The 113,512-nt window shown below is 51.4% G+C and overlaps 4 protein-coding genes across 11 annotated transcripts; 1 reads left to right on the top strand and 3 right to left on the bottom strand.

Annotated features, from left to right (window-relative positions):
- Positions 1–6,504: 6,504 nt before the first annotated feature.
- On the bottom strand, positions 6,505–11,395 carry UPK3B (uroplakin 3B). Of its 2 annotated transcripts, XM_033109792.1 has the most exons (6): positions 11,075–11,395; positions 10,776–10,925; positions 10,247–10,481; positions 8,915–8,994; positions 8,044–8,173; positions 6,505–7,585 (listed from the first exon to the last, which is right to left on the bottom strand). In XM_033109792.1, the coding sequence occupies exons 1-6, from the start codon at positions 11,178–11,180 to the stop codon at positions 7,426–7,428; spliced, it is 861 nt and encodes a 286-aa protein (XP_032965683.1). In that variant the 5' UTR covers positions 11,181–11,395; the 3' UTR covers positions 6,505–7,425. The 2 variants fall into 2 exon arrangements, with proteins under 2 accessions (XP_032965683.1, XP_032965684.1); XM_033109793.1 differs by lacking the exon at positions 10,776–10,925.
- A 2,122-nt stretch (positions 11,396–13,517) lies between these two features.
- On the bottom strand, positions 13,518–49,937 carry DTX2 (deltex E3 ubiquitin ligase 2). 5 transcript variants are annotated; one of them, XM_033110539.1, is made up of 11 exons: positions 49,792–49,937; positions 48,458–48,544; positions 37,587–37,941; positions 34,890–35,526; positions 28,751–28,851; positions 21,720–21,860; positions 19,008–19,081; positions 17,477–17,635; positions 16,656–16,817; positions 15,422–15,511; positions 13,518–14,157 (listed from the first exon to the last, which is right to left on the bottom strand). In XM_033110539.1, exons 3-11 carry the CDS (start codon positions 37,852–37,854, stop codon positions 13,930–13,932), a joined length of 1,860 nt encoding a protein of 619 aa, XP_032966430.1. In that variant the 5' UTR covers positions 37,855–37,941; positions 48,458–48,544; positions 49,792–49,937; the 3' UTR covers positions 13,518–13,929. The 5 variants fall into 5 exon arrangements, with proteins under 5 accessions (XP_032966430.1, XP_032966428.1, XP_032966429.1 ...); XM_033110537.1 differs by having other exon boundaries at positions 48,458–48,622; XM_033110538.1 differs by lacking the exon at positions 49,792–49,937 and adding an exon at positions 49,597–49,672 and having other exon boundaries at positions 48,458–48,622.
- An 8,948-nt stretch (positions 49,938–58,885) lies between these two features.
- ZP3 (zona pellucida glycoprotein 3) lies at positions 58,886–67,448 on the bottom strand. The gene is made up of 8 exons (XM_033110927.1): positions 67,143–67,448; positions 64,690–64,808; positions 62,839–62,942; positions 62,585–62,762; positions 62,372–62,489; positions 59,585–59,676; positions 59,330–59,457; positions 58,886–59,106 (listed from the first exon to the last, which is right to left on the bottom strand). Exons 1-8 carry the CDS (start codon positions 67,446–67,448, stop codon positions 58,886–58,888), a joined length of 1,266 nt encoding a protein of 421 aa, XP_032966818.1.
- Positions 67,449–93,709: 26,261 nt separating this feature from the next.
- Positions 93,710–105,287, top strand: SSC4D (scavenger receptor cysteine rich family member with 4 domains). Of its 3 annotated transcripts, XM_033110698.1 has the most exons (11): positions 93,710–93,966; positions 95,965–96,164; positions 97,645–97,680; positions 97,926–98,231; positions 98,964–99,041; positions 99,826–100,140; positions 101,425–101,502; positions 102,067–102,141; positions 102,260–102,571; positions 103,544–103,612; positions 104,269–105,287. In XM_033110698.1, exons 2-11 carry the CDS (start codon positions 95,999–96,001, stop codon positions 104,583–104,585), a joined length of 1,752 nt encoding a protein of 583 aa, XP_032966589.1. In that variant the 5' UTR covers positions 93,710–93,966; positions 95,965–95,998; the 3' UTR covers positions 104,586–105,287. The 3 variants fall into 3 exon arrangements, with proteins under 3 accessions (XP_032966589.1, XP_032966591.1, XP_032966590.1); XM_033110700.1 differs by lacking the exon at positions 102,260–102,571; XM_033110699.1 differs by lacking the exon at positions 101,425–101,502.
- The last annotated feature ends 8,225 nt before the right edge of the window (positions 105,288–113,512 follow it).

A 113,512-nucleotide genomic window follows, 5' to 3' on the forward strand; every position in this document is an offset into this window, starting at 1 on the left:
ACTTTAAACCCTGTTAAATGGATAAAGACTCTGGGTGGAGGGTTTGCTGGGGCTATTGCTATTCTGTTTATTGATCTGTTTATTTTGCTTAGTCCTTAGATGTGGACAAATAGCCCTCCGACGGGCCGTAAATGAAGAAACTACACGGTCTATGTTTCTCATGCTTCAAAAACAAAAAACGGGGAGATGTAGTCACACAGCAGCCTAACCGACTGTCCCCCCGTGTCTTTCCTTGAGGAAAGAAAAGTCTGTGAGACTGTGCCTTTTTAGGACTTTGCTTACCTCTATGTTTTACACCTGACGTCTCTCTGTCTGGTCCCCTAAAGATGGTTTGCAGCCAGTGACGAGTAAGATTCCCCACGGGGGGAACAACTCAAGCCAGGTGGAACCTAGTGGGGACCCCCAATGAGCTGCCTTAGAAGATCCAAAAAGGAGCCTTGCCTCCCTTCCCCCTGCCTGGGAAAAGCCATTGCTGACTCTGGCTTTCCTCTCTCACCTGATTGTGAGAAGTCATAAGGACAATAAAGATCAGTTCTCCCCACTTATCTCAACGGAACTGTTACAATATGAGAGACTTGACCCTGAGAGGTACATACTGTAATTAAGACATCGTAGGACCTGGTGCTTTGGCTGTTGACAGACAGAGGGTGATTGGAATAGACATTTTTCTGCTATGATGTATGAGTCTCACAGACCGTGTAAGAAACAATGTTACTTTCTTGTATTTGTACACTTACCAATAAAAACCTCCAGTCGGCCTTATTCTGGGCTCCAGTCCTCTGAGACTGAGAGACCCCTGGCCTTCGGAGAGATTTAACTGCATTAAGTCTCTGTTTGTTTCTTTCTTAAAAACTTAATCCAAAGCCACCCCTTCTTGCACCTTCACTGCCTGTGTTGCACTGGACGTGACACATGGTACTGTCACTGGTCCCATTAGGCTGCCATAGCAAAACGCCACAGACCGGGTGACTTAAACAACAGAAATTTATTTTTCACAGTTATGGAGGCTGGAAGTCCAAGATCAAGATATCAGGAGGGTTGGTTTCTCCTGAGGCTTCTGTGTTTGGCTTGCAGACAGCCACCCTCTTGCCACCTCCTCGCATGGCCCTTCCTCTGTGCGTGCACCCCTGCTGTCTCTATGTCCTAATCTCTTTTTTTTCAAACTTTTTTATTGGGGAATATTGGGGAACAGTGTGTTTCTCCAGGGTCCATCAGCTCCAAGTCGTCCTTCAATCTAGTTGTAGAGGGCGCAGCTCAGCTCCAAGTCGAGTCGCCGTTTTCAATCTTTAGTTGCAGGGGGCGCAGCCCACCATCCCATGTGGGAATCGAACCGGCAACCTTGTTGTTGAGAGCTGGCCCTCTAACCAACTGAGCCATCCGGCCGCCCCCCGTCCTAATCTCTTTTTATAAGAGATCGGGTCATTGGATCAGGGCCCACCCTGAAGGTCTCCATTTACTTAACTACCTCTGTAAAGGCCCTGTCTCCAAATAGAGTCACATGCTGAGGCACTGGGGGTTAAGGCTTCAACATATGAACTTTGAGGAACACAATTAGGTTTGTAACAGTGTGTATGCCTCCCCGGTGAGTGACAGGGACTGGAACTGAGCCTCTGCGTGGCCTGTGGGGTCTCTGGGCTTGGTCTCCAGGGCTTTCCTGCCCTGTAGTGGGTGCCGGCAACTGCCCCTCCCCCCCTCCACTCCCCCACCTCGGGGGAGGGGTTTGGGGTGGGTGGGCTGCAGAGTGGGCAGTGATATATGTCTGCCCCTCTACTCCTGTTTCATGCTGGTCCCTCCGCAGAAGGTGGAGCCAGCCCCACCTCCACCACAGGCTTGGCAGGGACAGGAGGGGCTCAAGGAGCCCAAAGAGGCAGTGGGTTGGGCGTCAGGGGCCCGCTGCCCAGCTGCAGCTGCATGGCCAAGTGGGATACACTCTCTCCGTGACCCAGCTGTTTCCTATGGATAGTGGCGAGGGGGCCGAGCTCTGCAGGGGTCCTTGTGTCCCCATCCTGGGGAGGGGGTGTGGGGCTCTGAGGTGGCAGCAACAAATGGTCAAAGTGACAGCTTTGTTTTCCTCTGAAATAACAACAAATATCTCAAAGGAAAACATAACTCATTCGTTGCACCTCTACATGTCAGACCCTCTAATCCCCTCCTCTCGTGGCCACTCACTGTAGCCGTGGGTGCCGACAGTTGCTGCCCCCACGGTGCGGACAGGAGCCCCGAGGCTCACAGGTGGGGCACGACATGCCCGAGAGCTCACCCTCCAGAAGCCCTCGATCTTCCCCCCACGCTGGCCCTGGTGCCCTCTGAGAAGGCAGACAGTCACAAACCCCAGAAGGCTCTGAAGAACTCCCAACGTTTAGTGGAATTCTTTCATTATCGTGCAATCTGCCCACGTGAGCATAAAACCAGCATAAGCCATGCTCCTCGGGGTGGGAGACGGCGGCCATTCTGAGTGCCCAGCTCCTGCCACTCCCTCCTTATGTCTGGGACGTTGCCTTCTGCCGCACATACCCCCAGAACCTGCACTAGCCATATGATATCTTTGTGAGAATCACAAAAAACGTGTCTTTTCTCCAACAGACTCAGCCCCTCACCCACACCCAGCACCCTAGTGTGTGGCCCACCTCCCACTGCAGCAGCCAGATGGGTAACTTTCCAGCCTCCCGTGTGGCCAGGGTGCCCACTGGTCATGCACCCACACCATCCTGAGATGACCGGGCCAGGAGCTCCCATGGTGGGGCCAGGGAATGACACTTTGTTCTGTGCTGGGATTCCTGGTGTGGTCCCCAGGCGCTTCCTGATCTCCTGCAGAACCTTCCTTTCCCACCTAGCTCTCCAAGGTTGGTTCTTGCTGTTTGTGGCTGAGAACACATGGAGGGGTGCGTTCTGGGCCCCTGAGAAGACCAAGCCTCTCTGATGGTCGTCCTGTGTGTCCTGGGGGAACACCCCAATTTTCCCAGAGACTGTACATTAGATTGCCGCTCTACCCAGTTAAAAAGGAGAAAGAAATGATTCAGCCAAGCGAGAGGAGCCGTGAATGACAGCTCACAACAGGTAACGCCAGCGCTCCTGTTTCCTTTTCCCCCAAAACTGTGCGCAGTGTAACAAGCCACTGGACCACACATGCGTATTGTATGATTCCATTTCTAGGAAATGTCCAGAGTAGGTGAGGGGTTACCAGGGACTAAAGGGGGTGGAGAAGAATGGGGAGTGATTGCTTAAAGGGCACAGGGTTTCTTTTGGGATGACTAAAAAGTTCTAAAGTTGACAATGGTACACGTCTGCGAATACCAAAAATCATTAAACAGGTATATTATATGGTATTTGAATTATAACTCCATGAAGCTGATATTTTTTAAAATGTGAAGATGTATTTACCTTTACTAAAGCATTCAGTCAGCAACTATTTATTAAGCACCTAGTGGGAGCCGGGCACTGTGCTTGCTCTGGGGACACCCTGCTGAGCAGACCAGGTATGGTCTGTGCCCTCCTGGAGTTCACAGTGTAGTGGGGGAGATGCAAAAGCTCACCATTTTAAATGTCTAATTACAAAGCAGAAAATGTGCTGAGAAGGAGAAGAACACGGCTCTAGGAGAGCCGAGGGGTATGGAAGGGCTCTCCTGAAGAAGTGCCTTGTTGCTGAGGAATGATCTAGAAGAAGGGGAGTGAAGTGGAGGGGTGTCCTCCCTCGAGGGAACAAGTACAAAGCCTTGTGGCCTGTGTGGCTGGAATAGAGGGGCTGAGCAATGGAGCGTGGGGCCTCACGACTGAAATAAGGAATCCAGTTTCTGTTCTTGCGGCAGGAAGTCTTTGAGAGTTGTGCCCACTTGTGTGACACCATCAGGTTTATAATCCGGTCCCTCTGGGTGCTGGGAGGAGGTTGGGGGCAGGGAGCAGGAAGGCTGGCGTGGGAAGACCAGCAAGGGGGCAGCTGCTGACCTCCCCGGAAGAGACCAGGGTGGCTGGCCTGGGTTGTGCAGAGATGATGGAGAGAAACGGATGGTTCGGAGATCCAGAGGAATAAAATGAACCCAGAAGATGAGAAAGAGGAGGGGTGGTGCCCTGCTGCCTGAGTTCCACCTGCTGTCATTCTGATTCCTTTGATTTCAGCTCTGATGAGTCATCTGTGAGTCATCACCCCCACAATCATTGCTATTTTTTCCCTTTTAACAATGAACTTGTTTATAACCACTGAGCCATTATGTTACAGCCAATGAATTTGGAGGCATTTCCCAAAATACAGTCCTGGGGAAATTTTTAAATGCCATTTAATAAAAGCTTCTCCACAACATGGCTGTCACTATGCAGTCTGCTCAGGGCTGTCACGAGCAGGGCTGGGGCCCGTCGACGGCCTTCTCGAGTGTGACTGTGGGGCAGAATGCCCTGGCAGAGCCGCCCGGGGCTCAGAGCAGCAGTACCTGTGCTGGGTGATCACTGGTCCCACCCTCCCACTCCCTGTGGATTCTTGCCAGGACAGCCCCGAGGCAGAACACCCACCTTCGTTTGGGCTCACAGGGTGGCCTCCTGTTGACCAGGGTAGGCTTCCATCTTTGCAAAATATTAACAATTTGTTGACGTTCTTGTGAACTCACCCAGCTGCTAAGATGACGCCCCCAGCACCCCATTTTCTGGGGATCTGCTCTGAAGCAAGTCGGGGTGATATAACCCCTCTCAGAACATAAAGAGCCTCCATTTTTGCATTCACGCCCATCCCCATGTCAGAAACCCAGGCATCTTCTGCCTCATCTCCCACATCTAAGAAGTCCCCAGTTCTTGCAGCCACCTCCTGAGTGTTTCTGGAATCCACCTCTTCCTCTCCAAACCCTTGGGGGCCCTGGTTCAGGGCTCATTGCATCTGCCTGGAAGATCAGGCCAGCCTCCCCTTCACTGGCCTCCCAGCCTCGAATGCCTGCTGCCACCGCCTGGGCACCATCCATTCTACTGCTGGGCAAGATGGTCTCCAGGAGTCTCGCACTCGTTTCCTCCTTCCTTTCCCCTCTACTTGACAAACTTCCATTTGCCTCTCAAGACTCAGCTTGGAAATCAGCCCTAGGAAGCCCCTTTGACCCTCAGATGGGGTCCGTTGCCTCCCCTGGGCTCTCTAGCCCCTTCACAGACTTCACCCACTGTGTTGCAATGTCTGTTTAGAGTCTGTCTCCATGGTCAAGCTCCAGGCAGGTGGCCAGATGAGATGAAAACAGCTCCTCAGAGGGCAGGTGGGGGAAGCTATTAAAAAACGAGGGGCAGCCCCGGGCATGCACAAGACGTCACTGGGGCTATGCCTGGATCAGCACAGATTTGGGCACTGAGAACAAGCCACAAAAGGGCGCTGGGACATGCAAGAGCCTGGAGTAATTCCTGGCTAAACCTCCTGTCCTGGGAGGAGGCCAGCAAAAGCCAGTGGACCCCTCTTCATTCCCGCCGTCCCTTCCTGGGCAGGCCCCAAGCTGGGCCTCCTGGGCCTGGAAGGTCTCTCCGTCTGCTGTTGGAGCCAGGCCTGAAGAGGGCAGTGTCAAAAGGGCACTGCTGGAGATAGCCAGTGAGGGTGAGGTGGGGGGCGCTTTTAACTCCTGCCTCCAATTCCAAGAGGCCAAGAGGGACCTGGGATCCAGAGTAGCAGAATTTCAAAGGGGGCTGCGCAAGGGGCTGGCTCCCAGGGCCAGATGTCACCCAGGACCCCAGGGCTTGAGCTCTGCTTCTGTCTGCACCTGGAGGGGGTCTTGTGGCTGGTGGGGGTGCAGGGCAGGCAGGATGTGGGAAAGACCACTAGGAACCAGGGAACCAGGGGTGCATGGGTTTTGAAAGCAAAGACTCCTCTGAAGTGTTTGCCTGGGAGGAAGCATTGAATTTACATAAGCTGCATTAGTAGCGGGCTTCCTGGCCTTGCAACATATTATGGGTTTCCCTGGGGCTGGTCAGGAGATGGGGGCTCCCTCAAAGTACAATTAGGGCGAGCAATCAAGGGGACAGGCTCAGGGCAGCCCTGGGGCTGGTGCTGGACAGAGCAAGGCCAGGCTGTGTCCCATGGGTAAATGCTCCTCTTTTAAAACCAGCACCATCACCACTCAGATGGAAAAGCCAGGCCGCATTTATTCACCTCAAAAGAGGGGGCACCTCCCTCCCTCTCCACCGCCGGGTGCCCCCCACGGGTTGGGGATGAGGGGACGCTGCGTTCTGGGAGCTGCTGCCAGGCCAGTGGTAGGTAATAGAGTGGGGGGTTAGCAGTGGACAGAGCACACAGGGCAAGTCAATGAGCCTGTTGCTCCATCTAGAAAACGATGGCTGCTGTACGGATTGGAAGGCACGCAGTAGGCCCTCAAGCAGGAGCGTGATTGGCCATCTCTCCGGCTTGGCCGAGGTGGGGTATGGAGCCCTGACCTCCAGAGACCCCGTTGAGTGGTGGCTGCTCTTTACAATAGGTCACGAGACCGGAGCTCGCCGGCCAACAGAGCCCAGCTGGTCTGTGAATAGGAGTGCGCATGCGCGGGGCCGTGAGGCTACAGCGGCGGTGCACGGGCGCCCTCTTGTGACTACAACGGGTACTACCGCCTGTGGGCAGATGGACACTGGCGGAATGAAGCCTATACTCCCCCGCCCCCGGTGCTGGGTCGTCATGGACCCCAGGGAACCCATTGGGGTGGTTGTCTGAGGGACTGTGAGCCTGAGGGCAGGTGACAATCTGAGGGTGTGGCAGCCTCCCAACAGCAACAGGTCACATCTGCACAAGTGATCATCTGATATCTAGAGCAGTTAGTGAGCTCCCCACGATCTGCCTGAGACCCCACGTCTAACACTGTGCGTGGCAGCAGATGCTCAACGAATGTTTGTGGAGTGTAATGAGGGGATAAGTGTGTGAGCCATCTGTGTGTGCAAGGGGGTGGGAGTGGTGGCTGAATCAGTGGCCGGAGGGTCATGATGTTTCTTCACTCTGTCTGACCCTCCAGCCACCCTCAGGAGAGGCCAGTGCCTCTGAAGGCTTTGCTGCAGCCCCAGCCACTGGCAAGTGGGACAGAGGGACAGAGGGAGGCTCAGGCCTCATACATCGCATGATGGGCCCAAGTCAGCTCCCTTCACTGCGCAGAGCAAGGCCCCCTGCAGGCCTCTTCCTGGGGCTTGGAAGCTTTGGTCAGGGTGGTCTCTCCACCCATTACCTCCAGCCTCACTCGCAAGAGGGCAGACGGAAGAGAGGTAGGGATGGAGGTGGGACTGGATGCCCAGCCTGACCACGGTTCTCCCCCAAACTCCCTTGCAGGCAACTGCAGTTGCCTGGAGAGAGCAGGGAATGGGAAAGCCAGTCAGGGCTGCTCGTGGTGGGATTTCAGGCAGAGGGGAGTGCGATGGGGGCGGGGCTAGGAAGGAGCACTCTGCCCTCACTCCCCAACCCCCTGGAGCACTTCCCTAGCCCCAGCCACATGGGCCAGGCTAGGGGCTGAAGCTGGGGAGGGGGTCCAGGCCAGGCTCACAGCCCACGGGCAGGGTGGCGGCCTCACTGGGCGGGATGTGGTGAGTCATGTATCGCTTGCCCATGAAGGAGCCAATCCGCAGCTGCTCTGGGACCTCCTCAGGCCACCACAGGCTGGAGCTAGACAAGAAGAGCAGACTGCCACTTTGTCAGGGCTCCCCCCCACTCCCAGGTCCCTCCTCCTGCAGCCTCTCATGGCCCTTTCCTCCCCTCTAGAACCAGCTGGAGACCTGCCTCCTCCAGGTGGCCATCCTGACTACCGGATGTCAGTTGACTGAGATGACAGAGCTCACCGGAGAGAAAACAAGGCCCAGGAGGACAAGGGCCCAGGCAAAGGACACACTGAGGGACAGAGGCAGAGCGAGGTGGCTCCTTCTATGAACCTGTGGTCAGAGGAGCTGCTGGACCACCTCCCCGACCTCCCAGGGGAGAGATACTCAGAGTAGAAATTCCCTGAACAGCCCTCCCAGGGACACCTCCCAGCTCAAAACCGCGGGGTCAGGGAGGCGGTACAGGTGCTGGGCTCAGGGAGCAGGGAGGGGCTGCAGGTGGGGAAAGGTTTGGGTGTCACCACTCACAAGCGCACAGTGGAGGCTGCCAGGAAGGCCAGGAGCAGGAGGCCGGCCAGAGAAGAGAGGATGGAGGTGATGACGATCATGTCACCACTCCGCCGCCCTGGCCACGTGTCGATGGAGCCTGGGGACTTCCCTGCACGCACAGCAGCTGCTCAGAGGCTGCTCCTGGACCCATGCTCAGACCCAAGACCTGGCTACCTCCTGTCCCCAGACAGCCTCCTGAGCCCCACCCACCGTCCATCTCGGACAGGCATCTGTGCCCTGCCAGGCTGGACCCCCTCTGGCTCCAGCCTCTGCTTTGTACTCACTTTGTTCTAGGCTGTTCCCACCCATGGGTCCACCAATAGCAGGCAGATTGGTGGCTGAACACGTGGCTGCCCTGGTCCCTGAAGCCTGGCATTTAAGGGCTTTGGACACTAAGCCCCTACCCCCACCCCTGGCCTCTGCAGCCCATCTCCCGGGCGTCCCCCAGACCACACACTCTGTCCTTCACACATGCAGTTTCCTCAGCCTGGTGAGTCATGCTGGCTTCTTGGGGCCCTGCTGAGGGAATCCTCCCAGAACCTGTGGCCCTGACTGACCCTCCTTCTTGCCCTTGCCCTTCTCTACCCAGCAGTGCTGGGCCCGGGGCTGGCTCCCTGTAGGAGGGGAAGGCGGTTTCTGCCCAAGTCTGATTGGGCTGGGGCCTGGGCACCCAAGGGTGGGCAAACATGTGGGGATGGCCAGAGCCGGTGCCTTTGGGGTGGGCTGGACTTGAACCACTGCGACCAGGTCCCCAGTCCCATGACAGCAAGGGGGAGGGGCCGGCTGAGCATGACCATTGGGCAGGAGGTGTCAAGCGGACTGGAGCGAGAGCAGACCTCCCCAGCGTTACCTTGGTGGAGCGAGATGGGGGCAGACCACCTGGTCTGGGCCTGGGGTGAGCCCCTGGCATCCATCAGGAGGAACTTCACCCTGGGGAGCAGAGGCAGGATGAGCCTCAGAGCCTCAACTGTCCTGGCAGGGTGCCCACCGGAGCCAGACCCCAGACAGCTGTTCTGGGCCACGCTGTGCGCTTTCCCCAGGTATAGGGGAGGATGAGGAGGGTGGGGCCCATCAGAACCAGCCATGGCCTGGCCCTCCTCTGAGAACCTGAGACCGCTTTGGCCATGATGACCTCCACCATCAGCCCCAATCCACCTGAACCGTTACTCTCCAGGTACCCTATCAGGTTAGGGGCCCCAGTTACTAAGTATAACACCCAGGTGCCTCAGGGCAGCTCAGCGGGGTGCATGAACTGGGGGCCAGGGGCCTCTCGGAGGAGAACTGCTGGCCCAATGGAGGCTCTGAGGCCATGGGAGGCCCCTCACGAGGGGCGAGCACCCCGAGTGAAGGCCTAAGGAAGGAGGGGTGTGTTCAGGCTGCACGCAGAGCCCAGGTTCACAGGGAGGGGGCAGGCTGGCACGGAGGGCACCAAGGCCTGGGGGAGGAGCTCACTTGTGTTTTGGCAGGGGCTACGGAGCTCTGGAAATTTTCTGAGCACTGAGGGACCCAGACAGGCTGGCAGTGAGGGAAGCTGGCTCGGGTGGCTGCTAGGGGTGGAGCCAAGCCAGGGAATGGGCTGGGCGTGGGGGAAGGGGACCTGGCAGGGCTGGGTGAAAGGGCAGAGGGAGGCGGTGGCCATGCCGGTTCTCCCAGCTGGACTTAGTCTCCCTGAGGACACCTGGCCTTGTCCTGTGGCCCCAGAGCCCTGGTCTGGACACCTGCTTTCCCACCCGGTGTCCACCCTGCCCTCCACAAGCCACTTAGTATTCTATGCCTCAGTTCCTTCGCCTATAAAAGTGGGCGGTCATCTTCTCTCCTGCTTCCCCACCTCATACCCACTGACTGGGTCTGCACTCAGCCGTGGGCTTGGTTTCCCACTAGATCTATCCATGGGAGGGAGAGTGGGCCCCTGACTACAGCCCTGCAGACCCACCCCACCCCCACCAGCTCTGTGGTGCCACCTCTTCCTCCTGGGCCCCCCGGAAAGACAGCGTTCTGCTTGACCCCAGATGTAATCAGTGCTGCTCCCCAACCCCAGAGGAAGAAACCAAGGCTTGCAAAGGGGAAGGGCCTGTGTCAGCCAACTGGGGCGTGGGAAAGGCTAGGGCAGGCAACCCTGGTTCCCGAAACCCCTTCTCTCCTAGCATAGCCCCTGTCCCAGCCTCCAAGCGGGGTGACCCACCTGTAAGGTCCGGGGCCTGGGAGGGGGGCATTGCAGTAGGATGGCTGGTGGAGGTCGGCTAGGCAGTTGGGGTCATTGCCCACCCGCAGCACATGGATGCCGCTGCCACCCACAAGGTCCTCACAGGGCAGCTGGTCCGGGGACAGGGGCAGCACCATGTAGTGGCCATCGGTCAGCAGCCGTGGGGAAGCTGGGATCTCAGCCAGTGTCTGTGGGTTCTGGAAGTCCCCGGAGGCTGCAGTGGGGAGAGACAGACAGATGGGGCTGGCAGGCGGGTGAAGCCAGGCCTTCCTTGCCACAGTCTCCAGCTGCGCCCAAGGCCTCCAGCCCTGGTCGGTCCTCCATGCCTCAGTGGCCAGAGGGCCCCTACAGACACAAAGCAGGTTTTGTCACCCTCTCAAAGTACCCTCTCGCTAAAGCCCAACTGTCAATCCACAGCCAGTGTCGAAGGCCACAGGGAGGGTTTCTCGGACCCTGGAGCTCTCAGCCACACCGCTCACCCCCAGCCCACACCTGCACCGTGACACACCGTTGCTGAAGGCCACCACCAGCCAGAGGGTATCAGTAGCATTGGCATGCCCGTCCAGCACACAGCGAGGCTGCTCCAGGGAGAACGTGGTGGCTGTGACCTTCCCTTCCAGGTCCCCGGCTGTTATCTGCGGCGTGTAGGGGATCAGCTCTGTGGCCATGGAGATAGGCGTGAGGGTCCTGAGGCCCACTGCCCCCCGGGTCACCTCTCCCAATGGGAGGGGGTAGGGTCCAATCACTCCAGCTGGTGCCCCAGCCCCTTGGCTCTGGTCAGGTGCATCCAGGTGGACCCCTACTCACCCAAGTTCATGCAGGGCTGGGGCCAGACCAGTGTCATCACAAGGAGCAGCAGCCACAGGTGAGGCTGCCTCTGGGGGAGCCCCATGTCCACTGCCTTCTGCAACATCCACAGCCTGAGGCTGGTCTGGCGGCCTTCTGCAGCACCCCTTCCCCCAACGCCTATGGGAGAGCCGGTTAGTCAGGCTTCCAGGCTGGCCCACGGCTGGAAAGACCTGAAAATGTGAATGCACCCCAACTCCTCCCCCCAGCCCAGCCCACCACAGGGAGGGGCGGGGCAGGGCTGAGGGAGAGGCCACTGGACCCCTAGACTGCTGGCCAGGCCACTTCTGAGATCCATGTCTGAATTTAGGCCCCACCCAGCCTCCCAGTCCTGGGGAGGGTGGCCAATCTGTGGAAACATGGGCTCAGGGCCACATGCCTGAGATTCCTGCACCCCAGGCACTAGGAGACTCCCTCTGGTCTGCCATCCCCACCCAGGAGCAAGTCTGGGGCAGCTCCCACCTGCCCTGCTCCAGCCCCATCACGCACCCCTGGCTCTGCCCACTCCCCCTCCTTCCTCAGTTCCCTGTTCCAAAGGAAGAGCTTCAAGATCCGTGGCGCCCTTGACAGAGGACAAGCCCCTCACTTAATTACACCCTTGGGTTCTCACTATATGTATTTTTTACTGAGATATAATTCACATCTCATAAAATTCATCCTTTTAAAGTGTACAGTCCACTGGTTTTCAGTATATTCACAAGGTTGTGCAATCACCACAACTAATTCCAGAACCTTTTCATCACCAAGAAGAAACACAGTACCCATGAAAACAGTCACTCCCCTCCGTCCTCCCCCTGGAACCACTAATCTACTTTCTCTCTGTGTGGATTTGCCTGTTCTGGACACTTCACATAAATGGAATCACACAGCACGTGGTCTTTCCTGTCTGGTTTTTCCCACTTGGCACGATGTCTTTCATGTTCATCCGTGTTGTAGCGGGTACGGGTGCTTCCTTTTCAAGGCGGAGTACAATTCCATTGTGTGTGTGTACCTCCTGTTTACCCATTCATCAGCTGATGGATATTTGGGGTTTTCTACTTTTTGGCTATTATAACTAACGTTGCTGTGAACATTCATGTACAAACTTTTGTGAGGACACGTTTTCAGTTCTTGGATATGAAGCGGGGGTGGAATTGCTTCGTCATGGGGTAGCTCCTTTTTGAGAACTGCCCAACCGTTCTCCAAAGCAGCTGCCTTGTACATCCCCACCGGCAGCAGATGAGGCTCCAGTCTCTCCACATCCTCATTTGCTAGTTTCCTTTTTTTTTAGTAATAACCATCCTAATGGGTCTGAAGTGGTATCACTTTGCGGTTTTGATCTGCGTTTTCCTGATGACAGTGAGCATTTTTCAAGTGCTTGTCGGCCATCTGTGTATCTTCTTCGGAGAAAAGGCCTTTGCTCTTTTAAAACACAGGGTATTTGCCTTTTTATTGTGGAGTTCCTTATGCAGTCTGGATACTGGACCCTCCTCGGGTAGATGACGTGCAGACATTTTCTCCATGCTGATTCTCACTGTACTTTAACGGTGGGAGCCAAGGCGGCGGCGGCAGCACTCAACTCCCAGGAGCGAGTCTCACCGTGGAACCAAACAGGTTGGGGGGTCTGGCCAGGCCTCCCCCCACCCTCCCCAGGACCAGCTCCTCTAGGAGGCGCAGTGGGCACAGAGCCCAGGGCCCACAATACTTTTAGGGGCCCCGAAAAACATCTTAAATTTCTTTTAAAATTAAAAGTGAAACAAATGAACTTCTAAATGGAAGAAAATGCTCTATTATTTATTCATCTTTATACCAACACACCGTAAAACAGAATTTAATGTTTTTCTGATGGAGAAAGGGGCTTGCAAAGGTGAAAGTGCCCTGTGCCCACTCAAAACGCACTTCTGTGTCCCTGTGGCCCCAGACCGAGAGCACTGCCCGCAGGCAGGCAGGAAGTCTGGGAGTATTTGATCCTCCTTCTAAGAAAGTCCGGAAGAATTAGAACTTTGAGTATGGCGTCAGCCCAGTTCTGGCCTGGGTTCCAGCTCTGGCTCTACCACTAGCCTGGGACCTTGGGCCAGTTACTACGCCCTTGAACCTGAGTTGCCTCCCAGGTAGAATGGAGACAGCAGCAGGGACCCCCTCATGTGAGCAGCGTTCCCCAGAACCTGGGGAAGTAATGGGATGGTGGGCTGAGTGGCTGGCCTGCACACCGAAACGAGGGCTGGACTGAGGGACGGGGAAGCAGCAAGGTTAGTGCCACGGGCTCTCTGGCCCTCACCACAGCCTGTTTCTTCGTTTACGGAATGGGGTTGAATGCGCAGCCTATGAGGTCCCTTCCCACTCGGATACAGCAAGACGTGTGTGCTGGCGCATGCGCGCACACACACCCCACCCACCGCTGACAAACACACCAGGGCCTGCTGACTTTGGCTATCGGGCATTTATTGCAAACAGAACATCTGAGGTATGAGAAGCTGACCCAGACCCATGCCTGTCCCTGGCTGGCGGGGGGGGGCGGTCTCTCCCCACCCCATGCTAGGCCCCCAGCACTGGAGGCCCAAGGCAGCCAGCCAAGGACAAAGGGCCCCCATGCACTGAGGTAGCTGCATCTTAAGCCCCCACAGTGACAACTCCCCAGGCTTGCCCAATTCCCACGGAGACCCAGGCCTGGAGGGGAGGAGGAAGGGGGAAAGGCAGACAAGAGAAGCCCTAGCTTCCATGGAGCACCCCGTGCCCCCAACAAACATTCCAGCCTCTGAGGAAAGGCAGCTCCCCACCTGCCCAGCCTAGGGGCAGCCCGCCAGCAGGGGTGGGCGGCCGGCTGCCAGGCGGGCGGGTCACTGCGGCTGCAGGCAATCCTCAGTCACCCCCTGGGCGGCCAGCTCGGCCAGCACGTTCTGCAAGTAGTTGGGGTCCGGGTAGCCGTGGCCTGTCACATTGCGGTCCATCTCTGTCTTGTGGTGGATCTCATTCCACACCACTGTGTCGGTCTCGCCCGTGGTGCTCGACGTCCCCACTGTGAAGATAAGTCGCCTCTTCCAGGCCACCTTCAGCAGCTCCAGGACCTACCCCAGGAGACAGAGGAGAGAGGGAGGGATGGGGGTGACCGAGTGCTGGTTGTGCCTTCCATTTCTCAGCCTGGGGTAGGGGTGTCCAGGCGACAGGGTGGGGGCACCCACTGCCCCACCCCCAGCCCTGATTTGCCCCCGTGATGAGAACGAGGACAGCAGCACCACCCCCCCCCACCAGCGTCAGCGGGGGCTGCGCAGGCACACACTAGGCCCTTGGTCCATTCACCAGGTCCTGTTAACCACCGGCAGGGCCCCCAGGAGCTGGGGCCCTCCCCTGGGCAGTGCAATCTGCTGTCTCCTAAGTGATGTCGTCCATTGTCCCACGGCGTGAAGCCCCATCTGTGGGGGTCTCTGGCCTCTAGCGCCAGCCCTGACGCCCCTGGAGTTCCCACTGCTCCTCTGCAGTCCAGCAGGCCCTCACACTGAGTACCCCCAGACGCCAGTCGCGGTCCCTCCTCCGGCCGGCCCTCCCCTCAGTGCTGCCTTGTACTCAGCCCCAACTCGGACCCATCCTGATTTTGCCCGACTTCCAAGTCCACCTTGGCTAAGCTCCTTCTCTCCCTTCTCATGGAATCCAGGCGTCCCTGCTCTCTCCCACGGCTGCTGCTCTCCACGCCCGGCCACTGAAGTCCGTCCTCTCACAGAACCTGAGGAAGCTTCCTCAAACCTAGAGTCCAGCTTACTCCCCTGCTGACACCCCGCACCTCACGGCTTAGAAGAAAGCCCCGTGCCTGTGGCTGACCTGGAGGGCGCCCCGACCCACCTCCACTGCCCTCCTCCCCCACTTGGCTCTCCCTCAGGATCTTCACATTGTCCAAGCCTGTTCCCACCTCAAAGCTGCCACACTAGCTGCTGTCTGCCCGGAACTGTCTCCCACGAGCAAGGAAAGTCCCCACTCGGGTCTCAGTGCAGAGGCACAACCTGGCCACCAGGCGCTAGGAGAGATGGCCTGTCCCCCCCACGAGAGCCCTTGGGAAGTCCCGGGCTTCTCTCCCTGTACTTCTGGCACCTTGAAGATGCCCAAACCATAGCAAGGTCCCTGGGAAGGAGTGGCCCACACGTCAGCCAGCCCGGGTTAAGGCCCCCTCCTCCTGTTCCATTAAGGTGAGTAGACGCAGAGGCAAGTGTGGACAGCAGGCCTCCCGCTGCCGGGCTGGGCCAGCCCTCCCGACCCCACCCACCTTGCACTGGCACCAGCAGATGGGCACAGGCCTGCCAGCAGGAGGGCCCCTCCCCAAGCGTGGTGGTGCAGCTTTACCTTGCGGCCCTGGGCATTGTCTGGAAGATAGCACTGGCGGGGAAATCCTCTGGCGGTGAATGGCTTCCCGGGGTTGGGGTGCTCAGGGCCCTGCAAGAGGAACACAGAACAGGAGTGGGGTTCTCTGAGAGGTGCATGGGACACCTCTCAGCCTTGCCCCTTCACCCTCCTGGTCAGTGCTATTCCTGCACTCAAGTGATCGAATAAATTGCTGACTCAAATCCTGCCCCTAAAAGACCCGACGTGAGCATGACCTCCCACCCACGACCACCATCCCTGAATGCGTGCCGTTCCGCCTGGCAGCAGACGCTCCTGCTGACTTTCTCTATTTCCCTGATGAGACTGAAACCCCTCAGAAGCGGGCACAGAGGCTCCTACTTCTTCGGCGGCCCTCCGGGCAACCGAAAGCTCTCTGGACTGGATGGCAAGGTCTGCCAGCCTTCAGGATGCCCTCAGTGCAGCACACAGGCCCTTTTACTCCTCACTCTAAAGTGGCTGGAGCAGGGCCCGGAGACAATGGCAGCAGCCTGGGCAGGAGGGGGCGCAGAGCCCACACAGTGACATGCCACGTACAGCTCCAAGTTCCCCTCCCACCCTTGGCTCCAACCCTCTCTGGAACGTTTTTAAATTTCACTCTGAGCCAAGGAAAAGTAGTAGAGGGAAGAGCACGTGATTAAACAAAACTCATCTGCAGTGGACGGGCTCCTAGTCCCCACTGCCCTGGGCTCTAAGACCAACCATCACCCAAGGAAGGAGGCCTGAGGGGTCAGTGCTTCTGCCGGGGTCTCCCTGGGACCCCGGGACCTTGCGCTAGGGTTCCTGACATCCAGATCCGGGCCTGCCCCTCCTAACCCAGGCCTGACGTGGCCACTGAGCCAGTCTCTCGTCTCACTGCTGGCACCTCCCCACCCCCTGCTCTGCCCCTGGGAGGGTTCCTGCCTGCGGGCTCCCAAAAACACTCAGCACAAGGGTTCCTCCTACTTATACATTTGGTCTTCTGTCCCGTACAAGTCCAGCTAAGATGCCTCTGCCTTCAGGAAGCCCTCCTTAGCTCAGGAAAGGGCTGAGGGCCATCTCTTTGCTTCCACAGCCCTTAGAACTTGCTACAACCCCCAGCGCTAGCACCTCCTGGTTCCTGGGACCCTGAACTCAGAACCCAGGCACCCCCACAGGGACCAGGGGCAGGCTGCTGGGAGAGGGACTGATTCCAGAAAGATCCGAGGAGGCCCCGTACCTGGATGCCGTGAGGAATATTGTAAACTATGAGGATGGTCCCGCAGTCCTCGTGGCCGGGGAGGGCCACCTGGAACCGGAACACCTCCATCTTCCCCCGGGGCTGGGTCCCCGTTTTCTCTCCATAGATGGTTTTGCAGGAAGGACACTGCAAACTTCCGTCCTGAGTAAGGCAGAATGCCACACACTGAGCCGGCAGCCCTGACAGAGCACCTCGGCACAGCCACCCGCTGTCTAGATGCAAGGAGGCCCGCAGGGGGATGGGGACAGGTCAGCTGCTGTCCCACACGGGTTCCGGGCAGATGGCCTAATTCCCAGGCAGCCTGGATTCCAACAGCTTCCTTGGAAAGGTAAGTTTTGCACCAGAAACTCATTATACAATTGTCATTAAAGGGGTTAAGTACCAGGAGACTGGTATCAGGTAGGAAAATTAGATTTATAAGTAAAAGTCCTACAGTCAATTCACATTTAAAATCAAGCAGGAAACCGTGTGACTGATCAACTGTTGGTGCTGGCACCCTGGCTGGCACAGGATGCACTGGGATAGGGCAGAGAGAGGCCAACCAAGCCTGACAGTCTGCCATATGACTCAGTTCTCTGTCCTCCCAATCTCGCTCCATTTTGGCCCAGCTCCACTGAAGGAAGCGCAGCCAGGCATCACCTGCCCCCCTCAGGCCCCAGCCGCTGACCCCATCCTGCTGCAGGGCAGGGGCTGCCTCCAAGCACGCCCCGGGTCCTTTCAGGGCAGCTCCTGTCACTTGCTCAGATGCAGCGTGACTGGACAGGTCACCCCTGGCCCCACCGCGGGCAGCATGTGGGCACCTTGTTCCCATTGCAGTACATGGCCAGCAGGCAGAGCAGGTGGAAGGAATGGCTGCACTTGGTGAGGCAGCCCACGGCCACCGGCCCAATGGTCTTGCTGTCGGTCACGTCACTGTACCCAGACACCATGGACAGTTTCTCCATACAGATGATGCAGTCCTGGGAGGGGAGCAAACACAGGGCACGGTCACCAAGACAGACACGCACCCAGAGAGGCACGTCTTGTAGAAGAAGCTCTGCATCTGATGAAATACGGAATTACAGCCAAAGTCAGTCCAACCGCCATTTGTTCCTGGGAGCAGATGAGTCCCCGGGGTCTGTGCCCTCAGGGGGCTCCCCACAATAGGAGGGAAGGCAGCCAGGGGCCAGTGCCATAACAGAGGCACAGGCCAAGACGGCAGGGGGACAGCCAGACAGAGAGGACAGAACACGACAGGCCCTCCAATCTGTGTTTCCAAGAGAGAAGGGAACTTGTCAGGTGGACCAGTGTGGGACGGGCGTCCCGGGTAGAGGCAACAGAATACTGTGAAGCATGAACCAGCGCCGGGTTTGGGAGGCGCGGGGGCACCTGTGGGGTACATGAGACAAGACAGACAGAGGAGTAGATCCGGAAGCTTCTGATGGCCGTGCTCAGGAGGCCCCACTTTGCCTTACACATCGAGGCCCCACTGAGGGGTTTTAAGCACGGGTACTACAGCGGTGTGTCGGCCACGCAGATGGCAGCTTGGGGGGAGGAGAGCGGGGGCAAAGCAGCCCAATTGTGCCCAATGAACACAGTGCAAACCAAAGACTGACTGAGTGCTGCGAGTGGGTGCAGAGAGGGCTGGAGGGAGACACGAGGATGCTCTTCAGGTCTGTCTCAACCTTTACCACCCAGATGTTTCTCACGTACCTGACTTGCGGGAGAAACAGGCCAGTGAAGAGTCCTCGGTCCTCAACTGGAACGACTGACATTTAACCCACCTCCTCCAGAGTCTCCAGGACTCTCCGTTCAAATAGGAGAAAAGTGACACTTGTAGCCCCCAAAACGTGGCCCAGCACAGAGAGGTTCGGGTCCTACTAAAGCTGTCACGGGGGGCTGGCAGGCCCTGTAAATCACGGAACCCTCACTGACTCTCCCAGCAGCCAGAGGGGCAGCACTGCTGCCTGGACAAGGCCACTTCCCTTCTACACTGGCGTCAGCCCTCGGGGGTGGGGCAGGCTCTCCCCTCCCTCGTCTCCAGGACCTCTGGCCCCCAGGATGGCACAGGGCTACACCGAGGCCTGTGCAAGAGGAGCTTCGCTCAGGAGCACAATTGTGTGTGGCAAAGCTAAAATCAGAAGCCAAGTCTCAGAAGCCGCAGCCACCTCATCTTGCAAAGGCCTGTAGGAGGCCGGGAGACTACACCCCAATGCCCAGAGCATGGCGCTGGCACCCAGAGGCACCTGGGGAAGTGCCCTTCCAGCAAGGACAGGCTGGCATCCTTGTCGTCTGGGGCTGCCTCTTGTTCCTAAACAAAACTAGAAGCAGCACGGCTGTCATGACACCTACCTCATCTGGGGCCGTTTTCAGCTCTGCAGTGTAGTTTCTGATCACCTGCTCTGGCTCTGGCTTCGAAGTTCCTCCTAGAAGAGAGGAGAACATCAGCAGTGCCCCAAGGAGCATGAACTGAGGACGCTGAAACCAGAGAGGAAGGAGGACCAGGGAGAGGTCCAAGCTGCCAGGAGGGTGTTAGAGGGGCTGAGATGGGAAGGTGAGCATGCGAGAGAGGAGAGAGGTGAAGCCAGGGGCAGAACGCTCTGCTTGGCTCAGCCCTACACAGGCCCACCCACCGGAGGCCCTGGAGCCCCGGAGGGGTGCAGGAGGGGCAGAGGCAGCAGCTGGTCACAGCCCTCCGATCCTGTGCATATTCGGTCAGGAAACGACCCAGGCTCTTCGGAGGACAAGCGGAAGAGTCAAATGGCAGCTTCTAGAACAAACTACTCTGGAGCATGTGCTGGCAGGGTTGTTTCACTCCACTCTCATTATGCTGGCAAGAATGTCTTGGTAAGAGAAGTTTTATGAGTTGAGCATGTAGAGGACGCCTCCCCCTGTGAGCCTGTGTGCACGCTGACTGGAGGTGATGGCCACACTGATGCTGTCATGACAAGCTGCAAAGTGTGTTCGAGCCTGTCCCTAGACTATAGGGGCTCAGGACATATCTACTCAGTTACAAAGCCAAGTGACTCTGGGCAGCAGCCAAGATGCAGCAGGAAGCGAGTACCTGGCTGCCCGGCTCCTCTCAAAATCTCCCATTCATCTGTGTCCACGTGCACCAACCCTGTACCAACAGACCCCACCCAAGGCCAAGACACTCCCCCAGCTAGTGAGAGAGAACTGGCACGGCCGGGGGTTTGTCCAGACAGAGGCAGCGGCAGAATCAGAGAAGGGCAGCAAAGCCTGTGCAAGAGCGAAAAGGAGGGGCCCAGGAGACCAGCGCAGCCTGGGAGTGACCCTGAAGGGCTCCTCATCCCACCTCAAGGTCATTGGGGAGCTCCTGATCCCAGCTGGTTTGAACCCAAGGGGCTCCGGTTGGAACGAAGCTCACGGCCCTGTGGCTGCAAAGACGCACAAGCCTGAGGGTTCAAAACCTAGTTCCCTCTAGACCACAGAGAGCCAGGTGACAGTTATGAGGGGAGCAGAGAGGACGGAACCAGGCAACGTTAGGCTGAGTCTGGCTCTTGTGCTGGGACCAAATCACGTCACCTCTGAGTCTCAGTTACCTCGTCTAAAAAGTGAATATATTTACTATAGTGAGCAATACAATAGTGACAAATTTACAATAGTGACAAAGCTGTGATAGCTGTAAAGGCATGAGCTGCTGTTACCTGAAAGGCAGCTACCGGCAAAGGAACACCCCCCACACACACACCCACAAACACCCCCTCACACACCCACACACACACAGGCTCTAGGACCCTGGCTCTGGCCACTGTGGTGAGAAAGCCACCGCGACCGGCGGCACGGGGAAGCCGTCCTGGCAGTGGGGACGCACACGGAGGGAGGAGCCTCGCAGGAAAGCCTGGTGGCTACAGGCCCGGCTGCAGATGACCTCAGGACCCCACCCCTGGGACCAGCCTCTGGCTCACCTCTGGGGAGGCAGGCTTGGCATCCCACTCCCCCACCAGCTGCCTTCACCCAAGCCGCCTTTCTGAACTGAAGGCAGACTTCCACATTGCTCCACGAAGGTGCCAGCCAGGTGACCAGCAACCCCATGCCAGGGCCATCCAAGCCTAGGAAGGCCAGAGGGTCTGTGTTCTTTCCAGGCAAACCCAAGTGCCTCAGGAAGCTGCGGCCTGCCCCAGCCCACAGACCTGTCTCCATCTCCAAGGCAGAGTAAGAGCTGGAACAGGATCAGGAGCGCAGAGCCCACCTCGATTGCTGGGTTGGGGTTGGGGCAGGGACCGGGTAGGTAAAGCCCTGCCTGTCCCGGGCCTTTCTCCTACCCTGTGGGTTGGGGGTTGGACAGGCAGTGAACAGGATCAGAGCAGCCACCCTTACTCTGTGCCAGGTGCTTCACTATGTGCCAGGACTTTCTGTTCCTCACAAGAAACCTGCTAAGTAGGAGGCACCTGCTCATGAACGGAGACACTCACTCGCGTGACATCACAAACCTAGTGAGCGCTGCAGCCATGCCCCCTGTTCAGCACACTGTCCTGAAGGTCACTGGGCTTGCAACGTCTGTGCTTCTCTGGCCCCATGATGGAGCCAGAGCCACAGCTGGCTTTAGGAAAAGTTTACAACTTACTACCTACAGGCCCCTCCACACAAGTCTTGTTAAAACTCACAGAACCTTCTAGAACCACTTCTTCCCCAGCCAGGTGACAGGCAGGGCAGTGGTCATCGGGGGACCCCTCTGAGGTAGATCAGACAGGGCTATGGGCCTTTCCTGAGACACACAATGGCCCAGTGGAAGGGACAGTCGTCCCTCACCCTGAGCCAGGCCTCACCCCACACGTGTGTTTGCAAAGTCAGAATCCTCAAGGCCTATCCCACTCCAACTGTGCCAGGGAGACAGGACCTGCACCCGGGGCTACAGGGGGCCACCTCTGCTGCCAGGGACAGGGAGGAGGACCGTGAAACCCATGGCCCCGCGAGCGGGGTGAAGGAAGAGGAGAAGGGCTGTGGGAATCAGAGAAGAGCAATCAATGCGGGAGAGTCAGAGGCAGCAAGACTTGGAGGCGGCTGAGCAGAGGCCAGAGAGCATTTGTGAGCAGGAACTACCTTTCATGGACATTTTCCTCAATCTCTTAACTGAGCTGTGACTTTTAGAGGCCAGACAGGAGGCGGGAGGGCTGGCGGGCTGGGGTGCGCGGCTAAGACACACAGGGAGTCCGATGGCTGACATCAGAACACTCGTCATGCCTACACGGGGTGTGAGATCAGACATGCAGAGGGGAGAAACGTTAGGAGTCATTCAGCACGTGACGTCCACAAACCCTGGCTGAGCCCAGGTGGTACTGTGAACGGCCATCAGGACCCACCGATCTCCCGGGGGAATCCAGCGGCTCGAGGCTGCCAGGGCCTCCCCAGGCTGGCATGGCTAAGCTCCAGGCCAGGAACAGTGAGAAGCCCGGCTCACTGGAGCCCTGGCCCCAAGTTCCACAGGTGTCTATACAAGCAACCAATCAGCCTGTGCCCAGAGTATGCAGGGGGGCAAAGCTGTTTGCTTCAGGAGAGGGCAGGATGCCACCCCAGGAAGCCTCCTGAGCAGTTCCGGATGGCGTCTCCCCATGCCAGGCACAGGGAAAGAGAGACGGGAGACATGAAAGTGTGCAGCCAAGCTATGGAAACGTGGATGGTCTCTAGAGCCCACAGGCCTCCCCGTGATCCTCTTGCACATGTGCTTCCTTGACTCTGGGTCACCCTACCTCCACTGGGGTGCTGTTTGCTTTCCATGCCCTATCTGGCCTGTCTAGGCGGCTTCAGTGCCACATCGTCGGGGTGGGCGAGCAGGAACGCTCCCCAAGTGAGGTGTCCCCACGGCCCACGTGACTGCTCTTCTAGTACAGCAAAGGAAGGCCACAGCTTCCTTCCTTCTCTGGTGTCCTCGGCAGGGCCGGGGCTTAAACAGCCCCTCTGCCCTGGGTGGAGTACGGTGGGCAGGCCCACAGCGGGTGGGCAGGGCATCAGGCAGCCCTGCTGAGATGGGTCCGGATGCCGGCAGGAGGCAGCCTCATTGCTCAGCCTGGTACTCCACACGAGCTGGCCCTCCTCCCACACTGCACTCTGCAATCCCCGAGGACCCAACACTTCCTGAACACAGCATGTCCTCCTGTTGGGGTCCCTATTCCTGTCACACTCTCAGCCTACCATGCTGTCCATAGTACCACCTCCCCAGCCGCCTGTCCTCAGTCTGGCTCAAAGGCACCCCCTCCCCAGGGAAGGGAGCTCTGGGCTTCTCCTCGGGCACCTCCCTAAGGGTGGCTTTCCAGGTGCTCAGAATCTGGCTCTGGGGCTGGGCACCGTGGGCGGCTTGGGGTGGGCAGTGGAGCTCCTGGCCCTGCTGGGCTCCATTCCCCACCCAGGCCAGGCAGAGCGCGCTGCCCACTACAGACGCCATTCAGAGGGGTAAGGGGGCACCTGGCCTCGGGACCCACCAGACCAGCAGCAGTGGCCTCCACCGGAAGATCAAAGGCTCTCGATGTGGCCAACGTGCCTGGTCAGGGACAGAAGCAGGGGCCAGTAGCAGCCTGGGCAGCGCAGCCCAGTCAGGTGGGGTGCATTCTGGTGGTCGCTTGAAGTGCCATCAGAAGACCAAGGCTGGACCCTGGGTGCCTGCTCGTCAGGTAATGCAAAGCCACCAGGGTCCCAAGGTTTGCTCCTGGGCTTAAATGTGGCTTCCCTTAGGAACTAAACGTCAGGCAGACTGAATGACAAGCAGACACGGGGCAGAAAGATGGGGAGAACCATGGACCTTTGTACTGACCCCAGCCTCTTCCTCCAACATCAGTTAGCTCCCTCCCTTCAACTAGACCTCTCCTCAAGCATTGTCTCAGCAGGCAGCCCCTCCCTGAGCACCCCGGCTAAGAGGGCACGTTCCCCTCCAGCTCGGCCTCCTTTATTCTGCTCAGTGTTCTTACCACCTGAAGACTCGCTCCGTCTGTTTCTGTGACCGTCTCCCCCGCAGTGAGCACCGAGGGCAGGGCCAGGTCACAGAAGAGCTGGGGACAGTCACCCCTGGGAGCATCACCGCCAGCGTCCCGGAGGCCAGCATAAACGACGCTCCTGCCCTTTCCGACACGGACCCATTCCCCTGCATTCAAGTCTCAGACACAGGTCTCCACCTAGAAGCCTACAGAGGGCCAGCCTACCTCTCGTGACACAGTGGGAAAATCACCCCCCAGAAAGTGTCCAGTGGACAGATGGTGGGAGGACACCAAGAGTGGACCATCACATCTTCCGCAACAGCTCAGGACAGCCCCCCAAACTCCTAACATCCCCAAAACACTAATAGCTCAAACAGCCACAGCTTTTCCTCCACGCCTCTGAGAGGGCTCCCACCTGCTGTCAGAGCCCCTGAAGATTGCAGTGCTCATACACAGCAGATGTGCAAACACCCTCCTCTGACACCGAGCGTCAGCCTTGCATCCAGTGACCACGGCTCAGGGTCAAGCTCCTCCTCCTCCGGCTCGGGCCTTGCCAAGCAGGGTTCAAGGCCAGCACCACTCCTCCTCGGCTCTCCGATCTCGGGCACGTTGCAGCAACACAAGATGCACATTCCTCCTCCCTCACAGGGTGGCAACCTGGCCCCAGCATCAGGGTCCCATTCCACCCCAACCCCCCAAAAGAAGGCCAAGCCATGCAGCAGCCAGTGGAGCTGTCACCTGAGGCACTCCTGGCCTGACCTGGAGGTGGCTCCTCTGTGGCCCAGCACAGAGGGGGCCACAGTCCACCCAACAGCACGACCACTTGTTTGTAAACTACCTGCAAAACCCTGTGCCCAAATGCCCACCTCACTACAGCCGTGCCCGAACCCATATTCCCAAATCCATAAACAGCCCAGGCTGAAAGGACATTCTCCAGAACCTGCTTCTCAGGGGCCAGCACAGGAGCTCTTGTTCCCTGGAGCCCTAGACAATGGCCTCACCAGCAGGTACAAGCCAGAGCCTTGCATCCAGGGGAGGCGGCACCTGGTCATGGGCTCCCAGCGGGGACCAAATTCTCGAAACTTGCAGTCTATTTCTCCAATGAGTAAAATGGAGGTTAAAATACCCACCCGCCTCCAGGATTGCTCTGAGAGCCAAGGTGCTGGGGGACAGTGAGGACAGTTCTAGGTACTCTCCCCGTAGCAGCTCTGCTGCAAGCATTTTTGCCACAAACACTTCGCTGCATAATTATAATAATTGGCCATAAGGCAATTCTGCCACAATTGACATGACAAACAAAAGAGGGACATTAAAAATGAAAACAAAATTAAAAAGACTTTATTGTGAAATATAAAAATTTGAATACCTTCATGGCAATACTGTGCAAATACCTGATTTTATTTTGTGGACTGTACTTAAGCACATGTCTTCGTTCTATGGGAAATGGGGGTCAACTCTTTTCTCTCCTCCCAATGTGGTGTGTTTCAAAATAACCAGCTAACTCGTGGGGCAAATCGTCATCTGGAAGAAATGCTATTTTAACCACCACTATTATTTAACTATTTTCTCCACTACTTCGTTAATGGAGAAATGAAACCAAACAGACCAAAAAATAAACAAACAAACAAAAAAACCCCTGTTAATCAGTTATTTTATTCTTTTTATGGCAAAACTACCTTATGGCCAATTAGTTATGCGGCATAAATGTCTGCAGCAAAGATGCTACGGTGAAAATACTGGACACGATTGAGGACAATCTGGGACGCAGCCTGGAGAGGGCCCTTGGCCTCAAGAGAAGAGAGGGAGCGAGAGCTCAATACCCAGATCACTTCGAGAAGTTACTATAACATACATGTTAGAGCCTTAGCGACTACAGAACGGCATGGAGCTGGGCCATGTGCAGGCCGGGCCTGTTCACCTACAACCTTTCTGCAAGACCACTACCGTATTTCCCCGAAAATAAGACCGGGTCTTATATGAATTTTTGCTCCAAAAGACCCATTAGGGCTTCTTTTCAGGGGATGTCTTATTTTTTCATGTACAACAATCTACATTTATTCAAATACAGTCATGTCAGCTTCTTCTGGAATATCGTTATAATTCTCCAAACCCCGAATTCCGGCTTGAATTTCTTGCGACGCCATTTCCTGTAGAACCATTGGCCCCAATCTCTCATGTCCAGCAATAGAGCTCTCCTTAAACGAGCACTTCTTGTCCATGTAGCATGCTCGTAGTGCACTGGCAACACAGCTGTCAGTGATTCTATCCCAGGTATTCTTCACCAAGTCACGACCTCTTGCAGGCTAGGCTTCACAAAGTTTCCACGCTGATTTCTCTCCATTCTATTTGCAATGTAGTCATAGATTTCCATGCGCAAATAGTCCTTGAATGGCTTGTTTATTGCAATATCAAGAGTCTGGAGGTAGGCAGTCATTCCTGCGGGAATCATTATTTGATCTATTCTTCTCTCTGCAAGGAAGTTCTTCATGTCTTTAGCACAGTGAGTGCTGGCTGAATCCCAGACTAGCAGACCTCTTTCGCCACCTCGCAAAACAAGTGGCAGCATTAAATCAACCCACTTCCTTATAACTGCTTGTGTGCACCAGGCTTTTTTGGTTTCAAGAACATAAATGCCTGAAACACGTTCACCCTTATCTTTTTTGCCCTTAGTGATGATTAGAGGTGGGGCTTTCTTTCCATCCAGACGAATTTCTAAAATATAGGTAACACGTGCACTTTCGTAACCAGTGGAGGGAACGTAGATTGACGAGGCACCCCTCTGATCAATTGTCGTTTGAGATCCTTGGCCCATAAACACTGCAGTTTCATCCACAGCAATCATGTTGGAGAATTGGTATGTAGAAAAGTCGATGCCATCAACAAAGGACTTGAATGCAAGTGCATGTTTAATATCTTCAGTGTCTTCCAGCTTGAACAGTGTTGTCTTGTCGATCTTAGAGGCAGTTCATATCGCTGAAGGAAGCCATCCAGCCAGTGTTGTGATGCTTTGAATTCTTCTGGGGATATTTCTAACTGTGGTGCCATTGCAAAGGCAAATGCTTGAATATCAGCCCTGCACACAACCAAAGCCTTTGTTCTGCTGTCAGCAATCCATTCACAGATGATGTCCTCCAGCTCAGGAAATAATGGTTACCGACCTGAGACACACTTGTGCTTCTTAGCATTTCCCTCGTCCACCTGTTGACTGAGGTTACTATACTCTGCTTGCCATGTTCGGATCATTCGGAGATCCACCTTCTTCTCTTTGCAGAAAGCCGTAAGATTCTTGCCCCGGGAGTCCTCCATGATTTCTTTCTTGTACTCAACGGAATAACTCTTTCTTTTTGCACACTCATCTTGTTTGGGGGTCAAAATATTATTCCCTTTAACTCTACCATTAAATCAAGTGTTAACTGAAGACTTACGAGACAGGAGTGGCAAAAAAATTGATGACAGTTACACGACGAAAAATTGCAGGCACCAAAATTCAGAAAACGTTTCTTTATTTCACACGAGTGCATTAAGTACATCCATTACAACACACGACGTATTGAATTATGAAGATTCACATTAGACACAACCACATCTGTTCATTATCAAGTGCGCACGTTATTTGTGCGTTGTATCTGTATTCCGATTGGTCATTTGGCAATGTCTCAAGTTCATCTGTTTATATAGATGTTTACCTCTCATCCAAAGGCGCCCACTTGGGTATTTACAAATACTTAATTATAATTTATATTATCATTTAAGTATTAATATCAATAATATTACTTAATTATATTTAATTTATATTAATATTTTATAATTCAAGACGTCCATGTGTGTTGCAACAGACGTACTAAATGTGTCCATCTGGCTGACGATCGTAACTGGGGCTTATTTTTGGGGTAGGGCTTATATTCTGAGCACCCTGAAAAATCATGCTAGGGCTTATTTTCTGGTTAGGTCTTATTTTCAGGGAAATACGGACACACACACACACACACACACACACACACACACACACACACACACCCTTATCTGACTTACCTATGGCCTCTGATGCCACAAGAAGATCTAAACTGGGCAGGAACTCTCTAGTTACCACATCTTTGTTCACTGCTTTCTCTGCCCTAGCAAAGGGTTGATGGCTGAGCAGCTGAAGCAGGTGCCAGAGGGCCTACAGGGCAGGGTCTCCCCTTCTGGGGCTTTCCCGACCCCCCTCTTCCATCTTCAATCACCTCTCTGACTGGTCTTCCCACTTCCTCTAAGGGCCCTTCTTCCCACGATCTCTGTAAGCTTACACACTCCCATGGGGGGTGAAAGGGTGGGCAGAGGTCACCCCATCGCACCGAGACTGTTCATCTGAGCTGTCCAGCCACACTCCTCCTGCCCCAGGCCAGCTCTGCCTGTCTATACACAGCCATCAACCCCTCATCCCTCCCAGCTGTCCCATCAGACCCAGGAGCAGCACAGCGGTAACTAAGAGGCCAGATGCTAAGGACAGAGCGCTTGGGGCTGCAGCCCAGCTCTCCAAGGCGGGCCAGCTTACCTGAGGCGTGAAGTCAGGCTCCACGGGGTCTCCCTGCCTCTAAGACCGTCCCCTCCAATCCCCTCTGTGTTATCACAGTGGCTCACCTAACACACACTGGTGCTCTGCTTATTTCCATTTTGACCTTTCAATGATGGTTCACTACCCTCAGTTTACCTTTCTGTAACCCTTTACATTTCTCGTAAGTTAAAAAATAACTTCTGGTGTCTCCCTAACATCTGTAAAAAGAATTTAATAACAGTTCCAAGATGCATGGTTAACAAAAGATCTAGCTTGGCACAAAAGCCCCTTATTCAGCATGTCACTCCAGCTGAGACAGTTCTGAAATTTCCCAGAGGGTTTCTTCAGGGACATGCCTAATGCATTTCAGAACAGAGGAGTGACTCTTGAACCACAACTCAAGGTGATGTGAAAATTTAGAAGATGGGGAAAGGTCCACGGACCAGGGCAGGCATGGTCATCAGGCATGACCCCCACTGAGAGACGAGGGGCACCCCAGGCTCAGTCACCAGAGGCACAAGAGGTACTGCCCCTTTGGGTTTCCATGAGAACAGAGAGGGTGACCCCCACCTCACAGTTTCCCACACCCCCAAGTCCTCTTGGACCCCCGAGACCAGGAGCAGCGTGCCTACCTGCAAGCGCTTGCTGGACCCTGCTGGGCTTCGGCATGTGCACGGCCACAGTGGTGGGGACGCTCCCAGGGCTGCTCACGGGACCGCTGGGGAGGGAGGCACTTGGGGAAAAGAGAGAGCAAAGCTTAGTGTTTGGAGCTGACTTAGCAGAAACGGCAGCTGGAGAAACACCGGGTTAGGGATACATTGGTGCTGCTGAGACCCCTTCACGGTTTCACTTTCCACAGCTGCTTCTGTGGAGTGAGGGCTTCTGCTTTTCTCTTTCTTTTTTTTAATTAAAGATCCTGATGAAGAGTATCTGGAAAGAGGAGCAAAGAAATCTGAATTTCACCACTCTCAGATCCAAACTAACCTACAGAATCTGAATACTTAAGATGCTAAGCTCAGAGCCCGGCCCACCGTCACTTTCTCTGCCAAAATCAAGTGACGAAAGCCAGGCAGTGGACAGGAGGGAATGGCAGGCAGGGACTGCTGGGGTATGGGGGGGTCTCATCTTTTTACAAGGTATTAAGAATGAAGCTTTAACTGTCAAAAAATGTTTTCCTGGACAATCCAAAGACTCTGATGACAAAGAATTCTGAGCTCACCAGCTCCATCAAAATGAAAGCTTTATGGTGGCTGTAGAGGGGAACAGGGCAGAAACCACTGTAACAAGTGATCAAGATACATTGCCAGTAATATGACCAATCAGTATCAGAAGCCCTAAGAAATGACGCTCTGAGGATACATCATTTTTGTGGTTCCTGCCAAGACTGCACAACCTCAGTCCAAATCATGAGGAAACATCTCACAAACCCAAGTTAAGGGACATCTTACAAAGTAACTCACGAAAGTGTTAGGTTATGGCAGATGAAGAAAGACCCAGGAACTGTCACAGACAGGAGGAGGAGAATTAACAACTGGATGCAAAGTGGGGTCCCAGAGGATCCTGGGACAGAATGAGAACAGTGATGGAAAATCTGGTGAAAACCAAAGCCTTTTAGTTTAGTTAATTGTACTGCACCAACGGTAATTCTCTGGTTCTGGAAACTGTACCATGGTTATGAAAGACACTAATATGAGAAGTCAAGTGTAGGAGATACGGAAACTCTCTGTACTATTTTTGTAACTTTTCTGTAAATCTAAAATTGTTCTAAATAAAGGAAATTTTTTTTTTAAATGAAGGTCTCGCTTCTCACAGTGACTCCGTTCAACTCACTCATTTGGTTTTAGGCCATGTTTTTCAATGATAATCAACCCAAGTCCTTAAGGTTGGAGGGAGCCCTGCACTGGAGAACACACGTGCAGACGGCCCGAGATGGCTGCCAGCTCGCTCCTCCCCTCGCGATTCCTGAGTCCTCCCGTGTTAAAGGTGATGACACAGGAAGTTACGAAACCCTTCCGCGCAGTCCCTGCACTGAAGCTCCCCAAGGACAGGGCCTGGGCACATCCATCTCTGTTCTGCTGGGCCCAGCCTGGAGCCAGGAACCGGGAAGGTGCTCACAAATTGATGGACGGCTCCAGTCTACTGTGCCACCCGCACAGCTGCCAGCACTGCCAGAAGCCAATGCTTTCAGAAGCTGCCCCAGATCCTTCCTCACCACCAGCCATGGGTCACAGATCCTGCTGGTGGAAACTACAGGGCCTGCTCCAAACCAGAAAACCTCACACTCAGCTGGTGCTGAAAGCCTTCGGGGTCTCACACAGGGTCTGGAGCACAGCAGGTGCTCTGGTATTTATTTGGCTGAGAGAAGAAAGGGCTTGTTTTTGTTTCTGGATTGTCTTCCCCAAACAGAACAGCCTGTGCGGCCATACTACTCAATCAGCAACTTCTTGCCCTGGTGCACCCTCAACCCTAAGGAAACGACGCAACTGAGTTTGCAGTGCTCCGATTCCGCAGTGCCAGAGGGCTGGGCTAAGGTGCTGGCCCACTAAACTCTGTTTAATTTGGAACAAGCTCCATCCCTACCCCACTTTCTGAGCCTCTTCCTCCATTTTGGTTTTTTTTTAAAGGAAGGTAGATAGTCTCTGATGGTCTTTGCAATTCTCAGGTTTTATAATATAAGTAAAGGAATTTGAGAAGATATAGCTCTTCCAGGCATCTTTCAGCTCCCAAGCCAACTTTCCAGGGAACACTGAGCTTGAGCCCTTAGCTAGGAAGCCGGAAGGCAGAAGCTAGGCTCTACAATTGCTCAGAAGTCGTGGGCTATACTTAGTGGGCTCGGCACCACTGGCCCAGACGGGCTCCAGGAAGTGGGGTCTTCCTTCACCAGGGAGAGGCACCTATCTGAGGGAGGCCTAGTTTCACGTCTCACCCCCAAGAATTAGAGCAGAAAAGAGACATGCAGCGAGGCTTCCAGTGGGCAGCTTCCCCTGGAAGTGGGACCAGGAACCAGGAACCATGACTGGTTCTATTTGCATAGGGAACTCCTGATATGACCACTTCCCCTACGACGTATCCCAGCTCCTACCCACGGTTCCCTGCAGTGATCAGAGGGAATGACGCAGAAAAAGATGCATCCCAAGATGTGTGCCCAAGATGGGGATTCTCAGAGGCGGACAGAACCCTGGAGATCACAGGTCCCCTCCACCCTCCTCAGAGCTCAGAGGAGCAGAATGTTCCTGATGTGATCGGGCACCATTTGCTCCGTGAAGTGCCCTTCTGAGAATTTCCTCAGTCACTGTCTCAGGCCTCCCTCCCCGACTCCTCGGTTCCTGGGTCTACCTACTAGGCCCTACTTCGCCTTCCTTCTAACACCATTTCCAGGAGCTTCCGGATGGAGCTGAGAACATGAGACATGAGGACTTCTAGTCTTCTACAGAGACAGGATTTGACAGACTCAGGCGAGGGACAGTGCTAGGAGGCTGGAGACTAAGGAAATGCAAGCTCCCCACAGGCCAGCAAGCCAGCGCCAACTGGGGGGGCCTCCAACAACTTGGTCAGCACAAGGAGCATCAGATGTGGAGTCTGGACACCCCACTTCCAGTGCCTGCTCCTGCTTAAAGCTGCGTGCCCTCGAGCCTGTCGAGTCCCCTGACAAGCTTTAATTTCTCTATCTGTAAGATGAGAGTAATCCCCAAAGGCCCCAGGGCCATTGTGAGGCTACCATTGTTCACAGAAATGTCCATTGTTCCCCAGGCCTCAGAGGAACAAAGGGGGTACAGGAAAGCTGAAGGGCCACCAGGCAACTTCCTTAAGGGCCGCAAGAAACCCTGAAACCCACAGTAGTATCAGAGCAAAAGCAAACTTCAGAAACTGGCCAGCCCAAGTCCAGAGCTGGAAAGGGAACAGCACTGACCCAGAGGCCTGCAGTGAGTTAGGTGGAAGGCCCACGTGGGACCCAGAACTCCAAATCAAACAAGCCTCAAGAGCCTGGCTGACAGCAGGAGGGAGTGGGCCGCCTTTAGAGGGAGAATGGACGGCAGTGAGAACAGAGCAAATGAAAGCGAACTGGGAGAGCCATTCCCTAGGGCCACTTAGTGCAGGGACAAAGCACGGTGAGGCTGAGCCACAGCAGAACTGCAATAGTCTGCTGGTCACAGTCATCGTCCCAAGTCATTAAAATGCTCGACAAGCCGGCACACCCTCTATGAAAGAAGACGAGTGTGCATGACACATTTTGGAAAGTTTTCCACCCAACATCATTAAAACACAAGTTTTTGTGCTTAAAGGGATAAACTTCAGCTACCAGGAAATTTACTTAAATCCAGCAGCTCAGCGACAAAGGATGCACCTTCTCCATGTATTACCGCCTACTCAGAAAGCCTCCCAGGGCACAAGGAAATCAGCCAGCCAAGGTTTCACCTGCATTGAGCAAGAAGTGATTTGAAACCACATGGCTTTCACAAATTTTGGTTTTACTCTCCCATGTGTTCTACACATGGCCGGCTCTCCGGCTTCCCTAGCCCTTGGAGGTGGCCGTCGTGCTGCCTTCTCTCCTCCACACACGGTAACTTGCACCTGACGCTGCGGCATTCATCTGGCCTGGAACTACACCACAGCCCCTAGGGGCGACCAACCTGCCAAGTATTTTTAATCCTCCCAGCCCTGCTGGGTTTAAAAGGTCAGCCATTTACTCAGCCCCCCTCTGGCTCTACAACACCCATTAGAGAAGGGTTAACTGAAGAGGCCCCGCGACAAATTACAGACAGGAAAACCTTGTTTTTCAAAGCTGGGATAGGCTCATGCAAGTGAAGTACACCCCTCCCAGCTCCCCACGAGCTGGAGGAGATAAAGATGAACATCCACTTTAGGAGGCAAGTCCCTTTGAGGCTGTTTCAACTAACAGAGCCGGCTGGCCCGGTTCCCTCCTGGCTTACAATGCGGGGCACGCAGCGGTATGTGTGGCCCAGCAGCAAAGGTAAGCCTGTCTGGCCCAGCTGCTTTCCTTCAGTAACGTGCCTGGCCTGAACAAGTCTCGGCCCTCAGGCTGGGGAGGGGACACCAACGGGAGCCCCACACTTGGGAGAAAGCAACCAAGCCTATTAAGTCACCTGGCTAAATCCCAGAACCCCAGCTCTAGAACCATCTAGAAATTTGCCTCAAAATAATTTTAAGAACTTAAGAACCCCAGAAGGCTCGGCAAAGCCGACCTGGTAGCTCTCGCGCTGCTGATAATCATTCTGGGCTGGCAGACACAGCACTTTTCTCTGAAAGTCTGCCCTCACCGGGCACTGGGCAGGACGGGGCGAGCACACATCCTGCTTGCTTATTTCTATGTCAAAGGCCACAGAGAAGGCGCCCATCCCCAGAAGGATCTCAGATCCACACGCCCCAACTCCAGGGAGGAGATGCCCTGCGCCATCCGGGACCCAGCTCTCCTCTCTGCCACTCTCTCTGCTCTTCCCTCGGGATGCCGTCTGCCTTCCTCTCGCTCCGCCTTTCAGAGAGCTTCGAGAACTCCACGTGTCCCACACGGCCGCTCTGGGGCCTGGGTTTAATCCCAATCTCGTCAGCCAGCCTCAGTGTGTTTACCCGTAAGCTCCTCAGTTTACCTGTAAGTACCTCACCCGTAAGCACCACCCCCCATGTGGCCGTTACGAGGATTAATGCAATCGCTCACATAGCCTGCTCAACGGGGCGGCTAGAACGTGTGCTCAGAGAATGGCACTTGTCACTGTGTCTTATCAAAGCTGGCAGGGTCCTCTGAAACCCAGATTGGAAAAATGCGAGAGGCCCACAAAGCTGCTGAGGTCTTGGCCACACTAGGACATCAGCCCTCATCGTGGTCAAGTGGGCAGGGCCGGGGCTGGGTGAGCAAGGCAGCACCGCGATGCTGACTGGCTGAGTCGGTGCCAATCAGCAAGCTGCTGACCCCTGGGAGACAGGGCAGCCATGGGCCCGCACCTCCAGTCACCACGTGCCCAGGTCACCCTCTTTCAGAAATCAGCCCCCATCCCACTACCACTATGAATGCTCAACACGGTCTCCAAACCCAACACTGAGTAACGATCAATGACAAGGCCCTCACCAGTGGCAGGTCTCCAAGCACCCCGGGAACACCCCCACAGGGCCAACAAGAAGCTTGGCTCACTCTGAAGTGCCACCTGGTCTGAATAGGGCCCATCTCACCTTTCTCCAGGTGCAGAGCTCTGTTGGACGCTGGACTGCATCAGCATCGGAGCCATCCTGTCACCTGTTGCTCCTACCCCCACACTCAACACTTTGCTCTCCCCTCAACCAGCGTTTAAGCATCAAAACTGAGCTCACAGCCTTTCCTTGGACAAGACTTAGGGAGGGGACTGAACCTTCCCTGTCTATGTCCTCCGTGCCTGGCACACAGGAGTCAGCGAAATGTCTCAGGCACATGGCACCAGCTACGTGACACACAGGCACAGCCGGAAGGTGGTTCACTGCTCTACACAGAGGGCCCGATTCTCCCGAGAGAACAGAGACGACTGGTTTTAACCCACGTGGCACCTAGCAGCACTCACGTCCCAGAGGGCAGGTGGGCTCTATGGGAGGCAAGGCTGTGGGCAGCTGTGGCACCACATGGGACACGCAAAGGAGACGACGACATAGCAGGGACAACCAAGGAAGCAGGTGCCAGGTTTGCAGGCATTGGGGTGAGTCTCCCCAACTAAGTAAAAGCAAAACCCAAGCCTGCTGACCCCCAGAGGCCCCCAGAGGGACACAGCGACCCCCAGTAACACAAGATACCTGGCTCCACTGGCAGTGGATGGTCCTGGGGGCTGGTGCTGTGGTCCCAGGTGGGGGAGGCTGAAGCAGTAAAGGGGCTGGCTCCCCAGGGAGGGCGGCGCCCCACCCCAGGGGTTGGTGGTGTTCAGCCTGGGCGCAGACCTAGCCCCAGAGAGTGAGGGCTTGTTGTATGGGGCAAAGGCCTGGTGTGCCCCAAAGACAATGGCGGTCCTGGTGGGGGGCTGGGGGACAGGGTATGCGGGGAGGCTGGTCATGGAGTGGCGGTAGCGGCCTGACACGGGGCCAGTTCCGCCGCCGCTGAGGCACTGATGGCAAGAGCAGGCGACTCCCGTGTGGCCCGGAGGAGCAATGACGGTGGTCACCGGGTACGGGGGTCCTGCTTGGCGCCGCACGCTACGGCAGAAAAGCGAAGTCTTGTTGGTCTGCACGTGGGTGGCATAGTTGACGGTGTAGTTGTAGCCCAGGGGTGCCAAGTCCACGAGCTGGTTGCCCCTGGCCACCTGCTGCTCCAGATGGTCACAGACGCTGGCTTCGTAGGCTGTCCAGGAGCCGTCGTCACTCAGCCACTCCCACACGATGCCCTGGCCAGGGGCTGAATGCTGGGGGAACAGGTGTCTCCGCACGGCCCGCATGGTGCCTGTTTCATAAGGAGCGTCACACAGTAATGGTTAGCCTACTGGCACCCCCAAAACAAAGGGACTTGAAACATTCTTTTTTCTACAACCAAAATAAACTGGTATGATCTCAGTGTATTTACAGGGTCATGGTGCCATCTGCCCTAAAGGATGGCATAGGTTATTCTTGCCAAACTGGGGGTAAAAGGTAGAGCGCTCTCTTTAGGGAAAGGAACCATGGCCCAAAGGGACCAAGTGGCAGTGGGGTATCCGTGATCCTGGGCCGGGAAGTGCTGGCAGCTTAGGTCAAAGGACAGCTGTGGCTCAGACTCAATGAGGCTTTTAAAGATAACATTTGTAACGATGAAACCTATATAGCCTCACTTAAAAAACTGCAAACAAAAAAGTATCAAGAAAATTAAATCATCCATAATCCAACCACCAAGAGAAAAGCACACAATTTATATTACATTGCATTTCTTCCCATCTAGTCTTCTAGGCTCGTACATTCAGGGTTCAGGGAACCGACAATCATACTGAAAACTTTTCCTGCTATTTTCATATATTAAGCCATAAGTATTTCTTATGTCTCTAAAACTTTGTAAAACTCATTACTAATTGTTACGTAATTCTCTTCCATGGATGTACCACTCATTCCCTTTGACTTCTCAAGTAGCAACTATTGGGTAACACCCTGTGGTTAGCTTATATTCTTAATAAAATCAAAGCTGAAGATTAAGGAGAAAAAAAAATCTGTTTGGGCCGTGATTCCAATCGCACTTGCCAACAGATGATCACTGCAATTACCTTCCACCCGTCTCCACAACAGCCACAGGGAAACACTTAACCCCAGATCAGATTATGTCACTTCTGGGCCCAAATCACTCCATGGCTCCCTCTTTCAGAATAAAAGCAGTCGCTTTAAGGGACTGGAAAGCCCTGCACAATCCGCCCCCTCCCTCCTACCCGTCCTTCAGGGCTGTCTCATCCCTTGTCAGTGCCACCTAAGCTCGAACTTCAAATCAACTTCTCCCAACACTTGCCATTTCCACTCCCTGGTTAACACTTACTGCTGTCTAACACAATAACAATTTACACACTGTTTCTCTTGTTTGCTGCCTTTCTCAGTTGCTTGCAAACGTCATGAAGGCAGGGACTTTTATCGGTATCCAACTGACTGGAAGCCATCCTCCTTACTCACTGCTACAGGGATCAAAACATGGCTTCTCAGTCTAGGCACAAGTGACATTCTGGGCCCATGATTCTTTGTCACGGGGCTGGTCCTGCGCATTATAGGACGCTTAGCAGCATCCCTGGCTTCTACCCACCAGATGCCAGTAGCACCCTGCCCCACTGTCATGACAATCAGAAATGTCACCAGACACGGCCCAATGTCCCGGGGAACAAAATCACCATGCATTAGAGGTTCAGGGCACAGCTCTGGGAGGAAGTTACTGGCCCCATTCTCAGTAGTACTGATCAAAACGTACAGAAACACGAAACGTGAGTGCACAGGGAATGAGGCAACCTCCCCAGGTCCCACAGCTATGGTGCACTGGAGCCAGAACGCATGTCTGGGCCCCGTTAACGAGCATGGCACACCGCCTCCGTGCCAGCTGCCTGCCAGTGCGAGCCTCACACCTCTGCAGGTGGAGGCAGGCATTCCTGGTGTGGGGGTCGGGGGTGGGGAGGCAGCGCTAGGAGGGCGTCTGCACTGTGCTCCCACGGCCCCTGTAGATGACCAGCAAGTCCTCCAATAACAAATACCATCATTTCATTCAAATGTTGATGAGATGCCCGAGGAACTGAATTCTTGTTTCTATCTATGAACCTGTGGTAAGATGGGTTTCATTCTATGTCATTTCACTTCAAGTCACAGAACCTATGGACGACGGTAAGTAAGGACTTTCTGTATATCTCACACTTGTGGTACCTGCTATCACACAGCACCCGCCCTCCCAACCACGTGCATTTCAGGGGCACGCCTGAGCTCTGAGCGTCAGTTCTGTAACCCCAACACCTAGCAGGGTGCCCAGCCCTCAGCAGGCGCTCAGACTGGTACCAGAAGCAGAATGTGTCTTACCAGTGTCCTGGCGGAACTGAGTCCAGCTGGGGAGGTCGATGATGTACGGGGCCAGCGAGGGGTCGGCCTGGCCCAAGGGGATGCTGTGCGCCAGGCTCCCGAGCCCGAAGCGCTGGCCCTTCTGCTGCACGAACTGCTGCTCAATGTAGCTACAGACAGTGGCACTGTAGGGATGCCAGATGCCCAGCCCGTCCTGCCATTCCCACACGGCCACGGCCACGGGGCTGGTGTACGCCTGCGCCAGGGAAGGGCTTGGGGCCATGGCCATCTTCCCCAGGACTCCCTCTGCTTTCCCAAACGGCTTCAGACCCCTCTGGGCTGCAGTCTCCGGTTCATTGCCCAGTGCTTCCAGCAGCTGTGAACAGGACAAACGAGCAGTTATCGACGTACAAAGTGGCCCTGCCGGAGTCAGCCTCAGTGCAAGGAAAAGAACTCTCCCTTTCCACAGTCACTTTTTCCCCCCTAAAATCTTAAGGGCACCGTGAATCAAGTACCTGATCCTGTCTCTTTGCTCAGACGGCCAGGAAGAGTCCATCAAGCAGTCTACCTACCTCTGCAAATGTTCAGCAAGATACAGTGAAGTGAGTTTTGGGTGCTCAGCATTGGCCCAGCTTCTGCCTTTTTACCAGTAATTTCCCTCTGGCCCACTACTAAATGTATCCTTTTCTACTGAATGTATTTTTGTTTGTTTGTTTGTTTCTAATTAAAGTTTATCGGGGTGACAATGGTTAGTCAAGTTACATAGGGTTCAGGTGTGCAATTCTGTCATACATCTATTTGTCACACTGTGTGTGCACCACCCAGAGTCAGGTCTCCTTCCATCACCACGTATTTGATACACTGCATCAAGTTTTATGAGTCACTCCAAATCTCTTGTAGACAGATGACCCCTTACACCCGCAGGATGAGTCTGTCCTTTCCAAAGCCGGTTTGTGAGACCCAAACTACCTGCTACAGATGGGAAAAAACTATCTCACAAAGGAGTAGGGCTCAAAGACCCCCAGAGGCTCCATGGCAGAGCTGGGACTCGCAGCACGGGTCCCAGCTCCACCGGGGTCTCCAGACGCAGTCCCCAGAAGGCACCATGAACCTAGCACGATGTCTCCGATAAAGATTAAAATCTCCCGGCTGCTGACACTGGCCTCCCTGTACCCACTCCCTCCCGGTGCCTGCGCCTCTGCCCAGCGGTCAGGTCCACAGAGCTGCCACCCATCACTCAAGACACTCTCCTTCCAGTCGCTCTGACCCGTCCTCTTCCCTCCACACTCTCCTCGTCCCTCAGGCCCGGCCTGGCATTCAGGGAGGCTTCCCTGGCCCCCAGCACATGAGCTTCTCCTGTACAGCACCACCCAGAGCTCTACGCACACACACACATACGGGTACGAGGACATCTGTGCCTTTCTGCCCCCACTCCCACCCCAGTGAGCAACCCAGGGAGTCTGCCCCGGCCACAGCTGTGTCGCCAGCCCCAGCATAGGCCTGGTCACGTGGTCTTAAACACGTCAGTGCAAAACCCGGCTGAGTGGAAGTGGACACTGAGTCTATGCACCTGCAGCTGTGTGAAGGAACAAGGAAGTCTGTGAATGCACCGTATCCTGGCGGCCCCCCAGGGCGCCAGCTCCCAGAGTGCGACAGATACAGGACCAACATTTAGTGACAAACACCAAATGGGCTTGTTTTCACTGAAGCCTAATGGACTGACATGATAGTACTTGTCCCACTTTATGGATAAGAAACCAAAGCTCGAAGCGGTCAAGGTCTTATTGAAGGTCACACACACACTGCTAAGTGGCAGCACAGAGAGCAAACCCAGATCGATCGGCTCTGACGCCCCAGCCTGAACTCTACACCTTGGGCTCCACTCACAAGCCCCGCTTAGAAAGGGAGAAGGAAGAAGAGAGAGGAACCCACATCTCGAGCACTCTTACTGCACGCTCATGCAGGCTGGGGCCAATAGGGTTCCCAGTCATACCATCTGCTCTGATTCCCACACAACCACCTAGAAGTACAGGCATCAAAGTTTACCCCCATTTTGCAGATGAGAAAACCAAGGCCCAGGTAGCTGCAGTGACTAACCTGCTTACGCGGCTAGTCATAAGGCTGGGAGCCTGGGCTTTCACTGCTATCCCTAACATTGCACTATACCATCAAGATCTCAATAAAAAGGCCCAGACCACCACCCTCCAAGGAAGGCAGAGCTGGAGCACGACATGAAAAGGAACAGTCATGGGCTCTGCCATCATCTCTATTCACTGTGTCATCCTAATGAAGGTCCCTAAGCTCTTCAAGTTCACTTTCTTCCATTGGAAGTGGAGATGCCAACATCTATTCTAAGTGCTTTGCATGGGGATCAAATAGATGCGTACAGAGCACCCAGCAAAGCACCAGGCACACAGCTGCTATCAGCAGATCTTGGCCTCCCTCCTTTCCCTGGGCCTCTCAACCCCAGTACCTCCCCGCCCTGCAAGTGGGAGTGAGGAGTAGCAGCCTAGGGCAGCACTGAGACGCACAGCATGCAAATGCAGGCGATGAGTCAACCCTGAAATAACTGAGCACACCTGTGGGTGCCAGGGCTGCCACCGAGCTGGCAACTGCTCCAATAAAAGCATATCCCACTCTGGAGGATTAGACCTGGGATGCCCTCGGGCTGACTGGCTGGTTTATTAGCTCAGGGCCTGTAATTAGGAGTCTCTGGAACCACATCCTGGTACAAATCACAAGCCTGGTTTCAGAGCCAATTACTCCTTGAGTCTGGACTTTCCTCCTGGCACCGCCTGGCAGGAATCACTCATCTCTCAGGCGACAGAAGCCTCCTATGTATCACCACACCTAGTATGTTCCAGCATGTCCACACATCCCCTGATGAACCAACTCGCAGAACTTTGCCAAACATCCTGAGAAATACAGTTGAGAACTTGAGCTAAAGCTTTTCATGCAAGTGTTCAGCCTCCACAGACCGAGGGCCCACCATGGTCCCGGCCGTGTCTGAGTACTGGAGACCCAGAGATGAAGCAGTCATGGTACAGCCCCTCCAGGCCGGCCGCTGTCCCCACTCAGACCAAGGGCTCCGGCTTATGTCCAGGCACGTCACATTCTACCAAGTGCCAGACATTCAGAGCCATTTCCCACCTCCCAGCCACTGATCCTGTGGTGCATGTGTCTAGACTCCCCTCCTCTCTCCACTGACGCCCCCCCCACGAAGCACGTCCATCTTCCCAGACTTGGCCACAGCAGCCCGCGCCTGAGCCCTCCGACCCACACCCTCAGCAGACAGTGCTGACTCCACCCCCCTGAGCCACTTATCTTTGGTTTCGGCGTCTACCCCCCACTGGACAGGAACTCCCTGAGGACAGAGCTACGGCTGACCCAAAGCTGGGGCTGCAGCTCTTCAGGGCCCAACAGCCAAGAGGGTCTGAAACACCAGAGGACAAGAGAGAGGAGAACGTTCTACTCCAGGGGCAGGGTGTCTGCGGCACTGCCCAGAAATGCCCCCTGGCATCCAGGGGGACACGGCAAGTATGCGCCGACAGCAGCCGTTAACGCACCTCTTCCCTACAACGACCTCTGCCATCCGGAAACTGCAGCTCCAAAACCTAATTTGTTTCAGCTCCTCATGACAAGAGCTATTTAGTATTTTTAATTATGAAAATTATTATTATAATTGGCCATGGAAACAAGCCTCAGTCTGGCAGCAATCTAAACACCTTACAATAATGGAATTCCTAAATAAATTTATGGTACATCCTAATGATGGAACTATGAGTCCTGAAAAAGGTACGTAAAAGGCCTACAGACAGACCTAAGATAAGGCTCACGACATAAGGATCAGAAATAAAGGATATATAACTGCACACACTACGCTCTCCGGCAGGTATGCCATTTACTGAGCACCTACTTACTGTCAACGAGAGAACTGAAGCCAAAAGAAATTAAGAACTTACCCAAGGTCAGGTGGCCAGTCTGTGATCCTATAAAACCTATGTTCTTTCAATCTTATATAAAATAGTTTTTAAAAGGCCGGAAGGAACCGCTCTGAAATGTTAATAGGAGTGATGTAATTATAGGGTTGGTGGTGGTGGGGTTTTACCTCTTGCTGCACTTGCGAGTGTCCTACTTGCGAGTGTCCTACGATGGTCATATTACCTTTTACGATCAAAGTTATTTATTTATTTCTCCCCTTCTTCTGCCTCCCCCCGCCCCACTCCGCTCTCGCCGGCTGCTCACACTGGCCACGGGCTGCTTGTGGCAGCGCACAGCAGTCCACGGCAGCCCAGCTCCAGGGAGAGTCGTTGTTCAGTCTTAGCTGTAGAGGGTGCAGCCCACTGGCTCATGTGGGAATCGAACCAGCGACCTCGGCGTTAGGAGCACAGCGCTCCAACTACCTGAGCCACCCTGCCGGCCCATAATTCTTTTCTTTAAATACCAACAACTTTGACCACAAAGAACCCATCCTGCTGTTATTTGCATTCTCTTGTCAGACTGAACTGCAAAGCCCTGTCCATAGCACTGTGGCTTGGAGGCACAGAGGAATCTGCCATTCTACCAGAAAGGCGTGTTCACACAAAAGAAAAAGGTACCGTGTTTAAGAGGCTTTCTACTCCCAGAGGATTTAGAGAAACTTTAGAACAAGATCTGAGGTGGCACAACAATTTGAGTGAAAATTATCCTGCCTGATCGTGTGCCTTCGGGTGGGGAACCATACAAACAGATCCCACCACAGTGGGAAGAAGGCCCCGGGTGTGGTTTTTAAACTGGTGTTCAGAATGAGTGACTGTCAACTTGCCAACACGTGAAGGAAGACCCCATTTCATCCCTCCAAAGCCCACCTAAACACATGACAGCTTGGCCCGCCCCTGAGCCTGGCAGTTCAGCCTTCAGTCCACGCCACTGGCAGCATCTGGCCCGCCCCTGCTGTCCTGAGTGGACATGAAGACAACCTCTCAGGCCCCTCTCCTTGGCTCACACTCTGCTCCACTCAGTCTCCCATTCGCTCAGTGACCGTGCGACAGTCACCTCCCCTTCTCCAGGCTCTCCTACTCAGGTGGTTGGATGGCTTTTCCAGCCTTTTATAAGCAGCAGAACCCTTTTCCAAACGTGACCACACGCCACCTGTCAATATGTAAAACACAGAAATGTGAAGTGCTCTGTTTGACAGAGGTAGCCTCCATTCCTATTTCCGAGAGGCCCAGGAAGCTCTTTTGCAGAACAGGAGTTCTGAGGAGCACAGACTGCAAACCAGTGAGGCCAGGTGACTTCAAGTCCTATTTCCTAAGCTGCCTCCCTTTGGGGCCCTTTCCAAGAAGCGTGGCCTGAAACTCCACACCCCACCAGCTGACGGTGAGCATGACCTGTTAAGTAGAGCACGACCTTCAAAGACTTCTTATAAATACAGCTTGCCACCGGGCACTGTGAGGGAGCCTTCCCACAGACCCGGGGAGGTCACGTCCTGCACACAAGTGCATCAAAGAAATGTTCTACTTTACTAGAAATGTTGCTTTTAATACACATTTAAAACAGTGGAATATTACCTTATGCCTATCAAAGTAGTAAAAATAACTTAATTTCAGTACTCAGTGCTGGCAATAATACACTGAGACTTCGTACAGCTGGGAAGGATAAAACTTTTCCAACATGCAGTTGGCTAATATGCATCAGGAGGTTTAAAAATGTTCACTTGTTTTGATCCAACAATTAAGAATCTAACTAAGGAGATTATAGAAAAACTTCAATATAAAGATATTCACCACCGCACCATTTTAACTAGGTAAAAGAGAAGCATAAAGAAAACTCAATAGAAATGGACCAGTGTTAACAATGGCTGCCTTTGAACAGAGAAACTATAGGAGACCTTCTGTTCAACTGACTTACATATCTGAACTTTTCACATTTTCTAAAGTGAGAAAGTATAACTTCTGTTATGAGAAACAAATCTCTTTAAGATGCCCCATACTTCTAAAAGATCATAAACGTAAACCAAACCACCACTACCGTTACTTGCCATCATTACTTTAAATGGCTGCTACTATCCCAGTGGGGTTTCACTAACAACAGGCCTTGTCAAAGACCCATGGCACCTCCTGGTTATCAAAAGACATCCCCTTATCCCTGAGTTCCAAAAAAATGCATATAGCAGATCATCCGGGTACCTAACTGTTCTAATAGGTCCAGACTGCAAGAGGCGACTTTCGTGTTGAAAAGAGATGGCTCCGGCCAGTGCCTCCGAGAACTTACTAGGTTTCTGAGAGACACAAGGAAACTAACACAGGACTTGTTCCTTGCACACTGGGCCGCTGAGAAGGGAAGTGACAGCTCCTCTTCTGGCTGGTGCCGGCCTTGAGCCCTCCAGGGAAAGGTCGGAGCAGAACCTTCCAAAAAGGGCTCAGAAAGCCATGGGTGGCCAGGGGCAGGCCCCAGCAACCTACAATTCCCTTCTGGGCGATCTCCTCCACCAGCACCTAGAACCTGCTGCTCCTCTGTCCGGAGCAACCTGATCATCTGCGGTAATAACAGCAATGACTGCCAACCAAGAGCTTACTACACACCAGGCCCTGCGCTAACTACCTTCTAAATGTCCTCATTTAAGCCTCACAATCCTGGGGGCAAGTACGTATTATCTCTATTTTATACATGAGAAAAGTGAGGCAAAAGAAGATACGCAACCTGCCCAAGAATGCAGGTACAAGTAAACCCAAATCTGTTTCCAGAGTCCATCAAGACAGAAGAGATAAACTGATGCTGGACAAATAGGCCTGCCAGATGTGTTTTCCTTGGCCTACAGTTTTCCATTCTTTTTGTTTTTTAATTGAGCTGATGTTTAAAAATTGGAATATTCACCATTTTTTTAAAATCCCTATTTCCAGCTTCTTGAAAACCAGCTAAATTGGCAACATTTGCAGGCCTGGCCTAGATCCATTATTCATCCAGAAACAACTAGCTGGTACACACTCTCCAGGTGACCAGTTACCATGACGCCCCATGGCAGGATTCAGCAAACTTTCCCTACAAAGGGCCAGAAACTACTTATTTTAGGCTTTGCAGAACTTAGTGTGTCTTGCGACTATACAACTCAGGCACTGTAATGCAAACACAGCTATAAATGATCTGTAAACTAACTGGAGTGGCTGTGTTCCAATAAAACTTTATTAACAGAGACAGGCGGAAAGCCACGTGTTTGGTCAACCCCTGCCCTACCTCCTCGCCAACATCTATGACTGTGTTCCCACTGTCCTAGAGTTGAGAAACACTTCTCTGAACCCGTTTCTCTATCAAAAAGTACAAGAGTGCCTATGTCTCTCGCTAGCCTCACCAACGACAGGCTCTGCTCTCTGCAGACATGTCAGTCTTCGCCCAACACCTGACGATGAAATACATCACCCAATAGCACAGCAGGCAGCATGCTGTCAGGGCCGCCCCTAGGAACCCCCACTGCTTCCCAGAGCCACACCAGGCGTCAACACCTTTCCCTGTGCCAGGAAATCAGGCCCTGGTCTCCCCTTTCTCCACATCCCCGAGATCCTCTTATCTGTTCCCATGGCTTCAATAATCCCACGTGTGCAGATCACCCAAATCATTCCTCAGATGCTCTGCCTGAGCCCCTCAAGCCCTCTGCTCCAGCCATCGGAACTCAGGGAGGACGCAGAATAGGCCAGGCTGTTTCCTGCCCCTCATCGCCCCCCAGAGTGTCCACCCCGCCTGTCCACGTACTCCTCTCTTAATTCCCAGCTTGTGACTCTCTACACTGTGAAATCATTCCTACAACCACTCCTGCCCTGCGGGGAGAAGTGGCCACTTCTCACAATCAAAGTCCTTGCAACATTTGCGTGCAATCATCTACTTGTCTCCTCCACGATGGCACAGGCTCCCTCACGGCAAGGATATGGTCAGGCAAAGATTTTTTAAACAAGACAAGCTGAACACTGACTATAAATGAAAAAATACATTTCACTATGTTAAAATTAAGAATGGCTGTTCAACAAAAGTGCCTTAGAGACAGCAGAAAGATAAGTTACAAGCTGGAAGAAAATTTTTGCAATATGTATGAAGGATTAAAATCAACGTACATAAAGAACTACAAATCAGTAATAATAAAACACCAAAAACCCTACAGAAAAATTGGCAAAAGACATGAACAAATGTTTCACAGAAAACACACATGCAATAAACTTATGAAGAGATGTTCAATGTCAGGGCTCAGGGACAGAGAAATCAAGACCCCCAAGATCCCATTTTATACCCATTCAATGGGCAAAAATAAAAAAGTCTGCCTATATCAAGTGTTGGCAAGAATGGGGAGCAACTGGAAGTTGCTGCTTCCAGTTGAGTAAATTGCCGCTGCTGGCAGAGAGTAAATTGGTACAACCACCTCAGAAAACAATCTGGCAATATCTATAAAAGTTGAACATGTATTAAACAGATGACCCAGCAAAATATTACCCTTAAGTTCATACCCAATAAAGCCTCTTGCACACATACAACATGAGATGTATGTGGAAATGCTCAGAGCAGCATGCTTGCAACAGCTAAAAACATGGAAACTGGAAGTACCCATCACTGGAAGATGAGATGCATACACTGTGGTGTGTTCACACCATGGAACAGTAGTAGTCAAAACACATCAACCAGATGACATGCAAAAATACGGATAAATCTCAGCAAAATAATATTTTGTTTACTTTCCTTAGGAATACGTAGATACAATAAAACTATATGAAAATGAAAGGGAGGGGATAATGGTTATCTCAGGATGGAAATGGGAAGAAAGATCGCATGATTAGATGTATATTTTTGTTTCAAGCCCCAAGCTTTTGGGTGATTGGAATACAGAAGCTTACTATATTCATTAAAAATAACAGAACATACAGAATGATCAAGTGGGATTTATTCCTGGGATGCAAGGTTGGCTCAATATTCACAAATCAATTAATGTGACAGACCACATAAACAAAATGAAGGATAAAAATCTTATTGTACCAAGAGATGCAGAAAAAGCATTTGACAAAATCCCGCATCCATTTATGATAAAAAGTAACCTAGCAAATAAATATAAGCCAGCCATGCATGAACAGTGATGAGTGTGTATTAATCTAGTTCTCTGCTTACCTGAGCTAAAACTTAAAACAAACACACAAAAGAGACCATTTAATTCATCTTTGTACACCAAGTACAAAGTCCAAGCCCGTGCACACAATTTCTGTAGACACGTGTGGAATGAGTGAGGGACTTTCCTCCCGAGCCCGTGGTCTCCTTGTTGGCACCTTAGGTACCTTCAACATGTCTGAAGCCAAACTCACCTTCCTTCCTAATTCTCCTTTGCCTCCTGGATTCCCTGGCTTCACTCTGTCCCAGGCAGTTAGGAGAAAAACCTGACGCAACCTTCTCCCCCACTGCCCCACAGCTGCCATGGCTTGCTCTCTCCTGCCTCCTCAGCCCCCACTGCCAGCAACCAACTGCGACCTTTACGCCTCTCACCTTGATAAATATTCTCTCCTAACTGGCTTCCCCAACTCTAGTCTATCCTTCTAGTCCACCTCAGAGACAGGTGCAAGCCTGGGCTTCCTGAAGTATGGTTCTGATTCTGTCTCTTCCACACCTCCCCTGGATTTCTGGAATAAAGTTCAAGTTCTTTGGGTTGACAATGAAAGGCCATCGCAATCTGGTCCCTCCCCGTCAACAGTATTTGCCAGTGCACTTCCCTTCAATACCCTCTTTCATGTACACCTCCCTCTCCCAAAGAGTTTAAGTGATGACATGCTACCCCCATATACATCCCGTTTGCCCCCCTTTGTACCTCAGCTCTATGCAGAATCCCATTCACTTGACCACCCACCCTCACCTGACCCAACTTTCACGGCCCCATTCAAACATCACCTCCATGATGCCTTGACATGCCCAACTGAAAGAAGATACCTGTTTATCAGCATTCTGTCCGTTACAGTTTTTATGTCCATCCATGAGACTATGAGCAAGCTGAGAGCAAAATCTCATGTCTACGTCCCCCTACCAGAAGCTGGCATGGTGTAAGGAAACAGTCATCAGGAGAATAATCCAATTTAACCCATTCCACACTTTCCAGCCAGTGTGCTCATTGAAAACGCTCCTCATGGAATTCTTCTTCTAAAATCTTTCTGCTCCCCAGAGCCTTGGTATGGCCCACGAAACCCTCCACACTCAGCCCTCTATCCACCTTCCCAGCAGCCTCTACTCCACACCCATCCCGTTGCTGCAGCCACACGAAGCTACTCCCTGTGGCCCAGACATGCCAGGTAGCTTCACGACTTGTATATGCCAACTCCTCTGCCAGACTACTGCCCCTACTTTCTAAGTCCTACTCCTTCTTCACAACTCACCTTGGGTTATCATCTTCCGGAAGCCTTCCTGACTGTCCCACCTTCCCTTTTACACCTTCCTGGACGAGTGGCGGCTCTTCCCTGGGAGTGCCCCCTCAACATGTATCACTGACACCTTGTCACTGTCTATGGTGTCTTTTCCACCAAACCACAAAGTCCCAGAGTACTCTTGTTGCTCCTCACTGTACCCCCAGCACTGAGCTGGTATGACGCTAGTAAAGGTTCATGCAAAAAAAGAAATAAAAATTTCCAATTCAAATGCAGAAATCATGACTTTCGTCCTTCACCCCATAAAGCATGTCTTAAAGTGCAAACCATGTGGAAAGCACCCTCTAAGACTGGTTAAACAGGAGAAGCCGTTGGCCAGAAGCCACTTAAATTTATTTGAGCAAGTTGGCAATCAACAATCTACTCCCAGGCTCACTTTCATCCTGGAGACCTCAAATTCCACCCTGCCCAGTCCCCACCTTCTCTACTGAAAACCAGATTGAGAAGACAGCAATGTCAAGTCCCCATGGCTCTCACCTCCTCTCTCTGGAGAGCTGGCACAAACTGTCCTTTCTTGATGGAGACACCAGATCCTTAGGAGGAATGACTTGTTCGAGTTCCCATCTTGATATAAAATGCAAACAACAAAAACCAGGCAAATCTGAAAGGCTTGCTGACTCAGCGACACAAATTCCAAGGCACCTTTGCCAACAAGGAAGAAGATGATCAGGTTTTAAATTGAGAAACAGCAGTTAGTGAAAACGAATGCACAGATGTTGGGTCCATGTGCTGTGACTGGGGACTGGAAACCACCAGATTTATTTTCCAACAGCCTGGGCAGAGCAGAAGGTACAGTAGTCTTCCTTTGCCTACTCAATAATCAAGGGGATGGTTTAAACACACACACACACACAAACCCCGAGCCCTTTCATACTGAAGCCCAATAGGACTTTATAAGCCAGCCTGTAATGTAGGCATCCAGAAAATCAATACACCAGAGAGGGTAAAATTCTGGTCAAAGTCACACAGCAATGAACAAGAGACCTAGTTTTAGTTACTCTGATGGTTTAACTAAAGCCTCCTTTTGGCTCTTAGAAAGTCCACCTTCTAAAACTCTAGAATAGCTGGGATAGCATGCAAAAATATTTTTAGTTTCTTAAGGGTTCAAGCATCTGTGCACACACTACTTTCACTGCTAATGGCACTTAGGGAAGTGGAACCAGTGTGAAGAATAGCTGGCTGACAAAGTCGGGATGAAAGGGTAGGTAGTTCCAGAAAAAGTCTCCTAAATCCTCTTCAGCATACATTATGCGCCCCACAAAAGTAACCCAGGGTCTCTGGAAACCGGAGCTTCCCGGAAGGCAGACACCACTTGGGTCAGGGAAGCAGAGTCAGGTGGCAAAGTCCTCTACTGGAGCCCCCGCTCCAGTGAGTCATTCACCTGTGGACAGACCCCAACAGAACCCTCACCCTAACAAGGTAGCCCGGGGGTAATATCACCACCGCCTCCTGCGGGTCCTGTGAGAAGGGGTCCACTCCTCCCGACCGACCTAAACTTCCAGGGTCTGCGCCCCTCCCACTGCTCGCCCTTCGGCTTCCACCCTAGCGTTCACCCTCCCACCCAGCGCCGAGTCCTGTCCTAAGCTCCCAGCGCCTCCTAATTCCCCAACTCTCACCTCCGGGATCTTCAGTGAGGAGACCACTCCTCTCAACCCTCCCCGGACCTCACCCCGGGACGACAGTCCGGCCGGGCCCAGCCCTCCCACACTCCCACGCCCGCCCCCTTCCGGTCCCAACTCAGTTTGGTCTCCCCCGCGCCCTCCGGACCCCATCTCTGGCGACCGGCAGATGGCCTGTCCGCCCGCTCTCACCGAGGCTGAGGAGGGCGAGGGGGCAGGCTGAGGGCACTGCCGCGCTGAGGCGGCAGCTCCGGCTCGGCCTGGGCACGACTCCGGCTGTAGCTCCGACTCTGAGGAGGAGACAGCCAGAGTGAAACTCCGCGTCGCAGCTTCCTTGCGCTCCGGTGCGCATGCCCAGGACGCGGGGCCTTCTGGGAAATGTAGTTCAGGCGGGGGCGGAGCCCGGGGCAGGGGTGGGGCCGAGCCCGACGCGCACCTGTTCAGGTGTAGCTATTGTTCGTTCTTAGCCTGTTCACTTATTGACTTACTCCTTCATTACTTTACTGATTCGTTTCACATAGTTTTTACCAGTACATACATGGTTCCAGGCCCTGTGCTGGGTACTGGGGATTAACATGTCAATCGGAACTCGGTTTCCCTCCTGGAAGAACTTAGTGTCTAGTTGAGGATAAGACACAATTACAATATAGTGAGATAAATGTTGTCATAAAGGGGTGGGAGCAGAGAAAGGTGTACTTAATTTAGCGGGTCGGTCAGGAAGACATCACAGAAGGGTAATACCTGAGTTGTATTTTTCAAGCCCACATAGGGGTTTGCCAGATGGAATACAGGGAAGCCCATGCAAAGAGAGATGTGAAAGTGCCTGACGCATTCAGGAAGCAGTGAAATGTTCCTTGTGGCCAGAACAGAGTGTACATGGAGGGGGTGAGGACAGAGAAAAATGAATTAGGGTGTGGCAGGATATGAGAATGGGGAGAAGGCTGGGTAAAGTCTGATAGACTTTAAATGCCATGCAGGGAATTTAAGCAACTGGAGACAGCGTTGCCAGAGTCAGTGTTGAACTTTTAGAAGGATACCCTGTGTGGTGGGCGGAGGATAGACTGAAGGGAGAGAAAGGTGTAGGGAGACCTGTTTGGAGGCTGTTGCTGTAGTTCAGGTCAAAGATAAAGAAGCCTAAGCCAGGATGGTGATGAATCTGGAATCACATACTTCCTTTACAAAGCTAAAGAAAGTTATTCCCAGAAAAAAATGCTCAAATATCAGTGTTCACACGTGTACACACATATTACACACATTTTGCATACGGTTTCTAGGGAACAGAGTCCTCTGAATCTCAGACTCTAAGTATTTTTACATACTCTCATGTCACTCATTCTTGATCAGGGATTTCGAGGAAGATTCAGACTGCTGGGGATGGAGGAAGACACCTTCTCCGCATTTGGTTCCAAAGCTTCATTTTATAGAAGAGGACGCTGAGAACCAGGGTAGGGGAGTAACCCACCAGAAGTTCGTGAAGGAGAAGGAGCACCTGTCGTACGCCAAGTCTCTGGTACCCTAAGCCAGAACTCCACCACCTGGGAGCTGACTTAGAGGACACGTGCTTTGAGTCTAGAGAGGCACCAAAGTCAAGTTCTCCCACTTACTCCCAGAGCCAGACCTCCATCAAGAAATGAAGGATAGGGCCCGGCCCGGTGGCTCAGTCGGTTAGAGCTCTGTGCTCCTAACTCCGAACACTGCTGGTTCGATTCCCACATGGGCCAATGGGCTCTCAACCACAAGGTTGCCAGTTCAATTCCTCGAGTCCCACAAGGGATGGTGGGCAGTGTCCCCTGCAACTAAGATTGAACACGGCACCTTGAGCTGAGCTGCCGCTGAGCTCCCAGATGGCTCAGTTGGTTGGAGTGCATCTTCTCAACCACAAGGTTGCCAGTTCGACTCCCGCAAAGGATGGTGGGCTGTGCCCCCCTGCAACTAGCAACAGCAACTGGACCGGGAGCTGAGCTGCGCCCGACACAACTAAGACTGAAAGGACAACAACTTGACTTGGGAAAAAAAAAAGAAAAGTCCTGGAAGTACACACTGTTCTCCAATAAAGTCCTGTTCCCCTTCCCCAATAAAAAAAAAGAAAAGAAAAGAAATGAAGGATAGCATTTTATTTGTGATTTATACTAGGTGACTGCAGTGGCTACAACTCAGGATGGGAACATATCCCTTCCCCTTTCAGTCTCAGTCTTCTCAGCCATAACCATCTACAACATTTCTAAAGCACCTAGTGTGTGTCGAGTACTTGACATGCATCACCTCACTGAATTCTTTCAATGAGATCGGTGTTATCGTTATCCCTATTTTAAAGATGAGGACATTTGGGGTGGCTGGATGGCTCAGTTGGTTAGAGCGTGAGCTCTGAACAACAGGGCTGCCGGTTTGATTCCTGCATGGGCCAGTGAGCTGCGCCCTCCACAACTAGATTGAAGACAACAAACTGCTACTGAGCTGCCGGTGAGGCTGCGAGATGGCTCAGTTGGTTACAGCGTGAGCTCTTAATAACAAGGTTGCCAGTTCGATTCCCATATGGGATGGTGGGCTGCACCCCCTGCAACTAAGATTGAAAACGGCGACTAGATTTGGAGTTGAGCTGCACCCCCATAGCTAGACTGAAGGACAACGACTTGACTTGGAGCTGATAGGCGCTAGAAAAACACACTGTTCCCCAATTTAAAAAAAAGGACATTTGAGGCCCATTGAGACACAGAGCTTAAGCAATGTGTCTAAGGTGACATACACAGTTGGCAAGTGGCAGAGTGGCAGAGCTTGTCTTTACATTCAGGTAGTGTCCAATTCCAGATATGAGCACCCCCCCATGACTGGCCTCATTGGGGGAGGGAGTGCAGATGACATGGTCTGAAGCATTAGAAAAGTTATTCAACATTCAAAAGATAGATAGATAGATAGATAGATAGATAGATAGATAGATAGATTTTTTTTTAAAGATTTTTATTGGGGAAGGGGAACAGGACTTTATTGGGGAACAGTGTGTGTTTTCAGGACTTGATTGGGGAACAGTGTGTTTTTCCCAGGACCCATCAGCTCCAAGTCAAGTTGTTGTCCTTTCAATCTTAGTTATGGAGGGTACAGCTCAGCTCCAAGTCCAGTCAATCTTAGTTGCAGAGGGCGCAGCCCACCATCCCTTGTGGGAATCGAACTGGCAACCTTGTAGTTGAGAGCACATGCTCTAACCAACTGAGCCATCTGGCTGCCTGGGAGCTCAGTGGCAGCTCAGCAGCAGCTCATTGTTTTCATTCTGGTTGCAGAGGACGCAGCTCGCTGGCCCATGTGGGAATCTAAGCGGCAGCCCTGTTGCCCAGAGCTCGTGCTCTACCCAACTGAGCCACCCATCTACCCCAAGGTATTTTCTTAAGTGCTTCCTTTTTCCCCAGTAAAACGCTGGAATGATAGTTATTGTCCAAAAACCCCACTGCACACACACCTAGAGACACCAACAGAATAATGGTGGGAGAGTGGGTTTGAAAGCTTCTGGAATCTAGGCTCCGGAGAGGGGAGGATCTCTAAACCCAGAGAGCTGGAGCAGCTGGAGCTCTGGGGGAGGCTTGCCAGGCCTGCCAAGGTTGAGGACTAATGGGGGATCCAGGAGGAAAGCTGGGGTAGAGAAACTCAACGGAGGCAGGAAGGACACTCACTGTCTGGAAGCCTGGGTGCATGGGAGTAAACTCACATGGGGTGGAGAACACTAGAGAAGGGGGGTAGTCAACAAGTTGAGTATGAGTAGGGGAGAGGGAAGACCAGCCAGGTGTGAGGCTCTGGAGAGATCTGGGCTAGAGACAGGGATTTTGGAGTCACTGACAATGACATCGAGGTCACCTAGAAAGACCACAGAAGATGACAAAGGGTGAGTCCAGGGCTAAGAAACACTGGCCTTTGAAGGATAGGTGAGAGGTAGGAGTGTCTGGGGAAGGGGCTGGCTTGGGTGAGCATGGCAGGGAACCAAAGGGAGTGTCCCATGAAGGTGGTGCTCTGTGGTGATAGATACTCCTGAGAGGCCCAACAGGATGGTCCCCTGGGGGGGCAGCCTGTCCCAGAACCCAGGGCTCCTGCCTCCCAGGTCTGGGCTCTCTCATCTTTTAATCTGCCAGCTGACTTCAAGAAAGGTCCCAAACTTCTGACTTTGCTACAGGGAAGCCATTGGTGACCAGAGTGGTTTCCATGGAGAGTGAGAAGCTGGAGCAAATATGTCTGTGGTCATGAAGGTCAGGGATGCAGTCTAGAAGTGGAGATAGCTCTTCCAAGGACAATCTTTGAATTCTGCACATTGGGGGACAGGGGTGGAGGGGATGGCAGAGGATAAACCCACTCGTGTGGAATGATGCCACTTACATAAGCTTCCTCATGGCTGTGTGTGCTTGGAAGGACACTAGCAACACAGCAACATCCGAGGGGCGGGATACCAGGTGATTTTCATTTTCTTTGTATGTTTCCTCTATCGTTTGAGTGTGTCCCAATGAATAGTTTCCATTTTTATAACCTGAAAAGAAAGACTATTTATATTTGGGAAAAATAAAGAGTTCTGGTCATGAAAAGAAGCAAAATAGGGCAGCAGCAAGAGGGAGAATAGGGGGCATGGAGTTTTAATTTTTAGGCAGAAGAGAGTGAGTGTGCTGTGTCCTGATGCTGCAGGAGGATGTCCCTGGAAAGAGGGAAACAGGATTGACCACCTGCAAACTCAACTTTAAACCAATATACATAGCAAAGGATCAGGAACAACTGCCCAGCAGAAGGGGGCTGGTTAAATAACCCCAGAATGCTAGGTAGAAAGACAGAGGTAGGGTAGGGGGACAGACTCACAGATCTATTGTAAGTAAAAGGTAAAAAAGGAACTTTCAAAGTACAGGGTGGAGTAGCAAGTGCACCTATTTGTGTGTGGGGGTGGGGGATGATTATTAGTTAGTTAGTTAGTTAGTTACTTAGTTTTTAATGCACACAGGCTTGTAGGCACGGGAAGTTTCTGAGAGGAAACCTAAGATGCTTTGAGAAGGTAGGGGATGAGCTGAGAATTTTTATTTACTATGTATTCATGCTATTTTTTTCTATTAGAAAAAAGTGAGAATGCATGCATGCCCACGCACATGCAGGCACACACACACATAGTAGGTGGGTTAGATTTGCCCTGCCCAAAGGCGAGAAGCCTAGGGGTAATTGAGAGCTGAGTCCTTCTTAGTGGGGGCTTTGTACTGACTCTTTCCAGAAGGTCTTTCTTTCTTTTTTTAACGTCTCAAAGGCTGGCGCTTGTGCTGCCCTCGGGCCTTCTCAAACAAGTGAAAATGAATGACATGGCCCAATAAGGAATGTGGCCGTTGGCCATGGAATGGGGAGTGGTGGTGCCCAGAGAAACTTAGATTAAAAAAAAAGTTCTTAAACTTCACTCCAGGTGTCAGGGTTTACTGCTCACCCGGAAGCAAGAAGAGATCAACAGAAACCTGGGAAAACAGTGGGACCCAGCACCGCTGCTAAGGCGCCCAAACACGTTCTGATGTTTCGCTTAGAAAGGCAGAATTTTGTTGCTTGGTGCCTCAGCTAATTGGCCTCCATCTGACACTCTGGAGGAACTGTCTGATTAGAAGCCACAGCTGCTTTGCTCATTATTTCTACTTAGTAGCACCTGGCGTCTCTGGGCGATGGTGCCCGCTCAGGACCCAGGTGGGACCTACACAGCCAACAAAAGCTCAGTGGCTTTGCAGCCCTGAGGAGCTAAGCAGTGAGCATCGTCTTACTTAAGTCCTGGCCCCATGGAACACCTTTTGAGCCGGCTAGTCCTTGCTAGTTCCCTTGCTGCAAATCTGAAATAACTGACGCATGCTCAGTGAATTCATCTGAGAAGTTTAACACTAAACAATTACACTTGACGTGTTGTACCTCCCACCCCCAGAGAGTGTTCTAGTTGTAAATTGATACTCTGGCACCCTGGTTTGGGATGTAGGGTTGCTTAAGAGAAGGGATCGATTATAGTGTGGGGACAAGCCGGGCTTCTTAGGTTAGAGGCTGAGGGCAAGCGGCCCCTCAGGAGGCAGTGGTAGCTCTCTGATGTTTTACAGCTTTTCCTTGAAAAATTCCATTCGTCCTTAGGAGCTGCTTAGAATCCACTGCTAAAGGTACCTGATAAATCTAACACCTGTCAGGAAAAATTGTGAAAGCCTTTGAAATGGGCAAAAAGATTATCTGATTCCATGAGTCTGTGCTTTTCCTAGTCTTCGACAGTATTTCACAATTCTGTAAATTGTAGAAAACTGATAGTAATGCAAACAGTTGCAAACGATCTTGTCCTTAGAGATGCAATGAATTTCTGTCCCGTGGAAGAAGTCATTTTGCATCTAGCATCAAATTCATCTCTGCATTCCTGATTACCTTCGTATAAACCTGTTCTTTGCGTTATCCTTTGAACCAGTTTATGTTTTACAGTTTCCCTCAATGAATGTTAAAAAACAAGATGTTTGACACATTTTCATTTTGTATTTGTGTGATCATTTTACGTTTTTTTTTCCCATTGTCTTTAACATACCCCATCTCTGATTACCAGGAAGCACAAAGGCAAAAAGTTTTAAACCCACACACAAAGTGTTGCTTCACTGAGTTTCACAGGCTATAACAAGCAGCAGCCCCAAACAATGACAGCCTAAGCAACAGAAATCAAGACAACTTGCAACCCTCTGCCATCTTCCTTTCCCACTCAAGCTCCACTTTGAGGCTGGAAGTCAGCGCCCTCTGACATTGCTCCTGGAGCCTGCGCTTGGGCTGTCCCCTGGGGGCCAGCTTCACTCTGAGCTGAGGCCCATCTGGAACCACCTGGGCTGATTTTCAGGGTCACTTCCTAGTAACACTTCCTTCCCACACCAGACACAGCCACTTCCTCTTTCTGCTGAGGACAGAAGTTGAAAGAAGAGATGAGTTCCCAGAGTGTTGCAACATCAGGGAACATGAGGGCAATAACGGACGGGTGTTCAGGCAGGGACCGTCCCCCAGGGTATCCTGGGAGTAGCCTTTGCTTGTAGAACAGCTCGGACTGACCACATGCTGGACACCAAGTATCCCATTAACCCTCGAGGTAATCCTGAAGTTGAGAACTTCATCTGAAACAGGACGCTGCTAAGCAAGAACAAACCGACTCAGGGGTAGAGTTGGGTGGTTGGGAGACCGGCCATCGAGCCCCGAAAATCCTGCTGCGAGAATCAGGATCCCACCACTTGTTCTACTCACCCAGCCTCCAGCCGTTCCTATTATTCCCATCCTACAGATGAAGTGACCTGCTGAGCCGGCAGCGGCAGGGAGCCAGGCTGGCTTTCTCAGCCTCTAGGCCACACTCTGCTGCCCCAGTTGGTCCTCCTGACAGGGACATCCACCCATGGCCCTCAGAGCCCTTTAGTGGCTCCTTTCCAACTTTTCAACAGCCCTCCAAGGCTTCCCTCTCCGCTCCCTCATCCTTACTGGACTGCTAGGCCCTCCATTCCTCCAGGGCACGGGTTCTCCCTGGTCTTTCCTCCCTGCTCACTCACCTTCCCCATGTTGCCCAGCTAGGATCTGCTGGTTCTGAGGATTTGCCCCAGGGTCACTGACTCCAGGAAGCCCACACCGCCTGCCCCTAGTCATTTACTCCCTTAAGCAGCACACCATAACCTGCCTGGCGGGGAGCATGATGCAAACATTTTTATTTTATTTTATTGGGTAACAGTATGTTTTTCCCAGGGCCCATCAGCTCCAAGTCAAGTCGTTGTCCTTCAATCTAGTTGTGGAGGGCACAGCTCAACTCCAAATCCAGTCGTCGTTTTCAATCTTTAGTTGCAGGGGGCACAGCCCACCATCCCATGCAGGAATTGAACCGGCACCCTTGTTAAGAGCACACGCTCTAAGCAGCTGAGCTAACCGGTCGCCCACAAATACCTTGTTTTAACTCATTTCTTGATGAAAATCCCGACCCAGTGCACTTCAACACATACCTGCATCACCTGCAGGTTTGGTTAAGATGCAGAGTCTTATGTCTAGGAGTGGGCCTAAAACTCTGCCCTTCCCACCGATCTCCAGGTGATGCCAAGGGTGTTGACAGACCACACTCGGAGTGGCAACAACTTAAGTCAGGGGCCTTCCTGTACTTCTTAGACCCAGAATCACAAAACCCTACTCCGAATGTACTTTAGACATCTGCCTCTATACCCATGCCAACATATTTGAGCCTCTGACCTCAGCCAGACACAGGGCTAGAGACAGAGCCAGAAGATGCGGCATTTAAGTGCCTGTTGGGTCCATTCAGTTTATGCCTCACCACCCTGCCCAGCAGCTACCAGCCTGTTTTGCCAAAGAGGATCCAAGGACTCACAGCAGGTAACAAGCAAAGCTGAGATCCTGCAGTGAAGGCGACCTTTCCCCAGCGAGGAGGAGTCAGGTCTGGGGTAAGGTCGGAGCCAGCTCAGAGCCAGGCCCTCTGAGGAGCTTCACAACAGTCAGCAGAGGAAGCGTGACCCCCGCCCCTGGCGAGGGGGCCACAAGCTCCCTGGACACCATTCCCTTGCAGGGCACTCCCAGGGGCTGTGGCCAGGGCCTAGGGGAGGCAGATAACCGATGTGGGAAGAATGACATGAAGGTATGAGAGGCACAAACAGCTCCCCTCAGCAACAGGAAGCTCTAGGCAGGTCCCAGCCCTCCTGAGGTACCCGCCTTGGAGCCGTGACGTGGCTACCCTGTCACACACAGCGTCAGATGTGCCCCGGTACAGCAGCTTCAGGCTAAGGTGACGACTGCCTAGACCACTGCCCTAGATGGTCACCTCTGGCCTTCAAGGCCTCTGGCATATGGACATGTGGCTTTATGCCTGCTGCCCTTGGGGAAGGGAGCTACAAGTCCTTCAGTCTTTTCCTTCCCACCCCACCTCCCAATCAGATGCATGGGGCCCAGACACACACAAGACCCTTGGCTAGCCTAGAAGTCGAGCAGGCAGGGCCCACTCCACTTTTGCTCCCAACAGCCTTCATGGTGACCTCCCAAAGACGTGACATTATAGTGGCCCCTGGGAATATAAGCCTTGTCCCCAGGAAGGACATGCTGCTTAAAGCCAGGAAAATGCAGGCTTGCCTTCACAAACCAGTCTGGCCTCTCCTCCATATAGACAGGCAGACTCACCCTAGAGGCACAACAGGACGTACTGGGATTGTGCTGTTTGAATCCCCAGAGCTGTTTTACCGTCTGTCCCCTCCCCCGCGCAACCACTCGCCGCTCACCCACTCCCATAGTCACTGTGCTACACCCCAAAGGTTACTTTCTTCTTTTATTGGGAAGCATACACAGGGCACATCACAGGGTGGGAAGCAGCCTGATGCCTCCTGGCAACAGCCAGGACAATGGCAGCCAGAGTCAGGGTTACGACCATTGCCAGGCCTAACCCCAGCATCACAGAGGTGAAAGAAGACGTTGACCCTTCCACACCGTGGTCACTAGCCTTTCCCAGGAAGATCAGTGGCCCCACTGTGACATCTGCTGCTTCTGTCACTGAAAGACAAGGCATCCAAGGGTCACCTTAGTCCCTCTCCAGGAATCACGTTAGGGGCTTTGTTCTGCCTCAGTAGGCTGAATTAGCAGGTTTTGTTTTAAGTAAGAAAACCCAAAACTGCAACCCCCCAGGGGTAAACAGCTTTAAATGGGGGATAAGGAAGAAGAATGTCTCAAGTGACAGCAGGGAGGGCAACAGCCCAGTGGCCGACCCAGGACCTACCATGCCTACGACCACGGGAAGCAGATTGATGCCACTGTTCCACTAGCCTCCTGGAACGACCTGGAATGCCACAGCTACCCTCGTTACAGCATTGACAGATATCAGCAGTGCCTTCTACTGGGGACCAGCTGAGAGGGAAAGACAAGAGGATTAGACGACGGTTGCCTGCAGGAAGGAGTTTGCGGACAATGTTCGTATTGGGGGAACAGACACAAGGATTTTCTACCGCAGCCATGTCCCATCTGGTCTCCTCACCTGTTGGAGGACTTGCTGAACGAACAGGCTTTGTTTAGTTGGTCTGGGACTCGGTCAGCGGGAGTGACCTTCAGATGGCAGGTGATGTATACCTGGAAGTAACAGCTGCTGTTACTAGGTGGACTTCTAGGCTGTCAGTGACTGTAATAAGTCAGTTCTTATACAACCCTTAACCCTTGGGGGAAGGCGGGGGAAGAACCCCAATTCAGAGATGGGGCAACCGCGGTTCGGAGGTTAACGTGTCTAAAATTCCAGGGCAAAGAGCAAATTGGATCCTATGCTGTAACCCATCATCTTTATTGCCCCCGTCTTTCCCACATGTTTTCCAATCCCTTAGCATGCCCAGCTGTGGCCTATTGAGTTGGAAGCTCAGGGACGGGGCCTGAAAGGCCCAATATGCCCCCACCTACCTGGGATAGCGGGAACTTTGACAAGCCCGGGCTCAGGTCAGCCCTGGTCCTCTTGACGAGGGCATCCCCAGCCAGAGGTTCCACTTCCTACTCTAGATGGAACAACAGTTCCCCCCTGCCAGCCCTTACAGGGCATGGAAATTCCACCACCTTCTCTCCGAAGCCTTCTGTAGAGCCACAAACCTTGGCCACCACCTAGTGGCCAAGTACACAGGCAGGGAAACCATTTCAGAAACTTGGGAACAAGCCAAGATGCACTTCTGGCCAACTGCCTCCTGTCTGTCCCACCAGAGAATGTTTCCGGGGCCTTTGGGCCTATTCCAGGAAAGGAACTGCTTTTAGCCTCAGCTTTTTCCCAGTACATTTTTCTGATGCTAAGTAGGGCCTAAGATCCTAGGGTGGTTCCCCATCAGCTCCTGAATAAGCTCTTTCTGCCTTGGGCCATGGCCAGTGAGCCAGGCCCTTCTGCCCACCTCTGATGGAGAACCCTCCCCGAGCTCAGCATCAGCCTCTGATCTCTTAGTTCCCTTCCAATCCGTGGGGACGCCAATACCAGCTCAGGTTCCATCCGTGCTGATGGCCACCACCTGTATGAAACCTGATCGCCACCCTCCCCACTGGACCACCTCTGAAGTCAGCATCAACTCCCTACCCTTAACAGGGAGGTCCAGAGCTGTTTGCTATAAAATTCCTTCAGTTTGATGTCTGAAGATTTTCATAAGATGGAGAAAGGTCGTGCCAGGCCTCACCCCCATTAAGTGAAAATATATGGGATTATATGCAAGTAGCAGTATGTTTGACCTTTCCAGGTGATCAGTATAGAGCCGGGGTTGAAACCCCGGTTTTAATCACTTCTGCCCCCTGAGCAGCTATTCCAAACTTTACACTCTGCCCCCATTCCTATCTCAGGACACTTGTTTGAAGTCTGCTTATTTTTATTTGTAAGATTTTGCCAGCACTCCCTGGCAAGAGGCCAGTCCTTCTACCTGGGATTCCTGCCCCACCTGTCCACACCTCAGGCATCAGGAGCGGTCCACCTCTTAGCGCCCACCACCTCCATCCCCTTAGTTTCCAGTGGGCTTTTGAGCTTAGTGGTTCTCAAGGGGTGGCCCCCAAATCAGCAGCAGCCGCTGGAGACTTGTTAGGAATGCAGATTCTATGTTCCACTTCAGACCTACTGAACCAAACCCTGGAGGGGGGCCCAATAATCTAGTTCCACAAGCCCTCCAGGTGATGCTGATGCATTTGGGTTTCAAAAAGTCACCGTTCTAATCTGATTAAGTTCAAGAGGCTACCAAGTATGAAAAGAAGTTCAGGCAACATGGATCGACCCTAGAGGGCATTATGCTAAGTGAAATAAGCCCGACTGAGAAAGACAAACACCGTATGATCTCACTTATATGCGGAATCTAAAGAACAAAATAAACAGAAACAGACTCAGATACATAGACTAAACTGACGGTTACAAGAAAGGAGGGGGTTGAGAGCCTGGGTGAGACAAGTGAGCAAGGAGAAGGGATTAAGAAGTACAAATTGGTAGTTACAAAATAGTCATGGTGATGTCAAGTACAGTATGGGGAATATATCGTCAATAATATTTAAAAACTGTGTAGACCTATGGGGGAATCACTTCATAAATTATATAAATGTCTAACCACTATGCTGCACACCAGAAACTAACATAAAATACTGAATGCCAACTAGAATTGAAAATGGTCACAAGGACGTAAAGTACCACATAAGGAATATAGTCACTATTGTAATAACTATGTGCGGTGTCAAATGGGTAATAGACTTATTGGGGTTATCCCCTTGTGAGGCATATAAATGTCTAATCACTGTGTTTTGTACCCCTGAAATTAATATTGTATGTCAGCGGTAATGGAAAACTGAATTTGAAAAATAGCTCATACCCACTTTCCTTGCCCTTCTGGAAAGCCTCCGGGAAGGCTGACACCTGCCTTTTTCGACTCCTTTTACTCAACCCACCATCATCTGGGCTCTGGCCCTGCTCACCTTGGCAAGGACAAGATCAGTCACCAAATGCCATGGTTGTTGGTGCTCATCTTACCTGAGCTGTCAGCCAAGTCTCCTGAGGTCCTGTTCTAGTTTGTTCTATTTCTAGGACTCCTGATTCCCTCCATCCTTCATTGGTTTTCTACCTATCTAAGGGTGTCACCAAGGCCTTCCCCTTGAAGATCACACTGGAGCCCAGGTTTTACTTACTTAGTAAGTTTATGGAGTTATTAGGAGGGGGCAGAGCTATCAAGTCATTGCTCAAGGGGACAACTAGTGAGCTAAAACAGCAGCCAGTAAGCCTGGTCAGCCTGACCCCTAAACTTCAGTCTTATTCCAGGGTATTAAAAAAAGCAATTACCGTATTTCTGGAGTCGTTAGCAAAATGGAACACATCTACTGTGAACTGGAGGGTCTCTGGCCCGGGTCTGGGTGCTTTGAATGCAGATGAGGCATCGGAGAGCCCATCCACGAGACAACTTTGAAGAGAACGAGTGAAGAATGGAGTTAAGGCCAAGGAAGGTAGCAAGGGTCACCTTAGGAGGATTCCCCAGAAAGGCAGCCCAGCCCTCACCCATTGAAATCCACGATGGTGTGATAAGGGGAGGCATTCCGGTCTGGCGTCGGCGTGGCCACACAGTGGTCTACAAACAGTCGCAGTGGCACGTGGCTGCCAGTGTGGACTTCGGCCTGAAGGTGAGCTATGTCTCCCAGCTGGAAGGTGGGGAACCTCTTCTTAGCACTCCAGTTCTCTGAAGGGCACAGCCAGGGGTGAGAAACTGCCGGAGCTCTCCCTGCCATCTCCCCCTGCCAGCCCTCCTTGCTTACCCTCCATCAGGTGCAGGGAGAAAACCAGCTTCTCTTCTGAGAACACCGTGGTTTTGAAGGGCACCCAGGTGGGCAGGATGGCCTGGCTGCTCACGTTGCCCCGCCTGGGAAGAGAACAGCAGCTGCCCACACCTGGTCTGGGGCTCACCTCATCTGGCCCCACATTGGTGGGGGGTTTCATTTTTACCTCATTGCCGAGTCCTCAGCTGTGTCCCAGCCAGACAGCCAGTTAAGGAAGTCTGGGCCTGTCCTTTCACCTCCCAAACTCAATACCTGTGCGTGGGCCCACCCCTCCCAGCCGTGAGAACATCTGGGCTACCGCACGGAGACAGAAGTCTCAAGTTGCTTTGGTTTCTAGACCCACATCTGCTCCTCATTAAGGTTCACCCTTGAGGTTCAAGTTTGCGGTCTGAGGCAGCAGTCTCTGTCTGCACCACTGAGGGTTCTTGAGGCCAATCCTGGCGAAGGCAGCCCTTCAGAGATAAATGCAGTTAGGCCTCTGGTTCTTGAGAAGCCAGTGAGATAGAGACTGTACTGGGACAGGAAGTACCCCGGAAGCAGTCAGATGTCTCCAGACATCTGCCCTGCTGACCCCAAGGGCTCTCATGAAGACGCTACTTCAAGGGCTGCATCTGAGAACCAGACCTCAGGTAGTGGGAGCTACTAGGTTAAAATTTCCCAGCCTGTAGCAGACCAACCTGCACTGTTGTTAGCCATCGGGCCAGGTGAGCCAACATTCTTGGGTCAATCCCAGCCAGAGCAATTCTAAAGTGAGAGATGGCTGTGGTCCCAGGAGGGCTTCAGCCTCTCTGGCCAATGGGAGGGCAGGCTGGAGTCCTGTCCGTGGCTCCTCTGTGTCCCATACCCCACAGGGTCAGGCACCCAGCTCCTCCAGTTCTTGTTAGGCTCCTCAAGTCAGCCCCCGACACCCCTGCTGCCACAGTGGAGGTCTCCTCATCCTAGTCTCCCAGCTGGTCTCCCCAGCTCCCATCTGTCTCCTGTACCAGCTACCAAAGAAACTTGTGGGTTGAGAAGCGGTTCATTTGGCGTAGTGCTCAGGGAGGCGTGGCTGCTGAAGTGCGAGCCTGAATACCTTCAGTGCATCTACTGGCCTTTAGAACTCACTGTCCCCCTTCTTGATGAGGTCCTTAGCTCCAGGCATTGGGCTGCAGGCTTACTAGTGACACACTGCCCGCCCCTGGGGTGTGTGTGGCTCTGCCCAGAAGGTCTCAGCCCCACCTGTCTCAAGGTTCCATCCTAGGATCTTGTTCTTGGAACCCCGCCCTGGACCCCTCCCCAGGCACATGGCTCCTCCGTGTGCCCTCGGGGTATCAGCACCACACCCGCCTACCTCCTGGCCAGGAGAGGACGAGAGGACAGGGATGAAGGCTCTACACACTCTGAATTCAGCCTAGCACAGGATTTAGCACTGTGTTAGAAGCCAGTCACCCTCTCCCCACACCTCAGCGCCCAAGCTCACGGGCACTGCTTAGTGCCCGGGTCTTGAGGGGCTTCCCCCACCCACACTCATGTACTGGGGAAACCACCGGAAAAGAGCAGGCTGTGGTGGTCAGAGCCTGGAACCTCTCCTTACACTATTGAGAAAGTTTTAAACGCCAAGAAGGCCTGGGCTGGGCAGCCCTGCCGCTTCCACCAAGAGGCAGCTGTGACCCAGGTGCAGTTCAGAGGCTCAGAGGAGACTCAGCAGGCCCCCTCCCCAACCAGGGCAGTGACCACAGCCCAGACACTTCCACCTTCTCGCAGCTACGTGGCCGGAAGCCGCCAAGAGGCTGAAGAGTTTGCCGAGGGGCCTCTGTGTCACAGGTAGCAATAGGCCTGTCCTCTACTGACCTGGGGAAACGGCACTCGATGGGCACCTCTGCGTTGTTAGTCCTCACGATGGACAGGTTTCCCACAGGGCGAGGTTTGTGGAGCAGAAAGGTGCTGTACACCAGGGCATCCTTGGTCACCTGAAGGAAAGGGACGGGGTCAGCTCCACCAGCTTCACCTGCCCCACCAGCTTCACCTGCGCCACCCCATGCTAGGGCAAAGGGAGGGCAGCCCCCAGGGGGCGGAGAGAACACAGCTCCTGGACTTAAACCTCCCTCTGCTGCTGACCCCCTGGATAGGTACCACCCTCACATCTCAGTTTTTTTCACCCCTGAAGTGTTGACAGCACCGCAGGGGTCTGGCTCAGCTCCATGTCAGCCACTAAGCAGATACCAGAGGCGTTGGGCACATGCTCCCTCCTGGGGTTGCCACCCCCACCCCAATCCACAGTTTCCTTTGTTAGGGGAGGCCTGGGGCCAAGAAAGTCCCAAGGATGAAGTCAGAAAGTTCCAGGAGCTTTAACTCATTGTCACAGCAGTTAACACATACCCTGCCCTCCCTCTTCTGACTTACTCTCAAACCCATTCACAGAAAGCCAATTCTGTTTAGTGGTTGCCTGAGGCAGGAAGAGCACAGGCAGGTGCTCCTGGGGCAATTTGCACCTTCCAATCCATGCTGCCCAGGAAATCACGGGGCCAAGTGGCTGCCTGGCCCACCCTAACCCCTCAACCTTCAGAGGAGAGTCCTAACTTTCTGTTAACAAGTGCCCCAGATGGACCAGCTGCATAATTTGTGGGGTCCAGTGCAAAATGAAAGTGTTCAAAAGTTAAGACTCTCAGGACAGGGCGGCCAATTAGCCCAATTAGGTTAGAGCGTGATGCTTGTTAACACCAGGGTTGACGGTTCGATCCCCGCGTGGGCCACTGTGAGCTGCACCCTCCACAACTAGATTGAAACTACTTGACTTGGAGCTGACGGGTCCTGCAACAACACACTTAAAATAAAAGTTAAAAAAAAAATCCATTAAAGAATCTCAGGACAACAGGGCATTAAACCAACCAAGCATGGGCCTATGGGACTGCACAGGTGTCATTCCCAGGCAGCCAGCCCTGATCCCCAGGTGATCCCTGTCAGGCAAGATTGGGAAGCCCATCGTGGGAAACACTGCACAGGAAAAGGAGTTGCCAGGCTAGTTGGCGTCACCTGGGATCTTAAAGATACTGATATCTGCCTCCCACTTCTGTTCTGATTTAGTATAGGACATGGGAATGATTTTTTAAAGCCCCCAGCTGAGTCTAATACACAAGGTTTGGGAATTACTACGCTAGAATAATTCCTTAAATAACTCCTTCCCCTCTCCTCAGGGACACAAGGGGAAACCCTGCGAACCACACCTAAGACCAGAACTCTGGTGGAGGGCTCAGGGGCTGGGCTTGTCCTGCTCCAGGCAAATTACTGAGACTCGAGTCAAGGAGGGGCATGATGGAGCAGAGGACAGGTTCTCTGCTGGGCAGCAGAAGTCAGTCCAGGGGATCGTGGACCAGCGAGGATCTGTGCCCCGCCAGCCCTGCCCTGCTGAAAGGCCCCTCCTTATAATCCGAGTACAGCAATTTCGTTATCATTTTGATGAGATGCCCTAGAAACTTAACTCCTGTATATATATCAATTAGCCTATAGTAAAATCCGTTTTGTTATACGTTGTTTTGCTTAAAGTCACAGAATCTATTAAGTGAGGACTTACTGTATCTCCCTTCCCCCGCCTCCGGCCGCCCCAACTTGAGGGGGAGGCGGTCTGGCCTGGACAACTCAGCTGTCCTCCTGCACACACCTCCCACATTAAGCCCCGCGCCCATACACACACACACACACACACACACACACTCTTGGGGTGCCCCTAGGGGCCCAATTTGTCTTTAAAGTCTTCAGCACAGATGTGGTCCTGATGTCCCTTGATGCCCCCCCACCACTTTTATTTTAGTTCAAGGCTTCAAGCCATTAAACATAAGTGAGACAGGCCAAAATTCTGGTTTCCTCCTGTGATAACTTCCGGGCTTTTGAGGTGTCAAGGCTGACGTCTTCCACACAAGTTTCTAAAGCCCCCAGCCAGTGCTGGGCCACCCACAGCATTATCCTGTCACACCCCCCACCCCACATGGGCCACATCTCTTCTAGATGCCCTCCAGGGGTTCAAAAATCCTCAGGAATCAGAGTGGAGGTACCCAGTCTGGCCCAAAGCACACTGCCCTGTGGACGCTACCCCACCTGCCTGATTTTAGTAACTAGAGGCCGGAGCTTCCTCCCCAGCCCACCCCCATTTCACCAGTGCCCAGCTTCAGGCCTCAGCTGCTGCACCACCCCACCCTACAAGTGAAGGGGAGCTGCCCCAGCCCCACCTCGAACGGGCTCTGCCTCCATACTCCCCATCACCGGCTGTCTCCCATGTTCTCCCACCGAAGCCAGGGCCCAGGCCTCACCTGCACGCTGTTGCCACACTCATGTAGCCCGACCTCAAATCTGACCGTATCATCCATGTCTGTAGAGACCAGGGGCTCACAGGCCTCAGGGCCCAGGGTGAGGTCTGCAGGCCTGACGAGCTTCCCAGTGCCAAAAAGGTCTTTGCTGACAGTGACCACAAGCTGAGCCTCCAGACACTCCACCACTAGGGGTGGCTTAGATCGCACGGGGCGGCGGGCCCCACCCTGCCAGAGGGGCTGGGGGTAGCACAGCTCCATGCTCCCCCAGAGCAGAAGGCAGATGAAGAGGCCGTAGCTCAGTGCCATGACGCCTGCCCACACTCCCACGAGTAACTGTGTACCTACCACCCGCCGTCTTATACCCTAGATGATGGCCACTTACACCTGGGCCCCCAGCTGCCTTCCTTCCCCAGCCAATCCAGTCAGCTAGGCCCTTGATGCTCAAACGCCCCCGCCATGTGGTGGCAGGAGTATCACCTGGGGCTTGTTAGAAACGCAGGCTCTCAAACCCACCCCAGACCACCGAGTCAGAAGCTGGTTTTTGGCTCTCTCCCCAAGTCATTTGTATTCACGTTCAAGTTGGAGACGTGTGGGCTGACAGCCTGGTCAGTCGTAATTTCTCACCCTTTTCTATTCCCACCCCGTGTGTCCACCCTTTGCTAGCCCTGCCCTCATAGCCCAACAAGGGGCATAAGGGCGGTCCCAGGTTGATGGGGGAGGCAAGGAGAAAGGTCTTGATTGAAGGGTGGGAAGAATTTGATCAGAGACAGCAGGGAGCTCATTTCAAGTGAGAACAGGAGGACGTATCGTTAGGAGCTTGGGGATTTCATGGGCTGTTGTCCAATATTATGGGAGGTAGGAGGGGAGGTCAGTTTAGGCAAGGAAGTTATGTGTACAGAGGTGTGGACAGGGCACTGGGGGGGGCCGAGGGGGAAAACCCAGGAGCTCAGAGTGGCTGGAACCTGGGCGGGGTGGGGTGCGGGGTGGGGAGTGGAAGTTTAGGGGTCTGGTGGGTGAGGAAGGCCACAGAACGGTGCAGAAGCAGGTGAGTAAGCTGGCTGGCTCTGGCTGGGAAGCCCCGACTTCCCAGGGTCAGGAGGCTACTGCAGCTGTGCTGCTGGGAGAGCAGCCGAGGGTGGAGAGGGACCGACCAGGTCCACATTTACCGATGGCAGACTCTGCCGGGTCTGGGGGAGACTCCTTCAGGAGGGGGGAGAAGTACAAAAAGTAAGGGCACTTAATTCTTACGGGCAGAAGCGTGTGCTCACTTGCAAACACTTGCTTCTAAAGTAATTGAACCATAAATTTAAGTCACTAAAATACCTCCTCGGTGGGTTTTATTTTGGTTGTGTGCTCATTTTTTTAACACTATAGTTTACTTGTGGGAAAATAGATACACAGAGGGAAGAGATTACCCCCACAACTTCCTTTGACCTGATTAACATAAGTGGGGGCAGCAGAGAGAAGCAGGTGTAAGCTCAGAACTCAGGCTCCAGCTCACCTGGGTGGCTTACAACTCCCCCCTGTGTTTCCTGCCTACTAAGCCCAGAGGGAGGAAACCAGCTGTGGCCTGAGACCCCTGAGGGACAGCTAGCTGGAGAGACTGTATCCTAGGAGTAGGGGCCCACTGCGGAAGGGGACTTTCCATGCTTGTTTCGCACAGCTGTTTTTGCAGATTTGCTGGTTGTCGAGTGGGGTGGGCTGAGGATGAAAGATCAGGGTCTCCCTGAAGCCGCATATTCATGCCCTCTCCCTCTCTGCCTCAGAGCTAACCCCCTTTAGAATTCAGAAAAAAATATATGAAAAAATTGGTGAGGGTGGGGTTGAAACCAGAGGGCAACTGAGTCCGGGACTCATGCTGTCTTCACTGCTCAGCCAATAGACAAGGGGTGTCCAAACTGCGGCCCGCAATCCATTGTTAATTGGCCCGCAGCAAATTCCAAAAATATATTTCATTTACTTAAATAAACCAGGTGAGGCAATACGTACGTCACCTCGAGTGAGTGGCCCGGCTGTTTGTGTATTTTACCGCACATGGCCCTTGGTGAAAAAACGTTAAAAAAAGTTTGGACACCCCTGCATTAGACCGACACAGGAGTTGGGCAATAGAATAAGCGTTTATTGTCAGAGCACCTGAGATCTGAGAAGGAAGCAGGTTAACACCTTCAAAACTGCCTTACCATTCTCAGACCAGCTTAGAGTATTTAAGGGAAAATCTGGGCGTTTCTCCAGAGGCTGTGTGACAGTTCTGGGGGTCTGTTCCCCTTCATGGTGCCTCCCTCTGTTATCATAACTCTGATAGCGTCAGCAATCCGGGAGCCGTGATGGGAGCAGCCTGGGAAGAGCGCTGAGCAATAGAGTTTGTGATCAGCAAGCACACGGCATTAATCATGAGCCACAGGGTAATCTTCTAAAGCAAAGAACCTGGACGGGCGCAGGGCATTCAGGAGGTACTGAGCTCCAGCCACAGGGGGAGACTTATTGTTTATGGACTCCCTAAAGGTGAGGCCGGGGACACAGTGAGGCTCCTATCACAGGGGTCCCAACCGGGCCGATGCTTCAGTTCCCCCCTGTCAAAAGGCAGAGTCCATATTCATGAGACTAGTTTGAAGTGAAATTGTCCGCTGTGGCGTTGAAGGAAGGCTTGAGCTTCTAGTGTCTGCCGGGCCTTCAGCAGCCAGCTGGCAGCGGACCTACAAGCAGGGGCACATTGATTACAGCAGCAAGACATAAGCCCTATTTACTATACACAAAAGGCAAAGAACTGCTGCTCTAAGACTGGCAAGGCTGGAGAGCCAAGAAGTGAGTCAGGATAGATCAAAGCCAAAGAACCCTTCTCTCCACTCAATGCTAGGTACAATTTTATGGATTTGTTTGACCTTCCCTTCAATTAGCTGGGAATGATCTGTAAGGTTAAAGCAACAAAGTCCTTTAAATTCTTCTCATCCTTGGTTGTGTCTTTAGTAACAAATAATCTATAGCAGCTCTATTTTCAAGCGCCGCCTCTCTGACTGGTCCTAGTGCTTCCCCGATAGCATGGATGGCCTGAGAGGTGGCATTTAGGGATTTTACTACAGAGCAGGCCCTTCTGTTACATTCAGGGCCTAGAGCAGTTTCTCTGTGCTGTCCGGTTGGGTGGGGTCTCTGTGGCATAAAAACAGTTAACCTTCCAAGGGAGCAGGACCCTCCTGTACTAGGGGTTGGCACATAAGAATAGACAGTTTTTCCACATACGGGGAACCACCCAGCAGGTAACGTAACATGTTCGTTGGCATAACTCATGGAGGTGGTGGAACCACAGTTTAGGTCCTTATCGGCTATAACGACAAAACAAGACTTAGTAAAACCTGTAATTGTTACACATTGCTCTGCTGTGGTTACCGCAGAGACCTTGAGGGAAAACATGGTTCTGCCCTTCTCAGTGACAATAGGACCCCTGTTATAAATGTCAGAGAGTATGACATAGGCTTGTTAATAAATTGGAACAGGGTGTGATTTCTAATAGTCTTTAGTGGAGTACACACTCCTATTAAGCAGGAGGTGAAAGCCAGTTCTACGTATGTCCCCCCTGAAAGGCAAAAGTCAGAAACATTAAGTACATGTTTGGCTAAATAAACCCAAACATTTTAATTCCTTTCCAATGGTATTGGTCCCTCTGAGGACATCCTAGGAGGGCTACCGTGAGAACCAGTGTTTGAGGTCCCCTAGTGGCGTGGATTTCCATGTTGCAGTGTTTTCTTTTCTATCTTCTAGCTCTGTCTTCTTCATTTTGGTGTGGTGGATCCAGGGCCGGACTCCCTCATGTTTTGCGGCCGAGTCCGTACTTAGGAGCATGGCCCACAGTCTGGTCCACTGTTCGTTTAGCTGGTAGACAGGTCCTTGGTGTTTCCAAGTTTTGAGTAATAGTTTGTCCCTGGTCTTGAAGGGATGGTATGGTCCGTCTAATGGAACTGACTCCTTGTTGTAGGCAAATTTATGTAAGGTCTCTATTACCTGCGTAAGTTCCCTAAGATATTCCTAACATGTAAATCATGGTTAAGCTTAGATGGAACTATGTCCCTCAGGGCCTATGCAAAAGGTCTCCCATATGGAATGGTCTCCCATAAACAATTTTTAAAAAATTTTAAACGGGTTTAATTTAAGCCTGCTTTGGGGAGCCACCTGGACTCTCAGCAGAGCAAGTGGCAGTGCTTGAGTCCATGGTAGCTGAGTTTCCCTATGGTCTTTTGTTTTTTTGTTTTTTAGTTTTTTAAAGATTTTATCAGGGAAGGGGAACAGGACTTTATTGGGGAACAGTGTGTATTTGCAGGATTTTTCCAAGTCAAGTTGTCCTTTCAATCTTAGCTGTGGAGGGCGCAGCTCAGCTCCAGGTCCAGTTGCTGTTGTTAGTTGCAGGGGGCGCAGCCCACCATTCCCTGCAGGAGTCGAACCGAACCGACAACCTTGTGGTTGAGAGCCGGTGCTCCAACCAACTGAGCCATCTGGCCACCCGGGAGCTGAGCGGCAGCTCATTGACTTCATTCTAGTTGGGGAGGGCGCAGCTCGCTGGCCCATGTGGGAATCGATCCGGCAGCCCCGCTGCCCAGAGCTCCCGCTCTAACCAACTGAGCCACCCGTCTGTCTGCTGTGGTCTTTTTAAGGGTATGATTCATCTTTTCTATTTTGCCCGAGGACTAGAGCCTATGTGTGTAGCCTCCAAGTAATATTAAGATGTTCACTCACTCTCTGAGTGATGGCTGAGATAAGCAAAGGCCCATTGTTGCTTAGCAAACTTTGGGGGAGTCCATACCTGGGGATGATTTCTCAGACTAGTGCCTTGACTACTTCAGCTGACTTTTCTGTTCGAGTGGGAAATATTTCTGTGCACCCTGAGAAAGTATCTATGCATGTGAGCAGGTCCTGGTAATTTCCCTATGCCCAGGGCATTTGAGTGACGTCAATTTGCCAGTGTGGGGACAGAGCCCCAAAAAGCAGTTTCCAGGCTCTCGGCCTCACATAGAAAGGTGCTGGCTCAGGTAGTAAATGGCCATCGACTGTGATCAAATGGCCAGCAGCTGTGGCTAGTTGGCCGTCAGCTGTAACCAGTGAGCCATTAGCCATGAATATAACTGCCGTGGCTAGGCTAGTAGCAAAAAAGAAAAAGGGGGGAGCTAGCGAGAGTATGGTGGCTGAGTCTGCAACTGGCACAGTGAGGGTTGAGAATTGTGTTGCTCCTGGTTCCTGTGTCTCCAACCCAGCCGCCAGCGAGAGTTAGAGATATGACTCCCCTACTTATGGCTCCGTGGGTGTTCCTTTTTGGCCTCACCATGTCCTGCGTTCTTATGTGGGGAGTGGGACCAGAGACCCTGCCGGGCGCCCCGCACGACACTTGGCACTTGGCGTAGTCGGCAGGGTCCCCTGCACTACCGCCAGTCATTAGAGGAAGTTGGCCTCTGTATTAACGACCTTGGCCTCTAGAGTCTGGATGCAACTTCGGATTATTTTTCTGGCAAATTGCATTTAAAAAAAATTTTTTTTACAGGAGCAAAGATTTTTAATTTTTTTTTTTTAATTTTTTGGGGACTATTGGGGAACAGTGTGTTTCTCCAGGGCCCATCAGCTCCAAGTCATCCTTCAATCTAGTTGGGGAGGGCGCAGCTCGGCTCCAAGTCCAGTTGCTGTTTTCAATCTTTAGTTGCAGGGAGCGCAGCCCACCATCCCATGCAGGAATTGAACCAGCAACCTTGTTGTTGAGAGCTCATGCTCTAATCAGCTGAACCATCTGGCCACCCCAGCAAAGATTTTTGTTAAAGTGAAAGTACAGCTCTCTTATGAGAGGGGGTACCCGAAACTGGGATGCCCCAACCATTTCTTAATAATGTCCTGTGCTGGTTGAGTTAAGTGAATTCCAGTGATCCCAGGGGCTATATAATCAAGTAAAGCATCTTGCCCAAAATGTGTGGCCTATTGTATTTCTTGGAGAATAGATGGCAGGAGCAGAAAGGATAAAGATGTTTCCCTTCAGGGTTAACTGTCCGTTTTCCTACCAGACTATTTGGTGTGTGGTCCCTGTTGGATGCTTCTCGTAGGTCTATCTCTGAATAAACAGGCTGATGACTTTGGAGACCTCTGGCCCCGGGAACCAGGGCCATAACTGCATCCATGTGGGCTACCTCCTTGGCTGCAAAGTCAGCCCGTCTGTCAGTTTCCTGTTGCCAATTGATCTCTGCCTTTTTGATGCCGTGGGCAATGCATTAGGGCTACCTGGGCAGATTCTTGGACAGCCTCAAGTAGTTGTAAAATTTCTGTGGCGTGTTTTATTTCTCTCTTCCCTGCTGTAAGGAGACCACGTTTTTTCCACATAGTCCCATGTGTATGGGAAGGTGTACTTAGAGTCAGTGTAAATATTGATTCGTTTTCCCTTGGCTAGTTCAAATGCACGAGTTAGTGTGACGCATTTGGCCTTCTGGGAGGACATACCTGCAGAGAAAGGTCGGGCCTTATTGTTCGGTCCAAAGTAACTACCACATACCCGTTGTCGACGAAGCTACTTCCATCCACGAAGAGTCCAATCTGGGTCCTGGATGGGCTGGTCCTGTAGGTCTGGCTGACTGGAATAGACTAATTCCACAGTTCCTATACAATCATGTATTCACCGTTCGTGGGGGAGAGGTACCATGTTTCCCTGAAAATAAGACCTAGCCAGACGATCAGCTCTAATGCGTCTTTTGGAGCAAAAATTAATATAAGACCCGGTCTTATTTTACTATATTTTGCTATATTTTACTATATTACTATATTTATTTTACTATATTTTTATTTTACTATATATTTTACTATATATTACTTATTTTACTTATTTTACTATAGTAAAATAAGACCGGGTCTTATATAACATAATTTAATATAATATAATACCGGGTCTTATATTAATTTTTGCTCCAAAAGACACATTAGAGCTGATGTCCAGCTAGATCTTATTTTCAGGGAAATATGGTAGCAGTGTTGCCGGATTTAGGACAGAGACGGTCTAGAGTTGGAGGTTCAGATTATCTAGCAGAATGGCTTGATATTATATTTACCCATCCGTCCGGCTGTCAACCATAATCTGCCCATTTGTTTTTTTGGTTTTTTGTGGGGAGAGAAGGGGAACAGGACTTTTTTTTATTGGGGAACAGTGTGTACTTCCAGGACATTTCCAAGTCAAGTTGTTGTCCTTTCAATCTTAGTTGTGGAGGGTACAACTCAGCTCCAGGTCCAGTTGCCGTTAGTTGCAGGGGGCACAGCCCACCATCCCTTGCGGGAGTCTAACCCTCAACCTTGTGGTTGAGAGCCCGCGCTCCAACCAACTGGGCCATCTGGCCACCCGGGAGCTGAGCGGCAGCTCATTGACTTCATTCTAGTTGCGGAGGGGACAGCTTGCTGGCCCATGTGGGAATCCAACTGGCAGCCCGGTTTCCCAGAGCTCACTCTCTAACCAACTGAGCCACCCGTCCGCCCCCCGCCCTTTTGTTCTAGTAACGGTAACACCTGGTGTGGCACTTGTACAGTTATGTGCTGCCCAAGAGAGAACTTTTTCACCTCTCGGACTAATTCACAGGTGGGCCACCCGGAGGCAGCTGGGCCATCCCTGCACTGTGCTAGTCAAGCTCTCAGAAAGGTAAGCCACTGGCTGCTGAGCAGTCCCAATCATCTGGGTTAGCGTCCCCAGAGCAAAACCTTGTTTCTCATGAACGTATAAGTGGAATGGCTTAGACATGTTAGGTAGCCCAAGGGCAGGGGCAGAGCTTAAGAGCTCCTTTATTTTTTGGAAGGTGATTTGACATTCAGGAGTACGATCAAGGGGTAATTTTCCCTCCCCTTTTAGGGCCTCATATAGAGATTTGGCGATGAGGCCAAAATTAGTCCAAATCCTGTAAAATCCAGCCATTCCCCAAAATCCTCGTAACTGCCTCCTGGTTGTAGGAGTTCCCAGACCAGTTATAAAATCCCTCCGGTCTTTGAGAAGGCTTCTCTTTCCAGGTTCGAGAAGGAACCCTAAAAAGGTCACCCGGTTTTTACAGATCTGGGCGTTTTCTTGGGAAAACTTGTGCCCACATTCTGCCAGGTGGTTTAGTCTCTATGCTATGATTTAGGCCATCTTGTCAGAGTCACCGGTGATTAACAAATCATTCACATATTGCAGAAGCTCTCCTTTTTCTAGTTGTAAGGTCTGCAAGTCATGGGCCAAGCCTTCCCAGAAGAGGGTAGGGGGGTTCTTAAAACCTTATGGCAACACAGTCCAGCAATATTGCGTCCTCACTAGTGAGTCTGGGTCTTGCCCTTCAAAGGCAAACAGCTCTTGTGACTGTGGGTCTAAAGGCATAGAGAAAAAGACATCTTTCAAATCCAGCACATTATATAGTACTAGGACGTCCCGGGAATGCCAACCAACAAGGTGCATGGATTAGGTACAGTCGGGTGAATATCCTCCATTATTTTATTACTTGCTCGCAGATCCTGGGCAGATCCTGGACAGACCGGTATTCCTGAGATTTAGGTTTCTGAACCGACGGAATAGGGGTGTCACATGGTGACCAGCAGGGCTGAAGAAGACCTAAGTCCTTGAGTTTCTGAATTCAAGTTTGGATGCCTTTCAAGTCTTCCTTTTTGAGGGGGTACTATCTTTTTCAGGGAGTCATTGCCTCCTCTTTCAGTTTTATTTTCAGTGGTTCACTCTTCTTGGCCCTGCCAGGATTCCCGTCTGCCCAACACGGAGGGACTGATGCATATTAAGAGAGTATTAACAGAATCTTCTAACCTGTTTTCCGGCTTTGCAGTTAGTTCCTCTCCTTCCAGGAGCATCTGGAGCCGATACACGTTTTCTTTAAGATTTTTTTTTTTAATTGGGGGAAGGGGAACAGGACTTAATTGGGGAGCAGTTGTGTTTTTCCCAGGACCCATCAGCTCCATGTCAAGTTGTTGTCCTTTCGATCTTAGTTGTGGAGGGTGCAGCTCAGCTTCAAGTCCAGTTGTCATTGCGGCTGCCCCTCGGCAGCTCAGTAACAGCTCAGCTCAAGGCGACGGGTTCAATCTTAGTTGCAGGGGGTGCAGCCCACCATCCCTAGTGGGAGTCAAACCAGCAACCTTGTGGTTGAGAGCACGCGTTCCAACCCACTGAGCCATCTGGCCACCCAGGAGCTCAGTGGCAGCTCATTGTCTTCATTCTAGTTGCAGAAGGCGCAGCTCGCTGGCCCATGTGGGAACCAAACCGGCAACCCTGTTGCCCAGAGCTCACCAACTGAGCCACCCGTCTGCCCCACCCATACATGTTTTCAATTGGTACCTGTAGGTGGAGCTGGTTTGCTTCAGGAGAAAAAGGTATTTGAGCATATAATTTTGAGAGTAAATCCCAGCCCAGCAGAGATATTGGACAATCAGGTATATGGCTGCAAATGTGTGTCTTCTACTACACATTGTAGTGGTTGCAGAAAATGCTGATATTCTAGTTTTCTGGTCTCCCCAGTGACCTGGACAGTTTGCCGTGAAAGGCCAGTAATTTTCTCATTCAGAACAAAATACATAGCACCAGTACTTTCCCACTGTCAATTGTACCCAGGGCTCTTTAGGGGTGGTTGCTAAGGCCTTTGGGGGAACAGAGGAGACCTCAGGCCCCATCATTCTTCCTCAAAGCCAGCCATTCTTTCAGCCTTTAGGGCTGCTGGTGGTTTTCCACCCTTTGACTTGCCTCTGTTAGGACATTCTCTTTTCCAATGTCCTTTTTCCCTCCAATAGGTGCATTGATCTTGCCCCAGTGAGGGAGCCAATAGCTGCCTATTTTTGTTTTGTGATTCACATCCCTTTGCTTGATTCAGAAAAATAGTGGCAGCTTTAGGGGCGGCCGGTTTGCTCAGTTGGTTAGAACATGATGCTTGTAACACCAGGGTTGCCGTTTCGATCCCTGCATGGGCCAGCATGAGCTGCACCCTCCACAACTAGATTGAAACAACTACTTGCTTGGAGCTGATGGGTCCTGGAAAAACACACTTAAAAAAAAAAAAGTGACATTAAAAAAAAATAGTGGCAGCTTTAGCCTTCTGGTACTCATGACTTTTAAACACCTTGTAGGTGATATCTACAAGCTAAGCTGAGCATGTGACCTGGTCACAACTCCATCCAACTTTGGAAGCTTATTCCGGATGTCCAGATGTCTGGGAGACAAAGCTCATACTAATCATATATGAGTTTTCAGCTGCTTGAGGATCAATATCCATATATTGTCTATAGGCTTTGCAGAGTCTCCAACAATTCTGAGGGATTCTCACTGGGTTTTGTGGTACTGCCAGCGCCATGATTTGGCTCTTCTGTTTTGGCACCCCTTCACATAGCCCCTCTAGGAGACATCGCCGGGGATGTTCTCATCTGTACTGATCATTCCTCCCGTTAGGGTCCCAGTCTGGCTCAACGAGAGGGATCGCCCGTCTGGTGCTGGGGTCTCATGAGGGTCCTCCTGGCGCAGGCTCTCAGCTCCTTCCCTGGCCTTGCCCAACACCAGCCTTCCCTCATTGCAGGCAGCAGCCTGTGGAGCAGGGCTTGTACATCTGCCCAGGTGGGCCGGTAGGTGGCAAACACCGAGGAAATCAGATCCGTCATCTTCTGGGCGTTATCTCCATAAGAGGGGTTAAAATTCTTCCAATTCATTAAATCCGAGGTGGAAAAAGGAGTATGTGCCCAATAATACCCGTCAGGCTGTGCCCCAGGGCCAACTCCGACAGCCGGACACCTCAAAGTGTATCGCCCTGCTGTGGCTCCTTGGCTCCCCAGCCCTACTCCGAATTGGGCACCTTGTCTGGTATGAGAGGAGGAGACTATTCCATCAGCCCTGTCTACAGTAGGCACTCCCAGTGGTGGGGGAGAGGTTGGGCGTTCTGGGTAGTGAATTCCAGCAGCCAGGACATTGAATTCTTCCTCATCCTTTAATTCCCCTGACCTAGAGTTGGGGGTAGGGACAGCTGCTGGTTCCAGCACCAGACAGTCTGCTTGTTTCCCTCTTTCCTAGCTTCCGAATTATGCAAACTCATGAACATCTGTACATAAGGTATTTCATCTCATTTCCCAGACCTCTGACAGTTGTAAAATAGTGTAATAATTCAACGAACCATTGAGCTGCCAGCACTCCCCAGAATCTAATATATACATTGGCAGCGGTATTGCAATAGAATACTAATTTCGTTTGGTCAACAGCTCATAGTCGTAATCTTGTCCATGGCCTAATCTGCCCAGTGGCTCTGGGCTGGGATTGAAACCTTAGATCACATTATTGAGCTGGAACAAAGACAGTCACACTTAACACGAACTTGAACAAACAGACAACTCAAGAATTCCCTGGGTTGGACAGACAAAAACCAGACAAACACCAGAAAAACCAGATTTGAATCTGAACACCAGATACAGAACCCAGACCTAGCTAGGTGCCTGATTTGGATGCAATATCATCTTATTCCATATACGTGGTCCATCAACCATCAGGCAGTCAGTCAGTGGGTTTAAGACCACCAAAAGCCGAGAGCAGGTACAGTGGCTTTTACGGTACAGCAGATGGGCCCCGCCTCCTACGGAACAATGTTGCCAACCACTAACTGTGCTTCTAGAAGCAGAGCAAGCTTGCAACCAGAGACCCTTACTGGTGGGAGTATTATGCCTTGTCAGATATTGCAGTCTCACCTATTGGTGCCAATGTGTCAGTATGATCCCCACATGGCCCCCAAAGAGGAGCCCCAGGTGGTGAGTGCAGAATCCTCTGACTGTGAATGCCAGGGCCAAGTCACTCTCCAAACCAGTAATGAGAGGCAAGAAAACAGAACAAATGCTTATTCTATCCCAACTGAGCAGGAAGGCGTCTGTGACGGGCGGGCCCTGGCGCAAGCCCCACGTGTGTGAACAAAATCGCTGGGCAGCTGCTTCCAGAGGTCAGTCTTGCGCCAAGGAATCTGCCCAGTCCCAGGCAGCCCTGGAGACCCTCCACAAGCCGAAAGACTTCCCGGAGGAACCCCAAGGCCATCCAGTGGCAGAGTTGCCAGAAACTGAAACTGGAGGGCAACCGAGTCTGAGGCTCGTTCTGCCTGCAGCTCAGCCACTAGACCGACACAGGAGTTGGGCAACAGGATAAGTGTTTATTGTCAGAGCACCTGAGATCTGAGAAGGTAGCAGGTTAACACCTTCAAAAACTGCCTTACCATTCTCAGACCAGCTTAGGGTATTTAAGGAAAAATCAGGGCATTCTTCCAGAGACTGCATGACGGTCCAGGAGGTCTGTTCCCCTTCCTGGTGCCTCCCTCTGTTATCATAACTCTGATAGCGTCAGCAATCCGGGAACGGTGATGGGAGCAGCCTGGGAAGAGCGCTGAGCAATAGAGTTTGTGATCAGCAAGTAAACGGGCATTAATCATGAGCCACAGGGTAATCTTCTAAAGCAAGGAACCTGGACGGGCGCAGGGCATTCAGGAGACACTGAGCTCCAGCTGCAGGGGGTGATTTATTGTTTAACTATAGATTAAGGAAAGGTGAGGCCAGGGACACAGCGAGGTCCCTATTATAGAGGTCCCAACTGGCCCCTGCTTCAAGGTGAGGCATGTACAAACTGGTGGGGTGAGTTTGGGTGAGAATGGGGAAGTCTGGGTGCAGATGGGGTGGTGGTAAGCATGTGGGAGGGGGCTTGTGTTCCCCTGTTTTAGAAAGAGTACTAGAGACGTCTCCATCAGGAAGTGTGACCAGCCCAGCCCAACCCAGATCCTAGGTCTTCTGCGTTTTTCTGAGAAGTGCTTCCCTCTGGTGGCCAGAATGCACCAAAGGTGTGGCCACCAGCTCAGAGCATTTTCCTTAAAATTCTTTAGAGCCCAGATATTGGTTTCTAAATACTACTCCTCTCTAAAAGCAGGACCCAGAGCTCCTTGGAGAATTGGCTGATTCCAGGCTAGGTCCGGGAAAATACGAGGAGACTCTGGAACATCTTGTTATGCCAAAAAATGCTCACAAAATGATGAGGAGGTGTCAAAAGAACACAGGAGCCAAAATGAATGGTGGGAAGTGCCACTGGCTAAATTGGGGACAACTGTGTATCAAAATGAGAAGGACAGTAAGGACTACACATTGACTAAAATGAGAATCCATGAGCATCCATGCTTAGGACAAATACATACAGGAAAACATAAATGGGAAAGCTTGTTCCATAAAGGGGAACCTCCTTAGAGTAGAGTGCCAACTATTAACCATTTGCTGTCATCATAGTAGTAATAGAGTCGGGCAAGAGTTATCAGTGCAGGTTAAAAATTAGTTGGTGGCATGATGGAGATATTAGTGAACTACGGTGATGATCATTTTGCAATATACAAAAGGGTCAAATCAATGTGCTATACGTCTTAAACGTACACAGTGTTATACGTCACTTAGATCTTGATAAAGCTGGGGGGAAGTTCTGGAAATGGATGGTGGTGATGGCTGCACAACAATGTGAATGTACTTAATATCACGGACTGGACACTTAAAAATGGTTACAATGGGGCCGGCCCGGTGGCTCAAGCGGTTGGAGCTCCGTGCTCCTAACTCCGAAGGCTGCCGGTTGGATTCCCACATGGGCCAGTGGGCTCTCAACCACAAGGTTGCCGGTTCAATTCCTCGAGTCCCGCAAGGGATGGTGAAACTAAGATTGAGCACGGCACCTTGAGCTGAGCTGGCGCTGAGCTCCCGGATGGCTCAGTTGGTTGGAATACGTCCTGTCAACCACTAGGTTGCCGGTTCGACTCCCGGTGGGCTGCGCCCTCTGCAACTAGAAAACGGCAACTAGATCTGGAGCTGAGCTGCGCCCTCCACAACTAAGACTGAAAGGACAACAACTTGAAGCTGAACGGCACCCTCCACAACTAAGATTGAAAGGACAACAACTTGACTTGGAAAAAAGGCCTGGAAGTACACACTGTTCCCCAATAAAGTCCTGTTCCCTTTCCCTAATAAAATCTTAAAAAAAAAAAAAATGGTTACAATGGTAAATTTTATGTTATATATGTTTTACCACAATAAAAAACAATAGATAACAAAATAAAACTAGTTGATGGAGGGGCGGCCAGATGGCTCAGTTGGTTACAGCACGAACTCTTAACAGGGGGTTGCCGGTTCAATCCCACATGGGATGGTGGGCTGTGCCCCCTGCAACCAAAGATTGAAAACGGCGACTGGACTTGGAGCTGAGCTGAGCCCTCCACAACTAGATTAAAGGACAACGACTTGGAGCTGATGGGCACTAGAGAAACACACTGTTCCCCAATATTCCCTAATAAAAAAATTTAAAAACCAAACAAACAAAAAACTAGTTGAGGGAAGTTTGAATACGTAGTCTCAAAGTTTCTCCAAGGGGAACAGGACTTTATTGGGGAACTGTGTGTACTTCCAGGACTTTTCCAAGTCAAGTTGTTGTCCTTTCAATCTTAGTTGTGGAGGGTGCAGCTCAGCTCCAGGTCCAGTTGCCATTGTTAGTGGTAGGGGGCGCAGCCCACAATCCCTTGTGGGAGTTGAGGAGTCGAACCAACAACCTTGAGGTTGCGAGCCCGTGCTCCAACAAGCTGAGCCATCTGGCCACCCGGGAGCTGAGCGGCAGCTCATTGACTTCATTCTAGTTGTGGAGGGCGCAGCTCGCTGGCCCATGTGGGAATCGAACCGGCAGCCCCGCTGCCCAGAGCTCCCACTCTAACCAACTGAGCCACCCGTCTGCCCAAGATTCTTTATTAACTACAAAGGAATAAGTGGTTACTTTATACCGGATAAATCCAGCAGACTCCACTTTAGTCTTTTGTCAAAGTTAACTGTTAATAGAACAAACATTGTCTTATTAGTGGGATAAACGGACATCAGCTACCTCCTGATGTGAGAGGATGATGTCTAGTGTTTAGAAAAAAGCACATTTGTGTATGTATATTTGTATATACATATATAGAGACACGTACATATTCACACAAATATAAAGATAGCGAGAGAAAGCATATGTAGCAAAATGTTCATATTTGCTGAATATAGGTAAAGGGTAAACAAAATTTCAAATTAAAAAGTTAAAAATAGGGACCAGCCCGGTGGCTCAGGCGGTTAAAGCTCCATGCTCCTAACTCCGAAAGCTGCCGGTTTGATTCCCACGTGGACCAGTGGGCTCTCAACCACAAGGTTGCCAGTTCAATTCCTCGACTCCCGCAAGGGATGGTGGGCTGCGCCCCCTGCAACTAGCAAAGGCTACTGGACCTGGAGCTGAGCTGCGCCCTCCACAACTAAGACTGAAAGGACAACAACTTGATTGGGAAAAAAGTCCTGGAAGTACACATTGTTCCCCAATAAAGTCCTGTTCCCCTTGCCCGATAAAATCTTTAAAAAGCAAAAAAAGTTAAAAATAAATCCTTTCCAGGTCAGATTCAAGTGAAAGAGAAGACAATGGGATCCATTTTCAGAAGAAGGCTGTTAACTGGGTTTCAAAAGCAACTGCTTAAATAAAATAGAAGGTTACTAGGCATAAAACAAATAAAGATCTGTAAGATCTTTGAGGAAAAATTTATGCAACTTTATTGAAAGTCATCAAAGAATACCTAAATACACAGACAGATAGTTCATATTCATGGATGGAAAATACAATGTCGTAAAGATATCAATTCTCCCAAAATTATAATTTCTATCAAAATCCCACCAGGTTGTGTGTGTGTGTGTGTGTGTGTGTGTGTGTGTGTGTAACTTGAGAAACTGATTCTAAAATTTATATGGAAAGACTAAGGACCAAGGAAGCTAAGATTTTGAAGGAAAAAAACAGCGTGAGAGACACACCCTAGCAGATATTAAGATATAGAGCCATAGTAATTAAAGCAAGGTGCTATTAGGACAAAAACTAAAATAATAAAACCAATAGTGGAGTAGATGAGAGAGCCCAGAAACAATTACTTGTATATGTGGAAATACAATACATGACAGAGGGAACAGAGGGACAACTCAATAAAAGGAGCTGTGACAATTATTATCCATATGGGGGAAAAATTGGATTTCTGCTTCACACATAAAAATGAATTCTAGATACATTAAAGAGCTGAATGTGAAAGAACAAAACTTTTAAATTTTTAAAAAGAAATATAACTTCCTAACGCAGAGTAAGGTAGACAGTATTTGTAAATATATCACCCCTACCCCAAAAAAAGCAAAAATCATAAAAGAAAGGTGACTCTTTAGGGCACTTTCATAAATCATGATAAAATTGCTATAACAATAATAATAATAATTACCATTTATCATCTACTCACAACATGCTGGGATTAGGCTAAGTACCCTAACCCTTATATCCATGTAGGGAAGTGCCCCTGGCCCCATTTTACAGATGTGTGAACAAGCACTCAGAGAAGTTGTATCCAAGGTTACACAACCAGCAAGAATCCAAACCAAGATTCAGCCCCAGGTCTATTGGGCTCCAGTTCCTGTTCCTTTGTCCCTACACCTTACCCTCTCTCTCTGATATTGTACAGCAGAGTTAATAACACCCAATGTGTGTGTGAGGCAGGGAGATATACCCAGATAAATAACTCTAATACAAACAAGTGTTAGGGTACATAGTATACTTAGCTCCCCAGCTAGTTCACGTCAGATATTCAGTAGATGATTAAAAAATAGGAATTTCCATTCTGCCTGTCGTCCTGGGAAGACAAAATAGTTGGTATGTGATAAAGAATAATAGCCACAAACTGTGGGGCAGCTGAAATTTGCCAGACACACATATGCACACGCCACTGGTCTTAGGCCATTTTATGAATTCTGTAGCCAGATTTTAGCTGGGGGAACGCTGATGGACTAACACTTGGCACATTTTTTGTGCAGTGGGTGAGGTGAAAAGAAATGTAGGGGTATAAAAGGAAAGGGACTCTGGAGTATGTGGGAAACTTTTCACTATTTCATTATATGTCAAATGGTATATAAAATTTACAGCTCACTTGACCAAGTATGTGACCTTGGTTACAGCTAAGGAAAATGGATATTTTGTATAATCTTTTTGCTTTTTATTATTGTATTACAAATTACCTTAAAATAAAGAAGTGTCTAAAGTAAAAATGAAATCCATTCCCAACCATTGTTAGCAATTTACAGTAAATCCTCCTAGACATTTTCTTCTATGTATATATAATCATTTCAAACACACTTAGTAAATGCAGCATGGTATCCTGGATTGGATCCTGGAAAAGAAAAATAAAAAAGACATTAGTGGGAAAACTGGGAGTGTCCAAATAAAGTCTGGAGTTTGGTTAATATTAATGCACCAAAGCCAATATATCAGTTTTGGAGGTGTTGTTTTTATAATTTTTTTAAATTGGGGAATATTGGGGAATAGTGTGTTTCTTCAGGGCCCATCAGCTCCAAGTCATTGTCCTTCAATCTGGCTGTGGAGGGCGCAGCTCAGCTCCAAGTTCAATCACCGTTTTCAATCTTAGTTGCAGGAGGCGCAGCCCACCATCCCAAGCAGGAATCAAACCGACAACCTTGTTAAGAGCTCGCGTTCTAAACAACTGAGGAGCCACCCAGTCGCCCCAATGTATCAGTTTTGACAAACGTATCATGGTTGTGTAAGATTCTTGTTAACATTAAGGGAAACTAGGTGAAGAATACAAAGGAACTCTGTGTACTCTTTTGGCAATTTTTCTGCAATCGTAAAATTATTCCAAAAGAAAAAGGTTATTTTAAAAATACACTTTAAAATGAGGATCATATTCTACAGTTATGCAAATTGTTTTTTCATATAACAAGTTGTGGGGACATCTTTCAGGCTGAAAATCACTTCATTCTTTTTGATGGCTGAATAGAACATGATATGGATAGACCTCAATTTATCCAACCAATGTCCTCTTGCTGAACATTTAGATGGTTGCAATTTTTCCACTGCTACAAACTAGAACTTCCTTGTATATCAATCTTTTCATGTTTGCACAGATATTTCTGTAGGATCAATTCCTAGAAGTGGATTTGTGGGTCAAAGGTATGAATGTTTAAACTTCACAGATAGTGCCACCGAACCCATTTTTCTTCCCATCAACTTTATATGGACATGCCTGCCCCCCAACACACACACATACACGCACGTGCGTGCACTCCTGGCCTTTGTACTCCTTATCCCTGATTTGCACACTAATCCAGCAAGGGGGCTATTCTTCATGCTATATTCCCTATCCAGCAGGTTATTATGTGGGGCATGGTTTCTGCCAACTCTGGGGATGGCCATGACCCTGAGAGCGAGGTCAAAGGCCTTATACTTGAATGACTTTCTCAGGGGCCAAGCTGTATAGACTATGTTTCTTGAGCTAGAAGCAGAAGGCTATGTGCACACGTTCCAAGAGGCTGTATGTGTGCCTGACTGACAGGTGTTTATACCACCTGCTCACCTGCCACAGTCAGGGGTGTAGTGTTAAAGTTTCAGGAGCATCAGATTTTCCCAACAGACCCATTAGGATAAAGAGTGATGGTGACTGCTAATTTGGAGATGGTGGTCAGGAAAGGACATTCCGAACGAGTGATTTTTGAGCAGAGGCTTGAATGAGGTGAGGGAGTGAGTGTGAGTCGTGCAAACATCTGGGGGAAGGCAGCTCCAGGCCAACGGAATTGCAAGTGCAAAGGCCCTGAGGCAGGAGCAGGCTTGTGTGTTCAAGGAATGGCGAAGGAGGCCAGCGTGGCTGAATGAGAATTAATGAGAGAGGGAGTGAGCCCACGCGGTGGCCAGGGACCAATTCATGAAGGGCCTTGTGGGTCTTTAGATCTTATTCTAATGGGAAGCCACTGAAGGATGAGAATAGGAAAGAAACAGGACGTGATTTACCTTGCAAAAGGATACTTGGTGACTGCCGCAGAGAATGTATTTCGAGTGAGAATGTATTTCGAGGGGCAAGCACGGAAGCAAGGAGACCAATTAGGCTGCTGCAAAGTCCGGGTGCAATACGGTGGTGACGTATTCCAGCAGAGGTTCTCCACCTCAGCACTACTGACGTTTTAGGCCAATTATTAATAAGTCTTTGCTGTGGAGGCCTGTCCTGTGCATCGAGGGATGCTTAGCCGCATTTGCCCAGTTATGAAAACCAAACATCTATCCTCCTCTCCAGCTGTGCCACAAATGTTTCTAGAAGTTGCCAAATGCCCCCTAGGGGTGAAATCACTCCAGTTGAGAAATGTGTTACTGTATTAGAGTGACATGGAGGAGGTAAGATGAGATTGGCTCTGGGTATATTTTGATGGTAGAGCTGAGCAGATTTGCTGATGGAATGGATATAAGAAAAAGAATCCGGGGCGGACGGGTGGCTCAGTTGGTTAGAGCACGAGCTCTGGGCAACAGGGCCGCCAGTTCGATTCCCACATGGGCCAGCGAGCTGCGCCCTCCGCAACTACAATGAAGTCAATGAGCTGCCACTCAGCTCCCGGATGACTAGATGGCTCAGTTGGTTGGAGCACCGGCTCTCAACCACAAGGTTGCCAGTTCCATTCCCGCAAAGGGATGGTGGGCTGCGCCCCCTGCAACTAAGGTTGAACACGGCACCTTGAGCTGAGCTGCCTCCCGGATGGCTCAGTTGGTTGGAGCGCATCCTCTCAACCACAAGGTTACCGGTTCAACTCCCGCAAGGAATGGTGGGCTGCGCCCTCTGCAACTAACAGCAGCAACTGGACCTGGAGCTGAGTTGCGCCTCCACAACTAAGACTGAAAGGACAACAATGACTTGGATGGAGCTGATGAGTCCTGGGAGAAACACACTACTGTTCCCCAATAAAAAGTCCTGGAAACACACAGTGTTCCCTAATAAAGTCCTGTTCCCCTTCCCCAATAAAATCTTAAAAAAAAAAAAAAAAAGAATTAAGAATGACTTCAATGCGTAAATAAAACGTGGTATATCTGTACAATGAATAATCAGCTTTAGACAGAAGGAAATTGTGCAATACACTGCAATATGGATGAACCAGGAAGAAATCATGCTAACTGAAATAAACCAGTCAGTCATAAAAAGATAAATAATGTGCGATTCCACTTACATGAGGTCCCTAGAGTAGTTAAATTCATAGAAATAGAAAGTAGAATGGTGGTTGCCAGGAGCAGGGGGAGGGGGAACAAGAAGTTGTTGTTTAATGGGGACAGAATTTTAATTTTGCAAGATGAAAAAGTTCTGCAGATTGGTTGCACAACAATGTGAATATACTTAACGCTACTGAACCATACACTTTAAAATGGTTAAGATGGTAACTTTTGTTACATGCATTTTACCACAATTAAAAATAAAACTAAGTTAAAAAAATATATATTGCGTTTAAAAAAAAAAAATGAATGTAGTTTCTGGCCAGTAGGTTCTGCTTGATTCTCAGAATGTGACAGCTGCTGCCAGAAGGTTCCTCTGGGCAGTGGTTGCCCAATACAAGAGAATTTTCCCTCGGGATGTTTCTGCCTCGCAGCCCTTAGGGCTTAGGCTGCTTGTGAAAGAGCTGGACAAACATAAGGGCACCCGGTTGTGGTCATACAGAACTCTTTCAACACAGTACTTCACCAAACATGCTCCCGACAGTTGTCTATGGAAAGATCAAAGAAGGAAGCGTCAGTGAGTCTAAGGGGAAATATTTGGTATGTCTCTTCTGTCCTCTGGATGTCACTTGTGCGTGTTCTGTAGAAATTGCACTTTGAGACAGCGCACATGCATTTCACAATGAGACTTTCATTTCACAACCGGGACTTCAGTGGATTTGTATTTCAGCCATCTTGCCTAGATAGACACATCAAGAAAGAATGGTGATTTGTTTGGGCACTCTGGTCAGATTTAATGCAACAAATTTCCTGAGATCAGGGAAAGCTGGTAGTACATTAGGAGGCCTTTTTCATAACTGACCTAAATGGAATTATCAAGGCATTTGTGTGTCACTGCCCATCCCAGGGAACTGAAAAATGGAAGAGGCACTCCACGTGGGAAAGGCGTTCGAGAATATGGAGGCCCCGTGGGAATCCACTCACACTGTACACCAGATTTTCCTACACACCAGCCCAGCCCAGCTGCTTCCAAAAGATCTTTGAGAAGATAAATCAGTGAATCGAAACTTGGGAGCCTGCAGTTTCTCACACCAGGAAAAACCCACTTGTCTGAATCTATTTTTCACAACTCAAGGTGATAATTTACAAAAGTACAAAATGTTTTGCTTTTATTTTTAACTATTAGTCTGTTTTGTTCTTGTAAATCAGCTAAGACTTCTTTTAAAAAGTTTTGTTTTTAAACAATTATAGATTCAGAGGAAGTCACGAAGAAATGTATAGGGAGGTCCCATGTACCATTCACCTGGTGTTTCCCGATGGTAGTTACATCTTACGTAATTATAGTACAATATCAAAAGCTGGAATGTGACGTTTATACATTGTGTGTATATCTGTGTGTGTAGTTGTCTCATGTTATCATTTATGCAGATTCCTGTAACTCTCATGGCAATCAAGATACAGAACTATTCTTTTATCACAAAGATCTCTCTTGTGCTACCTCTCCTTTTATCATCATACCCACTTCCTCCCTCCTCAGTCCCTAAACCCTGGACATCACTAATCAGTTTTCCATCTCTATAATTTTGTTAGTTTGAGGATGTTGTATAAATAGAATCACGTAGTGTGTAACCTTTGAGATTAGCTTTTTTCACACAGCATGCCTTTGAGATCCATCCAAGTTGTTGCACATATCGATAGTTTGTTCCTTTTTATTGCTGAGAACTATTCCATGGAATGGCTGTATTGTGGTTTGTTTAACCATTTATCTATTGTAGGCTATTTTGATTGTTTCCAGTTTGTTGTTTGTTTGTTTGTTTATAAATTTTATTGGAGAATATTGGGGAACAGTGCATTTCTCCAGGACCTATCAGCTCCAAGTCGCTGTCCTTCAATCTAGTTGGGAAAGGCACAGCTCAGCTCCAAGTCCAGTCACTGTTTTCAATCTTTAGTTGCAGCGGGCGCAGCCCACCATCCCATGTGGGAATCGACCTGGCAACCCTGCTGTTCAGAGCCCACACTCCAACCAACTGAGCCATCAGTCTGCCCTGTTTCCAGTTTTTTTCTGTTGTTTTTTTTAAAGGAGGGCACAGTTCACAGTGGCCCATGCGGGGATCGGACCAGCAACCTTGGTGTTATTAGCACCACACTCTAACTAACTGAGCTAACCGGCCACCCCATCCAGTTTTTTACTATTACAAATAAAACTGCTATGAACATTCTTGTACAGATTTTTATATGGACGTAGTTTTCATGTATCTGGAATAAATGCTCAGAATACAATGGCTGGATTGTACGATAAGAATATGTTTAGTTTTTTTAAAAACTGCTGAACTGTTTTCCAGAGTTACTGGACCAGTTTATATTCCCACCAGCAATGTATCCAGTTTCTCCACATGGTTGTTAGCGTTTGGTATTGTCACTATTTTTATTTTAGCCCTTCTGGTAGGTATATGGTGATATCTCTTCATAGTCTTAAATTGCATCTCCCTAGTGACTAGTGATGTTGAATATCTTTTCATGTGTTCATCTGCCATCAGCAGATACTCTTTGGTGAAATGTGTCTTCATGACTCATCCATTGTCTAATTGGAGTGTTTGTGTTTTTAATGTTGAATTTTGAGAGTTTTTTATATAGTCTAGATAGGAATATATCTAGACTATATTCTAGATAGGAATATATAGGAATTCATATATGTGGTGTAGCCATACAGTGGAGTATTCCTGAGCCATAAAAGAGGATGGAGCACTGCTACATGCTACAACATGGATGAACCTTGAAAACTAGGCTAAGCGAAGGGAGGGGGCCACAAAACATCACACTGTAGGATTCCATTTTTCTGAAATGTCCAGAATAGGCAAATCCATAGGGACAGAAAGTAGATTAATGGTTGGCAAAGGCTGGAGGGAAGGGGAATAGGATTGACTACTGATGGGTGCAGGGTTTCTTTGTGGGGTGATGAAAATGTTCTGGTATTAGATAATGGTGATGGTTGTGCAACTCTGTGAATATACTCAAAACCAATGACTCACACACCTTGAGCTTGTTCCAGGTCTCCCGTAGAGGGAGTATAAACGAAGAAGGCCCAGGACTGAGCTCAGGGTTCCCTCCACTTGCCAGTCATGCTTTGCAATGGCAAGTAACTGGATATGGCCAACAAGACATGAGGGGATATCTGTTAGGGGTTTTCTGGGCAAGTTGTCTTAACTTTTAAAACAGGACACAAGACAGAGGTGTTCCCCCTTTTCTAGTTCTGAACATTGTCATATGCATTAAATCAGGGGTGTCCAAACTGTGGCCCGCGGGCCAACTGCAGCCCGCAATCCATTGTTAATTGGCCCGCAGCAAATTCCAAAAATCTATTTAGTTTACTTAAATAAACCAGGTGAGGCAATACGTATTTCACCTCGAGTGAGTGGCCCGGCTGTGTGTGTATTTTACCGCATATGGCCCTTGGTGAAAACCATTGAAAAAAGTTTGGACACCCCTGTATTAAATACTCAGAAGCGAGACCATCATCTTAAGTCATGAGGAGAGCCACGCAAGAGAAGGAACCAACTTGTTGATGATGGCGGAACAGACTGATTGGAAGGACCCGGGTCCCTGAGGATGTCTCTCCACTGAATTAACCAGTCCTGAAATGGCCTTACCTCTGGACTTCTTGTTAAGTGAGATAAAACCCCTTTCTGAGCGACTTTGACTTGTATTTTCCATTACTTGTAGCCAAACACACTGTCAATGATAGAGTATCAAACGCTGCTGAGATATCAAGTAATACAAGGACAATGAAGCAGCTGTAATTGTCTCCCGGTATCTGCTCTCCCTTCTTTGCAGTACTAGAATTCTTAGGTGGGCTGTGGCCATGACAAGCAGTTCTAGCCATGAGATGGAGCAGAAGGGTTGTGGTCATTCCATTTAAGGAAGGAGCAGGAACATGCCGTCCATTTCTTCTTTCTTTCCCTTTTCATTGTCTGTCATGGACTTCATGTGTCCCTCCAAAATTCATGTTGAATCTCTAACCCCAAATGTGACTATATATGGAAATAGGACTTTTAGGGGGGAATTAAGATGAAATGAGATCATCAGGGTGGGGCTGTGATCCCGTAGGATTAGAGTCTTTATAAGAAGAGACACCAAAGAGTGCTCTCCTCTTCCATGGGAGGACATGGTCGGAAGGTAGCTAACTGCAAACCAGGAAAAGGTCCTCATCAGGAACCAAACCCTGCCAGAATCTTGATCTTGGACTTTCCAGCCTCCAGAACTGTTGAGAAAATAAATTTCTGTTGTTTAAGCTACACAGTCTATGGTACTTGGATGGGGCAGGACTTAAGGGGACATCTGTTGGGGGTTTTCTGGAAAGCCTGATCTGACTGATACATTGGCTGAAATAAAAGCTTGATGGCAGAGGCTGGAGCAGCCCTCTTGGACCCTGAGAAGGAAGCTCCATGTTAAGGATGGCAGAGCAACAAGGGAGAAGGAATCTAGATCCTTAGCAATCATGAGTTGTCGTAGCAGTTCTAGATCTCCTACTAGGACTTGTAAGTGAGACAGAAAAATAAAATTGGATATTGTTTAAGTCGGTTATCTTCTGGTGGGTTATAGCGCGGTTCAACAAATATTCATTCTTTCTCCTCCCTTTATGAGGGGGGTATACTTCCCCTGCCCCACTGATAGAGCACAGGCTTGGCCATGTGACTCGCTTTAGACAATAAAACATGAGCGGAGAGGATAGGTATCACACCCAAGCCGAGGCTTTAAATGTGCTTGCATGGTTTTGCTTGGTCTTTGGGTTTCTGCTTTCCTCTCCAAGAGGAGCATTCCCCAGGTAACTGCTGCTCCTTTCCTAGGTCCTGGAATGAGAGACACATAGAACAGACCTGCACCCAACCCACAGCCTGAGAGAGAGCCATCATAGCCAACATGCGGAACCACGGGAGGAAAGGAACTATTGCTGTAAGCCATTGCCACTTGGGGCTTGTTTGTTCTGCATGTTATCACAGCAAAAACTGATGAATATAGGTTCTCTCTGATGTTGTATCAGAGCTCATATTCTCACTAAAACAAGGAATGAAAATTGTCCTTTGAATCTCATGACACGGAGGTCCCTAGTGACCTTAGGAAGAGTTGCCTCACTGGAGTGGTGAGGACCAAAAGCAGACTGGGGCGAGCGAGCGGTGAGTGAGAGGTAAGGAAGTGGAGGGGTGCCTGCAGACAGCTCTTCAGAGAAGTTTGGCTGTGATAGGGGGGCGAGGTGGGCAGTGACTGGAGGAGCAGGGCATAGGGAAGCACCAGAAGCACCGCTCTGCCCTGGGGAGCAGCTGTGAGGAATGCAGTCAGCTGACAGCCTCTCGTCTAGCACCTCCTGGATCTACTGCAGCGCTTGAGCCCAGGCCACACTCTTCCCAATCACCCCCCAGCCAATGACAGAGCGTGGCCAGGAGATCAGGGCCTGGCCATTTCTACCGACAACCTAATGAACACAGGTTGAAAGAGTTTTCCCCTGATTGGTTTTAATGACAGAGAACAGAGTATGCTTAGAAGCCCGATGCAAGAATCCAGTTGGGAAAGAGCAGCTGACTATGGAAGAGAGAAGCTGCGCAGATGGAGAGAGGGAGGTCCCTGAGAAGGCAGAAGGAGCTGGGGTCTGGACTGCGGGGGAGCAGCTCCTCAGGCCAGAGAAGGAAGGAAGAGGCAGGAGGAAAGGAGGGATGGGAGCAGAGTGACGGTAGACCTCCCATCAGAGTTTTCTTTTTCCCCCAAAAAAGCAGGAAGCAAGATCAGGAAACTGAGTCCTGTGAGGCGCATGTGCTGCGTCTTTGTTGTTTGCTCTTGGCCTTGGTCTTCCCACCTGCACCATAAACAGCTTTGACTAGATCCCTGGTCCCCAAACATGTTTGAGCCTCAGGGGCTTTTCAGAAATACACTTTTAGGGGGACCCCATCCCTGAACTGCTGGAGGGGAATCTCTGGGGCAGGAATCTGTATATATTTTTTTAAATGTGCCCCTGGGGGCAATGGGAGGCACAGCCAGGTTGGGGAACAACCCTGCAGCACCTCAAGATGCCTCCAGCTCTGTGGTTCCAGCCAGAAGGTGTAGAATTCCAGCACAGCATTTTGTTGAAGCTATAAACTATAGAATAAGCTACATGCCACTTACTGTCACCTCTAACTACAAAAGCCCCAAAGGTACCAAAACTCAAGAGGAACCACAGTAAGGCAAAATCAGCTGCAAAATCACAGGACCTGCCCATGTGGGAAGCCCACTGTGCACACTCGGGCTCCTGCAACCATGTTTCCAAACCCCCAGGTGGGACGTGGGTCAGGGGACTCCCCAGGCAACAGGACGAAAGGTTGGATCAGGGCCGTCACAGGAGATCAGGGATGCTTGGCTGCCCTGCAAAGGGGTGGAGACCTATCCGGCCTTTCTGAAACCTGAGCCCTGGGGTGAGGGGGAAGGGGAGGGAGGGGCTGCCTGGCCCTGAGAGTCCAAGCCAGGGCCCCTCCAGCCCCATAGCTCCTCCTCTGCCTGGGTGCCCCTTCTCTGGGGCTTCTCCAGACTGTGCAGGCCACGTCCACTCTCCCTTTGCCTCCCTCTGCCCCTAAGGTCGGGTGGGGACAGGCTGGGACCACCAGCCAGATCCATGGACAGGGACTTTGCATCTGCTCACCTCCCAGCTTTGGAAAGAAAAGAAGAAAAGTCTGTGTTGATTTGCATTTGGGAGATCCTACCCCCTCCTAAACTTCTGGGGGCAGAAAAAGTGATTTGACCTTGGATTGACTGTAGAAGAAGGGACAGAAAGAGCCCAGAACATTCCCCCAGGTATGAATCCTTCACTTTTGCTGGTGTGTGTGTGTGTGTGTGTGTGTCAGAGAGAGAGAGAGAGAGAGAGAGAGAGAGAGAGAGAGAGAGAGAGAGAGAGAGAGAGAGAGAGACAAAGTTTTCCAGTGGTCAGATGTGGAGTTGTCCTTGAGGATCTCTCCCGGACCCCTTCTGACTACTTTATTCCATGATTTTGCTGCCCTACACTTCATCCAGTCATTCAACAAACATTTCCTGAGTACCCATCCTGGACCATGTGCTACCATTAAATAAGATCTGGTCCTTGCTGTCAAGGGTTCACAGTCTAGATGGAGAGACAGTAATAATGACAATAATAGCTATCACACTTACAGTGGGTCAGGCACTAGGCTAAAACTTTTATAAACTTTAGCTTATTTCACCTAGCAACAAGAGGTAAGTGTATTACTAACCCCATTTTACAGGTGAGGACAGTGAGGCTTAGTGAAGTGAGGTCACACTGATGCTTCTAACCACTGTGTTATGCTGCCTGCCCCGCACTTAAAGAGGCAGTTCAGGGCAAAAGGTGCACTAATAAAGGGTGGGGAGGGAGTGGGAACGCTTTAGACAGCTAGGTTCATAGGGGACAGGGAATGATTAAGCTTCATTTTGACCAAGGTTCCCAGGAAGTGAGGCAGGAGTAAGCTTAGGGCCAAGTTTGGAGCTGGAGGTAGGCAGGCTCCACAAGATCCACTGGGTCAGCTAGGACTTGAGGTCAGTGGGGTCAGCATCAAGGGTGCTTCTCCCTCACTACTGGGCTGGGGTGGCGGGGATACAGTGGGGAGACCTGAGGATTCCTGGCTAGGTTCCCTGGAAGCTGTGTGTCCCCATACTCAAATAGTGGGGGCCGACCTGGGGGGCCAGTGTCCCAGCAACCTGAGAGGTGGGTGGCCCAAGTCCTAGGAAGGTGGGGGACAGGCCCAGATCACTATGAATCCCCCTTCGCAAAGATTGGACTGTGGCTCCCCCACCTCACAACTGCCATCTCCCAGCTGTCCCCAGGCCAGGCAGAGGGAGGACAAAAGCTGATTATTCCACTGGGGGCTGTCCTGGGCCCCATGAATGGGGTATTGAAAACCCCGTGCAGATAGGTTTTCATCCTCTCCCCAACCAGACTGTTTGTGTGCCAGGGGGAAGGACAGGTGGGGGGTGCTGGGAGGGGCATCCATGTCCCTGTGCTCTCAATATGTCCCAAGCAGAACCATCCCCTGAACCAGCAACCCCTCCTTCAGTCGGTGAGGAAAAGGGGCGTGGGGGCACTTCTGGGGTGCTGGTTACACGCTGCAAATGTTCACTGAGCTCTATACTTATGATTAATGCACTTTTTTTGTTTGTGTACCTCAATGCAAAATTTAACAAAAAAATCCTCAACGGCTTCCCACCCCAAAAAGGCACAGAATCCCAAATGGCATTTACTCTCCCAGCCCTTCACCATGTTTTCATATTTGTGAGTCATTGGAACTATATTTCCTTGATTTTTTTTCTTTGAATTGCCTCATTTCTTCTGATTTAAATTAACTTTAAAGGGCAGCTTTATATTGTTCCAATAAATGGAAAATCAGGATCCTTTTCCATAAATAGAAGGCACTGTAAAAAAAAAATCAATGAAATCAAAACAATAAATGTACATCTATCTCCTCCTAAATTTATGTGGCTTGCCACCAGTGGCACCAACACCACCCTTTGGGGTACACTGCCCTCCGCTCAGGATAAACTCTGAACCTTCCACACAGCCACATAGACCTGTCTGGGTGTGGGCTCAGGCAACCCTCCAACGTCATCCCCCAGCACTCGCTGCTGTAGCCAGACCTCACTCCTCATTAGCTTCAGTTTGTCATCCTGTCCTTCTCAGCTCCCAGCTGTTGCTCCTTCTGCTGCCCCCACTCAGAATGCCAAAGCAAAGGAGAAATGTCACTTCCCCCTGAAGCTCTCATTGGGCCCTTCCAGCTGGAAGAAGTGCCTTGGCATCTTTAATTCCAGATGTTCCAGCTGTGACTTCTCCACTGTCCCCTTGATGGAACCATCAGAAATGCCACTGACTGGCTGGATGTACAAGGAAGCGGAGATGAGAATTGGAACCCAGCCAGATGAGGAGAGCAGGGGGTGGAGGCCGGGAGACAGGAGCACTGCCCCTGCACCCCTCCCCCCAGCCCTGTCCTTCCTCCTCCTCTTGCCACTGGGTGAGTGCTGTCCCCCAGCCCCTGACCGTTCCCCTTTCTGGCTCTCAGTTTTCCCAGCTGTAAAATTATGGGGGGAGGTGGTTTTCAGATGAGGTGGTTTCCAGCATTTTCTCAGCTCTGACATTTGTCTAAGGTTGACAAAAGCTAGGGATCTGAGTTGAGGGCAGTGGAGGGCTCAGTGCTGAAGGTAAGGGCTCAATGTACCCGGAGTGTGGGCAGTCAGGGGACATTGAAAACAGGGAAGGAAGAAAAGTACATGGGCTTACCAATGGCTATTAGAAAGGCAGATAGTAGAATAGATGGAATCAAATGACCTAGGAATTATCCTAACTTAAAAAAGCAACGGAATCTCAGTTTCTTCATCTGTAAAATGGGAACACTAGTACATGCCTCAGAGCATTGTGGTAAGGATTCTCTGAGGTGACGTATGTGAAAGTGTCTGAGTACAGTAACACCCTGTACACAAGTGAGGAGCTATTATGGAGTTTTCAATTTCCCATGCTGGGCCAATTTCCCTGCTTCCTCCTCACGTCCCAGACAATGTACTCAGAATTGTATGGTAAAGAGTGTGGCTATTTGGGTTGGAATACCAGTTCTACCCTTTGTCATGTGGCCTTGAGCAAGTTGCCTAACTTCATTAAATCTGAAATTTCCCCATCTGCAAAATCCTACCTGCCTTGTAAGTTGTCCTAATGATTAAGTGAGCCAGGCTACGTAAAGCAGTAAGCACAGTGCCTGGTATGTACGTACAGGAAAGTTGAAGCAGAAGGACTCATCTAGGTAAAACTTTTGGGGGAAAGCATAATGAATCTCAAAGCCAGTTTACAGTTTTAAGGCAAAGTTACTGAGCATCTGCTGAGTAACATACTCTGGGCAGGGGACCCTGGGGGACACCAAGATGAGACAGGCGTGGCCACATCACCAGGCAGAAGTCCTGGAAAGGGGCATGGATATGGTGCCCAGGGATTCAGAGGAATAGAGAGTACTTCTGAGGGCTCCAGAAAGCCTTCCTGGAGGAGGGGGCTCCAAGCTGGGTCTTGAAGGAGCTGCAGGGCTGTAATGAGCAGGAGTAGCCGAACTGTTTAAGCAGAGGAGACTGCAGGGTCAAAGTCCTAGAGACAAGACTGATGGGAGATTAAGAAGTAAGGTAAGGCTGGTCAGAAGATACTAGAAGGCTTTGTAGGGAAAGCTCAGGGACTGGGACTCCTGCAAGAAATGGAGAGTCTTTGAGAAATTTAGCAGTGGAGTGGGATAAACAGAACTGGGTCTCAGGCAGACCTTTCTGGGGTGGCCCTCGGACCAATGGGAGACGGGTGAAGCAAGGAGGCCAACTGGGTCAGTCAGGGAAAGCGAAGCTGAGGCTTCGGGAAAGCAGGTGTAGGTGATGGTAAGGACTCTGGTGGGAGGGGAGGCTGTGCCCCTGGGGCTAGGCCACCAAGGGAGGGGGCAGAGGGCCAATGCGCTTCTCACTCTGTTTCAGCCAGTGCCCTACAGCCCACTCCACTGCCCTTTCCAGGTAGGTGCCCCTGCTCCTCCCTCCCCGACCCTGTCCTGACCCCAGGTACTCAGATGCTCAGACAGAATACCTCTAGTTCTCTAGATGCCCCCTAAAGGATTGTACCAGTCTCCCCATTTTATAGAAAGGGAGAAATAAAACCTAAACGGGATTGTTCCCGAGGCTCCCACAGCTTTACGGCAAGGTGGGCATCCTGTAGGTTGGACCCAGGGATCCCCCTGGTGCCAGCTCAACCCTCTCCACAGAGCTGAGGCTGGTGGGGGGTCCGAGCCGCTGCCGGGGACGCTTGGAGGTCCTGCATGGTGGCTCCTGGGGCAGCGTCTGTGACGACGACTGGGACGTGGTGGACGCCAATGTGGTTTGTCGTCAGCTGGGCTGTGGTCTGGCGCTGCCCGTGCCGCGGCCCCTCGCCTTTGGCCAGGGCCGAGGCCCCATTCTGCTGGACAACGTGGAGTGCCGTGGGCAGGAAGCTGCTCTGAGCGAGTGTGGCAGCCGAGGCTGGGGCGTCCACAACTGCTTCCACTACGAGGACGTGGCCGTCCTGTGCGATGGTGAGCCTAGGCCTGTGATCTAGGAGGGCAGACAGACTGGGGCATGCGGCGGGGCTGAAGGCTAGATAAATAAAGGGACTTCCCAGCAGTAACACTTCCTTGTAGAAAACCAAGCCGGTGGTGCATTTCACGGTGCTGGGGAAGAGCTCAAGGCTGGCTGTCAGGGGCCCTGGGCCTCAGTGGTGCTTCTGGCTCAATGTGACCTTGGCCTAAAACCCACATTACTCTTTCTGTGTAGGGCCTTGATTATCCCAGCAGAGCCCCCCTCCCATTTTTAAAACCAGATGATTGGGGTCAACACTGGCCATAAGGTCCACTTGGCATAGAACTGAAATAGAAATCTCTTGAGAGGCTTTGACAGAGAGCAGTGGTTTTAGTTTTCAAAAAAATCACCTGGAAGATTCATTAAAACATAGATTGTGGCCCCATCCCAGAGTTTCTGATTCTGCAGGTCTGGGGTGGGGCCTGAGAATTTACCTTTCTGACAAGTTCTCAAGAGATGTGATGCTGCTTTTAGAACTAAAAGAATTCCTCTAGAGCCACTGCTTTCTGGACTCAGGGGGCCCTTTCTCCTGTCCTACCCCAGGGTTTCTTGCTTTGACCCTTTGCGTAGCCAGAGGTCCTGAGGGGCGGGTACCTTAGGAGTCCATGCCCTGCCACATCTGTGGGTATGAGGATGGAGAACAGAAAGACCCAAGTGTCCTCCACCGTTCCATCCTGATTCCTTCCCAGAGTTCTTGCCCACGCAGCCCCCAACGAGGAAAGTGTTAACCAGTAGGGCGCCCCCTACAACTCCCCCGAATGGAAAAGGTAAGTAAGGGCAATGTGGGGGACCACCTGAGCCTTAGGAGAGGGTCCCAGAGAAGAGTCTCCCATATCTACCCTAAGTGGTGGGAAGAGAAGGATTACTGATGGGTGAGTTTGGTCATTCTCCTTCACCACCCTGCTTCCTGCACTCCTTCAGGCTGCTCACCATCTGGATAGAGAAGGAGGATTAATTCCTGTGCAATGATTAAAAATAGTCAGCACAAAGTTAGAGAAAGTGAGAGAGATGAGGGCTGGAGCTTAATCTAATGGGAGAGTCAGATACACACAGGAATGCTGATTATGATGTAGAACAAGAAAATGAAAAGTACCCTAAAAGAGGGACAGAAAAGGCAAGGAAGTCCAGAGGAGGGAGAGGGTCCAATACATCAGAGATCAGGAAGGTCTTCCTGGAGGACCAGTTGTTGGTGCTGCACCTGGAAAGGTGAGAAGGCTTTCACTACAGTCTTAAAGGGGGAGCAGCACAACCTAGATGCTTAGGAGAGCATTGGCAAGACTGGCAGGGAGGGTTGCTTTTAGGCAGTTAGTTACACAGTCAAAGCAATCTGTCCTCTGATCCCACAAACCACCCCCAGTCTGGCCTGTGGAAGGCAGTGCCTTGGGCGTGAGTAGTAGCTCCTCCTGGGTTTTAGGTCCTGGGGCAACATGCACTGTGGGTGTATGTCCAGCCTGGGGCATCGTGGAAGCCCATTGGATTAGGAGAGGATGTGAGGCAGAGCCCTGAGGGATTTGCTCCTTGCCCAACCCCCACCCCATCCGCGATCACCAGGTGAGGGCAGCGTGCGCCTGGTGGGGGGTGCGGGCCCGTGTCAGGGCCGAGTGGAGATCTTGCACAGCGGACTGTGGGGCACAGTGTGCGACGACGACTGGGGACTGCCAGACGCCACCGTGGTCTGCCGCCAGCTGGGCTGCGGGGAAGCCCTGGCTGCCACCACTAACGCCTTCTTCGGCTACGGCACGGGACACATCCTGCTGGACAACGTGCACTGTGAAGGCAGTGAGCCCCGACTAGCAGCTTGCTTGAGCCTGGGCTGGGGCGTGCACAACTGTGGCCACCACGAGGATGCCGGAGCGCTCTGCGCAGGTGCTGGCTCGGGGGACACGGTTGGGCGGGCCCGGCGGGCCTAGCCGGCCGGGGGGCGGGGCCTGCGGGCAGGATGGAGCCTTGCCCTGATGCTGGAGGAGGCTGAGTGGGGGCCTGGGCGGGAGCGGGTTGGTGGCTTCTTTGGTGTTTCTCAGAGCAATCCAGGAAGACCCCGAAATTACTTTTAATACCTCAGGACTGCTCTAGAAGTGCCCAGGAGAACCCAGTACTCTTTGTAGTGAGCTCCACAGCTGTGTAATAAGGCAATATTGCTCTACCTATACTCCAGAATCATTCTATACTCCAGAATGATCTAGCACTACGCCGAGAATGTCTATAGATTTTTCTAGCAATTTCTAAGTACTCTTCATGGACTACTTCGAAGTAATACTGTTTCCCCGAAAATAAGACCTAGCTGAACAATCAGCTCTAATGTGTCTTTTGGAGCAAAAATTAATATAAGACCCGGTATTATATATTACATTACATTACATTACATTATAGTATGTGAGACCTGGTCTTATATTAATTTTTGCTCCAAAAGTCACGTTAGAGCTGATTGGCTAGGTCTTATTTTCGGGGAAACACGGTAGTACTCTAGAATTGCCCCAGAAATACTCCATTGTAGCCCAAGTCTGTTCCTATAATTACCTAGTAATTACCCTCAGTAATTTTGATGCTCTTATAATATTTCCCTCTCCTGGGTCCTCTCCCATTTTGAGAGGTTTTCTGAGCAAATACAAATAGTAGGGCCAATAATGGCACTTCACAGATGGACTCCTCTATAAGATATAAAATGCTTGTCCATGCCAGAGGCCATCATTCCCAGTTTACAGATGGGAAAGCTGAGACCCAGTGAGGCAGAGCCATAGCCATGGTCACACAGTGAGCCCTGGCAAAGTCATGGCTAACCCTGCTGCATGGTCTCGAGTATACTTGCCTATTCAAGTCTTATCTTACCTGTAGGATTGGGATGAGTCTTGTTCTGCAAGCCTCGCAGGGTTATGCATGGCCCTCCACAGTGTGCCCGTCATGGACACACATTGGGTTTCTGAGAACACGACAGAAATGAAAGCATGTCTGGGAAAGCCCTGTATAAACTGTGAGGTGTACATCTATGCAGCACAAGTAAATTACAACTGCTGTCGAAGTGGGACAGACCTTCTTCGACCCCAACTGGGGCTGAGCCTCCAGCTCTGGAAGTAAAATCTGTTTTCTTCTTCAGAGAGACAACATGACCCTGACAGCCAAAGGCTGACCCTGCTCCCTTTTCTCTCGCTCTAGTTCTGGCCCCCCCCACTCTCACAGCACTGCCACCCTCAGTCACAAGAGAGGACTGGGCCTGGCACACAGAGCCAGAGGGTAAGGAGTGTAGCCCTCCAGGCTAGAATGGTAGGGGTAAGGCGGGTAGGGCTGAGAATTGAGAAGGCTGTTTGGATCCACAGGAAGGGGGCCCTGACTAGTAGCCCAGGGCTTTTGACCAGATGGTAGAGGTGGGTGAGAGAACAGATGAGCAGATGGAGCAAGGATGAAATCCAGACCTCTGAAAAGTGCAGCAGGATGGGAGGGGGTAGTAAGAGATTTCTTCAAAGCTCTGAAGTAAAATTTGGGTTGGTACTGAAGTTGGGAATTGAGAGGCCTTGTGAGAGGTTTGAGATAAAGCTTGAATAAAGGATATAAGCACATTTGGAATTAGGGCTGAAACTATCATTGGAATTGAAACTAGGATAATGCCTGGATATAGGTTCATTCCAATCAGGTTTGCTGAGGATTCCACCACACCAATCAATATGATGACTCTAGGGTTGGGGCTGAATGTGGGGTGCAGGTGTGGCACAGTTGGGGGGTGTCTCAGTAGGCGCCTCTGCTGTAGGCCAGAAGGCCTCTTTGTCCCCTTCGAATGCTCTAGGTATCCTGTCTCCGCAGCTACAAGATTTGGTGCCCTGCCTTCCAGGGAGACCGCACTGCTCACCACAGCCTCCTGGGCCGCGGGGAAGAAAAGTGAGTGAAAGAGCAGGGATTCCGTTGGGGGGGGTGGGAGAGGGTGGGGCCGGGGCTCTGCACCAGAGCAGGTGGCTCCAGCCCAGCCTCTCTGGCCGTGGGCCTGTGCGCCCTGCAGGTGGGCGGCTGCGGCTGGTGGGGGGCCCAGGCCCGTGCCGCGGCCGCGTGGAGGTGATGTACGCCGGGGGCTGGGGCACCGTGTGCGACGATGACTGGGATTTCGCGGATGCGCGCGTGGCCTGCCGCGAGGCGGGCTGCGGGCCTGCGCTGGGCGCCACGGGCCTCGGCCACTTCGGCTACGGCCGCGGCCCAGTGCTGCTGGACAACGTGGGCTGCGCCGGTACGGAGGCCCGCCTAAGCGACTGCTTCCACCTGGGCTGGGGTCAGCACAACTGCGGTCACCACGAGGATGCGGGCGCGCTCTGCTCAGGTGAGGCGTGGCGGAACCGCGCACATAGGTGCACCATTAGGCGGGCCAGGCGGCGCTGCCAACCAGGAATGGGCGGGGCCGCGCGCCGGTTCGTACTGCGGCACCCGCTGAGACAGGCAGGATCTGAGAAATGGGCGGAGCCGCACGTAGGCACGCACTGCATCGCGGACGCGCGCAGGTGCGTACGGTGGCGGGGACGGGGCAAGGCAGCATCTGAGAAAAATGCCTGGCCGCACGTAGGCACGCACTGCGGCGCGGGCGGGGTGGGATCTGTGGAGACATGGGCGGGACCGCACGTGAGTGCTCCCTGCGGCCTGCAGCGAGCGGAGCGGCAGAGGACGCTCACTCCGCAGAGAGGCGGAGCCCGCCCATTGACGCACTCCGCCGCTGCGCGGCATGGGCGGGGCGGGGCGGGGCGGGGCGGGAGCGCCCTCTGCAGTGAGTGGGGCGGGGCCTGGAGAGGGCGTGGGGTTTACGGCAGTGAGGGGTGAGGCCGGGGGTGAGTCACCCGAGGCCAGGGTCAAAATCTCAAAGTCTGAATGGGGCGGGGCTGTCTTTGTTCTGCTCAGTCAAGGACCCGCAGAGTAAGAGGTGATTAGCTTTCGGGGATCAAGCGTCTGACCTTTGGGAGGAATCAATGGAAAGAGGTGTTTGCAGAGTCTGACACATTTTTAAATGCTTCTGTTCATTGATTGGTGTGGGAATTGATTTCTTCACCCGCGGTTAGTACTCCCCGCCTAGTAGCCTTGGCCACAAAGGGATAGGCTACAAAGAATTCTGCTTTGGGCCCCAGCGTGAAAGCAGGCAGTCATCATTTCTGATCCCTGGGGTCAGGGGCAGTTCTTTAGGGTCCTGGAAGTTCGTTATTCCCTAGATCAGGCTTCCATTGAGAGGGTAGGAGGTGACCTGGCCTCAAGGAACATGTTCTCCAATGTGACAGTCATCTCTTTTTCTTTGTCCTTGCTGAGCCAGGCCCAGAGGAGCTAGGACTGCAGGATGGTTCTGAGACCACCCGGGTGCCCACTCCTCGGCCCAGGGACGGTAGGTGACCACAGACCCCAAGAGGGAGATGGAGGCATCCGGATGGGAAGGACCAGAATTGGGGGAGATCACAACCTAGAGTTATATAGCTCAGCAGATTTGCACCAGGTTCTGAAACCTTTGTCCTTTTGTGCTAGTCTTTGGTCTCATTAATAGAGGTATGGTATCCAGAGAGAGGGATTTGGGTTTTAAACTCGATGAACCTAGAGATTTCAGAATCGGGACCAAAGTGAGGGGATGGGCCTCCTGTCCTGTGGAGAAAAATGAAACAATTCACTCCTTAGCTTGGGGAGTCCGGGGGGCGAAGGGAGACAAAGAGGACTTCAGGGAACACAATCACAGGACCACGGAGCAGCCCTGGGGCTAAGGTCCTGGGATTATGAACAGAGGAATAAGTAGAGAACAGAAATGGAGTGCCCAGCATGCCCAGAGCACCCCCACAGATGCTTGTACATGTTCTTCCATCTGACGACTGAGTTTGGATTGATGTCCAGCCTACTTTAATCTCGTTTGTCTGCCCTTGTTCAGTGGCTCCCAGGGCAGTGCTGTGTCTCAGACCACCCTTTGCCTCCACTATCTCTCCCTTCCCTGGCTTTGCTTGGGCACGGCCTGGCATGGGTCAGCGCCTTCCAGCCCCAGGCCTTGTCCCCCCACAGGGCACCTACGTCTGGCCAATGGAGCCCACCGATGCGAGGGACGAGTAGAACTCTTCCTAGGCCAGCGGTGGGGCACTGTTTGTGATGATGCTTGGGACCTGCGGGCAGCCGGTGTCCTGTGCCGCCAGCTGGGCTGTGGCCAGGCTCTGGCAGCCCCTGGAGAGGCCCACTTTGGCCCAGGTCGAGGCCCTATCCTCTTAGACAATGTCAAGTGCCGTGGGGACGAGAGCGCTCTTCTGCTCTGTTCTCACATCCGCTGGGATGCCCACAACTGTGACCACAGCGAGGATGCCAGTGTCCTGTGCCGGCCATTGTGACCCAGCCTGCTCTGCAGACCACCTCTTCTGGGAGACTATGGTGGCCTGCCCCTCTTCCGGCAGGAAATCTTCCTCCTGTGACAACTGCAGTTCATTCAGCCCTTCCCTCCCCTGGCCTGGGAGAGAGCCTGCCCAGATGGTGTGGTCCTGCATGGGGGAGCCTCGCTCTATCCCATCAACTTATTGTGTGACCTCACCTGTCATCAGCTGTGTGGGCCCAATTTAGTGAAAGCTCCCACTTTCTGCTCAGCCAAAACAGAAAACTAGGGGGACGGGAATGACTCCTAACTCCTCTTTGGTGGGACTCCTGTTATAGCACCCTTGATTCTGCCTTCCTGGAACCCAGGCCAGGAGGCTCAGGGGCTCTCTGAAAAGGAGGTAACTCCCTTACTCCCTCCGATCTTGGAATCCCCAAGAAAAGGGCAGGCAGGAGAGGCCTGCAGCTCTTACCTTAGACTGCCTGGGACTGTGGGAGAACCTGGGTCGTTGCCCTGGACTACTCCATGAGGGCCCGGGCTCAGATGGTGCTTGGCTGGATAAGGGGACTCGAGGGGCCAAAGCAGGGACAGTGGCCCCTCCCTGCAGCTGGAACCAGCATCTCTGATTTATGCTGCCCCCACCACAGAGCCTCTACTTTGCAATAGCAAAGAACCCTGGGGCCCTGTAGCCACCCGTTCATAGGTGCCAAGTCAATAAAGCATTGTCCCCCCTGTCTTTGGACACAAGTGCATTGTTTGTGGCAGCAGGAAGACTGGTTAGGACTCTCTGGAGGCTTGGGAATGGAGGGTGGTTCAAGAGTGTCACCAGAGAGCTCTCTGCAGGCCCATCACATCTCGGAAATGCTGACTCACAGTGTCAGGCCTGGAAGGCCCCTAGAGGGTCTCCTGGCCCATCCCTGCTTTCCTTTTACATATAGAGAAATCCAGATCCTACAAAGGAAGGGGTCTACTCAAGGTCACATAACAAGGTGGTAGAATAATTAGAAGACGAAAAATTAAGAGGAGGCAGAAAGGCAGATGAGGAAGAGCAAAGTAGCATTGGGGCTTCCCCAGGGGCTGCTTTTGGTGCCCCTCACTTGCAGCTCCAAGGGCAGAGAGAAGTGGGGGATCCTGCCAGAGCCTCTTTCAGCTCCAGGTTGGGTCACTTGCCAGTAGCAACTGTCGGGCATCAAGCCTCTGCCCTCCAGGCCCGGCCTTCAGGCTTTGTATTAGTTTCTTACAGCTGCTATATCAAATGACCACAAACTTAGTGGCTAAAAACAACACAGATTGATTATCTTACAGTTCTGGAGGTTACTAATCTGGAGGTTACTATTCTCCCTGGGCTAAATTCAAGGTGTTTGCAGGGTGGTGTTCTTTCTGGAGGCTCTAGGGGGGAATCTGTTTCCTTACCTTTTTCAGCTTCTGGAAGGCTGCCTGCATTCCACGCCTGCTCATGACCTCCTTCCAGCCTACCATCTCAATCTCTTCGGATTCTTCTGCCTCCTCTTCCATCCTCTAAAGCTTCTTGTGATTATGTTAGGCCCCCAGGGATAATCCAGGATGATCTCCCCATCTCAAGGTCCTTAATTTAATTACATCTGCACAATCCCTTTAGCCAGGTAAAGTAACATATTCACCAGCTCCATGGATTAGGACGTGGCCATCTTTGCGGGGGGAGGGCTTGTTCTGCCTCCCACAGGCCCTAAACCTGGGTCCTGGCTCCCAGCCAAGGAGGGAGGCAGACACTTAGCTCCAAATTCCATCAGCTCTTGGCAGTAATAGCTTTGTCTCCACTTATTAGGGAGCTCTCTGAGACCCACTGTGGTATTGGAGAGATGGGGGCTGGAGGAACATAAGGAATGAAAATGCTTAAGAATTCAGGGTGAGGCAGGGATGCTCTAGCTACCCCACAGTCCCCAGATCTGAATGCAGGATACTCAGATTCTGCTTAACCGGTGGTCACAGCCACTCCAGCCACACCAACATTTGAGTGTTCCCCTCCATTGTCCTAAGAAATATCACAGCTTCCCACCCTTAAGAGTCCCCTTTCACATCTAAACAAAGTGGTTTCATTGACGCTCTCTCATTTGACCCTCTTAGCAGCCCTGTAAAAAGCATCCCTTTTTACAGATAGGGAAAACTGAGGCTTGGAGAGGGGAAATTACTTGTCCAAGTTTGCCCAGTGGACCCAGGACTAGAACCTAAGGTTTTTGACGCCCATTAATACTGGTCACCAACATGTCCAGTTCTTCCCCTTCCTGGCACCTGGTAGCTATGCACTTCCCTGTCCTCGTGACCCAAGCATCCCCCTAGGACATGCTTTGACCAATGAAATATGAGTAGAAGTATCCCCCCCGGGCAGAAGTCTTCAAGGATTCGAGCGCAATCTGCCAAGTTCCCTTCCTTCAAGGTAACCAGAGACGTTCCAGGTGGTGGAGACTCCGTCAACTAGTGTCCCTGAGGACCACCTGGAGCAAAGCCTTCATTGACTCAAGATGGACATAGAGAGTGAGTGAGAAATAAATCTTCGTTGTTGTACTGAGATTGGGGGTTGTCTATCAGAGCAGCCTAACCTAGCCCATCGGACTAAGACTGTCCTGTGGGGTTGCCTGAAACCTGTTTTCCAGCCAGTTAGTAAGACTGGTTCTGTTCACTGTTTTATTCAGCACATGTGGTGTTCCAGGTGTGAGGGCCCAGTGGGGGTGGGAACACACAGATAATAAGACAGGGCGTTTGCTCTTGAGGAACGCAGACTAGTCCAATGCCGACTCGAGTGTCCTGTACTCTCCTGAAACTCAACCTGTTCCACTCAGATGTGGGTTTCCCTGTTTAGTAAGTAGTACTACCAACCACTAACTTAAGCTAGAAACCTGGGTGTTATCTCCAACAATCACTACACCCCCCTATAAAAAACCCCTAATCAATCACTAAATCCTATTGATTCCATCTCCCAAACCGCGCTGAATTTGTCCACTTCTCTCCACCCCCACATTTCTTACCATTGCGTCTTCAGTGTCTTCCTGGTTCCCGACCCCTTCCCCACATCACAAGAACAGTGAACTGTTTACGAATTTGAGGCTGCCTCTCCCCTGCTCAAACCCCTTCCATGGCTCCCCAGTGCTCTTCTCTTCCTCAACTCCTTACTTCAGTTTTCCAGGGCCTGCACAGTCTGGCTCTGCCTGTGTTTTCAGCATCATTCCTCACCACTCGCTGCCAGGATCTAGCCAGGCTGAACTACTTTCAATTCCTCTAATGTCTGGGCTCTCTTCCCACCAAGCCTCTGCACATGCTGTTCTCTCTGCCTGGAATACGCGTCACCCACTCCCCTCCTTCCCCTCAGTCAACTCTTATTTAGCCTCCCGTCTCAGCTTTCCTCTTCTCCAGAAGGCCTTCACTGACACCACCCCCTCGCAGTCTGGACTAGGAGCCCGCACTGCACCCTCTCCCTCCCCCAGTGACACCACTCACTCCTGCATCTCAGCAGACTGCTAATGTGGCTGTACCCTCCGCTAGCCCAGGAGGCCTTGGAGGGTGGGGTCTGGGTCTGTTGCGCCTACCTTTGTGCATAGGATCTCACACACAGTAGGTGCTCAGATAAAATTTGTCAAGTAAATGCGGGGCATGTGCAGATATTTCTGGAGCACCTGTGTGCTAGACCCAGCACTGTGCTGGGCTCTAAGGCTGCAGAGTAAGAAGAGATGTAGACCAGGTTCTGGTTTGTAAAGCACAGAGATTACCTTCAAGAGAAGATCGATGATAAGCCATTGAACAAATCAGTAGCCAAGAGAATGTGAGCTAGTGACTAGGGCTATAAAGAACATAAAGCAGGCTGTTGTGGTAGACATTGAGTGGTCAGTGAAGGCCTCTGGGGAGGTGGGGAGTGAGTTGGGCCTCAGTAGTGAGAGGGAGCTGGCCATGAACGTTGGGCCATTCCAGGTCCGCCAGCGGGGATTTAGCTGGGCCTGCAGAAGGACCAGTGAGAAGGGCATCGTGATTGGGGCAAAGAGGGACATGTTGACATGAATCAGAGAATCTGGGAAGGGCCAGACCACTCAGAGCTTTCTAGGCCATGGGGAGGAGTTTTATCTAAGGGCAATGAGAAGCCACCAGAAAATGGGTGATATAGGCGCTCCAGGTGTCAGCCTCGTGAATATCTCCCACCTCGTTCAACTTCCTGAGAGCACCTTGCCTCTTAAGATTTAATGAAAAGGAGCCAGCCAGGTATCTCTAGTTAAAGTAGGAAACCCAGCATCCCTACCAAAAACCTCAGGAATTCTTAGTTTGGATTCTGCTAAGTACCCCTGAGTTTTGCTGATTTCTTAATCTCCCATCTGCTTTTGCTTCCTCTGTGACTCTCCTTTTCCCTGGTTACTGACTAAGCCTTTAATCCCAAAGTTCCACCAGTGCCATGCTGTGCACATAGCACACCTGGCTGATGATTTGGAGCAAGAGCCAAACCCTGAAAATTTAAAATTAGATACTGTTTTTAAAAAGCCCTTGTCCACACACACACACACTCAATTTTCACTGATTAGCCCTAATGGTCTGTTCCAATGTGAGGACCTTCTCTCTCCTATTACTTCCTTTCTTCTCCTCCTTTGTTTGCAAGCCATCAGACTCCCACATTTTTTGCTCATTGCTTTTAAAAAAAATAATAACTTTCTTGAGCTATAATTCACATACTATGAAGTTCACTTCTTTAAAGTATACAATTCATTAGTTTCTAGTATATTCGCAGGGTTGTGCAACCACCACCACCATCTTAATCCCAGAACCATTGCCCAAAAAAACCCCTCACACCCACTAGCAGTCACTCCCCATTCCCGCTTCCCTCAGCCCCTGGCAATCACTAATCTACTTTCTATGGATTTGCCTATTCTAGACATTTATAGACATGGAATCATGCAATATGTGGCCTTTGTGTCTAGTTTCTTGCACTTAGCATAATGTTTTCAAGGTTCATCTGGGTTGTAGCATGTACTTCATTCCTTTTAATGGTGAAATAATATTCCTTTGTAAGGACTTAACAAATTGTGTTTATCCATTCATCTGTTGATGGACACGGGCTGTTTCCACCTTTTGGATATTATGAATAATGGTGCTAGAACATTCATGTATACATGTCTGTTTAAGAACCTGTTTTCAATTCTCGGTTATATACCTCAGAGTGGAATTGCTGGGTCATATGGTAATTCTGTGTAATGTTTTGAGGAACCGCCAAACTGTTTACCACAGTGGTTGTGCTATTTTACATTCCCACCTGCAAAGCACAAGGGTTCCAATTCTCTACATCTTTGCTAACTCGTTATTCCCCCACTTGTACCACCCCCCTTTTTTATTTTAGCCATCCTAGTGGGTGTGAAGTGTCATCTCCTGGTTTGGGTTTGCATTTCCCTAATGACTAATTATATTATGCTTTCTTGTGGTTATTGGGTATTTGCATATCTTCCTTGGAGAGATATCTATTCCAGTCCTTTGCCCATTTTTCCATTGGGTTCTTTCTCATTTCTTATGCAAAACTGCCTCCCTATCTTGTCTATTACCTAGCCTCCAGGACAGCTTTCCAAAGTTGTCCTTTTTGTTTTGCTAGTCAAAGCTGGCTCTCCTAATTGGAATTCTGCGGCCACCTATGAAACTTTAGTCATTTTGTTTCCCCTCCCCATTTGTGTACACTGTCTCATTTCACTGTCACAACCTGAGGTGGAGGTAAAATCGTTCTCCGATTTTACACGAGAATTGAAAGATGGCCAGGATCACACAGCTAGCTAACTAGGGAACGGGATTCGCACCCTGAACGGACAAACTCCAAAAAGCCCACGCTCTTCCGCTCTTCCTACCAACTAGTACTATCTTGTCTCTTGACCGCCAGGGAGGTGTTTGTCCTATCTCCAGTGTACGGGAGGGAAACCCAGGGCACAAGGCGTCAGTTTCCCTGGGTCACACAGAAAGCTTGAGAACTGGGTCTAGGGACTCCCACGTGGGCCGACAAATCCTCCGTTCAGCCCCACCGGCTCAGTGGCCAGGAGCGGCCGGCGCGGCTCAGCCCTTCCGGCCCAGTTGGGTCACGCCTTCCTGCTGAGTCACGGCCGTGGTGCCAGGCTGGGCGGCTCCGGCAGGGAAGGGAAGTAGGAGTGGGAGTAGGAGCCCACTAGGCGTGGAAACCGAAGCCGTGGCTCCGCGTCAGCCCCCTGATTGGAGAGCCTGGGACCGGCACAGCCAATCACAGCAAGCAGGTGGGGAGGGACCAAAGGCAAAGGAGGCGCCCTCTCTTCCTCTCGAACCAACCCCTCCGGGACGCACCCCTGGGAGCTTTTGGTAGCGTCCAGGGCTCCGCTGCTGGGGGGGCGGGGCTGATCGCACCTCGGGCTCGGAGCCCTGGTGCCGGCTACGTATGCGAGGACCGGAAGGAAGAGTCCAGAAGGGCCCCCAAGAGCCTGGGGTGAAGGCGACATTTTCTAGACTGAGCGATCTTTCGCAGCTGACAAAGAGCTTTTGATCTACCCATTCAGCGCGGGCTGGGTTCTTTACTGTTGTTTTCAAAGGGGATTAACCTACGTAGAGAGAGGCCTGTTAAAATTTTAAGGCCAGTTTTCAATAAAAGTGGAATTGAAAGGGCCAGGCTGGGACATTCAGACATGCTACTAGAATTAGAGTTTAACCAGCTGCATAGAGGTACCCCAGCAAAGGCAAGGGGGTTCGGTCACAGTGAAGGTGTGGCCAATGTGAGGACACAGACACACACACTCGTACACTCACACACCCACACCCTCTGCTGCTGGTGTCTTGATGGGTTTGTTTAATCTTACTCTCAAAGACTTCCAGTCTTTCTTCCTTTCCAGCTCACTCAGCTACTCAGGAAGTATTTGAGCCCCTTCTTGTGCCAGGCAGGGTTCCTGAATAGGCAGATCACAGGGCAAACAACGTCCCTGCTCTTCTAGAATTTACAGTCTGGCAGGAGACAGACCAATGGTTACATCAAAGCCTGTCAGAGTTGTGATGAGAAAGAACGGTGCTAAGTCAGGGGCAGGGTGCGGTTATCCTTAGTCTAGGGAGAGGGTCCTCGGAAAGCTTTTGAAAGAAAATAACTTTTAAGGAGAAGAATGGAACACTGTCCTTATTGGAGGAATAGAACAAGAATCAGATGGCTTGAACAGAGGTTCAAGGAAGATGGTGGGTTGAGATGGTAGGAGAGCCTTGTCGGCTCATTAAAGATTACTGACATCCTGAGAGTACTATGAAACTAACTAGAGGGTTTTAAGCAGAGGAGAGTCATAATATCTGAATTTTTAAAAGACTCTGGTCATCCTGTGGAGAAGAGATAGATACTAGTAGGAGAATAAGATGGAAGCAGGGAAACCAGTTTGGAGACTACTGTAATAATGCATGGGGAGATGATGGTTTAGACTCTAGTGGAAGTGGCAGAGACGGTGAGCAGAGGATGAATTGTTGACCTGTCCAAAGGGGGCTCTAATGCTTCAGGAGACTTAGAGTGGCACTCTCTCCCTGGGGCCCCATTTGTTTATTTGTTCATTTATTCTCTTATTCATTCAATAAATATTTGAGCACACCACTCTGAGACTATGCCTCGTCTCCCAGGGAGAGGGGCTGCTGCCTGACCCAGTCTTGGGGTGGAAGGGAAGGGGTGATGTCTGCACAGGGGTTGGTGCTGACATCACCGTGACCCCACAATTGCACAGTACTTGGACATTGATGTGGGGGTTCCTGTGCATTCCAACTCTCACCAGGGCTTTGCCAGCCAGCCAGAGGTTATTCCTACTTGGCAGATGGAGAAACTGATGCTCAGAGAACGGAATGATCTGCCCAAAGTAACCCACCCTGAGCTAGAGGCCGATCTGGAACTTGGATATGTGAGCCCCCACTGGCTTCTCTTCTCACTTCAGTCTGGCTGCCCACATTTGGGTTGTTTCAGACTCAGAGAGCCACTCCACCACTGTCAGGCAGGAAGAAAAGCTGCAGACAGAGGGGCGCCTGCGCCCTGCCTCTCTGGGTGCAGCTCTGGCCTTGAGATTGCTGTATTATTAGCAACAGCCTATGGCTATGCAGAGCTGTACAGCCTCCAGCTTGCCAGGGGACTGTGTGTGCAATATCTCGTTTGCTCCATCTGGCCACATCAGGAAGGGAAAATTATTATCCCCACTTTACAACTGAAAAAAACTGAGGCTTAAAGACACAAACTGTTACGCATCTATTGAACTCCATTGAGGTTTAAAGACACACAATTAATACGTATCCATTGAACTCTGATTCCCTGCTGCTGTGCTGGGCTCGATAGGATGCAGAGATGGATGAGATCTGGGCTCTGCCCCAAAGAGGAGACAACCTATAGAGAGATAATGCATACACATTCCTAGCTCTTGTATAAGACTTCCGTGTATGGGGCTTCGGAGAAGTGTTGTGGGCGTAGAGGCAGAAGAAGTCACTCCTAATAGAAACTGTGGGAAGCTTTCTGGAAGAGGGCCTTGAAGGCCATGGAATTGGGTAAGCCAAGAGAGGGTGCCGTGTCCCCTCTATGTCCTCGCCTCGCATCCTGGGCTTGCCTTCTCATCACATCATTACTTGTCTCACCTACCAGATTTTATACACCTTGTAGGCACTCAACATTTGAATGAATGAGGGGGCAAATGAATGGCAGACAGGCAGGATGAAGCCCGTTTGCAGGTGGCCTTGGGGATCAGGGGGGGTCTCTTCCAGCCCAGCTGGAGGGCTACCATCTGGGGCAGATCCTGTGGATGCTTAGGACAGAGCGATGAAACATAGCCTTTCTTCCTTGTGACAGGGCTTGACACCCAGCATAAGGGTTCAGTGCTGGGGTTTGGGGGTGAGGGGAGGTGGATAGGAGCCCTTAGTTGGTAGGATCTTTATCAATTGCGCAGCCTTGGGAGCTGGGGTCACAGCTTACTCTCATGTCTCACCACCTCAGCCCAA

The sequence above is a fragment of the Rhinolophus ferrumequinum genome, chromosome 7, assembly GCF_004115265.2.
Source record: "Rhinolophus ferrumequinum isolate MPI-CBG mRhiFer1 chromosome 7, mRhiFer1_v1.p, whole genome shotgun sequence".
NCBI lineage: Eukaryota > Metazoa > Chordata > Mammalia > Chiroptera > Rhinolophidae > Rhinolophus > Rhinolophus ferrumequinum.

Coding starts and splice junctions, on each gene's coding strand:
- ZP3 (XM_033110927.1), bottom strand. CDS start 67,448: ATGGCACTGAGCTACGGCCTCTTCATCTGCCTTCTGCTCTGGGGGAGC. Junction 62,943..64,689: donor ATCGAGTGCCGTTTCCCCAG/GTCAGTAGAGGA, acceptor TTCTCTTCCCAG/GCGGGGCAACGTGAGCAGCC. Junction 62,763..62,838: donor CTCCCTGCACCTGATGGAGG/GTAAGCAAGGAG, acceptor TGTGCCCTTCAG/AGAACTGGAGTGCTAAGAAG.
- UPK3B (XM_033109792.1), bottom strand. CDS start 11,180: ATGTTGCAGAAGGCAGTGGACATGGGGCTCCCCCAGAGGCAGCCTCAC. Junction 10,482..10,775: donor GGTGGTGGCCTTCAGCAACG/GTGTGTCACGGT, acceptor TCCCCACTGCAG/CCTCCGGGGACTTCCAGAAC. Junction 8,174..8,914: donor CCCCATCTCGCTCCACCAAG/GTAACGCTGGGG, acceptor CTGTGCGTGCAG/GGAAGTCCCCAGGCTCCATC.
- SSC4D (XM_033110698.1), top strand. CDS start 95,999: ATGGAACCATCAGAAATGCCACTGACTGGCTGGATGTACAAGGAAGCG. Junction 99,042..99,825: donor AACTCCCCCGAATGGAAAAG/GTAAGTAAGGGC, acceptor CGCGATCACCAG/GTGAGGGCAGCGTGCGCCTG. Junction 101,503..102,066: donor CTGGCACACAGAGCCAGAGG/GTAAGGAGTGTA, acceptor CTGTCTCCGCAG/CTACAAGATTTGGTGCCCTG.
- DTX2 (XM_033110540.1), bottom strand. CDS start 37,854: ATGGCCATGGCCCCAAGCCCTTCCCTGGCGCAGGCGTACACCAGCCCC. Junction 35,527..37,586: donor TCAGTTCCGCCAGGACACTG/GTAAGACACATT, acceptor CTTATGAAACAG/GCACCATGCGGGCCGTGCGG. Junction 15,512..16,655: donor ATATTCCTCACGGCATCCAG/GTACGGGGCCTC, acceptor TTCCTCTTGCAG/GGCCCTGAGCACCCCAACCC.